Raw genomic sequence first — 137,436 nt, forward strand, 5'->3', positions numbered from 1 at the left:
CCCGATAATGCACCAGTACTAGCATTGGCTATTATAATTAATAGCCTACAAAAGCTACCATATAGGCTACACTAGCACTATGAGCCCAGTCATCAAGATCGGGCACAATAATAACTACGGGCCCATCCGTGTATTACCTCTACAATATGCCCATGGGCCCACATGGGATGGCCCGTATAGTATGGGTCATTGTCACACTGGGCTGTCCGTATAGTATGGGTATGATTCACTGCAGTATGTGCTCCTTTTGAATAAAGTCATGACATACGACGCCATAACAGTTCTGCTGGCAGTACTAGGCAGGAGTCACTGACTCAGCTTCTCACGGGGTGACCGGAAGGGATAGGTTCTGCCTAAACCACTGGCATGCCAATTGGAATTGTGTCTAAAATGCCAAGCATTATTGTTCACGAGTATAAGGGCAAGTTATCTTCCTACCGTCAACTTCACTCCAAAGAGATTTTCGAGCACCTCAGCAGCTCATACGACCTTGCAAAAACAATGTGTTTCCCCTTCTCCACTGTTATTATTGCGCTGACAGCATCTATAATATCTGTCAGTGCGTGTCAGGCAGAGGGAGATAGTTGCGTTCAGAGCGCTGACTGTTGCTTGACAGCCAGTGGCATTGCGATGACCTGCATTCATACTGTAAGTAGGAGTAGTTTGATTTGCATTGATTTCACTTGATGACTCACACTTTGTGCTTCGTTATATCAGTGGGGTGGTGGCAACGTCGGTACATGCCATCAGTGAACACCTGAGTCCTTGAAATTGTAGCTGTGGCAACTACAAGAGGACGTAATTTTGCTCCTGTCAAATATAAGTGTCTATGGTACAAGTTGTTGTTCAATACAGCAGTCTGGCAATATCTAGTTCGACAAGGGGTCTAGACCGGCAGCCCAGGCTTACAAATATTCATTAAAACCTTTGACTATGAAGATAGGACGTCAGAAACAAGAACCTCCAGTGTCGTAAGTTGAGTCCACTCTTCCAATCAGCACCAGTAGAGCATGGTTGACAAAATACCTTAACGATGGATGTGATGTGAAGTGGCCACAGGACTCTGTCCGAAGCTTATGACACACAGGTTAGTCAGTATAGGTAAATCTGTGCCACATAGGCGTCTTGTGCCCTGAGTTGCACTGAACGAGCAGGTTGTCAAATGTGAACTTCACATTTTTCATTATGCAAGCAAATATTGACAGCAGCAATTCACAACTAGTCTGAGGAGCTGCAGCTCTCGCACCGGACCTATTAAATTACAGATTGCCACATGATGAAAGGACTTTGCATCAGTACCAGTTGGCGAATTTTTACACTTACCCTCACAATTATGAACTAGCATTTTGCTTTGTTCGCTTGGGTTTCACGATCTGTTAGCAGGATAATCCAAGCAGAAGATGGTATGCCGAAGATAGGACAGTTTTGTAGCATACTTGGAAAATTCATCGTTCCCACATAAGGTCATGTAACCCCCCCGCCACATTTTCGAAGATTCTTGTGATTGCTATCAATATATAGTCAACTATGACATTTTAATATGTTCACAGGTTCACTGATGGTATCATCACATGTTTTTCAAAACTGTATGTTCAACTTCGCACGGCTGTAACATGGTCAGACCGCCGCCACGCATAACCGTTACACCAAAAGGTGAAATACTGAAAGCTTAGCTTTCAGTATCAGCGACGGTATATGTACTGATTATGAGAACTCAGGTAAGCCAGCGTGCTTACAACGGCATCCAAAAACCACTTGTCTCAACTTGGTCTCAACCCTTTGAATTGTCCTTGTACGTTCCAGCCCATCACGAACTTGAAGCTCGGTTGAATAAGCCTTTTGGTCCTTCAGAATCTGTTACGCCGTAGGAAATATCGACTTCAGTCTTCGGTTCTCCAGCAATCCCCACTGGCACATTTGGACTCTGTTAACGTGCTCTTCACGCATTCCCGCCACAAGAATATAGTTCTACCATCGAAAAGCAAGTGCAGGCAGCGCACAATGACCAGTGGGAAATACAGGTGAGTAGCCAGCCTCCAAGTGACGATGACTAGTAGGAAGAATTATGTGCACAAGTATCGGGCTTTGCCAGCAGCTGGCCCTAGCGACCTTGTATTTTTCTACATAGTATGAATATGAATATCTTATTTGGCCGTTCACCGAACGATGCGCACTTTCAACAGTCTAAAGACACCTGGTCAACGGCTAGTACATGAAGCTTTAGGTTGCATAATGCTAAGTGTAGCTTATATTAATATCGATGTCCTGGTCACACAAAGCAAGCAAGTAGTCAATATCGGCTATCGATCACCACTTCGTTCGAATCCCCATCGATCTCAATATATATCCCCTTCACATATTTTTCGACGTTCTAAAGCATCATCTTGTAATATTAAACGGAATCCCACAATCCAATGTGGAGCATACCGTACTTAAGTAGTAGTAGTACTAGTACTATGAACGCCTACCGCACTACCGTACCACCGTCCCTATAGACAACAAAATCAATTATGAAAAAAAAACCCACAGGGTTATTATCACTCCACCGTGCCCTCATGCGTCGCCGCCAAGGCAACCCCAATAGCCTTGACCAAATCATCCGCCGACAACGAACTAGACGCACTCCGTTCTTGTGCACGCGTCGACCCCCACGTCACAGTCACGGACTCCCCCACCTCAGGCTGGGGCCACCCCATCCCCTCCTCCAGATCCTCCAACGGCGTCAACGTCCCATCCGAGTACAGCTCCAAATCAGAGTCCGGCGACGACGCCCGCGAAGAGCACGATGACACAGGCATACGCGAAAATGGCACGTACAACCACTTCGCGTCGCCGATATAAACACGTGGTCGTTCAATAGCTTTACCCTTGCCTTTCCCTATGGAGCGTTCCTCTGAGACGAGAGGCGGAATTACAGCGCTGGGCTCGAGGTCCTTGACCGTGCGGATCTTCCACTCGCGTAACGGCGTTCCGATGAATACCCTCGGTTTCTTCTTCACTTTCACCTTTACTTTCTGTTTCGATTGCACGGTTTGGGCGCGTTGTTTGGCAGGTTGTGTGGGTCGGACAGGGGCAGAGGCAGAGGCGCTAGTATCGTCGATAAACGCACGTCCGACGCGCTCGCCTTCAATACCATAGACATGAGCCCAGAACATTGTCTGTGGCGCACTTTTGGAAGGTTCAGGTGTCATTTCAAGATCCGGGACACGGGAATCATCAGGCACAAGCAAAATGCCCGACTTGGTGCGAGATCCCGCAAATCCCCCTCCACGCATGGAAATATACTCCTCCCCGCGTCTCCGCGAGCATACGGAGCAGTTGCAGATATCAAGGCAGGCCGGACAGATAAACTTCTTGTTATTGGCGGAAAACATCATCTCGGGGTACCTGAGGAATCATACGGGGAGACATTGCAATCAATGAGGAAAGGAGATGAAGTAAAGGAGAGGGAGACGACAGACCGGTTCAGGATGCATTTATTGCAAAACCGTTTCCCGCAGATTGACCGGTCTGGACGGCGTTTGGAACAATGCATCTTGGGTCGGGTATTCGTATTTCTGCATTGGTGACAGGAAGTCTTGACAACTTCAGGCTCGCCATCGTCCTGTAGCATGGTTTGAGCTGGAGGAAGAGGTGCATGAACCTTGGACAGTTTCGTTTCTGGAAGTGGAGTTGCAGATACAGCAGGAGAACTCGAACTCGAAGTTTTCGACGGCGCAAACGACCCATCAGAACCCGCACGGGTGCCCGATCGGCGAATCCGCAACTTGAGACTTGGCTGAGTCCCAGGTCGTGCAGGTGGAGCAGAAACAGCTTCAGCAGTCCACCCCCCGTCATCCTTAACCTCCTCGTCGTCCAGCTTTCTCGTTAACCTGGCCATGTCGCCTTCATCAGTAACAGAGGCCGATTCACTGGTGCGATATTTGATCTGAACGTTTCCTCGTAACTTGCCAGACATTTTGTCCGAGAGCGCTGGGGCTTCCTGCGAAGCAGACACCCCTGGAGGTCTGCGCACGTATATGATGGGGCCTGCTGGTAGTTTTTTCGACTTTTGAGTGCTTCTTGATGGAGGCAAGGGAGGTTTAGGAGGGGGTTCACTACCACCAAGCAGCGAGGGATCAATCGTACCCGCCCTGCCTGAAGGAGAAAGACTCTCGGGGGATATGCTCTTTTTCTCAATGGTAGGCGATAGGGACCACTGACCATCTTCAGGGAGAGCAAGATCGAAGCTAGCATCCAGGCTATGTGATGAATTGGTGGCGTACGCATCCGTGAGCTGTAGTGAAGAAGGGTCGGATACCAGCTTCGGGCTAGGAGGTACTCCGAAGAAACTATCCTCTGCATCTTCTCGCGTGACTGAGGCTGCGTCAGGGGGCAGCCGTGTTGTATTGTTCAGGAAACCAATGAAGGAACTTGGTGCGGACCGAGTGTACTTAGCGCCTGAAGAATATGTCTTTGGAGGGGAATCGCCGAGGTCGTTCAAATACTGATCCATCTCCGTGCTGAAGTCCAGGATTTGATCCCCTTCCAGTGCGGTATAGTGCGAAATGTCGTCGAAGACGTTAGAGGATGAAGGGTCCTGTGTTTGAAGGACAGTACCAGCGGATCCCAATTCAGACTTGGACGAAGTCGGAACATTTTGTGGCTCTAAATTGTTCTTAATTTTACCTTTGCGGGAGGAACCTTTAAGAGGCCCGCGTGCCAAGTATGGTGTCAGGGCCGCTTCGATATCCGGCCTCTCCTGGAACAGCGGTGCGAGAACACGAGGCAAGACAGGTTCATATTCTTTTTCATCTTTCTCATCGTCCGGGACCGCAGGACCTTTCATCACTGCAATCATCTCCGGTAAACCTTCGTGCAGTTGTGCGTAAAGGCGCTGAATGCGTTTGACGTAGATGTAATAGGTACTCGATTGCAGGATATTGTCATGATGTGGTAGAAAATCTGGCAGGTCATGGATGTCAAGTTCGAGGGCAGGATATTGGGCGTCCAGAATCTGGGTTGGTATCGTAGAAACGTCTTCTCCGAACTTTCGAAGACGAGGCTTGAACTTCCTTTTCCGACGTGCAGGAGCTGGAGGTGGGCGTTCATGCTCACGCTCCTTTCCCTTGCGACTGAGAGAGGGTGATGGCGGCCGGTCATTTTGAGCGAATGCAGCGGGCAGGGCGTGGCTAACTGGTGGGTGCTGTACATCCTGCTGAGGCTTGCTAATTGTCGCGTTCGTTTTGCAACTGGCCCTGGTCGTGTCTTTTCGAAAGGGTGGCACAGATACACAGTCGAGGACAACGCGTCTGCGAGGTTTACGGGAAGGCGGGGGTGTGAATAGAGAGTCGCCCATTTCGGGTGAGGGCGATCTTGGAGAACGGGCACCACGATCTGAAGACGAATCAGGCACGGAAAAAGGTTCAGTCTGGAAATTAATAGTCAGAAAGTGGGTTTTGAGGGACGGGAATGGCATTGTGTTGTACGCAATTACTCACAAGCATGTCGTCTACGACCATCTCCTCATCTTCATTGTCAGGGTCACTGGCAATCTTGATACCATCATCTTCATCATCAGTCAACTCAATCACATCGTTATGAGCTAAGAGAGGGGGTATAGACATGTCGAATAAGTTGAACTCCGCGGCTTGGGATGAAGTTAGCACGCTCCGGGTGCTGTGCTGTGAGGAAAGAAGATATGATTCTGGTGTCAAAACTTCATCCTGTAGAGAAGAATACGTAAGTATGATGGATCTATCAAGGGAAGAAGACGCGCTCACGGCAGCCGAGGCGTCGTGAGTACTAGTATGCTGGATTAATGGAAACAGCGTATCGAGATTAGACAGCTGAAAGAGATGAGGCATATGTGCGGGTGAAAGCTTTCCAATAGATGACGCGCGCTGAGTGGAGTTTAGTAAACTACAATGATTCAGGAGAAACGCGAGCACACCTTTATCGAAGCACGCGTAGAACCACGGTTTTTGTCAGGTAAACCGTCTATTGAAGATGAAACATCAATAATATAGCAATCCGAATCTTCTCCAGAATCATTAGCGTCTTGTGATGATATACTAGAAGGATATGCCGATGGAAGGGTAGGATTGGTGTTACTCGTCGACTTGAAGGGCGATGTCGAAGGTACGTCTTTGTGTGACTGAGGATGATAGGAACTGGATGATAGAGGGCCGTCCCAGTGAATGAGCTCTGGGTGCTCAAAGCCTTTCATTGTCGTTGACCATAGCGAGCAGCCCGGCAAAGTCACTCTTCCAAAAAAGGGCCGCCATCGGCAATTCCCGTGCTTACGGGGTTTAAGTTTTTAAAGTTAAACGTCAAACATTAATCATTGACAGTGGCATGACTTTCCGTAGGACTTCGAGTTGTACTACATAGTAGTCCAAGGAAGTTACTGCGTGTCCAGCTGTGAACTTTGACTACTATTTCAGTGCTATATTTCTCATTTTTATTATTATGACTGTGATGGGGAACAAGCGCTTCAAAACCAGCGATGGGCTAATCAGACTAGTGTGTATTCCGAACGACCATCAGGCCTATGGTGGGATTGACTTTGCAGACTGATATTCCATCAAAGACAAGACGCGCTATATTTGCAACTGACATGTGATTGGCACCAAATGATCCCGTTTCTCCCAGCTTGGCGCTTATCATTGAAACACACCAACGATCATGACGAACACCGAACATCTCGACCTCCGCGAAATAGACGCCTGTTTATTCGACGTATTCGGTACCGTCCTCAACTGGCACAGCACAGTCCCTCGCCAAGTCGCCCGTCTTAGTAAAGGACGGCTTCTTGAAGGTAAGTAGCTGATCCCATATTCCCGTCAGATGATCTCACACTGATCACATCTATCAGGTTCACAGGACGCAGTAGATTTTGCAGAAGAATGGAGAGCAGGATATTATGCTTATGTGTAAGTTCGTCGCTTTTCGATCTTGCCCTCAGATCATAACGTGCACGTTCATGCAGCAAAAGAGTATCACAGGGCGGGGAGGGTACTTCCAACGCAGACATCATGCACCGAGAAGTAATTTCTCTCAAGCGTGCATGCACACGATTTGTACTTGACCATATTACAGATACTGTACAATATGCTCACCACCCCGCGCTGGTCTCATATTGCAGAAGTGTGGGGGGATTCTGATCGCGAAGATCTCACCTTGATCTGGCACAACTTGGATGGTACGAATATTCAGGAAAGTGCAGAGACAAACATGACCAATACTTCAATTTCAACAGCGTATCAGGACACCATCCCGGGCCTGACAGAACTCAAACGCCACGTCAACATCCTCGCTTTGTCTAACGGGAACTTCAGATTACTTCTCGATCTGGTAATTGGGTCGCCACGTTACCCATCGGACATTTCTCCTAATCAGCGTTACAGGCAAAGAACCAAGGTGTTCCCTGGGATGGTATCTTTTCGTCCGAGCTGTTCGGATCTTACAAACCGTAGGTCTCGCTTTTATATCTGTACGTTATCCCCTCGTCTGACGTTTGTGCAGGAACAAAAAGGTCTACCAATCCGCGGCATATCACCTTTCTTTACCTCCTCACAAGATAGCAATGGTCGCTGCACACAGGCACGACCTCCTCGCTGCTGCCAGCGTAGGCTTCAAGACGATATATGTACTACGCCCTGCTGAAGATTCGCCCGAGGTAAGGGAGAGCATGCGTAGCAAGAAGGACGGCGGTGAGGTGGATCTTATCGTTAAAGATTTTGAGGAGCTGGCGAGGTTAATACGTGAAGCTCGACAAAGCTGAAGCGCGCAGTTGGTGCATACTTTGTAGGTCCTTGACATATCGCAGAATCATCACCTGCCAATTGATATATCACAGTATTACAGTGCGAGCGAAGTGAGGTAACCGAATCAACGATCAGATCGATCATGTTCGGGGTAATGATGCGAACTAACAAATCATTATATTTCGTAAATGCAATTCGTAGTCGTCAGGAGGAGCTCTACGCGTAAGCTCTCTTAATGACTACAACATTTTGACATGTGCTAGCATGTGAGGCGTGCGATATCCTGACATTTAAAGGCGTTCTTCCGAAGTGACCCACTTTTACAGAATTATCGCTGAATCTTGAATTCGAATACAAAGGAGCGATCATCCTTCTTTCTTCTATTGACCTAGTCAGGGAAAATCGGAGGACTTGTATGCAGACGCGACCTAGACGACTTCTAACCACCAGCTTGCTTCAATGCGTTTCTGAATAATCATGACTCGTTCAGCGATGTATCGATTGCGTTCCATGGCTAGTGTGCTTCATTTTATGCAAGGCGCTGCCATTTGGTCTTGAGGGACCCGGGCGCTGATAAACTTTGCAAAATATACATAAGCTCACATCTTCTCCTCCATTGCATGCACTACAGTTTGTCTAGACAGCATTGTGGTTGCGTTCAAATATTGGAACAATGTTCGTTATTCTTTCACAATCATGCAGTACGGCCAGCCGTGCTCACATCTCTGATAAGCAAAAGGCAGTAAGTCCATGATCGTGGCTGTGATTGTGATATACATAAGTAAAAGAAAACTACAAATGTGGAACAAACTTTGTCCAAGCTACTGTGTCGTATACGCCATGAGGTAATGATCGAAAGCCCATCAATGTAAGTACAATGAGTGTAACGCATGCAATAATATATACACAAAAGCTGGCCTGTACAGTAAACTCTGCGATAGCCTGATGAAGATCTTTCGGATAGCCCAGCCCAATGATATAGCCATACGACAGAAGAATAAATAGTACTGGTGCTGCTACCATCGCAAGGGAAGCTGCACGCCATAGTATCTGCTCTGCGTGCCCCTGAAACAAAACATTCCAGCCCAGACAGTGCAGACCTCCAAACACCGCCCCACTGAAACATCCAATGAGAAGTATGATTCGATGATGATGATCACCCCCCTGATAGCCACCCAGAGACGGAACCCGACGTGAATGGACAGCACGAGGGGAAACAGATATTTCAATGCCCATAAGACTCAACCAGGGATAAACGCAAGTAAACCAAAGATCACTCCAGTTTTCGGAGAATTTTCCACCTATCTTGCTAGGATGCAGGCGAATTAGAACGACTCCAAGCAAAAATATTGACGACATACTCGTAGGTTAATATGCTTGGCGGAGAGGCAGTTGCTTTCCAATAAACAACATGAGGGCGTCCTACATCCTTAGGCTTCTTCCACCAAAAGCCGTAGGCAATGCCGCTCAGGGCAGCTATAGCAAGTGTGTCGAGTTCAAGCAGTGTCATCGGAAGGTTCTGAACGTAACGGGCGACAAGCTGGAGGACAAACCATGCCAGCTGAAGAATAGCGATGCCTTTGGACAATGCATCACCCTTGCTTCGATCTTCTATGTCTGCTTCCACGATGATGGGCATTTCCACGAAGCCTTCATCAACAAAGCGCTTAAGCTCATTGGGTGTGAGAGTGGCTCGCGGCTTGTCATTGAAGTAGAGCATGAATCCACCCATCCACACAAAAAAACCATGGGTCACTGTCCACTCTGTGAGACATCCGTTGAATGAAGTTAGTTACCACACCAAAGGGCCAACTTGAAGCAGGTAACTGACCTCTAAATAATGATGCTGGAATTTTACTAAGCGACGTAGCTGTACCAATCTCTCTCATATCTGCACAGCAGCTGCGGGTCTGGTGAAGTTGTGCACCAAAGACATCATTGAAGGCCTTTGCAGTGTCACGAGCACTTAGAAACTGCACAGTGGCCCAGGTAATCACGAGTTCTGGGGCGATCAGCCCCATCATCATGATGCCTAGGCGACGAGAGTAAACAGCGAATTTTCCCTCGTCCATACCTGGGATGTTTGGATGAATTGCAGTCCACGTGCATGCGAATAGAGTGGCAGCGCAACTCCAGATGATGTCCCACAAGGATCTGGTGTTGTTACAGGACGAAGGGTTACTGACGTCGAGTGTAGGGACACTGGTGCTATTGAGGTTCGGCAGTGAAGCGGAAACAAACGGGATGTGTAACAGTAATAAGATGGCCAAGGGTGAGAGGGTCATGATGAAGTTGAGGGCGTACGTCTGCTTAATCTGCTCCTTCTTTAAAGTTGCGGTTGCACGCAAAAGAAGCCGGGATCAAGGCCTCACGCCTCGAGGCTACCATAGCCACCGCTGGTACAGGGAATCCATGATGGTACACGTTTATTCCACGCGAAAAGGCTGGGCATGTTCAATGAATGCTAGCTCAGGGTCCTCCATGGACTGTGGTCTACGAAGGGGTATTCGTCTCAGGAAGCTGAACAAATACAAGATACATGCGCTTCTTGAACATTGAGACAAACAAACATCCAAAGTCAGGCCACCGGCAACTCCCGACAGTCTTTCCTCAGTACACAGTCACTCGCCGAAAAGCTATCCCACACATCCAAAAGTAGTAACGTGTGACAAACCTGTTCGAAATGTCGTTAACATGGTTTTCTCGCCATATATTGTTGACCAATCTAATATTTAACTATTCGATCTATCACACGAGGTGTGTGACATGCCTGTATTTAAAAGCTTCAGGGTATTATAAAGATAGTGTAGGTACATTGGAAACCGGAGCTATTACGAGTATCACATTGATTTATCTTGAATATATTGCATGCCACACCTCACACGGATATGTTGTCCCATCTTGTATAGATATCGAGTTCAGTAAGTTGTATCTACCTCTGGCCAGGACCAGTCAGACATAGACTCATATATTCAGGGTAGCTAGTTGCCAGCTTACCAGCACCATACCAGTCACATCAAATACACATTTTGCAAGGCGGTAAATGTATGTCAAGCAGTCAAAACAATTATATTATCGGCGTGCTAGTTACAATAACGATTCAGAACGAGTGATACGTGTGTCGAGCGGGAGTGAGGAGCTGGCATATTCACTACCAAAGTAGATCGGTCTGAATTTTCATCTGCCACTGGGGATTGGTGCTGGAAAGCAGCTTCGGAACGGTCCTCTTCCCCGGGAATTCAGTGAGGTCCTGCTGGAAATATTCGACCAAGATGCTTCCCAACAATGAGTAACCACGTGCAGAGTGAAGTATTAGCAATGAACTTACTTTCTGATGATATTCTCAACCGGTGTTCCGTCATTGAGTTCCTCTGCCTCTGCCTTTCCCATTTTGCGAACGCCCTCGAGCAAGGCATCCACAAACCTCCACAATTTGGTTGATGTGAAGATAGTGCACTTTCCATGGCCGCCAAATCCCGAATCATTGGGGTCGAGTTCATACGTTTCCGCCGTGCCAGACACGTTTCCTTCCAGGCCGTCCTCCTCCTCGTCTCCATCATGGTTAACATCGACATCGGGTCCATCATCTCCAGCCTCTGCTCTATTTATGCTGCCTTCAATGCTTCCGATACTGTCTGCACCGTTCTCCTGGACTTGATTAGCATCACCTTCAGCTATGGGGTCTTGGTCAAAGTCGTCCAATCCAACATCAATGCCAAGTGTATCACCAACCTTGACACGAAGGTCTCGGTGGAGGGACGGAAGGAGCGATGGGGAATAGATATCCTTTAGAGGTATGGTCTTGTAGTTACCGGTGCCAATAAGAAAGATATGCAAGCAACGGCGCTGCCAGTGGAATCTCATCGTCAGAATGAGCAGTCAGGAGAGTAAGACCATACCAAAAATGCATATCTATTCCAATGTGACACATCAACTTCTAGGCAACCATGGGCGAGTGATCTTGCAGTGTCTATGATACTCGAGCATTTTAGGATCGACGACATCAGCTGAATTAGTCTAAGCTTGGCTTTTTCTGTGAGGTATTTTGACACTTACCTTAGTCTTTATATTGCTGCGGATGCAAGAAAGTGCTTCGCTGACAAGTTTTGATAATTGTGTGGTGAGCTCGATGTCTTCAAACAGGAACTTTGGGACCTTGAATATCTCGCTATTTTTCTTGATAAATTCCTGTCATCCTGTTCAGCTGCTACATTCCTACATAAGGATATTGAAGGTACCATGACGTGTTCAAGCGTGTCATTGATGTATGCGGTGAGATTAGGCGATAATACACATGCTGTGAGGCAGTTGTGAAGACCCGACTGTGTCATGCTTGATCAGTATGAAGTTGACGACAGAATAGTACAGTTAGACGCAAGTACCTTGAAATCTTTCGATTCTATTAGTTCTTTGATTTCCGCGAGGAGAGATTTTCTGTTCGCTGCGCTCAACATCATCAAGGTGGCCTTAATATCAATGAGCATATAGGCAATTCCTCCAGTCTAATGATTCATAATAGCATTGAGAGAAAACTTGCATCAATGAATTCAACGAGGTGCTCCTCATCGACACCTTTCTCTTCAGCAACTTTCCTTGCGTACAACTTGAGTCGCTTTGTGAGTCCAGGCGTAAATATTGATGGGTCGTTACAGTTGGTGCTAGAAGATCTCCGGCGACGCAAGCTAGCACTAATAGGCTCATCCAGGGATTCATCTGGTGAAGCAAACCGAGAGGCAACAACAGTTTGACCTTGAGAAGCTTGATTAATAGTGACGGTCTGGGAAAGCGGTGAACAAGCACAACCGATGTCTCCTACGGATCCAGACACTGAAGGAGGTCGAGAGGCGTTCTGGATAGAAGTCGAATGACTCCTGCCTTGAGGCACAGCGGTGGGTGGTGCTAACAGACCATTTATTGAGCGTGGGGTTCCTGTGCTTCTCGAACCTGAACTGGTCCGCACAGGATAGTGCTGGAGCATCATGATGTTGCGTGGACGTGGATGCACTGCACAGGAGCAACTCACTGTTCTGCTCAAGGCTGACCAATGGAGGTTTGGGCTCGGTGGCTGATCAAATAAAGCCTTGCTTCTTCGCTTGCGTCTGAGTTGGCAATTGTGTCATACCCAAATATTCTTCACAAGATCTTTGGTGCGCTCAGGCCTATGAAAGCAGCAGAAAAGAGTATCAAACAATAAAGAGGATATATTCTTGGAATAAGGGCTGGGTGGAAAAAGGGGCTTGGAGAGGGATGAAGAGATAATCACTAAGTATATTATCTGAGTGGTACTTCTTGGTGCAGCAAAAGTGAGAATATTTGCGGCAGGCCTTCATCTAATCACATAAAATTGAGTGCAGCCAGACACCAAATCTGAAATGGGGAACCGCCAGATACCCAACTTGAATGGCTTGAAGGTCTTTGTGCGACTGTAAGTAGAAGTTGCGCACTGCAGGATTGTAAGTAGAAGTCGTGCACTGTGGGATTGTAAGTAGAAGTCGCACACTGCAGGATTGTAAGTAGAAGTCGCGCACTGCAGGATTGTAAGTAGAAGTCGCGCACTGTGGGATTAGCGACTCACTGATTGGCAACAAATTCTGTGGGATACCTTTGGAGTTCATATCCCACCGGGATACATCATACCAAACTGAGGGTGGTGATGCTGACTCTGCAGATATCGAACCTGAGATTCTTGGGGAGGATAATGAGGCGATGGGAAGCGGCCTGCAACATTATGTGGTGAATAGTGTGTGGGAGACATCAGAGGTTGAAACTGGTGCGATGGTGGGGCACAAGAAGAGCTGGGGAGTCCAGAGATAGAGCTGGTATCATGAGATTGCCAGAGCTGTGGATGTGCAGGAGGGAAGTGAGGCGTCAATGTCATGTAGTGATTTGGGGCCTGCACTGCAGGCAGTGGATCCATTGGGGCCTCTTGCACGTTTTGTGTTTGCTGATGAGTTGGGTGAACATATTGGGCAGGTAGAGGCACAGGGGCATATGATTGAGACGGAAGATATGACTGTGGGGGAGGGCGATACAACTGAGATGGTGATTGGTGAAATGGAGGTGAGGAGCATAAGGGGGGAAGAGCATGAATTGGCAGGGGCGGAGGGAAAGACTGATGTGGAGGATGGTGTGGTTGGGGTGCAGGTGAGTAAAAATGTTGCGAAGGACCTCCCATTGATGGCGCAGAGACAGCTTGATGTTGCTGCGATGCTCCTGAATCTTGCTGAGTGGGTTCCGTCCCCTTCTTTCCTTGCATACTCGGACCACGTGCGCTCGCTTTTGCTGTTTTTGCCTTGGCTTTGCATGCAGGCTTCCGCGGTTTGGTTGGAGCATGATCAAAGGCAGAAGGTGGCACTAAAGATGGTTGAGCAGCCACACCCTCACCACTATCTGCTAGTTGGGACATATCTCCACCTTTCTTCGCTGTTCTCTTGTCTCGTAGTTGGTGTATGGCCATGGCACGAACTTCAGCTACATTGGTAACCCGAAGCGGTGTCTCACGAAGTGTATCTGGAACAACACGTTGGATGTGATCGTAGTTATGAATGGAATAGACATTGAGAAAAAAGTTCGGCATTGACTCATGCTTGACTGTGGCCTTTGTTTGAGAGGTGTCTATCCGTTCTTGACGTACAGACTGTCGACGGATGTCCGTGCACTGCGAATCGAGGCAATTATGTTGAATATTGACAGAGCAAATAATGTCCTGTGAGGTGATCCAAGTCTTGAACAATTAGCTTGTATATAAAACACATGACGTACTATACTGGTTGAAACCATCTCATTATCAGTAAGATCAATGCATGGGAGGTGGAGAGATGGGTGGAGAGCAGCTCTGAATGTGAAGAGCTGGAGTGCGACATGATCTGTGATTTGACTGTCCTGTGATGATACAAGAATCTCGCGAATACGTCCAATATACAACTGGAAGCAGCATCACAGCCGTGTCCATGAGTAGCCGTCACGACAAAAGGAAAAGAAGATACTAGCTCACCTGCCTGTCCACTGGTTGTCGGAAAATAACATGACTATTCAAGTGTGCACATTCTCCTTCACTCATCACAACTGATTTACCCTGATAATACATGATTCCAGGTTGAATGGTCCCAAGAATCTTCGCGCAGCGAGTGGTTTTCCATGGGACTGTGTTTTTTCGCACTGACTTTGCTATTGCAGTGGGAGAAGTGGTTTCAATTTTGCCTGAACCTGTACATCATTAGTGGCGATATAGCGATAGCACATACCATGGGACTTACTGGGTATCGGAGGACTATGACTCGAGTTTGGTATGCCTAGAAGCCTCGCTTGTTCAGGATGTTCATCAAGATAGCATAGGACCTTTTCCCCCGCACAAACCTATTTCTTGACTCTGGAATCATACCAGTATCCACTGGTAGCGATATGTTTGACCGTGTCCTGATGAGAAAAAATCTTGCAAGTATCCCTACTTGGCGCCTGTCGGTTGCTGTAGATGCACGATAACTGGAAGACATGATTGAATGATTCGTATCGCTCAGTTGAAAAAACAATCGCAGGGCCGAAACGACGAATGTACGCTGGAAGATGGACGAGAAAATGGAACTTTGGCTTGCTAATCAAAATACTCGGTGCGCATTGTGTCGTAACATTCAAAAAATCTTCAATGGTTCGAGATAGCGTTGCCTTTGTCACAAAGGTATCAGACACGCCTTTTGGATAGAACATGAATTGAACTCACGAGATATGTTTCTGTGTCCGTGAATCTTGTGTGCCAGACCAGTACAATGAGTTCGCCGATCACTGTCCATGCATTAAGGACCATCGGAGGAATGAGGTCATGGATAATGAATGGCATAACTTGCACCAAACTTTTAAAATGCTTGCTGATTAAACTGCCTTTATAGTGGCAAATATAGTCTGCATTTAGACAGGGTGCATTCAGGCCGTCCTTGTCAATGGATTCGAGCCGGTACTGAAAAATGTGGAGGAACTTTGCTTTTTCAAGGAGAAACACTGTCTGCCCCCAGAAGTACTTGACGACGCCCAGGAGTATTGTATGAAGGATTTCTGTTGGGGTATCCATATGAATATCTAACCCTATATGAAGCTAAGAGCGAGATATCTACAGCAACCAAAAAAAACTCACCATCCATTCCCAGTAGGGGATTGGTAGTATCATTGAGGTGTCCACCTTTCAAGAGTTCCTTGAATTCTTTCCGAAGCACAGCTTCAACTTCACTTTCAGGCAGAGCTGGAGATCCTGGTATGCGTTTTCGAAGCTTCTTGCCAAGTTCGACCAACGCACTGAGAATCGAACCCGAAGCTGAATCTCGCACACCAGTCGACGAAACAGAATTCTGGATTTTTGTCGTGGCACCTGATCTGAAGGCAGTTTCAAACTGTTGTTGAATCTCTTGACTCGTCTTCTCGGGGGTCCGTATATTACCTGACTGCAAGCACTATAAGTCATATGGAAGATACAGAAAGAACTTTCATACCATAAAAATGCTGTTGTAGCCAGCCTTGGATTCCTTGTACTCTTTCGTTCCGCCAACATCGCACATCCTGCAGAAATAGTTGCAGTTGAGCCCCGCATGGCTACACTCTTCAGCTTGCATGGGATTGTCTCCAGCGAGAAATAATGCATACGGAATGAGCATAACTTCCTCGTCGAACTTGCAATCCCACGCCATGACACCAGATCGTGCTGCGTCACTACATGCATTCAACGATACTAGCATACAAATGACAAGTAGAATAACATATGATATGAATTCCTTCATTGCTTGCATCAATTCCATGGGTGGTGCGTGAGGGGAGGACGAAACAAATCGCACGAAGAATTTTTTTTCGAGCATCTCTCGAGGCAAATTTGTGTTAGACATGTATATAGCGTGGTGTTTGTTCCACTGCTTCGATATGTTGCCTGAAACGTTGTCCATGAAGATGATTAAGGGAACATTATACACCATTCGACCTTTCGACTTTTCTCGCAGCGGATTGGGTGAAAGTGATGCATATTTAACGGAAGATGCTATGTCATGCTTTAGTCTCATAGTTACTAATGAAAGTAGAACCGAACATACGTGTGAGCCCACAATCAAGCTCTCCGCAGGTTGCGGCAATATCTCCAAATGATCGTACAAACATAGACATTGGGATAATCTCCTCATTGTCACTTACAATGAACCCGGCCTGATACACATTTGAGCACTAGTACACATTACATAGGTGACCCTGTACCTCTGTCCGTTCAGCAGCTCGACCCAATGCATATAGCACTTTATCTGATTGCTTGCAGGATTCGGTAGTGTTGGTGGGGATGTCGGCAGCAGCCAGAAAGAATCGTTTTGGGATGAAATAGCCTCCTGAAGACTCCTGCAACAGTTTGTCCATAAAATACACGGTCCTGTCCACCTGGACTGCTGGCGGCAACGGGAGATCGAACAACATTTTACTCCTGTTGAATACTTGTGACATCCCCTTTCCGCCATCCTCTGGATAGTCTTGCATCGCAAGACGAGTGAGGGGATTAGCGTAGTCCTATGAATTATGTTAACATCACATCGGTGCAGAGATCTATCCCACGAACTTTTGCAATTGCTCTTGCAACACTGTTGATGTAGAATGTGTTTCTGGAGTGAGATGTGACCTTCTCGGTTGGATCTCCTATGAGATCCTGCAGATGACTCTGACACTTCTTCATCGCGCCGAGTGAGGGAAGGCTTCACACACCAAGTTCTTTGGCCCAATTCAAGACCGCCTTCTTTTGGACTTCAGAGAACGGAAGCCGTGGGGAGCTAAACAAGAGGGATGTGATGAAATGCTTGATATTGTTAGATATATCATATATATGTGTGCAGCATAAGACCTACTGCTTTCGATGGCCAGGGATACAAGGGATGATCCGGAGAGACATTGTAGTTAGTGTTCGGAGGTTCAAGAAGCGGATCATCTGCAAATACCGCTAAGTATTGAATTTCAGAGCGCAGGAAAGACATTTCACTTACCAGGAATTTCAATACCGAAGTCAGGCGCGCTGTCGTCAATAAGCTCACACTCCTTGTTGGTGGGAACAATGGGTGTTGAGATGGCAATTTGTCCCGAGGCAACAGATGCCTGCAGTTCAGCAAACAGGTCCGGAAATTCATTATCGAGCTGGAGTGTTCGACTGCTGATGATCTTGTTCCAGAGATTGGCTAATGGATATTCAGAATCCATATCATCTGGCATTGTTTCTGGCACCATGGGCAGTCCATCAGCTTGTATGTCGATAGGTGTGTCATCCACGTAATCGAAATCGATGCTGAAGTCGTCTTGACCGGTGGGGGGAAGTGAAGGATCAGGATGGCCAGCAGGCATTGCAGCAGAAACACTTGGCTTCCTGGTTTCAGAAAGCTTTTTCTTAAGATTTTCGGCACCACGAATGTGAATATCTTGCTTCGCGTGCTTTACAGCATTGCAGCGTGCCATCACACGATAGACACCACATTTTTTAGGGCATGCAGTGCAAAAGACATGATCTGAAGTGTCATCGCAGAATCGAAAGACTGTAGATACCATAGCATAAATAAATAAGCAATGAATTAATGGGAAAAAAATACACGTACTATGGCCATCGATGATGTCACCCTTCATGCTGGTCAATTCGTCGAGAACAGTGGGCACCGCGCAGGCACTGGATGTGCCAATCACGTGACTGAACACATTCACAATGTTGACAAGTCCAATCTCTCACGTCTCGCTGTTCAAGGTGATTGTCACTTTGTTAACTTCGAAATGAATTCGACGCTATCACTCACCAAAGTTTCAACGGACCATAGGATAATTCCCTGTGGCATGGTGTGCCCCCCCTCTCCTGATGGTTTACCCCCTGTGAATTTTTTTCCTGTAGGACCGGACCTTAATTGAGGTGAGGGGACCATTTCTATGTATATTTGGAATAGATCTATCATATAGCTGGCCCAGGACACACATAGGATCCTGCTACAAGAACAAAAACATAGAAAATCCCACTTTTGACATTTGTCATGTTTTTTTGGTATCTTACTCTTGCATAGATATTCCAGTCTGTTCATATATCATTAGTATAGCATATCCACTTGCTTTTTATGACAAGGATCAGCTCAAAATAGGCCGGAGTTTTGAGCTAGTGAAGATACTTGCTATTTCTACTGATAAGGAGCCTATACTTTCAAAACATCGAAATTTGATAATCAGACACCTGGAGTATCTCTCCTATATACCCCTAATGATGAATCTGAAGTTTTAGAAAGATCAATGAAGGACTGACTGAATGATAAGTGAAATAACATATGTGTGAAAAGTGACAATTAACATTTTTTGACACAAAGTCACATTTATATATGGTACAGGGCAAATATTTCATTAAAAATATGTAGGATATATGATAGACTACTAAAATAACCTATACTACATACTGCCCTGAGGTTAGAGGGTTGTGGAAGGAATGTGGTGTATATTTGAGGTGACCCAGCATTAAAGTCCTACTGCTGCCCAACTGACCATTTTCGATGTTTTGGGTCTTTGAACTTTCCCACACTCAATTTCTTATCTATTTTACTTCCTCAGCACTCAATTTTTGTTGGATTGTTTTGTAAATTTAGGTGTATAATAGTGAATGTACTTTAAATCTACTCCAGGTGTCTGATTATCAAATTTCGATGTTTTGAAAGTATAGGCTCCTTATCAGTAGAAATAGCAAGTATCTTCACTAGCTCAAAACTCCGGCCTATTTTGAGCTGATCCTTGTCATAAAAAGCAAGTGGATATGCTATACTAATGATATATGAACAGACTGGAATATCTATGCAAGAGTAAGATACCAAAAAAACATGACAAATGTCAAAAGTGGGATTTTCTATGTTTTTGTTCTTGTAGCAGGATCCTATGTGTGTCCTGGGCCAGCTATATGATAGATCTATTCCAAATATACATAGAAATGGTCCCCTCACCTCAATTAAGGTCCGGTCCTACAGGAAAAAAATTCACAGGGGGTAAACCATCAGGAGAGGGGGGGCACACCATGCCACAGGGAATTATCCTATGGTCCTGGGCTCCTGATACATTGTTCATATTGTTGAATAGATGCTAGGAATAATTTTTCCAAGTCTGTCCATTTAGAAATAATTAAATGGGAACATATTCTGTGTTTTCTTGCATATGTGCTATATCTATTGATGTAGGACGCTTCAGGGGGTCAAATAAAGATGGGAATCTACTCATATATACTCATAAACATGTTCTGAATATCATAGAACACTTCCCCACCAAAGGGGCAAAAGTGCGAAAGTGTTCTTTACCCTGACATATGTTAAATGGCACCTAAAGGAGGAGCAGGGACACAAATAAGCAAAAAAAAGCGGTCTATTACATTATATTGTATTGGAGTTGGGGTTTCGGTTTTGGGACTGATTAACATTACTTTAGGGTATCGTTCAACCTCGCCACTTCGTACCACATGCGTCGCGCTTGGCGCCGCATGGTCATTGACTTCTCTGGCTCTTCGAGCCCCGTATCTTGTAACATTCAAATACCTTGTCATCTTGCTCTTTGCGTACCTCAGTCGTTGTTCACCAACACTGAGGTACGTGTCTCATTTGTCTTGCTGTTTGTTTCACACTTACTTAGAGTTGTCTTAGTGTCGTGCTTTCCAACAGGTACTTAGATTGTGAATGCAGTCGTTGTTCACCAACACTGAGTGCCATGCTTTCCAACAGGTTATGAGCCCTGTGTCCTAAACAGCACAGAAACTGGAAGTACTACAAAATCCCTCTCATTGGAGCGACTCAAATCTTTAGTTCAACTCCTTCTCTGACGCGTCGCCCTAATAATGGGGAAATACGACCACATCCCAGAGTTGACCGGAGCGGATAACTATATTCCCTGGGAGACGCAGGCGCAGCTCGTCTTAATGAACGATGACCTCTGGTGTCACGTAACTGAAAATGCAAATCCAGGCGACATTCTTGGAATGGCTTTGTTCTTGCCTGTCGCAGCTACTCCAGGTACTCCCACTGATGCCGAAAAGGCAGCTATGCGAACCTGGCTTATCAACGACTCTAAGGCAAAGACAATCATCCTTTGTAAACTCGCACCTAGCATTCATCTCCTCATTCCTCGGAACACTTCCGTTACAGCGCGTGAAGCTTGGAAAATCCTCAAAGACCACTTCCATCGTAACGACGTCAGTTCTCAATTTGTCATTCGAAGACGCATCCAGGCACTTCATATGAAAGACGCACATGATGCAAACAACTATGTCGGTCAACACATCAGTTGCCGTGATCGCCTTATAGGCATGGGTTCTTCCTATTCTGATGAGGAAGCAGTGTTCAACATCCTAACTGGGCTGCCTTCGTCTTCTGTGTGGCAATTATTCTGCACACAGCTTGAGCAGCGCATGCATGACAGTTTCTCTGCCACAGTCGTCAGTTCTGCGCTCACTGGCAGCGGGAATCCCATTACTGCTTCGTTCCAAACGAACGCACTCACGTTCGAAAGCTGCACGGCGCGCATCACCGCAGAAGCTTCACGCATGGTCAACATCCATCCTGCAAGCGTGTCTGGTCCAGGATCTGAATATGCCAACTCCGCATCCACCACGTCCGCCTCCAACGTCAACTCTATCACCGGGCTTAGGAAGCACAAGAACAACCCTCAAGGCGTCTTTTGCTTGACGACCGGATGTGGGCGCAGAGATCATGACAAGGAACATTGCTATCGTGAGGGTGGAGGCATGGCAGGACAGGCACCCTGGCAGCAGAAGAAGAAAAAGGAGACCGCAGCAGTTGCATCCAGCACACCTCCCATTCCCTCAACATCAACGCCTGCTCCAGCACCCACTATCGCTGCACTAGCCACCCACACATGCGATCTATCATGTGCAAGCATCGAAGAGCTGCCTGAAGAGGCCTCCGATAACGATGTCTCGGTGATTGCCCACACATTGTCCACCATTCTCGACTCTGGCACCACCAGCACTCTCATCAGTGATCATGCCATGTTCTGGACCTACTCTACCCAGGATCCCGTCGTCGTGAAGATGGCAAATCATGGCTCGCTTCACATGTCAGGATGAGGCGATTGTGTCGCTTGGCTTAAGATTGGAGGTACTCGCCATCGAGTGAGGTTCTCAAACTGTCTTCATGCGCCTGGCGCCATGTTGAACCTTCTCTCAGTCGGATGGATGTTGTCAAAAGGGTGGGAATGCAATTTTCGAGGTGACCCTGCGCGTTGTGAGCTTGTGTACAAGGGAAAGTCTCTCGGCTCAGTCGCCATGTCCGGACGTCTTTTCTACGTTGATCTCGAGTTCATTCCTCCTCCTGAGTCAACACCTCTACCATTGGAGCCGACCGAAGTATCTGCATTTGCACGCGTTCCACTGACTTATGATATCTGGCATGCTCGCATGGGTCACACAGGCGGAGAGTCTGTCCGTCGTCTTCCTCACATTGCTCATGGTGTTGCCATAGACTCGAACGTCGCCATGTCACGCTGTGAATCATGCATCATTGGCAAGCACCCATGGCAGCCTCATCCCACATCACAGTCTCCTCCTGCCTCCCGTTTTTTGGAACTCATTCACTCTGATCTCTGCGGTCCCATTCCGGTCATAACTCCTCACCACAAGTGCTACTTCATCATATTTCTGGATGATCACACCGGAATTCTTGCACTGGAACTCCTGGCAACCAAAGACCAAGCTTTAGAGGCTTGGAAGAATGTTCGTGCGAGGTGGGAGACTCATTCAGGTCTGCGCGTTGTTGCCTTTCGCTCAGATAATGGTGGAGAGTTCCTGAACGATGCATTTACTGCTGAACTCAAGGCAGCTGGTATCGAACGTCAGCTTTCCGCGCCATATGCACACCAGCAGAACGGGAGGGCAGAGCGAGTCCTTTGCACAATTGAAGGACGGATGTACGCGATGTTAAACTATGCACGGTGTAGAAACAACAATACAGAGAGGAACAAATAATGCTCCTAGCTGTATCTATAATAGTTGAAGGTCGTGCGTTGCCTAGCCTGCGTTACTTGAGGAGACAAGTGCGTTCGACCCTAAAGGGGAAGCGAGTGCAGCCAAGATCTAGAGGTACACACTTCAGCAAAGCGCGAGAAAGTGCAGGTGCGCGCAAGGCGCGGGAACACGCGCGCGTATTAGCGCGAAGCGCGGGAAAGTGCGCGCGCGTATGCGGAAAATGATAAAGACTAGACTCAAGTGATAATATAATGCAAGAAAAGAGAAGGGAGATGTGAAGTATAGACAAATAGACTTCTACTATGTTCTGCTAAGTAAATAGTGGGTGGTAACTAGTAATTGGGAGGTAAAAGTTAGGTAAAGTGTAGTATGTACTGCTGGCGCTTATATAGCGCGCCTAAGCACGGTCATGCGGAGCCGAAGCGCTACCGAGTAGGTATGTAAAAATATATATGAGTGAGAAACTATGACAAAAATAAAGGTGGAACTATGCTAATAAAGGAAATGGAAATATACATACTAGGGAGCTTGGTGGACAGTGGATGGATGCATCTGAATGGCTGGCGCTATAGGGCACGCAAGCGTGGGAACGCGCGCGCGCATACATCGTGAAGCGCGGGAATGGTGCGCGCATGGCGCGCATTGCGTGGGAAAGCTGCGCCTCATATAGAGATAGCTGCGGGTAGCGCACAGAGTGACACTACAAGTTCATGCTATGTACTTCCTAGTGTAAAGCTGTCATATCAGACCATGAGACACACGAGTCTCTACAACGGCTCCCACATAATCTATGGGGAGAAGCAGCCCTCACAGCAGCATATTTGTTCAACCGCACTGAATCTCGCGCGCTCCCTGCAGGGAAAACACCCTATGAGATGCTCCACAAAGTTAAGCCTGATCTCTCACACATTCGTGTCTTTGGCACGCGCTGCTTTGCACGTATACCCTCTGAACTCCAGGAGAAGTTAGGCCCCAGATCTCGCGAAGCTATATTCATGGGTTATGCCCCAGACGGCCAAGCATGGCGTTGTCGTGACACGGCAACCGGTAGTTTCTTTAACTCCAGGGACGTCATATTTGACGAGACTTTTTCTGGTCGTCCATTCCCAACAAACAGTGATGATTCGGACGAGGAAGATGAAGCACTGGCTCCTGCACAGTCCTCGGCACCTGTTCATCCTTCAACTCCCTCTATTCCCTCGTCATCCTCCGCACCTGCACCTTTACCAGAAGCATGTCATTCAGAACGGGCACGCATTCCCACAGCACATGGACAGGTCTTCCAGGAGCAGCTGGCATCGGATCGCGAATGCTTGGCACGTCAGTGTGAGTTGCGTCAAGCACGCATTCAGGGGGTGCCTCTTGAGGGGGTGAATACTTTGCCTGACGCTCCACCAGAAGAAGGTACCACTGATGATCCAGATGCCATTGTCCCAGATGAGGACGAAGTTGGCTATCCCCGTGTTCTCACCAATCTCATCGCCACCAAATTTGCCTGTGTCACCATCCATAGCGATGCTCGTCGGAATCCTCTCACCTCGGACTACAACATGAAGATTCCACCTTCCACTTTCGACGAGGCAATGCAACATTCGGACGCCAACGAATGGCTCAATGCCATGCGCAAGGAGATCAACTTGATGTCGGAGATGAACGTGTATGAGTTGGTGAAGCTTCCAGAGGGGCGCAGGGCGATAGGATGTAGATAGGTTCTCGAGTTCAAGGAGGATGCGAAAGGTGGGCCAGTGCACAAAGCTCGTCTTGTCGCGCAGGGATTCTCGCAGGTACCAGGCATCGACTTTGGAAAAATGTTTGCACCTGTCGCATGCCCATCATCCATTCGACTCCTTTCCGCACATGCAGCAGCTCACGATTGGGAGATTGACAGCTTCGACACAAAGCGCGCCTTCTTGTGGGGCAAGCTGCGTGAAGATGTGTACATGCGCCAGCCGCCAGGCTTCGAGAATGGGGCAAACTTGGTATGCCATCTTCTGTCTTCACTCTACGGACTGAAACAGGCTGCATACGACTGGTATGAGCTGCTGCATGCGGTGCTTATTCACCTGGGTTTCTTCCGTTGCGAGGCTGACTATGCTGTCTTCGTGTATGACCACATCAACAGTGAGGGGGTGCACGTCATCTGCATCATCATGTGGCACGTCGATGACGGCCTTGTGGGCTGCAACAATTGCAAGTTCCTTGACTGGATCAAGGGTCGCATCGCAGATCGCTTCGGCATCGCAGACTTAGGGCCAGTTGTCAAGCATTTGGGCGTCCAATATGTCCGTTCTCGCGCTACTCGAGAGTTGTGGATGCACCAGCAGGAGTACATAGTCTACCTACTCGAAGAGCATGGGCTTCGCCAATGCAATCCTGTCTCACTCCCCATGGACCCTGCCTTTCCTTTTGGATGAGACACAGACACCCACCCTCACATCGACAATCTCCCAACTGAATATCGCAAGCTAGTCGGGGAATTGCTCTACCTCGCAATGTACACTCGCCCTGACATTGCCCTCGCCGTCATGAAGCTGTCACAGCACAATTCCTCACCCGAACTCCATCACTACGCTGCTGCAAAACGTGTCCTTCGTTATCTCTCTGGTACCCTGTCCTACCGCATACATTACGGAGGAAAGAACACAGACACCACCATCCATGGCTTCAGCGATGCCGATTGGGCCACATGCCCAGAGGACCGCATCTCCATCACCGGGTACGTCTGGTACTACCATGGGGGTCCTATCTCGCACGTGGCGAAGAAGCAGAGCACTCAAGCATTGTCGTCAGTGGAGTCAGAGTACATGGCATTGACAGGAGCAATCCAGGACGGCCTATGGATCAAATCATTCTGCGAATGCTTGAATATCGCGTTCACCCTGCCTCTCAAGCTCTATGCTGACAACACAGGTGCCATCGCATTGTCGACAGAGGCCGCCAACCACATTCGCACGAAACACATAGACTTACACTACCATTTTATCCGCAAACATATCGAAGCCAGCACCTTCTTACCCATCTGGGTTTCCACACATTGCAACAGTGCCAACATCTTCACCAAGGTTCTTCCGCGTCCTACATTCATTGCGCATTGTGCAGGTCTCTCACTTGTGGTGGGTTGAGGGGGTGTATTGGAGTTGGGGTTTCGGTTTTGGGACTGATTAACATTACTTTAGGGTATCGTTCAACCTCGCCACTTCGTACCACATGCGTTGCGCTTGGCGCCGCATGGTCATTGACTTCTCCGGCTCTTCGAGCCCCGTATCTTGTAACATTCAAATACCTTGTCATCTTGCTCTTTGCGTACCTCAGTCGTTGTTCACCAACACTGAGGTACGCATCTCGTTTGTCTTGCTGTTTGTTTCACACTTACTTAGAGTTGTCTTAGTGTCGTGCTTTCCAACAGGTACTTAGATTGTGAATGCAGTCGTTGTTCACCAACACTGAGCATCGTGCTTTCCAACATATTGTACATATATATTCCAAACTACTACTTAGATACAAGAGGGGACCTATTGTGGTGTGGTGGTGAAGCTGCAGTGAGGTGGGGAGGGTGTGGGAATAATTGATATTGTGGAGATTCCCAAATGGGTGATGTTTTAGGTGTAGTGGGGTGGCTAAAAATGCGAAAATGTGGAGAAGCAATCTATTTTTAAGTGTTGTGGGGACATTCCCACAGTAGGTGGCCAAAAATGCGAAAATTAGGAGTGTGAGATTATTATGGGAGTGTCCTGAAAGGATCCTCCATTGATATATCAGCCCTACAATCATAGGTATCTATGGACTTGAGTAATTATTGTATCTGGCTTGCCCTGTAATTGTAAGAAGTGATACATCAGACCTACAGGTACAGGTGGTTCAGCAACGGGAGGGCCACATCCGAGCACAAGATATTGTGGACTATGTTGCCACACCAAAAGTGCAGGAGAGACTTGGTGCCAAGGCCAAGGTAATATCAAAGCGGACAGCGCAGCGGTGGCTGCGCAAACTCGATTGGCATTACGGACGAAAGCGGAATGGCATGTACATTGATGGGCATGAACATCCTGATGTTGTTGAGTATCGCAATCAGTTCATTCAATGATGGCAGGAGTACGAGAAGAGAATGTTTATCTATGATAATGATGGCAAGATTCAGTACACACCAAAGGGCTTCCCTGTCGCTCAAGCTGGCCGATTTCGTCTCATTCTCGTAACACATGACGAATCAATGTTTTATGCCAACAACTGTCGCAAAACAGGGTGGTCTCACTCAAGTGAGAAGGCCACTCCTCAACCCAAGGGCGAGGGACCATCATTAATGATTTCACATATGTTAACATCTGAATGGGGCCGTTTGCGGCATGGTGATGAGTGAGTATTGCAATTCACAGCATTGCATGAATTAATGCTGACTGCGTACAAATTAGTGAGGCGCGGGTTATTTTCAAGGCGGGAAAAAATCGTGATGGGTACTTTTCCGCAGTAGATCTGCTCGAGCAAGTGGAGCACTCCATTGATATCTTTGACACCAAAACCAATGGGTTTGCGACAGGCTTGTTCATGTTCGACAATGCACCAAGTCACCAAAAACGAGCACCAGATGCCTTGTCAGCTCGGAAAATGCCAAAAAGACCTCACCAGAACTGGACGCACCACAAAGATGGGCCACGCATGCGGAACGGCACATTCAACAATCAATCACAGGATTTTTATTATAGCGACAATCACCCAACTATGCCTGGCTGGTTCAAAGGCATGGAAACAATCATTCGAGAGTGGAATCTCTGGCCCACAGCTGGACTCAATGCACAGTGTGAGGGATTCAAGTGCGAGCTTAACCGCACAGACTGTTGTTGCCGGCGACTATTGTTTTCCCAACCAGATTTCACTTCACAAAAATCTCACCTCGAAGAATACATCACTTCCTGCGGCCATATTTGCGATTTCTATCTAAAATTTCATTGCGAACTAAATTTTATTGAACAATACTGGGGCGCGGCAAAATTTCAATACCGAACGAGTCAGCGCACATGCGATATGGATGCAATGGAGAAAAATGTCATTGACTGCCTTGATGATGTACCATTACTTCAAATTCAAAGGTATTTATTTTCATTGGCCATTGTATTATGTGCACTATTGATGATGTACACAACACAGATATGCGAATCGATCCGCACACTTCATTTCCGCGTATGCGCAAGGTCTTACTGGTGGCGAGGCAGCTTGGGCTAACCATCAGTACCATGGACATCGCACTCTACCTCCCTCCATGATTCTCGAGGTTAAGGAGACACTTAGAAAGGCTTAATGCACTAGAATATAGTGTTACTGCATGTAGCATGTACTAATCACTCGTCACTCGTCACTAATCCTTCTTGCGGCAGTCTCAACTTTTGAAAATTTTCAAGTCGAAGGTTTGGCCGCGTTTAGGGTTAGGGTTATGATTATGTAAGACGTGTTGGAAAAGAGTGACGCCTATCTTAAGTCTATTGATAGTTCTGCGCTTCCGAATTGCGTGCTTACTTTTTCCCAGGCTGTCACTTCCTTCGGCCTGGCTGCCGTCTCCGCTTGGTTCGCCTCAGAACGCTGGATATTCGTTCAGCATCGCGGTCATGTATGGCTGGAGGATGTGATACATGAAACAACCCACCGCATGCTCCTCCTTTCTGCTGTTGTGGAAGTGCGAAAGATCATCCATTACTGCAATCAACGCATCTTGGCGATCCGCGGCTTGATAAGACGAGTGTCTTTGAAGAAGGTAACCAATGCGATTACGCGGTTCAGACATAAGCACCATACTCTTCCAACCACACAGGAGGGCCCGCAGATGCTTGAAATTTCTCACCACCACGAACCAGCTTTATCTATGTGCTCGGAATATACCGAGCGTCCCAATTCTTTGGATGCACCTGCGAGTGAGGAGAGCGAGTCTTCCCGTCGATCCATTGCCCGTCAGCGCTTTAAGGGAGCTGTTCGTTCTGTCATCATGATGCAGCAACAGCAAGCGGGGCAGGTCCCGCTGTATCTACGGCCCTTCATGCCGCCACGGACACCTTCCTTTGACCGGAACTCCACTGCGGGAATGTCTCCCACCCGATTCTCGTCCATCGGTTTGAACACCATTCGAGGACAGAGAGTTTCCACGTTGATTCCAAAGCTGAGAACTTTAGAACCCATACAGGACCTTTCCATACATACAGCCCTTGTTCGGCATCTACAGTTCTCCCCAAACGGAAAATATCTCGCTACGTCAAGGTGCGTTATGATTTCTTTGTGGCTTCTCCGGCTGATATGCTGCGTCAAGTTGGGATCGGTCTTCTATCATTTTTCGTGTCGGGTCAAGCATATGAGGTGTTGCGCTTTACAAACATTGTTTACATTAATTTTTCCCAGGAATCTTTTTCAACTCAGGCTGTTCTGGTACATGTGCGAGGTTTTATCGGCCAAGTTGCATGGTATGCAGCGAGTGTTTCACTATCTTTAAATGCAAATGTTCAAATGTGATCGGACAGGTCTGCGACCGGTACCATTCTCTTGACAAGATTAACTCGCGGAATCAAGGTCTGGACGGAGGATGGACTCAGTAAGAGAACAATCGACCGGCCGCACTCTGTATCATCTATTGCATGGCTGCCTAACAGCGACAGTAATTCGTTTTATGGTCCTGTCTGGTTGTACGTTACTGATGCTTTACGACAGCACATTTCTTCTCCGTCGAAGGTAGTGATGTTTTTAGACTGGTTAGCAAAACTGTCATTATTTGTGTATGCACTGATAAATCGTGAACTCTTTCTTCAGGACATCCAAGGAAAGGTGTGATTAAATTACTCGGTGTCAGCCGAATCCCGACTGAATATATTTCAAGGTTCTTGATTCGTATCACTTTGGTCGCATCCAGTTGCACAATGTAGCTGTGACTCCAGATGGTCAACGGCTACTGGGTGTGGGTCCACTCCTTGCCGCACCTAATGGATTGCATCCAAGCCGCACCACTAGGGTTGAAAAACACATAATAGGTGAGCATTGTGCATGTCCACAGGCCATCTGGTTGACTTCGTATCACCTAGTTTTCAATATTGAGACCAAACAATTCGAAAGGTGAGCTACCTTCATCTTTTCGAGTATCTTTACTGATGGAGTTCAAAAGTCAGACACCCGTCGTGAACGACGTGCGTGATATCACGATATCCAAAAGGGGTGGAAACGTGCTGATTTCTTTTGAGCGCAAGGTACCCAGAGTCATGATATCTTTACATCTTCTGATCACTTATATCGTATTCGTAGACACCTCCACAGTTGTGGAAGATGGGGCTGGTACGGGATGCCAAAGGTCGTGAACAACATTCGTTTGCACAAGTCGCTAGGCTGCTTCTCCGTCATACGTATCTGCCCAAAGCCCAGGTGGACATCGCGGGCTCTAGCTACTTTGGCGGCAAAGAGGACCACTCATGAATACTCGGACACAGCGGGCGATATCCACATTTGGGATCGCGATAGTGCGGCTTTACTTCATTACATTAGACCCCAAACATTCGGCGGGGACTTGACATGTGTTGCGTGGAATCATTCCACCGACGAACCCTTTATGTTCGCCATAGGCAGCCACGACGGTACGGTACGCGTATGGACAACACCAGCGGGGGACCGCTCTTCTAATGATGCTTCCTATCTCGAGCGGCGCACTGATGCCGGTGCGACAAATTCGGATCAGTACGGGTCTTCCCCCATCCTGAGCCCGCCACCTGCGCCTGGATCCAGTCGTCGAGAAAGAGCGCCGACCATACGGACCACATTCTCGATTGGGCCCCCTGGGTAGAACATCGCTGAGATTCCGCATGAGCGCCTAATAGATGTGTGCGGGTCTGCATGTTCGCGTGTTCACCCAGATTTTATATATATTGTCCCTGTTAGTAACTTATTTAGGACAGTATAGTTTTAATACAACACTGTAATCACGCAATCATTCATCCTTAGACCCTCTTGGTCAAGACTACAGCTTGAAAATACAAACCAAGTATTGACAACATTACACAGAATTTCAGTCGCTTAATTCCGACTGTAATTTGCGATAGCGTATATTTCCAACCTGAGTGGATTTTCCAATCATACCGCGAAGAAATGAAAGAAGAGTATTACGTGTCGAACGAAAGGATTACCATATGGCATAAATGCAATTCATAGTATGTGGTAGGAGGGAAGGACTAGGGGCGTGTGAGTGTTGTACATAGAACATTACATTTGGTCTGATTTCATAATTGTAATGTCGAGTAACCGTACGAGATATCTTTGCATTTCAAAACGCAAGAGTGACTGCTCGCGGAGAGGGCTGTATCTCCACGGGCAAGACGTAGCATACTCCAGTCTCTCTAGAAAGCTGGAAAAAAAAGTAGTTAAGGATCGCAGCATGTAACATCACCGACGACTTACCGGCGAACCACGCACGTAAGCTGGATCTTGTAGCTTCATCACATGCCTCCATCGTGGATTGGAACGTTGTGAATGCCTCTCCAATTTTACCCGCTCGCATGAGAGCGCGGCATAGTTGCTTGTGGGCGGTGAGCCACAATGACTCAAGATCCCACCCGAAGAGCTGCCAAAAAAAACACGCAATTGAACATGAAGAAACATCGTTGACTGTGTAACACCAACGTACCACAGTAAAATCCCCATACATACGATGAATTGGCGATTTGGAAAAGAAAACGCTAGCCTTGACAGCGGAAGTGAAATGGTTGACAGCTTCAAGCTTACGAGACCAGCTGCTCAAGGCAATGGTGCCTAATTGGACGTGTAGATACGTCTGATGCGAAAATCGGTATCATCAAAGTCAGCACACAAAACTGTGCTTAATACTCACTTCAACGACACGGCAAGCAAGAAGATCGGTATCGGGAAAATCAGTGACTAGTTCTTGGACGCGCAGCATTGCCTCATCATGTTTATTTGCATTAAACAGTGCGATAGCCTGTGACTCATAATGAAGCGCGGAGTGTGCAATAAAAGAGAAACATGCCTTGATCAAGAAAAGTAAATGTGTTGTCCTTGCAACACCATCAGCCGATCTGAACGCAAGGTCAAAAACTTTCGTGGCGTCCTGGAACTGCCTTTTCCCATAGAGGGCAATGCCCTTCGCAATATAGCCTGTTAACGATGGATTAATGCGTATTGACTATGCCAGGATCAATGTTAGCCTATGTGAAGTGCATGCCGGATGACTTCATTTGCATCTCGAAGTGCATGATCCCAGTTGCGTTTGCGTGCCATAACAAATGAGCGAGTGGCATAGGAAGTGTAGTTGTTGGCGTGGGCCGTGATCCCTTGCGTGACTATCTTTTCAGCCGTAGACAATTCCCCAAAAAGAAGGGCGTTGCGGGCACTCGTGGTGATGGTGAGAATCTAAGGTATGCTCGAATTTAGTTATTAGTCAACGGTGGAAATATGCCTTTGAATCGGAGCTTTCGGCCTTGAAAATAGAAAAAGAGACGAGACGAGACGAACAATCAGAACGGACAGGATGATAATGGGAAAATACCTTTAACCTAGCATCCTTGGGCAAAGCATTCTTGGGTACTGCCCACTCTGATATCTTCTCATCGTCACCTCCGCTGAGTATATGCTTGCCATCCATGGAGAACGTGACACAGCACACCCGATCAGAGTGCTGGAAGATGGAGATAGTTCGTTGATCTGAAAGGCGCCAGAGACGGACTTGCTTATCATCAGATGCAGAAGCGACCAGCGTTCCAGCAGGACTCGGATGAATCGCAATGACATTAACATCCTTGGTGTGTCCCACCCAGGCATCACCGACCTGCTCCCAGGTGGATCCATCCCACTCTCGTATGATAGGATCCTCATAATTGCCTGATGAAAGGAGGCCTGTGCCATCGGGTGTCCAGGTGAGCGAACAATTATATGAGCTGTGACCATTAAACTTTGCGATACGGTGCCTCGTGCCCGGATTATATATTTCGATGTTGCTGGCTGTTGCAATAGCAAGATGTTCGCCAGAAGGCGAGTAGCGAACGCAGAAGACACGATCATCACACGTGATCGGTCTTCCTTGTAACTGCCAGGTTTTCGTATCCCACAACTTCGCCTTTTGGTCCATTGAAGCGGTGGCTAGCACTGCACCACTGGGAGAAAAGTCCAGGGATATCATCCCGAACTGGCTTTTGATAGCTTTGATGAGAAATTCTCCAGTTGCTCCGTGCCAGGCGATGACTTCTCCCTTCTCATCACCACTTGCTATCAATTGCCCGTCTCGCGATACCGCTAATGCCCACACCTCACTCTTAGTATGCCCCGCCATCATCTTCAACAATGTACCTGCCCTCAAGTCCCACATACGAAGCCAGGAGTCCGACGAGGCAGTGACCATACGCTGTCTATCAGGGAGCACTGCGACTGCGAGCACCGCTTGATAGTGATCTTCAAACACTCGAATGGGTGTAGTGCTAGGGCTGAGCCGATTCATTTTGCTGGAGGCTGATGGTATTGGGTACGGTCCTTGGAGATTGACTTGCTAGAGAGATAGTATCGGTCTCGTTTTAAGTCCTGAAGGTGCGTCCACCGAGCGTCTTTATACTGCCTCACAGCATCAGCCCCATCAGAACTCTCAATACATATAAAGCTGTGATGATAAGCGCCTTCGTGTTGCCGCTCTGATGAATTGACGAACTCTCCTGAATACCATGCATCAACAACAAAGCTATCGAACAAACTCAGTCCTTAGCTTCAATCGTCGAGACACCAAATTAATACGAACGTTCAAGCCCTTGCCAGCTCAAATGCACAATAGCAGTCTTTCAATCTCCACTAGTGGCACGTCCCGAGGCAGGACGCTTCCTTCCCAAATGTTATAGTCATATTTATAATTCTTGAACAACAAGTACGCCAATTGAAGTTATTTTGTCCTATGCTAAAGTGACTCGACTGAACATCTCCATCTAAGGTCCTTCACTCTTACGACTTCTATCGCATTCAGACGTGACTGTCACTATATATGGCTAGCGGTTGCGTCCACCACAAGCCACTTTAATAAGCATCTGATAGGTGAGTCAGGTGAGTGTGGGGCCACGGGCACTACCACAGACACGAGTCACCACCTCGTTTGTCTTCGAATTATCTACTGATGTAGCTCAAAAATACAATTCCTCGCTGTCGACGATGGGCATGGCATCATGAGTTTGGTCGAGTACGCCGTAGCGAGGGTCATTAAGTACGTCTATTCATGCAGTTTGTATTTGCGGAAACGTCCGCGGTAGGCTCACACGTGATCCTAAGGATCGTGAAAACTCCTCGCAATTTGCGTGACTAATTATGCGTTTCACGTATCTGCAATAGCTCACGGGATACTGCGGTTCGGGTCACGTACTTATGCAGGAAGGAAGCTACCACCACGTGTGCGTATATATACATTTTATGTGTGCTTGGAACGACGGGCGATGTTCATATCTAACGCGGTACTGCAACTTCGTTCCGCTACGTTGGACTTGTGCATTTTCATGAAGGAACTTCCTCAGATACTTTGGCTCAATTTCTACTTGACAACCAAGGCCGGCGATGCGTAGTTGTTCTAGACGTATGTTCTCAGCCTTTTCCCACGACACTGGCTCACTTTCAATCCAAAGGCATTTGCTCTTCTCTCATGCCTTGAGCAAGTCCATATACCGTTGTGAATACGACCGACAGTTGTTCACCCTTTGTTGGCACATTCATGTTCACCTTCTCTTCCGACCGCAATCCACATGTTTATGTTGGCACCGTCGCATTCGGTACAATGGCATGTGCATATACTTGCTCTTTTCCCGTTCAAACGAGTGAACTCCCAAGATGCACTTCTTTGCAACTTCACCATCACACTTTGTGCGATTCTGATGGACGCATGGTACTGAGCCTTACTAACCAGACGTGGGTCTTTTGTTCTGTGCATCTAAGAGCATCCACTTTCAGAAACTTCTCAAGTGGTCTGTTCTTGCTGCGCACGCCACCTTCATACTGAAGACAGACCCAGGTCAGGACCCAGATGAACGATTCAGCATCATACGCATACACATGGTCGACCTTGCCTGCCATGGCTTTTGGCGAGGGAACGTTTACCGCCGGCGCTCGAGGCCGCTAGGACTGTCTCGTTAAAATGACGATAAGTCGTAGTCGTTGAGAACGCCTATGAATTGACCATGTAAGCGGCACCCCATGATATTGCTGAGACTGACGTTGCAGTGATATATACCCCTTTTCCAGAGGGCGCGATGGCCTGTCAGAATATGGAATGCATGTACGAAGAGCACGAGAAGGAAAAAAACACTTACACTTTACCATTTGCCACCACGCGGCGAGGAACTCCCTCTGGGTGAGCAAAGTGATGGGGAGAAGCTTTTTGAACACCACGATGCACAGGGCACAGCTGCTCCGTTCAGCGTCCTTGAGTCCTAGTGTGCGCCTGATTTTTGCGGTGGATGTTCGCTTGTCGAACTAGATCATCTCCGGATCAGCAATGATGCCAGTGGCCCAGCACCTCTGATTGATCTTTTTTTGTAATCTTGTAGACATCATCGAGGATCTGAGGCTTTCTCTGGTGCCTCCTCTGGCCAATAGAGACTTTTATGTATATTTCCGTGCTGAGCGACAGCCGACAGTGTGCGTATTCGCAGGACGGGCCCGGGAGGGAGGCTTTGGGAGGTTTGTGCTTTGATCGGAGAACTGCAAGGAAAATGAACTGCATAAGGAGATGGTGTTGCGGATGCCCACAGGGATCAGTCAGAAGATGGAGTTGTGTGGTTGGTTGGGTTGCGCTTAGATGACATTGATTTGTATAAGCCGGGACCATTCTCAGGAATCGCACTCCCCTATATCTCACTATCATGATGTATGAAACCGAAAAAAATGCGATGCCCAGTGTTCGGTGCGAAGCTGAAGCAGCGTACGTTGTAGATATATTCAGATACCTACTGAAAGTTGTGCGATGGGCAGAGCGAGAGGGGTTAAAGAAGAAACTTGATCATAATGCGAAGAATGATTCAACGACGGGGGACGAAGCACACCAAACAATTTTCAACCGACACGTTGTACCATGTCGGAAGCGAGATATGCAGCGAACATGTATGAATAAGGAGCACAACGGTGGCGAACAGCAAAATGATGGGGTAATCATGAAGGATAATGAAGGCACCCGCAGACACGTAGAGTACATCACCAACTTATAAAGATATTAATATGGGTAGAGATCCGCCTAACAGTTCAGGAGACGCAAGATTTGACCGTTCTCCCGAGCTCTCCTTGGTCGAGGAGACAATGACTCGGATCCTATGGATGGACAAGCAACGACATCTGCCGAGTGGGTGGACCTTGCCTGCAGAAGATGGATCAGGGCCTCTTGTGTGGTGATCGACAAGTCGCGAGTCTCAGCGCACTACCGTTTGACGTGACATTCATCCCCTGAGCTCCGATGTGTAACCTTGAGGACTACAGGAAAGTGATTCTAAGGCTCGCTGATGGCAGCTGGGTCCTCTTCTCCCACTTTTACTCCATACAAGAAAGATCGCACAGCCCGGCTGCGGAATGCGGACAGTGACTTCTGATAAGACGTCCTGAATCAGATCCCTCGGTTATTCGTGTGTTCAAGCTTAAGAATGAACAGAAGTGTTCGGCGAAATGGAAGTTTGAAATCTGTAAATCAGAAACGGAGGCAAAGGCAAAGGCTGCCGATCAGTAAAATTCTTCTGCAAAATTTTCTTGTGCGACGCGCGGGACGCTTGAACGTCAAGATGGACCAATAAAATGTTTCATTTACATCGCACCCAATAGATGCTAAGGGCAACAACCACAGCATAATTCGAGGATGAGTGATTTCGATGCTCCCTGGGTCCTCGTCTCACACTTCTGTTGTAGAAAAGCTCGCGCAGTCTATTAGTTATTCGGATGCAGAGAGAGATGGCTGAAAAGAACATCGAGAAAGACCATCAGATTCCTTGATTATTACTCAGGTGTTCAGGGGGACTACTGAAAGTGACTTGTCGTCCGAAGATTTGAAATTTGTAAATCAAAACGGAGGTAAAGGGCCGCCGTGAAGGTGACAGCTGTACAGCCTATGGTTCTTCAACGCGCCCACAAGCCCTGATGGCGTGCCAGCCCAGTGAGAATGATCGCATGCGCCTCTGTACGCGGTAAAACTTTATACCATAACAAACCTTCTTTATTTGGATTGCAACCGGCACGTGTTGGATACATGCCAAAGAAAACAAGAGAGATCAAGGTAGGAATCTAGGGATACATGATGATCTGACTCATGGTCGAAGGTGATTACATAATTGTCGTTGTCACGAACTCGGTCAATTTATCGTTTACTAAACCGTGAGTCTGGCTCAGACTGCCATCAACTTCGTTCAACTAGTACTTATCGATTATCAATTGTGGACCTTGACTTGAAATATCTAACAATGGTGTTTTGCTAGTTTAAAAGCTAGCTCAGGTTTGCGTATCCAGATTTTCAACCCACTTTCTTTTCTATCTGAGCCTCCTTAAGCCTCATCATCATGGCCGACAATGCTGACGCCACCGTACGTGACAAGACACCTCCCCGTAACTCTGCCTTGTCTGCCGATTCGGAGACTGGGCTCAAGTCCACCCCACTCGCAGTCGGTTCTGCTATTGTCAGCGAACACATCAGTACTGTTGGCCTTAAGTGCGTCAGCTCTCCTTTTGTTCTCGCCACCATCACTCATCAGTGAACTTCGCAGAGTCAAAAATGTCAGCCCATGGATCGCGAGGGACGTCCAAAACTTTGAGAAGTGTAAGGCAGATACGATGCTGCAAGAACTCCTTGCAAGATGCACAGGTCGCTCTCAAAACCTTTCTGTCAACGAGAAATCGAAGCTACTCGAAACTGCCCTCAATGCTGTTCTGCCTATCTGCAATGCGGGGGCTGTAGCGCAGGAGATAAAGGGACACCTGACTAATTTGTAAGTCAGTATCTCGAGCAGTGCGAAAGAAAACTGACGCCATTGTCAAGTTGTGATACCAACCTCGAACCATTGACATATGCTCCTTTCGTCAAAGCCGCCAACTGTGCGCTCCGTGAACTAAGCAAGGTGAATGTAGATGGGATACCTGCGTTCAAGATCGACAACAAGACCAACATTCTACTTCATGTCAATGATCCAATGCCCATATACCAGGACCACCAGGACAAACAGTCCGAACGCAAGCCTGACGTTGTCGTGGTCTCTCATCAAACTGCCCTGGGTACGAAAGCACACGAAACGCAAGAATCCCAGGTTCTTACCGAGACGGCGTGCAAATCGCCCACAGACAACTTTCAATGGACCGATGTTCGATCGACATTGGAGTTCAAACGCACCCGGAAGTCTCTGACCCATCCGCCGTCCGTTTATAAGACAGATTATGTCGTTCCTTCTCCTTCTGCGCAGTACATGGAATATAGGAAGGACACGAACGGCCCTGCTAAGCCAACAGGTTCAACGCCTGCTACTGGGTCTGCTCAGACCCCCCACGAAGCATCGAATGAGTGTAAGCTGTAGTTTGTCCGTTTTGTGCTTTCTGACTGACATGTGCGAGATAGTAAGACCCTCGTCGCAATCGAGCAGAGGAGTCAAGCGCAAGCGAGGCGGCAACAATGAAGATCGGACTGAAGAGGACGACCCGACAAAACCCCCTCCTATCGTCCAGAACGGCCTCTACGTTGCAGAGATGTTCGCGGCTCACATCGCGCGGCAACACGTCATCTCCTTCATAGTGAACAGTAAGTTGATGGGATGCTGTTAACCTGGCGCCAAACTGACAACTCCTTCCAGACGATTATATTTACATCTGGTTTTGTGATCGCGAAACTACGATTCAAGGCGCTGCCATCAACTTCGTTCAGGACCTTCCACGCTGGTTGGTCTTGCTTCTCATCATGCAGCGGATGGGATACGAACAATGGGGCCTCAACCGCGTGTTTGAGCCTGAGCCCGGATTTTCGGGCAAGGTGATGGTTGAGGATACCCAGATCGACCTTGAGTTGGATGTGAAGTCTAAGGAGCGCGTGACTCATTTCGGTATACGCGGACGTGCAACTATTGTGTTTCCGGTAAAGAGCGAGGCACTATCAGATCGGCAGCGGGACGCCTGTTTTCTGAACGAATCCCCTGAACTGGTGGCCAAGCTCTATTGGCCAGAAGAGACGCGTCAGAGCGAGCCGGACATCCTCAAGGAGGTTTACAAGATTGCACAGACAGATCCGGATGTGCGAGGCCACGTCCCAGAGCTGGTCTGGTTCCACAAGTTTGAAGAAACATCCACGTCCAAAATCCGAGTCGCACTAGGACTGAAGGACGCTGAACGGGCCGAACAGGGCAGCCGCGTCCTGTACATCATCGTATTCAGAAAGCTTATCCCAATTACGACGCTTTCTGGCGAGGAGTTCATTGTCGCATGGTGGCAAGTTGTGAAGTGTAAGTTTTTTTCCCGTTCTCCTGCTCTTCATCATTTATCCACTACTCGATAGGCCATCGCGCCCTCTGGAAGCGAGGCGTTCTTCATCGGGACGTCAGCCCTAGCAATCTCATGGTGTACCGCTTATGCGGTCAATACATAGGCGTTCTCAACGACTACGACTTATCGTCGTTTAAACGTGATGGTCCCAGGGGCCTCGAGCGCACCGGAACGGTACCATTCATGGCGGTAGAGCTTCTCTCGCCAGACGCCATGGCAGGCAAGGTCGAGCATCTGTATGCGCATGATGCTGAATCGTTGATCTGGGTCCTCACCTGGGTCTGTCTTCGGTATGAAGGTGGAAACCTCCTCAGCAAGAACAGACCATTGGAAGAATGGCTGAAAGTGGATGCTCGTACATGCGCAAAGGAAAAGGGCAACTTTGGCTTTACGGGGATCAGAAGCGTGCGTCCATCCACATCACACGCAGAGTCCTGGGACCTTGTAAGGAGGTGCTTTTCGGCGGTCCAGTCACTTTATACTGCATACGAGTACCGCAAACTGACCGATGAATTGGCTTTTCAGTTGTTGCTTGAGAGGCCTAAGCTAGAGCATGACAATCGTAGACGTACTTGTAGTTGAGGTAGCGTGCCTCCCTTATAAGTCGCTTTGTAGAATGAACGGTCACAGGCAAGAAGCGACGGTCTTGGGTACCACTATGACTTTGTAATGAATAGAATACAACAATCATGGAGGCTAAGCGTGCACATTCGAGAACACGTAGTTCCGCTTTCCAGCATCTTTTGTCCAACCAATTAAGTGTTTACAGTATCAAGTCAGTATTGACAACATGACACACGGTTTCAGTTGCCTAATTCCGACTGTAATTTTGCAATGGCGTGTATCTCCATTTTGAGTGGATTGCCCAATCATACCGCGAAGAAATGGAAGAAGAGTACTACATGTCGAACGAAATGATTACAATATGGCATAAATGCAATTCATAGGAGGTGGTATGTAGGAGGAAGGTAAGATGACGATAAGTCGTAGTCGTTGAGCACGCCTACAAATTGACCATGTAAGTGGTATCCCATGATATTGCTGAGACTGACGTTGCAGTGATGTACACCCCTTTCCCAGAGGGCGCGATGGCCTGTCAGAATATTGGATGCATGTACAAAGAGCACGAGGATGAAAGAATACTTACCTACACTTTACCATTTGCCACCACGCGGCGAGGAACTCCCTCTCGGTGAGCATCGTCACAGGGAGAAGCTTTTGAACATGGTGATGCACAGGGCGCGGCTGCTCCATTCAGCGTCCTTGAGTCCTAGTGTGCGCCTGATTTTTGCCGGTCGAACCAGATCGTCTCCGGATCAGCATGCCAGTGGCCTAGCACCTCTAATTGATCTTTTTTTTTTTTGCAATCTTGTAGACTTCATCGAGGATCTGAGGCTCTCTCTAGTGTCTCTTCTGGCCAATAGAGACTTTTATGTATATTTCCGTGCTGAGCGACCGCCGACAGTGTGCATATTCGCATGACGGGAGGGAGGTTTTGGGAGGTTTGCGGTTCGATTGGAGAACTGCAAGGAAAATGAACTGCATAAGGAGATGGTGTCGTGGATGCCTACGGAGATCAATCAGAAGATGGAGTTGTGTTAGATTAGATTGATTTGTATAAGGCCGGGACCATTCTCAGGAATCGCACTCCCCTATATCTCACTATCATGATGTATGAAACCGAAAAAAATGCGATACCGCGAAGCTGAAGCAGCGTACATTGTAGATGTGTTCAGATATTTGCGAGCTACTGAAAGTCGTGCGATGGGCAGAGCGAGAGGGGTTAAAGAAGAAACTTGATCATAATGCGAAGAATGATCCAACGACGGGGGACGAAGCACACCAAACAATTTTCAACCGACACGTTATGCAATGTCGGGAGCGAGATATGCGAACATGTATGAATATGGAGCATGATGGTGGCGAATAGCAAAATGGTGGGGCAATTATGAAGGATGTTGAAGGCACCCGCAAACACGGAGAGTACATCACCAACTTAGGGCGTAGCTATTTTGACGCGGTCCTGCCGCGCCTGCCGCGGTCGTGACGCGGTCGTGACGCGGCCGTGACGCGGCGTGACGCGGCACTGACGCGGCACTGACGAACCTTGACGCGGCACTAACGATCCTTGACGCGACCACTGACGCGCCATTCCTATATTCTATATTCAACTTCCAGATCAAGTTGGATGAGTTCACGACCACTCTTTTGTTATTTTATTTGCCTCAGAGCCATGTACAACTAGGTATACATAAGCCAATGACTATTTTCTTTTCCTCCCTCTCTGGACCCTTCGAGCCTGTGGAGCACATCGACGTTTAACGGGCGGACATTCTTCGGCCGACAGACAAGGAACTACAGCTTCGGATAGCTCGTCTGCAGACTCCAAAGATGTAGCATCAGAGTTATCACTGAATAAGGGGCCGCGCTGTCAATCACATAAGTTAGATATCTATCGAACGGAGCAGGTAATGTCTTCCTCACTTCAAGTTCACTCTCGCTATAATCTCTTGCAGAAACCCATTCATCAGGAATTCCGAGATACAATTTCCATCGCCTGTGATGTTGGCCAGCATCCAAACCCCACTGCTGGTTGCCTGCAGGTCCTGCTTCTTCGGAATCCTCGAACATCCTTCCTTCTAGTGCGGTCAGACACTCGAGGTCGACATCAGCCACGAAGCTATTGGTAGGATAGCTTATCATGAGATCAGCCCAAGCCATCTTCAACAGCATGCTATCGTTCCATTCTTCGTTTCGAGCTTCGATGCGTTTTTCAAAATCACTGGCCTTTCGGTGAGCAACCACGAGAGTGAAAGCATGCACCAAAGGCAGTTCTATTTGTCAAATCTGAGTTCACAAGGAGAATATGTTGGATGACGCACCTGAACGGTCATAGCAGGGTATGAGGTCCCCAAAACTCAGCAGCGGACCCGGCCGATCTGGATAATTTTGATTCTCTGTCTCGTTGGGATAGAAAAAGTTGAATATATGTTTGATTAATTGCTAAAAGATGGTTATAACAAGTTTACTCCGTATTTTAAAGAACTCACAAAGGCCATGATACGATTTACAAAAGCGCGATAATAACGGTTGTTTCTCGAGCCCAGAGGAGACAACGAAAGAATGCTTAGTAAAATAAATTTATTACTGCCTATGGACAATTACAGTGTACGACGTCTAATTCTGTCAGGATGAAAAGGAACACTGTTAGAATATCAATTATTATGACAGATGTAAAGTAAAATGTACCTAAGTTATACGGACAGTGTACCGTTGCCCAGACGTATCAGGTTGTTTTTGGAATTTTCAATTTTAGTGTGAGATACTTTTACGCCGTTTTACCGTCACGTGACGTCCGGGTTCGGCCGGATTTCTGGAACCCTTCTGCTTTTGGGGGCAGGCAAGTCTTTGCGTGCCGCTTTGCATTCTTTCTCATCGCCGGCCAATGCAATCTATGTTTCGAGTTCCTTTCGACGAACGATTTGCCAAACAAATCAAATTATTTTGTTGAGTCCTGCCAGCTGTGTGTGAATCCACGACAAAAAAACAAATCTATGAGGAGGACAGTGCTAGTACTAAGAGACAGAACTTCGAAGCTAGTTTGTGTGCATGCGTGTGTGGGGGTGGTGAAATGTCCATGAGTCTTGAATGGTTGTGCTATGGATCAGTGTATGCGTGCATGGATGGACGAGGCTTCCTCTATCAACTCCGAGTCAGGAAGACTGAATGCAGGTTGTGATTGTCAGCGTGAGGCGGATGCTCGGACCTCTGGCCAGCTGTTCTTGCTCGCTCATCTGGCAGTGATTTCTCTGTGTGCCTTGTGCCGGCACTGGATTGCATCGAAGAGTGGCTTGGCCCCACAGTTTGCTTCAGGGTACTCCTCCAGAAACATGTTGAACTCCGAGCGATCCGAAGAGACTTTGGCCAATGGATCCGAGATAGGAACGATGAGGGAGTAGACTGGTACGAGCGCATCCCGAAAGAGCAATGAACGAGCGACATTTGATGTCGGATCATGCTCAGCAATATTTACTTACAATTTTCTTTCCTACTCTACCCGCACTTAAAACACTCAATGTTTTTGTAGCAACATCTCAGTCCATTTCAACAGACTGAGATGTGAGTATCATATTTCTACCTACCATTGACAAAACAGAACTAACACGTTGTAGTATACTTGTTAGGTACTTTCCTCAATGTAAAGAGTCCGTTTCAACAGACTGAGATTATACTTGTTAGCTCTCCATCGTCCGCTCGCTTTGAACTTCTAGAAAACACTCTGTCATCTCTGTGCAGCCTGTCAGAAGAGGAGCAACGTGAATCTGAGTCACAGCCAAGGTCAAGCACCACCTCTTGAACTTGAAGTCAGTGTGACGCACCAGTAGAACTCTATGGCGATGACCTTGCAGATGTTCTGCTTCACACTGGTGATTGTGTGCATGGCACCAGTATACCACTCCTCCAGCCAGTCCGCAATTGTTGTATCTTTACAGCGGTATGTGCTATGGTTGACCTGGCACTGATAGCAGGCCTTGGTGCGGCATAGAGTGTGGATGTTGATACTCGTACAGAGACTGTGGGTGTTTGGGACTTGGGAGAAGTTGTTGTTGTTGTTGTTGTTGTTGTTGTTGTTGTTGTTGTTGTTGTCCAAATCGTCCAAGTCAAAGAAGACCGAGGGACCTGAAGCTGAGGTACACGATGACAAGTAGGGTGCGAGCAAAGACAATGGGCAGGAACAAGAGAGAGCTGATGTTGGCCCCAAACCGGCAGGGTAACAATGTTTCATTCTAATATATTCAATAAGAAAATACTACTTACAGTATAAAGTCTAGTGCCCATGCAGACGAGTGTCTCAGTTTCTGTTTCCAGAGACTGAGACTAATCTTACCTATTAGATTCTATCTGCGCATCAACTCTGATCTCCAGACTTGTCATGGTGTGAGTGGTGCTTGACCCAGCCTAAATGAGGCTTCTGACATGCCATGGTTGGGGCTTGACGTGGTGGTGCAGAGTATAGAGAATGGATCGAACTTGACAGGGAGGTCGAGGCTTGATGAGGTGGGACAACACTTGACACTCCATCTGAAAACCAACATAGATGAACGGATTAGAGGTGATACAACAATACAGGAAAGATGCATACTAGTAGTGTGGACAGAGGACAAGCACCACAAATTTGGTGAGAAGTGAATACAGCACTATAGAGCCTGTACACACGTAGGCAGACACTCATACTAGTATGTTGATCATTAACTAAAATTCAAAGTTGTTTAGAATTTATTACAGTGTCACAGGCCTGTCATGACCATACATGCATCAATTTCACCTGGCCCAAGAGCTGACACACTTAAATGCCTATCTCTACTCTCACGCTGTCTGTCTCACTTTATGATCATCCTTGGGAGCTGAAAAACATGCTGTAGAAGGCCTGTTTGCAGTACACTACAGCAGGAAAGACTTATGACAGTCTTTATCTTGGTTTCACCCGCTAGGATTTGTTGAATGGCGTGTATAATATCTATCCTCAAAGTTCTTGTCTTCACTATTATTGACCTGCATCCTTGGAACGACAGATGACTTAATAGTAGATCTAGAATAACAAACTAATATTTGGTTAGAAAGAATGCAAAGCGACACACAAAGACTTGCCTCCCCCCAAAAGCAGAAGGGTTCCAGAAATCCGGCCGAACCCGGACGTCACGTGACGGTAAAACGGCGTAAAAGTATCTCACACTAAAATTAAAAATTCCAAAAACAACCTGATACATCTGGGCAACAGTACAGTGTGACAGTTGAGGTTTGACGTGGCACTGACACGGTATGTGCTATGGTTGACGCGGCACTGTAGTAGGTCTCGACGCGGCATAGAGTGTGGATGTTGATATTAGTACAGAGACTGCGAAGATATTTGGGAGAACTTGTCGTGGTGTGAGTAGTGCTTGACGCAGCCTAAACGAGGCTTCTGACATGCCATGGTTGGGGCTCGACGTGTTGGTGTAGGGTATAGAGAGTGGATCAAACTTGGCAGGGTGAGGTCGAAGCTTGACACAGTGAGACAACATTTGACACTGCATCTGAAAACCAACATAGATGAACGAATTAGAGGTAATGCAACAATATAGGACTGACGGCAAGATGCATACTAGTAGTATGAATGCAGAGGACAAGCACTGTAAATTTGGTGAGAGGTGAATACAGCACTATAGAGCCTGTACGCAGGCAGACACTCATATGTTGATCATTAACGATGATTCAAAGTGTTTGGAATGCGATATGAAGTTGTGTAAACATGATTTGTACATAGGAATTTGTTACAGTGCCGCATCAATTTCACCTGGCCCACCAACTTATAAAGAGATAAGTATGGGTAGAGATCCGCCTAACAGTTCAGGAGACGTAAGATTTGACCGTTCTCCCGAGCTCTCCTTGGTCAAGGAGACGATGACACAAGCAAGAACATCTTTCAAGTGGGCCTCGCCTGCAGAAGTGGATCAGCGCCTCCGAGTCTTGTGTGGTGATTGACAAGTCGCAAGTCTCAGCGTGCTACCGTTTGACACGACATTCATCCCCCGAGCTCCGATGTGTAACCTTGAGGACTACAGGGAAGTGATTCTAAGGCTCATTGAAGGAGCAGCCGGGTCCTCTTCTCCCACTTTTACTCCATACAAGAAAGATCGCACAGCCCGGCTGTGGAATGCAGACAGTGACTTCTGATAAGACATCATGAGTCAGGTTCCTTGGTTATTCGTGTGTTCAAGGAATGGTAATTTATGTTGCCAATGCACGATTTTTGGATCGCAAAACATGAAAGGGACATACAATGTTGACTTATCGAAAGACGTAATGATGCCAATTTGCGGACCACTGTTAACTGTCCTGGTCCCACAATCTAAAGATTTTTGAGGGCAAACAAAGGGTTGCAAGAAATGATAGGGAAGCGACGGGACTTGGAGCATAATTTGTACCCAAACTGCTACCTAAGGGCGAAAACCACATTTAACATGCATGCGTTGATACATATGCTGTATGTCGAAAGTACAGATGCGAAACGGTCAGAGGTCCATAAACTTTGAAACAAAAACATACGACTACAATATCTCTATGGTCCTGATGTCCATCGACAACGAATCTTTGCGCTCGCAGTTGAAATGAGGATCAAATATTTAGCTATTAGTGGATTGGGGAGGCCAGCTCTGACAGGGTCATCCTCGATTTCGATGCATAAGACCTGGCATTTTGTGAAAGGGGTTAATGCCTTACGGATGAGAGCAGCACGCATGAATGAAGATGTCTCGTCATTGAAGGGAGTTACCTGCAGCTGGAGGCGACCTCCTTGGGTGTAAGGCTCTTCTAACATCGAGCTCCTAAACGTTTACAAAAGCTTGAACCTTTTGGCGGAGTTTGAACGGTTTGACCATCTACGCTCTGTGACATAAGCTCAGGTCCTACTAAACAACAAAAGACAAACTGGAAGCGCTAGCCTTGAAGCTTCAAGCTTCAAGCTGGCAAATTATCAGGAAAGGTCAATTGGCAATGCTGTCACGTTCATTTCCACCATCTCAAAATCTTAAGTGAGTCCATCTCTACTTTGTGCGAGCAGCCGTTAGCGTTTCTTTTTGAACCACAGCTGCTCAAGACGAATATATCGTCAAGCCTTTCTTTTCTCGCACCATCACAGTTATTCTTGGATCACGGTGCACCTCGCATTGTAGCCTACTTACGCTCTTGCAGACCCGACCTGCGTATCTCTCAAACTAATCGATAATATGCGAAGCTGGCCGCCCACTCTCGCACCTCACATATCTCTCTCCAGCCAGATCCGTGATCAGGCCGGCATGCGCTTTCATCCACATATTTATCATCTTGAATTTGCGAATCTGTTTGTTCCAAATATTTCTCTTATTCACGAGCGTCTGAGCGACGCCCAAAGATAAGCTGAAGCGGACATATTGAGTAGAGTCCGGGATCTGATTTGTTGCGAATGCTGTGAAAGTACACAGCATGACGGGATTAACTGTCCGCCCATGGGAGCTGAGCGTATCAGTTTCTGTTCAACCCTTGTTTTGCAATCCACTATCGCAAGTAAATCGGGTGGTGGTAAGTTATGAATTTGCTGCCGTTCTCGGAAACTTGACTACATAGGCTAAACACCTTTGGCTCACTTCTGAAATTCTCCAGTGTTCTCCTGCTTCTCACCCAATGCAGCACGTACATAAAATATCGTGACGAACCGCGACACAGTGGCTGACCCAGTCTCATAGCCCGGAGGAACTGGAGTGTCGTTTTATTGCGGGAAACGACATAATGTACATTACTAGTTTTCTAAGAACTCGATCAGACATGACTCAGAGGACCTGGACTCACGGTCATGGTGTTCAAAATATCATGATGGGATCTTCTTGTCGGTTCAGATCACATGATGATAGAGTTACAGTGTGCAAATATATATCCAATGGCATTAAGGGAGTCCTCCCTTCGCGAATTTTTCCTATGCAAGAATTTGACAATCGAAGTAGGGTCCATTCCTCGAGAACAGAGCAAGACGAGAGCCTGTCCTGTGTGTGATATGGCATGTAACACCTCCTTACCGCCTCATCAGAGAACCTGTGAGAAGAAGATATCGTCATATATTGTTATATATCGTAATATATAGGAAAGGTTTTCATCACATTGGAATATAAAGTGATATAAAGCAATATATGACTATGTAAAAGCACCATAATCAGCATAATCCCCAGCAAGAACTCACCGGTTTACTGATGCTTGAGCTACTTTCTACATATTGTAAGGACGGAGCGATTTCCAATATCCTGTGATTCCCATGTAAGCTATATTGCAGGGTTTGGCTTTCCAGGCGTCTTTTCGTTCTCCCACTACTCCGCTCCGAGTCGTTATCTTTGCAATGTCAATTGCTCTGGACCATGGAGCATTGCTCATCGGTGATATGCTGGGCTTCGGGCGCGTGATCCATGATGCAAAAATATGATAACTATCTGATGTAACTCCTCACAGCTTGTCGGGTTGCATTAACATGCAATTCATCGTGTACTGTCGGGTGTATTTTCACGAGAGTTGGCGTACTAAGTCATTGGTACAGAACTTTGTCTTTCAAGTTTGCATGTTTTGATCATCTTACGCAGGTCATTGTAATATGGTACGTTCGAGTGTGCTGTTGTATGTGAGACGAATGCCAGCGGAAGTCAGGCTGTTTGATTTATGCCATTCCGCACTTGTGGCAAGCGCCGTCTGGGATTCCATCATTGCGAGTGATAGTGGCTTGGATACCCTTGACACAATCCCATCAGTGAATCGGTGAACAAATTACAATTTCATATGTAAGTATATATTACTAGTAATCACAACAATCGCCGTAAATCTGGTGGGGGGGTTTACTTGGAAATGTCTGGCATTATGAAGGAAAGACGAATTTTAAAATAAATAAACCAAGTTGCCCTAGCCTCTATGTACGATTTAAGACGTGAACTAGTCTATGGATGAAAAATGTGATGCCAATTCATGAAGTGGATTTTGGAACCATTATTGCCAAGACGAGCACAAAGGTCGCTACTTACATGAATACCGCACCCTTTTGCAATCTTCAAACCAATAGAACCATGCCTTGCATGAAAAAATTCGGTTAAAATATGACAGTTGAAAGTCTTGATCATCTGGTTTGTGTTGTCTAGTTCTCGCATTCACGGCGCAGGTGGAGCTCTGTGAGTTGATATTGGAAATTGTTGTATTAAATGAGATTTTGCCATGCCGCTCGAGCAGCAGCTACAAAGTGCTAGCGTCCAAAATCCTTCATTCAAAAAGCGGTTGGCAAACCAAATCACAAGAGCTGCACTTGGCGGATGAAGCAACTGCGACAGGCATTAGCATATCAAAATACTTCTCAGCCAATGGGAGACATACTGAAGAAGAGATAGATTTTCAGGCATTTGCAACTTTTTGAAAATGTCACTTTGTGTGAACGAACACGAAGTATACTACCTAAATGAAATGCAAGATATATCACACATAATTTGTTACCTTGTTACGCAGTCAGACACAACGTGACACAGTGCCGCAAATACTTGATTTATATAGCAACAAAAAGACTGCCCTATTCTCAATACAAGGTAGATGTTAGCATATACGTTATAGTTCACAAATTGGTGAGAGGCTCCAAACACTGAGGGAGAGTTCTTCTACCAGCAAAGCCTCCAGCGACTCACATCAAGGCACTTGGTTCTCGAAATACCTTGAATGAGCGAGTCGGTACGTTCTGATCAGCTTTTCCAAAGACAAATAACATCAGATCATCACCTTGTGTAAAATCAAACCTCTAGAATGTCGAGCAAGTTCAAAGATTTAGCAATAGCGACGACGTCTCAAAATGTTTAGAATTTTGGCGCAGCACTGCCACCACACACGGGCAGTGCTACATTGTAATATCATGTCATCTTTGGCATCTTTACAACTCCGCCCCTTTTGACGTCGAGTTTCTAAGTTCGCCGATGCTCGCGCGTTATCACATATGCAGAGTTTTTTCTCTTACAACAACAGAAGCAACTTGCTTATAAGTCACATCGTTCAATTCCTTATTTCAGAAAAATAGTATATTTTTCTCGTTGTATGCAGGAGTACCAACTACATCTGTCCATGAAAAAATCGGTAATTTTATCTGGGTGCATACAGGAGTATAACAACACCCGTCCATCAGATATCACCCCTTCTGACCTCGAGTTTCTAAGTTTGCCAATCTCGCACATTCTTGTGTGTTATCATAGACAAAGAGTATTTTCTTATACAACAACAGATGCAACTCGTTGACAAGTCACACCGTCCAATTTTATATTTCAGAAAATGAGCATATTTTTCTTGCCGTACGCGGGAGTATAACTACATTAGTCCATCAGAATATCGGCAATTTCATCTTGGTGGATACACGAGTGTAACAACGCCTGTCTATCGGAAAATCAGCATATTTTTCTCGTTGTAAGCAGGAGTATCACCACATCTGTTCATCACAAAATCGGCATATTCTTCTTATTGTCTACAGGAGTATAATTACTCAGATTATCGATATATATATATATTTGTTGTATACGCGGTACGTCGATTGATAGATGTATCTGACAGAAAGATTAAGGGTTGTCACACAATGATTCATTCACGGGGTGTCACTGGCAGATATGGGAGACCGCAATCACATTAGTTTCAGAGAGTATATTACTGAGTAACAATAGGCACTAAGATACGGCGATGAACGTCAAGAGTCAGAATCCAATGCAGCATCTTCCATCGCTAGTCTCTGAGCAGCAAGTGTACGGACGGACATCCGGGAAATTACGTCCGACGTCAAGTCTTGTCTGTGATTTCTTCCAAAAACTTTTCTGTACAGGAATTAGCGATCAATGCTACTCATTGACAGTCCATGCTTACCTGGTCCACCACTCAAGAAGTTCATTGACCCTGGCTCGCACAGCTGGACCCGGAGCATCCTCGAAGAAATCTACGATATTGGTCCAGAATATCTCGTAATCGAAATCTCCGTCTACGTTGCGCCATGAAGTGATACTAGAGAGAGCGAATCGGATCTGCAAAACTCGTCATCTACATCACGGTTATAGGGCGATGCTTACTTGACAAGCTGTATATGCAATCGCCCGAGGAGTAACCTTCCTCATACCGATAATAGACGCAACACATGTCTTTACCTTGGCTTGATCTTGTCTCCGTGCACGTCGATTGTTCTCGATTATATCGGTGCCTTGACCTTCACCATCCATCTCGCTGGCAGATGAGGGAGAGGTAAAGAGGGCCTTCAACCCCTGCGATGTGATTATGAGACACGAACCAATGAGAAAAATCAGCTCACCATCACTAATAGCTTAGATTTCATGAGACCGTGCTCTAGATTGCCGGCGTCAGCTGCACAGTTTTGATACATAAATAGGGGCCATGAATTTTCGGAGACGATGAAAGCGGTTGTACGGTCTCGAATGCCGGCCTTGACATTGGACCGCATAGTATCAGCGACATATAAATGAAGACAGTAAAGAATACGGAATATCACTTACGCAGGATCATCCCAGCACCATTCCACTGGACAGAGCAGCTTACCACATGTGTCGTTTACAAACCCTCGATGATGCTTGTCGTTGGTCGAGATGAGAGGAGTTGGACGAAACTCGATGTTTACCCATGATGCTACGAGCTCTTTAAGGGTACCCGTGTCATCGCCGCGAGCTGAGTCCGCACCTCGCTTGAGCTACATTTGAATCGTACTAATGAGGAAAAAGTGACATAAGAAGTTCATGAACAGACCTTTTTAAGCATGTCTTCAGACTCCTCGTCGTCAAGACTTGCTATCTTGTCGTGAATCCACGGCAACGCCTTGACAAGTTTGACATAACTACGTTGTAGGCGGTCTTGCCTGTCACGCCGGTGCATGTCAGGATATGGTCATGATAAAGCAAGATGAATACTAGTACTTACTCTACAGTGGAAACGCCGGAAGTATCTTCATATTCACACCGTCGGTCGTTTTCAGCAATTAAATCCTCTATAGGAGTGTACAAGGCGACCAAACGACGGATTTCTCGACCCTGTGAAACATAATACGTTGTTTTCCTTGATAAGAAATTAAGTTAAGACTGCGTCTTTAAAAGTCTGAGCAAGTCTGACGCACCTCTGCTTGGTTGCTTTGTCCTGCTTCAAGAGTTCGACCTCTTCCATCAAGGTGGCTATTCTTCTCTTCGCCCGAGCCTGAGGAGAGGTTGGGACATGCAGGGATATCATCCCCGAAGGAGGGCTTCCTGAGTCATGCCCTGATGCAGACATGCCGCGAAATCCGAGTCAGATAACAGGAGAGACAAAAGGGTGTAGAACAAATGAGCCGTAGGACGGTTAGCTATCTTATATATCGTTCCTGTATAGTTAGTCATGGTGATAAGCATTCTCATAATATACTAGCCCGGTGGAACTTCACTGACTCACCTTGAAGAAAATCTTGAGCATTCGTAAGTTTCTCCGTCGTTTCTCTCGCCTGTTTTGGCAGGGTGACGTGACTCGGGATGCAGTAATCGTTTACCGCAACTTTCTGTCAGTGTCTACATTGTTTTTCGAGCTATATTGGGTGGGGAAGTTTAAGCTGTGCCGTCGGCGTCATGGAAATAATAGTAAATTCAAGTGTTTTCGTACTAACTCATGCACTTTGGCCGAAGTCTGAAGTTATTGCAACTCGTTTCTCTGAGCTGAGAGCATGATAAAAGGCACATGTGCAAAGTGGGTGATGAGCTTGTATTTTCTCCGAATCGTCATGTCACAGCCTCGCTCAGATGCGCGACGGGAGACTCGTAGACCTCGCAGTAGTGTTACGATTAATTCAGTCTCTTCTGTTCATCAGTGCACTCGTGCACAAACCGCTGCGTATCTGCTTGGTATTCGTCCAGAATTACCCGATATCACTGATACCGCAGAACAGTACCAGGCCCCCGAGCTTGATAAAAGTAAGTTGTGCAAGCAACGACCCCGAGTCAGGTGGAGATGCTCACGGTTATGCTAGTCGAATTTCGAGTGCCATTACACACTATGGATAGGAGCCAATCGACCACGTATGTGGGCAAGCTGCACTCCAAATCAGATGGTCGGCGAGACATATTTGACTCCATCAGAGCTATCATGGATGTTCCAGAACTGTACGAACACTTAGGCTGGCGATTGTCTACCGCCCGCCGCACGAATCCCCCCCACCGGCTTTTAACTGTGCACAACATCGACAGTGCTTTCAAAGCTGCAAGGGCGGATAGCTCTGGGAGGCGACATAAGAAAGTTGCCATCGAAATCCTCAATACGGTATGTGACTTGGTATGTGAGTGATTTGCACGATCTGACCTACCTTCACAGGAGCCCACACCCAAAGACAAACCAGCAAAACAAAGGACAGACATACCTGCTATAACCAAGCAGAGCCTCCTACCATCCAACATATTCGTGATCTCCAAGGGGGCCCTTGGCAGACAACAAGAAGGCCAGGCGGTGCCTCAGCCGCTGAAGAGAACGTATGCACTTTATTTGGATAATGACGATGAATCAAGTGACGATGAACCGCTGCAAGAAATCGAGGACGTTGTGACGAGTGTCCACTCTCGCTATCCTGCCATGAATTTCCGTCAATATATCGGTACAATGAAAGATCGGGGCATTTTGTACCTGTCGACCGCAGCTCATTTCAATTCTGGATTCTACAAAGAAAAAATAGGCATGTCAGAAGGCGCTGCATATACTTTTCATAGTTATGTTGAAAACACTTACATCAAGGCAGAACGTAGGAAACAGGGAAGGAATGGTAAAGGGAAGAAGGCGCAAGCTTCAAGTTGACATAACGATGAGGATATAGTACTGCACGAGGCACATTGACTTAGAATGATGAAAATGGGTCTGTGCTACTTTGGTAACAGGCAATCAGCGTCTATATAACGATAGTCACAAAATATACACATACCCTGCCGCATCACTAGGTCTATGTAGTACCATAGCCTCGAAACGGACGACGCCCTCGCTCTTATCAGGCCAAGTTCATCTGGTATTGGGAAAGGTTTTGCCGGAATAGGACTTGGCAAGAGAGTACTGGGCCCGAGCGTACGAACGACACAGACTCTGCAGATTGTTGTATTGTCGGCAATGTCGTGCGTCCAACACAAAGGAAAGGTGGTGTCTGAAGCTTGGTTGAATGCTGCCAGGGTGCAATGGGTGCAATGGGTGCTGTGCTGCCTCGTGATACCAACAAAGACAAATGTAGTGTTCGTGCCCTCACTGAGCAATGTTCTACTGTAAAAGCGCATGCAACAAATATCAATATCAGGTAGAATTGACCTCACCAGCTGCATTATTTGATGCCACAGGAAGTTGAACAACACATGGTAATATGTATGGTGACGTTCACGTGCAGGCAGTCGATAGCTCAATACCCTTAAGGTTCATATGAATATGAATATGAATTTTATATTTGGCCATCTAAATATAAAATGCCCTTAGCCCAGCGTCACATGTTGATACCCGCTGACTTGAAAAAAAAAACGCACCAGCTTGGGTAAGCGTAAATATACATCTGTTGCTTCATAAAGTCAACACGAGGCCCGAATGTGATGGGCAAAGCTTACTCACCCCAGCCCATTCAGGGAAACCAGCTCCAGGACTCCCGAAATACCTGTAAAGGTAGCTCAGTTAACCGTTATGAAGGCACTAGCCAAGAACCACGCACGGTGTAAACATGTTACTACTCATAGTAGGTAGGCCAAGCCCTATTCTGGGATCAATGCCAGCCTCGCTGCGTTCAGAATCTTTATTGTTTGAATTCACATTCGACTGTTCAGTCCGCCATGGGCGTATTTTCAGTAGCTTTAACACCTCTCGAACTGGCTGAGCGTAGCGCGCCCAGCCATGCGTCATCCATGCGTGTTGCATTGCGAATGTGAGAAAAAGAGAAGAGGTCGGAAGGTGACTTGATCCGAGCAGATGAGAGTCCACCACCTATAGATATTGCCTTAACATTCATCTGTAGGCGAGAAAAGGGGTGCCAACCTTGATCAGATATTCTCACCCGAACGTCGTTCTCGCCAAGAACGATGGTAGCTCGTATAGGAGGAAGGTTAGGTGAACTCCTGTGATCCAGTCCAGTACCGGTTATTGCCTAGAACGCCATCAGTCAACCGCTCTTTTAGATGTGATCCGAGAACCTGCACGTTTTTGAGAAGTTCAAATATGATGTACCTAGAAAATGAGGCGTGGGTGAGATTGAATGTGATGCAAGTGAAAAGATTTACTCGAGGTGTTCACGTATGTAGGAAAACTTAGTGTCAACGTGACCATTGACGATCACTTCCGGCCATCCGCGATTCGGCACGCTTTCCCCAATCTCATCGACTATATCGTGTGGCCTGCCATGCAAGAGCGCGACACGCTTGTCAATGGAATCCCTGAGGTTGAGCGCAGTGTAAATGATGCCAACGTGTGGGTCCTCGGGGTGATTGAGGCTGTTGGTTCCAAGGGACTTCGAGAGCGCAAGGTGATGTTCGGCAAGAACATGTCTTGAGATTCGGGATACGAGCATGCACCTCATGAATGCATCTAGTGAACCTGGTGGAAGGTGCGGAGATGAAAGGGAGAGTCCCAGCGACAGACTTGGTACGACGGATGCACTGGCATATTAGTAGTTAGAACCAGGAGCGCGGTGGACCGAACTTAATGGTGTATTACAGTGACTGCTCTTCTAGGACACTCCAGGAATTTACAAAAGGCTCCTCCAGGGTATTGACTTGAGGGTCACCGTGCCTACTAGTAAATCTTATAAACAAGTCAGAAAAGGTGCGTTATACAGAATCAAGTCACTGACTTTTCAGACGCCGCAGACCAATACAACCGTTGTGTAAAGTTGCCCCCGAGGTCGACAACAAGCTATCGGAAGTAATGTTATTGGAGTAAACCTCGTAGACTTGAGCTACACCCTCCTGAGTTACTAGTACTAAGCACCAAGGCTAGTACGGTACATAGTAGTAGTCACGTACGGAAGGGCTGGCAAATCCATCAGTCCAAGTGTGTGCGATGCGGACAGGCCGCGGCAGCTCGGTGCAGAGACCAGTAAGAGTCTAAGAGTCTTGAAGTGCCTTAGTGACTTAGTGTTAGGCGTACTAAGCACGTGCATGCCAGCTATTTTGAAACCGCTATGACAAGGTCAAATGGAAGAAGGCGCCAGTGGTGGTCCAAATGTTCATGAGTAGTAGGCCGTTTAGTGGGTCAGTGAAAAAACCATTATATCATACTAGTGTAGTACTGCCGTGACTCGGACTACAATGACAGCGTGCAAAACAATGAAAACGATCATGATGCGGTAGTACTAGTACAATTTCAATCTGAGGAGGGAGGCACGTAGTAGTAATACAATTTGGGGGGTAAACATGTGAAGTGCGATTTGAAAGACATCGAGAATTTGCGCGAGACACAGAACGAGACGTGCCGCTATGTGACCCTGCCCCTCTTGCTCGGTCCAGGTCTAGATCCCGAGACCTCGGCCTCATCGGCTACACGCTTAAGGAAGCTGCGGTGCCATGCGCGGTACCGATTGAATCCGGTCTGCTTCATCGCTGACCGCAGGTCCTTGCTGCACTTGTTCCAATCGAGCAGCTCCCTTGGTGGAGACCAGTCCCTCATGGCTTGGAGTGAGTCGCTGGAAACAATCGAACTGATGAATTTACGATCATCAGTAAAATAGCAGTGCTTACAGGAGCGTATCGTCATCTGCGTGCTCAGCCTCTAGGTGGTCAACAACGGTATCGCGCACTTGCTCCAGCGTGCGTTGGAATATGTTTTGAACTTTGGCGAGGGCCTGCTCGTTCTGGTTGGGATAAAGTACCTGATAGTGCGAATGCTTAGCGTTAGTATTAGAAAAATCCAAGGGACACGTACGGCACTCGCACAGTAAGCACGATGTCGAGAGTTGAGGTTCAATCGCCTGTTAGGAGGACGGATCCAAGTGGTGATGGTGACTGTCGCAGGATGATACCATGTATGAGAGTGCGACGCTAATGCACCATCTTCCGACCACGTCAACTCCCCCATCTGAACTCCCCTCCGATTCAACTTCTTCGTGACACCCCACTCATACGTCGGTGAGGCATGCTTCCAGGATTCAGCGATGTTGATGTGAGTGGCGGCCAAAACGTGCTCGTTCCGATCGCCAAACTTCTGCAACTTCGTGACAGCGCCTTCAGCAGTTTGGGAGACGGAAACCTCGAATGGCCAGAAGGGACGGATGTCGTCATCACGGGTCTGGAACATTAGCACCAGGTCCGGTACTCCGAGGTGATAACCCTGAGTCTCATCCTGAGGAGAAGGAAGTTCTGCGGTAGTGGGGGCGTCTACCATACGCCCCATGTGGATGGGTAAGGAGACCTCGAAGTCGTCAGGGATGTCGAGAGACTCGACGATGATCCCCATCGCAGTGCGCAAAGGCACAAGGATCGACTCGTGAATTGGGGATGGCAGGGTGGCGACAATTTGGTGGAGGCTGGGGATGTATGACGGTCTGAAGCAAAACACAGAATCAGTTCAAATTTGGAAAAGGGAGAAAAAAACTCACTTGCGAATTAGTTTATCGTCACATCCGATAGCATCCAAAACATATACATAATCATCTTCTGTAACATTGGAAAATACCTACCACGGCAATCAGCCTGAGAAAGATAAGGAACACGCTGCTTCCCATACCTCAACTTCGGGCCCATCGCCACCGTTCCGAATTCTGCTGATAATCAGCTGGCGCAAACCTGCAAAACTTAAACATAAATTACATGGTCTTGAACTTGCAACAGACGTACCAGGATCTTGCATGACTGATTCTTCATTATTTTCTTGTTTCGTTTCTGGTGTTGCCTGGGGTTCCTTTGTTGCTGCCAGGCTTGTAGTTGACTCCACAATAACGGTGGTAGCTCGACTTTTTGCAACATTTATCGCAGGTGTTGAATGCCTCTTGACATTCACTGAAGATGGTTCTTTGAATGGTCCAGGAAGTATGGAGGGCTGGGACTGCCAGCCACTGTTGTCCTGTAACAAACCAACGGGAGGCATGATTTTGAAGGGGTGATTCCTTGTTAGATTTGGCACACCTTATAAGTGAAAACTGCGGTGTAAGCCGGTGTTTAGCCCCAGTGAAAATCGGTCCTAGCCATATCTACGGCAAACGACGATGATATAAAATATATACCAGGAATATTGTAATAACTACGCAAATCGATAAATGTAAACAATGTGTCAACAACGCTCGATCAATTATCAAATAGGTTTCAAATACGCATCAATGCGCTGAGTAAACATGTTCGATCTGCTCATTGTAACACTTACTGATCAAGATCACTGCACATTGCGCAACGTTCAGTTACAATCACACATCAAACATTTTTGGTTCAAACTTTTCATACATGCCGGAGCCCAAAGAACATTGGTGCATATGCCAGTACTACTGTCATGGGGTTCGGACGAAGCTTGGTTCTCGGGCTACGTGGTTCCGACATTTACAGCGTGCTCCCAACGACAATGAAAGGGCCGCAATCTGAGCAGCCAGTCTGTCAGATACCTTCAAGACGGCTAGTGTTACTACCCTTGCAGGTCCCTCGTCAAAGCGGTGTAGAGACTCGCGCGTCTCAATGACAAATATCCGGCCTTTAACCATACATTCCTATATGTTACAGCTCTACTCCTAAGGACCAGTCTCGCGCGAACTCGCACGCACTTAGGCGCGCCTTACCTACGCACGCGCTATGCGCACTTCGCGCGCCTCCTCATAGGTCTTCGCGCTATCGTCTGTCCATCTGTCCCATGTCCTTACTGATTCGCTGGTGCGTTATTTCTATCTTATCCATTGAACTAATAAAATCTTCGGTCCGACATCCGTGCTACTTATGGAAAGTTTATTTAAACTTAGTTATAATTAGAGTTGATATGGTTACTCGGTTCGGGAGCGCGCTCGGAAGCGCGCCTTCTCCATTCTTAAATACAGAAGGGTTTCCTTTGGTTCTGGTACTGACTTTTCCCTTATCTGTGTGTACTGGAAAGTGAATAGATCACCTCCCCACTTGTTATCTGATCATATCCTCCTGTCAATCCTCCACCTTTGCACTCACTCCTCAGTAAGATCTTGCCTCTAACGCTTTAGGCGCGCCTTCGCTTCGCGCGCGCGCATTCTCGGACCTCCCGCTCACGCGCGCATCTCGCGCGCCTTCGCGCCTATTAGCGCCCGCCTAGCTCACAGAGTTTCCCTCCACTTTATTTCGAGGAACTTCTCTCAGTGGTTGTCCTTTGGGTCGAGTCGTTGTCTCGTATCCCGGTCTTGCTGTTGAGCACCCCTTTTGTTTTAAGTGTTTTCACGTATAGTCAAGATTCCTCATCTACAGCGGGACAATGATTCTGATGAAGAACGGCCTCAGAAACGTGTTCGCGAAGCAGACGGCACTGAGCGCCATGGTAAGAATAGTGTTTATGCTCTTTGAATCATTGACTGACAATCGTTTTTTTAGAAGAACCATCGTTAGCTGACATTGAGGATGCTGATGACTATGCCATTGGTGCAATGCACGAACCTCTATACGACCTTCCATACAACCCTCCTGATATCCCCCCTGATGACCATCCTCAAAACGCACCCGATATTCTACTTGGGGAGCCTCCAGAAAACTTTCCGCAGCTCCCACCGCCGGCGCCTCCAGATATTCCCCATGACATGGAGGACATACCCTGATGCAATCCACTCAATGATGTCGATGTTGATGATCTCTTTCGATCTGCTCATATTCCTAACCTCCAATGTGACATGTCCTTCATATGCTCAGTACGGAGAGCAACACTCGATGATGGGGTTGGCTTGAAAGGAGAGGATCTTGTGCGCTTGCAGGACCCACCTAGGTTTCCATGTCGTATTGATAATCCATGCGAAGAACTTGCAATCTCACTCTTCTTAGCCCTCCAACACTCATCTGAAGCGGCGTATGACCATATTCGCAGTGCTGTTCAAAAGTGCTACCCTGACTCAGAGGTTCCAAGTCTATACCGAGTCAAAAAGCTTATTCATGAGCTTACGGGTATCTCCTCCATCGTCGACCACCGCTGTATCAACTCTTGTGTAGCGTTCGTCGGCCCTTATGCAGGTCTAGATGCATGTCCCATGTGTGACGAACTGCGTTATGACCAAAAAAAGCTGGCACGCAGTCATGGACGCAAGAAAGTCCCTCGTGCTGTTTTCCAAACAATCCCAATTGGTCCCCAGCTTCAGGCATTGTGGCGTGAATGAGGCAGTGCTCAACACATGAGCTATAGAAATGAGAGAACACAGCAAATATTTGAGGAGATCAGACGGAACGAGGGCTATGTTGATGCTTACGAGGACATTCTCACCGGGAGTGCGTACCTTGATGCAGTCAGGCAGGGTAGAATCAAACCAGAAGACATGGTACTTATGATCTCCATCGACGGCGCTCAACTCTTCGAAAGCAAAATGTCAGACTGTTGGGTCTACATATGGATTATCATTGATCACTCCCCCGACCGTCGCTACAAGAAACAACATGTTCTTCCAGGAGGTGTTATTCCCGGTCCAAATAAGCCCAAGTATATTCAGTCATTCTTATACCCAGGCTTTCACCATCTTGCCGCAATTCAGAGAGAGGGTCTGTCTATTTGGGATGCTCGGCGCGACATAGTGTTCATATCACATCCTTTCCTTTTTCTAGCCCTTGCAGATGGGCCCGGCCTGATCTGCATGAGTAGCCTTGTTGGCCACACAGGCAAGAACGGCTGCTGAATGTACTGTGGTCTCCAAGGACGCCAAAAGCCACACGCATCTCAATATTACCCTGTCCTATTGAAGCCAGACAATTATACTGTCGCTGGCTGCACACACGATGATATTGATGTTCGTGATCTTACTGGCGGTACCTCTGCAATTTACACTGAGAACCTGTGTGTAAGGATTCCATATCCTCTGCACCCCGACTAACGCTTCATAATACAATTCAGGACTTATGTCCGAAATCCGCGTGACTCATTGACGCGAACAAGCATCACGCTTCGCGTCCGAGTCACGCGGACACATTCTCTTTCCTTACCTTCACCCTCTCGTTATGCTCAACGACGAGCTCGGTCTTTCACCCTTATTCATAACTATACCCTGGACTTATCACCAAACCATCTCTCGTCATTTCAGCTTAGTTTCATTCCTTCGCCCCAAAAACAGTCAAACACCAAATGCTTCTCGTCATTCCTGTGCACGGCGAGCTGCCTATTACTATCTTTTATTCAAAACTAACATACATTCACTCATTTCCGTTACTTTTACCCTGTCAGGCTCAACGCCACCACTCTCCGTCTCCCTGAAAACTTCACTTTCGTAAACAAGGACCCTTACTCTCGTGTACTTAAAAAACGGCCTTGTACGCTTACTTTGAACATTGGTTGCTTTCCCCACCACGAGTCCGCGTCAGATCCTAAGACAGTCCTATCACAGCGAGCTTCGCAATTCCCTCTTCGGACTCAGCATCAGCCTTATATGCGCATCCTCATGGCATCCCAAAATCAAGCACAGTACGAACAGAACCGCTTAACAACTGGGATCGTGGGACCCAGCATTCTCCTTGGACTCAACGTTGACCATATTCTTGGTATCCCTGAGTGCTTTTCCTCCGAGATCATGCACTTTTCAGGTGCTAACATGGCATCACTTTTTACGGATCTTTGGTGTGGTGTTGTGGACTGCCATGCTGTTACAGATTCCATTGCAGACTGGGACTGGGCCGTTCTTGTTCGTGATACATGGGAAGCTCATGGAAAAGCTGTCGCGGCTACTCACACACATCTACCTGGTTCTTTTGATGTCCCCCCTCGAAATCCTGCCGAGAAAATGCATTCATTCTACAAAGCACGCGAGTTTATCACTTGGCTTTTCGGTATTGGCCCTGGGCTGCTCTACGGTATCCTTCCTCCCAGGTACTTCCAACACTACTGCAAGTTTGTACGAGGCCTTCGCATCATGAGTCAGTATCGTATTACGACTGCAGAGATGCTAGAAGCTTGTATTTGCTTTGCTGAGTGGGAGGAGGAATTCGAGAGAATCTACTATCAGCGCCGTGTCGATCGAATTCACTTTGTTCGTCCCTGTGTTCATCTTGCAAACCATCTAGCTGCAGAGGGGACTCGTGTTGGCGCTCCATGTTGTTCATCTCAATGGACTCTCGAGCGAACTATTGGTGACATTGAATTTGACTTGTGTCAACCCTCCAACGCTATGTCAAACTTCACGGAGATATGTGTAATGAGGTGTCGAGTTAATGCTCTGAAGGCGATGCTCCCACAATGTGACACTCGCAACACGCTGCATCCCCGGGGATCTTTTGATGTCGGCAATGGTTATGTACTTCTGCGAGCGCGCGACCGGAAACCTATACATATGCATGCTGCTGAAGCCGCCATCATCTCAAATTTCCTTGGGCGTCCTGCACCTCCGATCAGACGCTGGTCACGACTCCGCCTCCCACATGGTCAGATTGCTCGTTCGGCATGGAAAGAAAACAAGTCATCTGCTGAGTATATACGAATTTCACGCAATGTCAAGGTAAATCTATCATGAATTGATTCACAGTCACATGAACTTATTGCACTCATAGTTCCGTCGCAACAATGTTGATGAGTTTGCTGAAGTCTTGTACTTCACACAATTAGCTGTTCAAGCTGTTGCCAATGAGGACGAGGACGAGGACGAGGACAATGATGATGATGATGATGAAGAAGGATTCAACCACAATAACGAGATACCCAAACTCACATGGGCCAATGTTGCTATGGTATCTGTTTATTCTCGCCCTGACCAGCAGCTCCTTGACTTATCACATGGAACCGTGTGGTCATGTACACATGATGGTGACGAAAATCTCCAACTTATTGATGTCCAAACCATCACCGCTGTTGTTGCAATGATTCCCCATCGTCCCACTTTACCATCTGGCGTCACGGAAGATAGGTATTTCATGGTTGAGAAGACTGGGCTTGATGTCACACTAACAGGAGTCGAGGTCGAAGAGGATGATCAAGAGGAACAGGATGATTAACAATAAAAATGAAAACGGCATGTATTTTTTGAGTACTTTGCATGGCAATGTGTCACGATGATCTTCTACTACTTGTCCTCCTCAACTTGAAAATCACTGGCTTTTGCACGAATCCTACAGAAAAAAAGGTAAGACAAATAAATACTATGCAGTGCTCAGGGGATGCTGACGGTTTGCGACTAGTACTTGCCTGGATTTTGACAGTTTTGCGAACTCACCCATTGGCATTGTGGTCACTGTCAGATGTTCCACGAGGACGCTTGCCTAGTACTCCTTCGAACTTGGTCGTGTGGGACCTACTACCCTTTTCATTGTTGTCCATAGGGGTTTTGGCCTGTTCACCATCCATATCGAAGTCTGCCAGACCTGCGATGGCTTCGTCGAACAGATCTTCATCAGTGGGACTAGGAGAGCGAGAGTGCCGAGCAGCACCTGCAAGTAAAATTGGTTTATTAAACAGTGATAGAATATATAAATATAGGCACTCACCAAGAAAGTCGACTGGTGCTGCAGCCATGCCAGTAGATATATTAGTAGAAGACGCGTGAAAGATATGTCCCTGAAGTTATATGCAGTTTAGACGCGCTGCTGAAGATTTGAATTAGGCGCGTATGCTGAAGCGCTGAGTTTTAAAATCACATTCTGGTAACACTAAGTCAAGGCTATTGCATCATATATATCTCTTCCTCGAACAACCACCATGTCTACAGATTATTCCTTTTCAAGCCCTTTCCAGCATGATGATCCTTATTTCCAGCAGCATCAGACTCCTCGTTTTCAGAATTCCTCGATTCCTAGTGGATCCAGCAAAGCACCAAATTATTCAGATCATGATCACCACTCAACAGACCGTCACTCATGGAATGATCCCTCCGGCAGCTCGGTCAGTACTATTGTCTATGTCTACTGTTTGCTGAATTATTGTAATAGAGTGCATATATGCACTTGAATCATCGTATACAATCCTTAGAATGTGAGATACAGCGCTTGAAGGTCGAAAACAGCTCCCTCTCTGCTACACGTGACACATATGAGTATAGAAACATGATTTATGTGAGTATATGCTCGTTTTTACTGATTGATTCTGCAGAGCAGCCTTCAACACCCTTGCCGCATCGATTTCCTCGGAAGTTCCGGCCATTTCATCTTTTACAGGGCTAACTATCAACAGCGATGTCAAATCCAAACCTTCTTGCACCATTCCTGGTATGAAATCACGGCTCCAGCCACTCGACCGGAAAGACTACCCAAAGACTCGATTTTGGACTGAAGACATGTATACCAAATGGACGAAAACCCCTGCATCTCAATGGGTCCATGAGAATCGTGCTGCTTTCCCATTCCCATTCCTTGAAGACACGGATGGCAAACTCATTGTGAAAGCCGAAGTATCGAACATCCTCAAGACATTGCGAAACATCTGGCACACGCTGCTCAACAACAACTGTGCTCCTGACACATGGGGTCATGCAGGGACCGATGTATTGGACAATGTTACAGATGAGATGACGAGGCATCACCCAGTTCTGGCACTTTGCAGCAATGGATGGAAGGTCCAGGCTATCGCTACTGAACGTTATCCCTCATGGGCGTCAACACACATCAAGAAGAGGAAGAAATCTTCAGATGCCATTGCAGTGGTACTATTTCAGCCTTTTCATTGGTTTGCTCTACTAACTCGGTTGGGATCATACTATCATTGTAGTCCTCTGGTACCAAGCGAAAAATTACGAAACTCAGTAATACACCATCTGATTCGGAGCCACCTGCTGACCTGAGCTCCCCAACCCCCTCCAACGAGCCCGATCACCCAGCGAAACGGCCAAAGGTCGATGAAGCATCGATGACACCACTGGCAGCACCTGATCCAACTGTCAGCATGACCATGGCCACCACCCTACCAACAATTCCGATAGCTTCAGGCCATTCTCTATCCGAATCTGGGTCTGAACATGTGCCAGACTCGATGACACTGTTGGCAACACCTGATCTAACTGTCAGCATGACCATGGGCGCCACCCTACCGACAAGTCCGATAGCTTCAGGCCATCCTCTGTCCAAGCCCAGGTCCGAACGTGTCCCAGACTCAATGACACCGCTGGCAACACTTAATCCAATTGTCAGCACGACCATGGCCACCACCTTACCAACAAGTCTGACAGATTCAGGCCATCCTCTGTCCAAGCCCGGGTCTGAACGTGTCCCAGACTCGATAACACCACTGGCAACACCTGATCCGATTGTCAGCACAACCATGGCCACCACCCTACCGACAAGTCCGACAGATTCAAGCCATCCTCCGTCTGAGTCTGGGTCCGAACGTGTGCCAGACTCAATGACACCACTGGCAGCACCTGATCCGACTGTTAGCCGTCTTCCACAGATAAAGAATCCGCTGTGAGTCCTTGTAGATTTTTGTGCCTGGTATATTGTTGAATCTATTCTATATAGCGCAAAACTCGTGTTATCCAAGAAACCCAATCCCTCGGCGTCTCCAGTTCTTGCACCTTCCACGAATTCGGACCCTGGTCCAACCACGCCAACTGAGTTATCGATGGCTCCCATAGCCAAGGATGCCATCTTACCAACACCAGGGCCCGTCGCTGGTACAACGGACAACAGTTCTGACACGATGACAACTAAGAAATTTCGGCCAACTGCAACAAAAAACGGAAGGTACAGTGTCCAATTGTATCCTTGATATGCTCACTGATTGTTTCATGCCACCATCTAGAAACCTCTGCGCACATCGCTGGCTCAAGATCATTGCCCCGAATGGCACATCTGGCGACTTTAAACTGTACTGGAACGCACTGTCGAAAGACAGTCAACTGGTAAGTTTTGTTTCATATGTTCTATGGTACCTTACTGGCTGACACGACTGCCCCAGAACTACGAACGAGAGGCTGCGGCACTTGTAAGTACTGTACTTCCCATGGCAAGCATGCACTAATGATTTATTTAGGTCAAAGACGGGACGTGGACCGGGAATACCGCCAGTACAATTAACAAGTTCGTTGGAGGACCAATACACTAGAGCATTCAGTGTACGAGCAGGGCATGGGTTGGATGGGCGTGGGGGGTGCATCGTCGTTATTGCTTTTGTAACGTTTCGGCCTCAAGAATACAATTGATTTCGCTATATTTGTGTCGATGTGCATATCAATTGGGAACTACGGGAATATATTGGAATATACGCTACACAAACACACTCGATGACACGATATCTCGCTCGATGCGAGTCGCTAAACATCGACTATAAGTCTCATTTTTCTCCGGAAATCGACGTGAATATTGTCACAATATTTCCGTCGTTTTCCGGAGATATGGCTAGGACCGTTTCTCACTGGGGTTTAGCTCTTAGCCGGTGTTTTCCGCTGTCAAATAGGAGTCACACAGGAGCAGCCTGATAATCATGATAGGAATAACCATGACAAAAGTAACTTGCCCTGCTAATCCCATCCCTTCACATCTTAAATGGGACATAGAGGCTGGGTGCAGTGCAGGCCCAAGTGTATGAGTCCATGTGTTCAAACTTTACTCTATCAAGCATACCCTTCGCATCATTGTCATATTTGCACACTATCATGTATATAGTACATTTGCGATACTAGCACCATACTAATTGAACCGGCTCGTCCAAGCAATACCAGACTTCCCTATGAACGTCACTTGAGAGTGAGTAACTCCCCTAAGATGGTTGCCCCCTTTGGGTGTAAATGCCTGCAACTAGGACGCTACGTACATCGCCCCTCATTGACTTGTAGAGACCACTCAACTTTTCGTCGAAAGCCACCCGGGCGCGGGACAGGTCAAAGTCACTGGGGATGAAAACATCAGTAGACAATTCCCTCAACGCCCACTCAAATAATGTCCCGATGAAAGCAAATAATGCCCCAAGGTCTCGGCTGGGGTTGACATATTCCTGGAGGTCAAGTTGATGGAACAGTACGTGCTGCGCAAAATGCCGCACTACTCTGTTCGCAAAGGGCACGCCGACTATAGTCTCTCCTCCCACCTGACCGTAAAGCCATGAGCATATTGTAGCCTGAAGGAGAGAATAATGCCGGACTTACCTTGATATCTCCGTATAGGAACACGTCGCCTTGCAGAAGGTTGCTGACGGTAAGCTCTATCTCCTCTTGTGTTTGGGTTGCCAAGGCTTCATCCAAATTGTAGCCAAATAAGACTGCCGTCCGAACTATATCCTTGACCTTTTTCCTGAGGTGCTTGGCAGTCTTGCCAATTTTTTCTGCGTGCTTTTTGGCGTCACTCCCACGGGACCACAAGGTAAGTTCAGCTGTTCTCGATATCAGCTGTCAGGTTACGATGAATATTGTGAGACTTACGATCATTGAATGCCGTTACGACAGCAGTGAGACTGGCAATCGCCTTTTTTGATCTTTCCTTGGATGAAAGTAGAAACGAATCGTCGAGCATCGACTGTTTCATGCCCTTTTTGGCCTTCAATTTTACCTTGGGTAGGCTCTCAAGACCGAACAGCGCAGAAGTTGGGGGCAACAACTCGGATGTCATAGACAATGGTGCTGCAGGATGTGGTACACCTGGCATCAGGCTGTGATGTGATGGGCCAGCGTGATGTTCGGCATCGTCACTAAGACCATGCCTGCCACGATGAATGTCAGGCCTGTCAATAATTTTGTAGGGGGTGTATCGACTTCGGGATGGCGGCGGTGAGTCAACCTGACCCAATGATAGCGGCAGGTCGAAGCGAACATTCGACAGGCGGGCGTGAACATCACTGCCAGCGACTTCAAGGGTGTATGGATGCGGGACTGCCGTGACTCCAGCCTCTGGGGCACTGTCAGTTGCGTCCGAGTCACCGAAACTCATGACCAAGGCCAAAATTTCCTCGGAGGATAAGGCTAGTGGGGTCTCTGCGGGGGTGTGATGAACCTGACTTGGCGCAGGAGCTGAACTGTTGTGCGGGTTTGACTCGTTTTCATGGGACAGCGGTGCTATGATGTCCAGCGAGGCGGCAGGCCGCATATCTGAGTCAGGCCAGCCTGACCCGGAGTCTGCCACTGGCGGCAGGTTCATCATTTCATCCCACCATTGTGACCATTCATACTCGGACATCTTGACATTTGAGTCTGGAGGTGGCTGAAAGCTGCAGTGGCTAACATCATGATCATCACCAAGCTCCTGGCGACGTGCAGTTTGATCTGAGCCTGGAGGAATCATAATGATGTTTGCCAAGGGACAATGGCGGTGGTTCGGAGTCAGGCTGAAGTGCCGCGGTCGAATACTGAACTTTGATATTTAACTTTAGTACTTACTGATAAACTAGTGACTCCTTGGTTGAGCCCCTTACTGGTATAATGCCCAGCCAGCGTATCTTTCAGCTGCGGTCGCATATGAATCGCTAGCCGGACTCACTGCTGTCAGATGCTCGTAATGATGATAATGATAACAGCGAGGCATATTACATGTGTGACTTACTACTATGATATGCTATCGACAATCGATCATCAAACATTATAAATTTCGACCATTCAATAGCCACTGCTTCTTCAATAGAGAGCCGCTTAGTTCTAGCGGGAATGACAACTTTGAACACTGACTTGAAATTTACGAAATATGATGGTAAGGATTGTCACAGTGGTATAGTAGTCACCAGTAGAGACCTGAAATACCGCAAAGAGCCAGACACAATGGCGATTAAGCTACTAGCAGTACTCCTGGGCCAGTGACAAACTTGAAGTTAGAATTCGGAAATCAAGTGACTTGATGCGGCATCATGGTGGCCGTAGTAAGACTTACCCAAATCCAGAATGGTTTTGTTGAACAAACCAATCCGAGTCACTCTTGATTGAACCTTACTTTCACGCCGTCACATCATTCGGTTTTCACTCATGTAATAACTGAGCTGGTGGTCCCCGGTCTGGAATGTGACGGGGACCTTCGAGTGGTGCGCACACGAAGTTCTAAGTTCTATATTCTTAAACCCTTGGAACTATTAGTAGATGTCAAGCTCAATTTTCGAATTCATTAATGGGTTACGGGGCGTGCAACAGCAGGCCTGTAAGCCTTACCCAAATACGGCGAGGATAACAACCCATATCGGCATGTCACGTGTCTATCATTACGATGAGCCCCCCGACCTACCATTTTAGTCAAGGTTTCCTCAATGAAACAGTCGAGTAATTCTACAAGGAAACGTCTGGGTTCAAACTCCTTCCAGGGAAATTAATACATCATGGCAAGTGTAGGTAATACCAGTGTTTTCAGTCTCACAGTGAAATCTGTGTGCCTTTCGAACCTTCATTCAAAGTCTTCCAACACGCCGCACACCAACAACTAACTATGAGGCATTCTCAGGCTGGCGAATCAGAAATGCACGCCTGTCTTACTCCTCCTCCAAGCTCTATCGGACAACTCAGTCCTACTCGTCAGGATGAGGACTTCGAGTCGTCCCGTCATCTCTGGCGTGATTCTAGCATCCAGACATCTACCGTGGCCCGGGCCAGTGACCACGACTCTGCTTTTCATGGGAGGCGACATTATTGTCGTGATATTCCAATGAGACTCAGAATGTCATCCAAACGCTTCAGGAGTCGCCGACCATCATCACCATCGTCTGACTCAGATGTTACAAATGATTCGTCAGAAGATGAGCTTTTGACCTTGCCAGGCCTCCCTCCCTCAAAAAACCTGTCTTACTATGTGCAACATGCAAAAGGACGGTTCAAGCCTTATGACAGACAGGGCCATGGGCCTAATGCAATCGAGCTCCGTTTTTTTCATAAGTCCGTCGGAAAATACTCTAGCGAGACTGACATGACTCTGACTGATGTCCAGGCGGTAAGTTAGCCTTCAATGCTACAATTTCACAATGATTGACCATTTATCCTAGGGGAAAGAACTATTCAAACGTGGCTTGGAAGGCATGTCTAGCAAGGCTGTCGCTCAAGCTGTCGTTGCAATGCAAGCCACCCGCGAATCCAGGCGCTTGCGAGTTCTGACGACAGCTTGGGAGATCGAGTCATCAGTGCAGCGCACAAAGCTTCTTGAAAGAATGCTGGAGCAGGATGCTCTAGAATATGCTCGTAGTGATGCAGAAGCTTCCTCTTTCAAACAGCTTTTGGTCGGACGTACCTCACAAGAACTTGATATCGATATAGACTTCAATATCGGTGCATATAACTGCGATATCAGGTCGTTCGTTGTATCTGACGTACAGCTTGATCACATTGAGGATCTTGCACGCAACTTAGGTCTACCTGAGGAAGATATCAATGATGGCATGGACTCAGAGAGGGAGTCTCCCAACAGCAAGTTCATTTGTCAATAGTTGATGTGAGGCGATTATCACACTGATTGGCATGCGTGTAATACTAATCTCTATTACAGATCTCAGGAGTTGACAACGTTGAAGATTTATTCCTTGTTGTGTGGTGTATGTTTGTGATCGTTTTAAATTCGTCATTGATCCGATGGCAAAACAAGTGCAACAAATAGCTATCTGTTTGAAATATGTATATGTCACAATTTTATTTTCTTGAGTCCTCAGCCAAGAACAACAAAGGATTTGCAACATCAAGCTAGTGACTGACGACAAGCCGTCACTTTCCCACCGTGGTTGGTATACTAGAAGGGGAAACAAATCGACGTACTACTTACTTTGAGGTGACTTGGAGGGAATGGATTGTGGCGTATACTGTACTGTGCATGTACTGCTGATGAGAGCGGCTGTGCACAAGTATGAAACGGAGACGCCAGTCCATAATTGTCCTGTCGAGTGCTGGCTCTACTAGTACTAGTGGCACACTTGGGAGGAGAAGCATCAATAACAGCATCTGCCAGGTCCTCGCGCGTCTTACGTTTACTACTGCTAGTATTACTAATAGTACCTCATGGTGGTCACAAGTTTGTAACTTTCAAAATCATGCCGCTCAAGCAGCAGCTATAGCCATGCAAAGCATTTCAATTTCATAGACGAACTATTTAGTATATACAATGCGAGTGGGAATACTACATAGCCGCTGCACAACAAGCACTGATCCTATGATCCCGGGTACACCGGGACACTCCAATGCTTCCTCCTGCAACAAAGCACAGTATTGTTCACGGAAAGCGTCGTAAAACATCTCGAAAGTGACTGCATCATGGCCAGCAGTATGAACATGCGCGGCAGCTATAAGAAGATAGGTCGAAGGATACGGCAATGCGGCTGGTGGAGGGATCAGTCGAAACCTCTATACATAGATGGGCACTTCAAGAGCGGGAGGTTGGCTTGTACAATTGCAGACATAGATCTAAGGTAGCCTTAGCCCTGGATGATATGATGATGGGGCGCCCCCCATGCTTCACTGACTTGTGACAGTAGATCGGCTGAAAGCGCAGTTGCCGAGTTTCTAAATTGTGAAAAGAGATAATTTTGATGCGCTCTAACGATGATCTTCAGGGCGTGTAAGACGTCGTTTCGATCATACAGCTAGGTGATCACGCACCTTATCGTCTATGTCGGTAATATTCATAACAAAGTGCACGTCATAGCCAAAGCAGCCTGACATTATTCTTCGCAAGATGTCTTGCATGACATAATTTCTGAAACCATGTCAAAATTCAACCAGAGAGTAAACCCTGACCTCGCATGACCCATGTGAGAGGCATCGTAGACTGTGGGACCGCAGTTATACCATTTGACGTGAGAACCATCGATGGGTACAAATTCCGTCTATCTATATCAGCAGTCAGCAGATCGATCTAACACCCAGTTCAGACACGCACTTTGGTCTTGGTTAACGAATTGAAGATCTTAAGAACAGGTTGGTCAATTTGACGAGGTGGGTGCCATGCCGGTTGCTGAAGAGCCATCACTGCGTCCTTTAATGTATTCACTGACCTCCTGTGGGGCGCAGGTGCTCGATAGCCAGAACGAACAATAATATTGACCGGAGTTCTGATCATGCCATGAAGCCAGAGCTAGCGGTGGTTAGCTGGAGTCACAGGTGTGCTTATGTAATAAGCGCTGGCCAGTCCAAAGTTGACGCGAGTACTACCAACTCGAACTGTCACTCTAACTACTAATTAACTCAGTAGGGTCCGACGAATGCGCAAGAAAGTTCTATGGCTTGTTCTTTTGCTCTTCATTGTCAATCTAATAGCCATCGCAATGGTATCTTGCAATGCTCCAGGCTGCTCCTGGGAGAAAGCAACAGACAGTGGTCGAGGGCTTACCAGGCATCGTACGTCATGCAAATTTTATCACCGGTCCAGAGTCCTAGCCAGCCAAAAATGACAAGAAAGGATGAAAGCAGCCGCCAGAGCTGCTTCTCTGGTACGGTCATCATCTGGAATGCTACGGCGAGGTGAATCAGGCAGTTCTTCAGTAAGTGATCGATTTTCTACGAATTCCATGAATCGGACAGTTCAATTGTTACACAATTCTAGACAACAATATTACCTGCTCCTCATGTGGGGCGTGATCATCGTCCCAAACCCATTTTTTCGTGCGAGCCAGCAAGCAGGCGGACGCAGGATGGCATTTCTACTGGTACCGCAGGGAGCCTTGAACACTCAGAGCAGCGGCAACCTCACTTTGATGCCGATGATAGTGTTGACAACGCAATGGATACCGACACTTTAGGTATGCCTCAGATTCATTATGGTTGAACAACATATTTGCTCAAACTACTTTTCACTCTCCAGAAGAAACTTCGCACCGTAGGCTGAGGCGAATACCTAGATTTTTCGATGATGCTCCTCTTCCTGACAAGGACAGTAATTACTCAGATAATATCGAAGTTTTACCTTCTCGAAGTCCAGTTCCGCCTCAATCTAGGATCCGGAGAGTTCTGTTGACTTTGCGAGATACGCTCCAGACCAGTTACAATTCTCTCGGACTCTACCGGCTATACCCTCGTCGCCCATCCTTTGAGCCCGACAAATTTGTCCCATCTATGTTACTTTCAACAACGTGTCCGAAAGCCGTACAAGAGAATGATACATGCATCCTCCCACCTCCGTACCCTTTTCCCAACATGACGGTCTATCGACTCATGTCTTGGATGAACTCCGGCAGCAATAAGAAATCGGAGGCTGAAGTTGCCCGTCTCGTGAAAGATGTAATGCTGGCAGACGACTTTGACTTGAAGCACCTGGAAGACTTTTCGGTGAAGAAGAGCTTACGAGAATTGGACAACGACGCCAACAAGAATAAGATCGAGTTTCCAGATGACTGGGCCCAGGCTGACGTCACCATTAGCATCCCCACCAAATCGAAGGATGATGCGAGACTTTTTACTGTTCCAGGATTCCACTTTCGTCCCCTCGTCGAAGTTATTCGTTCAGCTTTCGCAGATGTCCAAGCTAACGCATTTCACCTCTCACCTTTCAAGTACATGTGGAAAGATCCGTTGGATAGTCACCAAGAGCGAGTATTCAACGAGTTATATACCTCCGACTCTTGGTTAGATGCCCAGGACGAGCTGCAAAAGCTCCCAAGGGAGCCTGGTTGCACACTGGAGCGAGTAATTGCCGGTCTTATGTTTTTTTCAGATACCACGCATCTGGCGAACTTCGGAATGGCAAAGGCCTGGCCCCTCTATCTATACTTTGGAAATCTGACAAAGTATGCGCGCTCTGCACTGAAGTCCGGCGCATGCCACCTGGTGGGGTTTCTACCTTCGGTGCGTTCTCCTGCTGTATCCTCAAGGATTGCTACCGATATTGCCCATAAGCTGCCTGATAGGGTCAAGGACCTTCTGAGTAGCTTGCCTCGCATATCTAAAAGTGGCATTACTGCCCTTCACATGCACTGCCGACGCGAATTGTTCCATGCATGCTGGGATACCTTACTAGACGAAAAGTTCCTTCACGCATACAAACATGGTATGGTGTTGAAATGTGCAGACGGTGTGTTACGCAGGATATTTCTGCGTATATTCACATATTCGGCTGATTACCCTGAAAAGTGCGTTCTATCTTCGATGATGAGCAATCACTCAACAACTTTCAGGGTTTTAATTGCGACCATTAAGGATATGGGCTCATGCCCATGCCCTCGTTGTCTCACACCGAAGAATGTGTTTACTTCCCTAGGCCTTCGTAAGGATATGAAGAGCCGTCTACAAAATCTTCGAGTCTATATTACAACTAACGTTGTCAGAGCACGAGAATATATTTATCAGTGGGGAAACACTGTGGACGGTACTAAGGTTGAGGAGATGCTTGGAGAGGGTTCGTGGGTGCCTGTTGTGGTGAGTTCAGATTGTCCACCGCTCTTTCCTATTGACTCAGATGAGCGACTCAGAATAAATTCGTCGAGAAGTTGGGAGCAATAGGCCTTGACCCGTTTCGGATGCTCGTCGTGGATTTCATGCACGAATGCGAGCTGGGTACATGGAAGGCATTATTCACCCATCTCATCAGGATTCTTTCTGTGCTTCCGGGGGGAAATCAGTTAGTTGCGATCCTAGACTCAAGGTAAGTGAAGTTTTCATACAGCATTTATTGCGTAATAAGGACCAAACTCTATCCTCCTATAGGTTTCGTCAGGTTCCATCTTTCGGTAATGGGGTGATTCGAATATTCGCAAACAACACATCTGAAATGAAGAGACTTCGCGGCACGAGATTTTGAAGATATCCTGCAGGTTTGTTCCCCTTTTACTTGACCAATAACTATGCTGATTGCCTCTCTTCAGTGTGCGATACCTGTGTTTGAAGGCCTATTTCCTACTGATCACGACGCAATCGTGCAGTCTCTCTTATATAGATTCGCACAGTGGCATGCACTGGCGAAGCTCAGAATGCATTCTGAGTCGACCCTATGTTTCTTCGAGAACACATTCAAGGATCTATCTAAGCAGTTGCGGGAGTTTCGCGAATTTACCTGAGCCGCCTTTGTCACTGTGGAATTGCCGAAAGAGAAGGCGGCTCGCTATCGAAGGTTCGCGAAGCAAGTTGGATCTAATGATGTCCCCCCAGAATCTAGCGGACCAAGGGCGAAAAAGTTTAATTTGAATACCTACAAGTTTCATGCAATGGGAGATTACGTGCGGACTATCCGGCTCTTTGGTACGACGGATTCTTTTACCACTCAGATTGTGAGTGTCTTGCATAGCCCTCAAGGGCATTTTTGACATTATGTTATTGCTTAGGGAGAGCTGGCGCACAGAGCCTTAAAAGCATTTTATCCTCTAACTAGTAAGCTTGACCCTCCAAAACAGCTGGCGAAGCATGAACGCAGGCGTCGTGTACTACGACACGTTGCGGAAGCAGCGGGCATCTCCTCCTCCGACTACCAACCATTGCCAGCCGACTCTCCTGCTCCATCGTCATTCAAAGATCACCACTATATATCAACCAATCAAAATGATCCGGTCTCATTGTTTGCATTTCTCCAGGAGCACGACGGCGACCCAGCCACTAAGGTAAGGGACCATTGTGCTTTTGTTCCAGTTGGCTGTCAGTTTGCTTATGACCGTTTTAGTGCTTCATTCCAAAACTAAAGGATCATATTTTGTACAGGCTGAATAAGCTAGATGTCAGCCATTGCGACCACGTATTTACGGACAAGGAACGCAGTTCGGTCGTCATTCCTAACAGTACGGTCTACTCAGTTCACACAATGCAGGTCCACTATACGACTTACGACATGAAGCGAGAATACGATACCATCAATCCCAGAACACATGCGGATGTTATGGTTCTTTCGGGAGAAACCAACCCTAGACACCCATACTGGTACGCTCGTGTACTCGGTATCTATCACATGGATACGTGGCTCGAAGGCCAAACCAAGAAACAGCACCTAGAAGTCCTTTACGTTAGGTGGCTCGCACCACTAGTACCGTCGGATTATCAGTCTGGGATGCGACATGCCCGCCTTCCCAAGGTGGCATTCGTAGAAGAGTCTGATCATGATGCATTTGGATTTCTCAATCCAGGACAAGTGATTCGAGGTGCTCACCTAATTCCTGCATTCGCCTCAGGGCGGGGTGTAAGTTCACTGCGCCGCGGAACATCGTTCGGACGTCCCAGCAAGGAGGTGGATGATTGGGAAGAGCACTATGTCAGAATGTGAGTGTGTCGTGTCCCTCTCGTAATTTGTGTAAATACTGAATTATGTTTGAACTAGTTTTGCTGATCGCGATATGTTCTTGCGTTATACACACTTAGGCATAGGACACTCAGTGGCACTGCGGAAGATCGTAAGAGACTGCTTTAACAACTACGAGTCGACAGCACCAACAGACGCTATAGAAGACAGCACGAGAATCGATGAGGGCCATGCAGAAGATGCTGGTGAGCAATATATGGACGATGATCTTGACGAAGAGGAGTCAGAAGATGATCTTAGTGAAGAGGAGTCAGAAGACGAACATGATGGACTTGAAGGGGGGGAAGATAGAGAAGAGGCCGACGAAGAGTTCGATGACCTCCATTTCTGAAACAAATTGGTTGCCTAGTAGTAGCTGTTAATTGACATTCTTGACTGATTCATCAACCAACCTGTCTGGCACCCAGAGAACGAGGAAATTCAAAAGGTACGCCCTTCAAGTTGATTGACTCATGCTTTGAAATCGGTTTCGCTTGATCTCTTAGTTTGATGAAGACTCGCGTCTGGGTTCTTTAAAGCCTTAATGTTCAAATTAGCACATCGGATTGTTCGAAGACCATTTGCCCGAGGCTTTGAAGTCACGAATTTTGACTGTGCGAATTGATTCCAGAACACTGCGCTGTTTCTGGTCTTTAAAAATTAAAAAAACTTAACTTAGTAATTCGGGTATCTGCCGCATACAAGTATGACACTGCGCCTGGTACAATCTGATGGCATTCCGAAGAGAATGATTGACAACATCAATGTTAGTGAGCTTTGAGATTTCATCCCTTGGTGGCCGCAACAGCGGCATGTCACAACTCTGCCATGAACCGCCAGGCCAAACTATATCTGTTGGCCGGTGCTAAAGCTATTATCCTTCGGAAAGCCTCAGATAACATTAAAATTGAGGTGACATTTGATGGGAGCTGAGAACGTTCAATGACATCAACACTGGTAAGCTCCCGTCCATTACTGGCTGCGAAGGTAGCATGTCACAAATTTGCTGCCGATTGTCAGGCCGATCTCTATCTGCTGTAAAGGGTTAAAGCCGTTGTCCTGCCGAAAGCCTTATATACCATTAAAATCAAGTCAATATTTGATAGGAGCTGAGAATGTTCAACAATATCAACGCTAGTGAGCTTTCGTCTATTGCTGGCTGCAAAGGCAGCCTGTCATGACTTTGTTGCTAACCGTCGGACCAATCTCCGTCTCTTGTCAAAGATTAAAGTCATTGTCCTGCAGAAAGTCTTGAATAATCTCTCAATATGAAGCATACATGCTTGCAAGTGAGAACGCTCGATAATACGGACACCATTGCGCTTATGTCCGTTGCTGGCTGCGAAGGCAGCTTCTTATGACTTTGTCGCAGACTCCTCCAGCGAGCATGTATTGCTGACCATGCATGGCTAAGTACGATCAAGTCAAATTTCTCGTGGGATACATAGTCATATTTGGTAGGAGCAGAATTACACGATACTACAGCTGCAATGACTACAATTTCAAGGACTCGTGCGTTCACTGATGCCCTTGGTATGTGTGATACCATCATTCACAATCAGTCGGAAAATTAATGCACCATCAGGAGTATTGGTGTGAGGAATCACGTTTTGGATATGTTGGACTGTCGTTGATGCATCCTCGTACAGCCTGCGATCGAGCTTACTGTGCGTTTTCACTCGTATGGAACTGCACAATGCTTACTACTGGAATATCCATCAGGCTATGATCACCTTCATCATCCAAAGGTTGGCTATATCATACAAGGACAATATAATTTTGACTCACCCACTTCAGTTTGCGTACCGAATCTATAGACGTTCGTGCTTCTCTTCCTTTATTTTCACACACTGATGTCGGTGGGTAGTGCAAAATAAGAAGTTCACTGTAGTGATTCCAATTGTATGTTTTGCATTCAAAAGTCTGCTATGTACTCAATGTGATGTTCTTTCAGGTTGTGCTCTCTCTCGTTCGTTTAGGTAGGTACACTTTAGTAAGTGGTGCAATAATGTAAACTCATTTTGATGTTTTCACCTCAGTCATGACTAGCAGTGAGTTATCAAACATTCACACTTGTGGTTCTTGCGATAACGCACATTCTTTAAACTTTTTCAGTCACAATGAGTGAAATGTGAGCAATGTTTGAAACATAATTGATAGCCACTGAAACTCGTTTTCTGCAGGCTCAGATTGCAATCATACAGTGCATTCTTTCAACGTGATTTCTCATCTGTGGTGTGCAGCTTCGTAGTGTTAAAACAGATAGGATTTTCTTGGATATTCACGATGGGACTCTCACTTTCGACACTCGTGGATATCATGATCACAACTTTTATGTGCTACTTCTTTCGCAGAACTTTACAGAGTAGGTTATCATATGAGTTTTCCCACTGTACAGCTGACATTTATTCGTCTCATAGCACTATCCGTATCATCGACGCCCTGACGTTCTGGACAATTCAGAATGGCTCAATGACAAGGTATGACATATGAACGTAGGTCACGAGCTATCTTCTGAAGCCACCTTGTAGTACTGCGACCATCGCGACATTGATTTGCGTGAGCATCCGAGTCCGTGGTGTTCTTTTAAGTCTTGACCACTCAAATATCACAGTGGAAAGTTATGCCTCAGAACCTCATATTTCTAGGTATTCACTTCATTGTAGCAAAATGTAAGCTATTCATAATTCTCGTAATATCAAAATGTTCGACCAATAATCAGGCTGAGGAACTTGAACGATATTAATAAATAATCTGGTTTCCAAGCTCTATTGGTCAGACAACGCGGAAACAGTGAAGAAATGAGAGATCCAAAGTATGCTTCTAGCAAGAGAATAATCATGATCGTGATGTAAGTAAGAGGAAACTAAATATGTGGAACGAATGTGGTCCACGCCACTGTATCGTAAACGCCAGGGGGTAGCGATCGCAAGCTTGACACTAGAAGTACAATTAGTGTAACGCGTGCAGCGATATATATGAAAGCGGTGGTAACTACAGCAAATCTCACAGCCCAACTGTCATGGCGGGCATTGAACAATATGGCTCCGCCAAATGTCAGAAGAAGAGGTACCGATGCGGACGCCATCACAATGGAAGCCACACGCCATAGCACCTGATCTGTGTGCCACTGAAATAAATAATGCCAGCCCAGGCAATGCAGTCCTCCATATATAACGGCACAGAAGCATCCAAGGAAAAGTGTAATGACATGATTAAGATCATGACGATCATCATTATTATAGCCACCTAAAGACGGAATCCGACGTGCTCGGACAGCATAGGGAGAAATGGCCACAGCAGTGCCCATAAGACCCCTCAAGGGATAAATGAGAACGAGGAGATAATGATGCCAGCTATCCAAGGAGAATTCTGAATTTACTTTTCTAGAATGTGGGTGAATAAGAATGATCTCAGGGGAGAATATTGACCACGTACTCATAGGTGAATGACCGATCCTGAAGCGCCTCGGCTTTATTTTTGTTCCAATGGATAGGATAAGGGCGTCGTACATCCTTAGGCTTCTTCCACCACAGGCAACAGGCGATGCAGGACAGACAGACTACAGCCAGGGTGTCGATTTCGAGAAGGGTTACGGGAAGGTGCTGGATGTAACGGGCGACAAGCTGCAGGATGAACCACCCCAGCTGCAGAATGGCGACTCCCTTGGATAGTGCGTCGCCCTTACTTCGACCTTCTATGTCTGCCTCCACGATGTCAGGGATATCCACGTATTCCTCTTTAATGAGGTCTACGAGTTCCTTGGGAGTAAGAGCAACTCGTGGCTTGTTATCGCAGTAAAGCGTGAATCCACCCATCCATGCGAAAAACCCATGCACCGTTGTCCACTCTGAGACATCCATTGAACAAAGTTAGTTACCGCAGTCAAAGACTGAGCAAGCAACCGACCTCTGGGATTGCGACCTGCACCATGGGGAGCGCTTGAATGTGAACTGCTTTTTCCATCTGATTCTGTAAATTCGTCCAGTAATGTAGCTGTGCTCCTCCCTATATCTGGATCGTCGCCGCAGGCCGGGTAAAATTTCGCATTGAACTCCTTAAAAGTGTCAAGCGCACTTAGAAACTGTATTGTGGCCCAGGTGACCATGAGTTCTGGGGCAATGAGTGCCAGAACCATGATGAATAGGCGACGAAAGAAGATAGTCATTCTTCCCTCATCCATACCCGGGATGTTTGGATGAATTGCGGTCCATGTGCATGCGAATAGAGTTGCAACGCAGCTCCAAATGATGTCCCACAAGGTCCTAGTGTGGCTGCTAGATGGTGAGCCGGTGACATCGAGTGTAGAGGTACTAGTACAATTGAGAGGAGGTAATGCACAAACAAATGGAATGCATAACAGTAAGAGGATAGAAGCGGAGGTGAAGGGTAGGAGGGCCATGGTAACTTAAGTTGAGAGCATAATTCTATTCATTCCGCTCCCCTCTTTAAAGGTATAGAATGTATGGCAAGTTGGAATGTCGCAGGCTCGTGTGTGTGGACATGTAGAGAGATCAGGGGCCGTAGAAGTGGCGCAAAAATGTGAGACATTGTTACTATGCATCATAAATCTCATCAGTGAACCGGTGAACTTGAAATGAGAATGATATTGAAAGTAATATGATGTTGAGCATCACAACAATCAGCATAAATTTGTCGACCGCTTTCATTTGGCATTGTGGAGGAACGTCCGATTTGCAAGCGCGCAGGCTGTTTACCTCAAGGACTCCTTCACCTGGATGGTTCTAAGAAACAACGTGCAAGCACGGGTTCATGCATTTCAAGATGGAAATGAAAGACACTTGGGTGATGCTATGTCATCCTCTGAGTTAAACCGGTGTGTATATTGATAGTGCAGCACGAGTAGAGGTCCTGCGACGGACTGTTGTGTAATGAAAGCATTTCGCTGATTTGAATCGGCGGATGTACTTAGTGACCGTGAACAGGTTCAGGAACTGCTACAGTGGGCTTGTAGAATCAACTGGGATGCATTGATCTATGGCGCAGCACTGTTTGCACGCCAAGTTGCAGGCGGATAAGAAGCCACCTGGTCTTAAAACCGAGTCGTGTGAGATACTATCATGTAATGGAAGCTGCAGAAAACTCACGCTGTTCTTCCTCAAACAAGCGATCCCTGGCTAAATGAGTTGGCAGCCGCGTTTAACGTTCGAAGTTACTTCATATCATCCGAGTCGAGGCTCTGGATCGTAATTACAGACAGGACACAAGGAGAGCTTCACTGTTTGCTGGGTTCTGGAAGACTGGAGTATGGATCCGGCAATCGTCGGATTCCTCGCCCCTGCCTTGCCCCTTGCCTACTGACAAGAAGGCGATATTAATGTGAAGGGCCACACGGACTGACTAGCGCTGAGCACTAGGGTAGGTGCCGGCGCTGGTGCCAGCGGCGTAGTATTAGTACCGTAAGTAGTTGAAATTACATAATCTGAACCAAATTTGTTTTTCACTTACGGTCGGTGCCAGGTGGAGTATCACTGCAACTTGCAAAATGAACCTTCATGACTCAAAGGTGCACCGCTCGCCACGGACAGCTACAGACGCGCTAGATGAAGAACTATGAAGTGGCCGCGGTATATGTTGATGACCAGCGTTTCAATGCTTGAATGCCACAAGCAAAATGTCAGGTCGAATTCTGATCGTCCCGCTTCGGCACTGCTATGATCGATGTTTGCGTCACGAGAAGCTGGGTCACCGGTGGCGAAGTATAATGACAGTGATACATGTGGTTAAAGTTCAGGAAAGTAGGACTTTCATCTCGGTTGCTGAGCCACGAGGTCGACAAGGGTGAAGAATCTTTGTCATGATGTTCTGTCTGGACCACCACTAATTAGTTCTTCACCATAGCACGGCTACCCTCCACGCCATTTTCTATCTTTTAGGAGTTTGTTCTTCATACCTAGTCATCATCTGCACAGTCACAGCAGTTGTACCCTGATCCCTGCGTTAACTTGTCGCACTTCAGGAACGTCTAATTCGACGAAACATCTCATTGTTATCCACTCCTTCGAGCTTATTGAAATCAAAAAGTCCAGGATTGCAATAATATTGTGATCGTGAAACAGTGGTGCACGAGATGGTCCGGTGCGGCTCCTCATGAACATGGCGCTGGTGGTGTCACCGTAGTTCTCATACGGGTCGCGCGCCTGTGTGCCATGAAGATGATGGTGAGACTCAAAAGAAACGCATGTATGTGGATGACCGTCATTTGCTGACTATGCAACGCAAAACTGTCAAACCTCCGATGCCATTGATAGAACTAGCTTTCCTGACGTTTCAATCAGTCTTCGTAATTCGACCTAGAAGATCTTACCCTTCGCTAGTTCAGTTCGAAGTCCAACCCTATTCCACATTACCATAGCCACCCGGGCCCCATGGCTACTTTACGAAGCACGCACGCTGGTTAATTTTATATATCATTCCATACCTTGAAATGATATTACCTGCTCTCTGCCAACGTATCCTCATAATAGTTCAAGCGCGCATAAATCGAATATTTCAGTCCCTGATGGCGAGTGGTGGGTGATGTTGATATATTGTTGCGCCGTTCCACGATTATTGATGCCTCGTTTATGGCGTGGGTCGATCAGAAAGTCTGCGGTGGAAGTACAGTGCAGTGACGTCGGAGAAGAAGCTCTGTAGATGAAGGTTAGGGGCGTATTGGTGGCAATGTGGCATCATAGTATTGCAGGAAGTTCTTGAGGGGTATACAAGAGATCGATCTCAACGAAGACCTGCAGTCTGGTTGCAGCACAGCAGCTGATGAGCGCTCATGACCTCGATTGTAGATGGTGCTCACTCGTAGTCCCGACATTCAATATTCACAATCGAAGGTATCCATAGATACGCCGTGTTCCCTCATAGTATCGTGTCTGACACGAGCTAGTAAGCATTTATCGGTGCTGCAGCTGATTTTAATATCTCTACCACTGCTAAAAATTCCGTCGAAGACGATGAGGTTGTGATTCCAGATTTAATGAAAATGACCTATTCATGTTTATTGAACGCAGTTTTCGAAGGTGAGGAGCTGCCCACTGGTAATGACCATTGAGCCCTATGAGTACTAGTAGTATGTTCCATGAGTAGGAAATCGGCCGGTGATATGTGAGGAAAGCGAGATATGTCCTAGTATCTCTGCAAGTAAATAATGGACCCGATTGCAGCAGCGCTAGCTGCGCATTGTTGGATTGGTATAACAACGAACCGCATCACGCCTGTGATGTTTCTTGCGGTAAGCGAACAACTTAGATGGGAAAAAGAACACACCAAACTCATCCAGATCGCCTCCTTCCAATTTTTCGGCGAGGGTTCTTTAGATCTAAAAAAGATGAACGGTCAACCCCAGTCACAAAGAAAAATAATGGGGGATGTCACACACCTCTCGACATCTAAATTCTCTGTCCCGGACTTGAAATCCATCTCGCTCGGTTTCACCAGGGGCACCCGCATCACAAATTTCGCAGATGCATACAATACCGAAAACAATATGATAGGCAAATAGGTCGTCACGAACGTCGTATGAGACCAATTCGCTTTCAAAAAGACTTGCCATCCGCTGAACTAAGATCATAGTCAAGTACCTAATGTCAGTGTGATAATCTGCATACTTACCAGGAGAGTTACCAGCGACGAAGCAATCACCCACCACGACGCATATGGCTGGAGTCTCGAGGCATATGGTAAACGTTTCCTTTCATACCCTTGCGCCAATAATCCCCGGTGGAACCTGACGTAGGTCACCCCAACACAAAACCACGTTAAGAGTCCTGCGGTGGCAGTCATGTCCGAAAACCAGGTAAAAACGATGCCGGAGCTGGTGTTCACAACCATGTATGACAAAAGGGAAAACATTGAGCAAAAAATGACGGCCACATATGGATGGCCTGAACGTGACGTGCGCAAGAAAAACTTGGGAGCATTCCCAGTAGCGGCAAGGCCATCTGTGAATTAATAATGAGAATGCGAAATTTCATGCATTTGTGCACGTACATAATCCCCTCGATGATAAATATAAGTCGCTTGAAGAGGCGGACCAAGCAGAAGTTAGGATGACTGCGTTCAAAATCTGGATTGGGTCTTATAGAAGGGAGCCGCGACGAACATGGAAGGACATACTGAAGGCAGATATTTAATCCCAGCCTGATTGATAGCGATCACGAACGGGGATGACGAGGCGTTGGAAGAGTTAAGATTCAAAAGAGGGTCGTTGGAAGGGACAAGCAACCCGATGACGAAGATGCTCCCGACATAAAATAGGAAAATTCGGATGTATACTGTCCGTATCGCTCGCGGCATGGTGTATCGAGGGTTCTTCGCCTCTGCAGCTGCCATCTGAAAACGTAGTGATGATATATTTCGTATTAATCTCAAAGAGAGAACATACAGTGACAACCTCGGTTCCAATGAAAGAAAAGGCAGCCTGGATGAGTACACGAACAAATCCTAGAAACTGCCCCTTAGCTCCAGCTATCCCATCGAACTGTACAAACGGTCCGGGATTCTTCCAGTACCGGAACCCAATACGATCATGACTTGGGCCACCTCCGAGGTCAAGCACAATACCAAGGATGAGGAGCCCTGTTATCGTGACGACTTTAATTGACCTGATCGACGATAAGTCTACACAGCCATCAAGGCAAAAAAAACTGCTCACGCGAAAATAAATTCCATTTCTCCGTAGGTTCCTGAAGATTATATCAACGTGTACAATTGACATTCATTGGAGCAAGGGACAAACCAACGCTGAAAAGATTGATTCCAACAGCAAATACCAGACACACGGTGATCCACACCGCACTGTTAACTTCGATATTCCAATACTTAACGAGAGTAGCAGCGGCTGATAACTCAGCTTCACCAAGTGTAAAATGGGTTGAATCTGAGAGGACTTCATGGTCATACTCACCAGGCATCGTAAACTGATATAAAATTAAGCCATAAGGATCTTCGAACCGTTCACTACAATATGGCATCTTACCGTCCAACAGTACCAACAATTCCAACCCATCGCAAAAGAGAAGGCTGGATCGACAAATCTTTCCGCAAGTCTGACGTGACCGCCTGCAATGGGAAGGAGAGTAATCATTTCCCCGACGGTTATCTGTTATATAACCAGGAAAGTGAGAACACAGAAGTACACCAAAGACGAGCTCACCAAAACGCAGTAGCACACCGTCCCCATGAAAGTATACCCGAGTAGAAGTCCCACAGGACCACCCTCCATCAATGCCGTCGCAGTGCCTAGAAATAATCCCGTACCAACAACGCCTCCAATGCTGGAAACAAATTTTATGAGACACGTGTGTTTCTTGAAAAGACGACCACTCGCTTGATCATGGCAACATGACGCTCCTTCAGGCGTCGTTGAAGCGGCGTCCTCAGAAACAGGACAGCGGCGTCGGGCAGTTCACTATGTTCAGCGGCATAGGGGTTGGCAAGCACTGTTGGCGTCCTTTTTGTGAAACACAAAGGTACCATTCTTGCACGAAAACTTCTGTTCCCTGAGATTAGACAATAAATACGCCTCGGTGTCATATCAGCAATTAATGTTCAATCTCCACACGTGACAGTCTTCTGACGCATTGAACATTTCATATCGGAACAGATTGAAAGGTCACAGTTACGGCCTCATTGGTGCGACTCCGTTGGCGACTCCAGGTGTTCCGCAATGATATACATTGCATTATGAAAGCGGTTTGAAGGGTGTAATAGTGGATTGCGGAAGAAATCGTAGATCGGTGTATTGACCAATGTAAATAGTGCGAGGCTGCCGAGCTGTTTCGTGTTGAATATCTGATGCCTCAAAGCAACAGAATAAAACTTTGGATCATAAGCGCACGCTCAACAGAAACTTGGGACGGACAAAATATCGGATATGCACTCTACCAAAAACTCAAATCCGAGCAGCGTTAAGATATCAATACATTCCTGAACAGATCACCAGAAGCTAAAAAAACAAACTAGCGTAAATTATTTTCCGCATTAATAGGATGAAACACTGCATGAGGAAGATGCGAAGACCGCTGTTCAACATCTATCCTGTGAAGGTAACGATGTCATGTTAGTTACCACTGACGGAACGGTTGAAGCACGTAACCGACCTCTAAACACTGCAGATTACAGTATTCTTTCATCTAATTTCAGAGCTTTACTAAGTATGCAGTTGTGCTCTCTCATGTGGGATATGATCGTGCACCACATGCATCATTGTTCTTTGCAGCGCCACAAGCACTATCAAATTACCGCATATCGTAGTGATTGTGAATTCTGGGGTAATCAGTACCATAACGATGATGAGCTGGCAACGACAGAAAATACTCACTTTCTCTTTGTCTATAGCTGAAATTTTCGGGTGGAATGCGGTCCACACGCAAACACATGACATCGCAGCGCAGCTCCAGATGGTCCTACAATGTTCTAGTGTTACCGCTGGATGAGTAGCATTTTCAACCTATCAGTAAGGAGGCGATTTATGGCTGCCGGCTGCGCTGACAAGAGCTGAGAGAGCGATATACGCTGGGTCAGAGTGGAACGATCCACTGGCAATGGCCGAGTCATCGGTCAGGACTCAGCGCTCGCCAGCTTTTTGATCGCGAACGAAAATATTGTGGGGAGAGCCCGCAGGAGAACGTGCATCAGGTCGGTGAGGACATGTAGTGTCGAGAAGTGATACGAGCCAACACCGAATTCGTTAGGGTGCAGCACACTGAGCACGGTACCGAGTATGCTGGATGAGGGCGGGGTTTACTGCGGGGTTTCGGGGTGGGAAGCTGAAGGGAAGCTTTCCAACTCCATTACCCGGCAAGCGGCCGATACTGCACTGGAACTTCATATATTCGAGCCTACTCATCTTGGTGCAATGACTGGATATCCGCGAATCGCAGGACATCTATGACTCTAGTATCCATTCAAGTTTCTTGTTGTCTCATACACATCAACTCGCTGTCGACACATAATGCACAACTGCACAGTGAGTCCAGCTAGAATTCAGCCAAGCTACTGTCCATATTCTTAATAGCCACGTGTTCTGACCCTCCATCCCAGCGCCCACCATTTAACTAGTCTCCTGAGGCAGGCATCAGGCGAAGGGAGACAGCAGTTCCTTCCACACTACTGTTCGTCTTGTGCTCATATATTTATGCGTTAGTTAGGGTTTTACCGGCTGGACGCCATTGTCGACCTTGCGCACGTTGGCCCGTCACGAACGTGACCGAATGGCGCAGCACTTTTCACAAACAAGGTATCCGCCTCAAAGCCAGGAGCGAGTCACAGATGGGTGTCAGGATGGTTTCTGATGGTACAGATGCACTATTCACCGGGCCTAATATGGTATTGAGTGGTAGCCCGTGGCGAAGCACAGCAAATGTATGTTCCAGGTTTCGACCGGTTGTACTACCATGTTTCTTCAATTGTGCTAATCAGATGTTATCCGTAATATCCCTCCACTTCATTTTGTGTCTAAGAAGTTTCGCATCTTGCTATTATCTACGCAGCCACAACTTTTTTTTAGTCTGGTGCCCGAACACTACACCTACATTCAAGAATGACCCATCTGCCGACTTCTCGTCGACTTACCGCTCACTTCTTCGAGCGCGCCAAAACCGAGGTAATCGATGGACGCAAGAGCATTATGATGGCGCTCGTGCGTGGATCACAGGGCCTTCAAGAGCAACCGCACGTGTCTCCTGCTCTATATTTTCTATGTCGGACACTATCAAGCCATTTTTTGCGGCTTTCTCCACTGTGTTCTACCAAGTCCCGCATTCGCAAGCCTCTGGCACGCTAGAAACCCATGCACACGTTCTTGTCTTGAAGCAGGGTCTTGCCTTGAGGCAGACACATGATACGCACGCAACTCTACCTGGCCGCTTTACAGCATCATTACTTCCTTCAATTATAGTTCTTCGGTGGTTTTTCCATAGTGCCAAAATATGGCATTCGTAGGAGCCAAATTAGCTGAGTGTAGATTCGTATCGGCAAGCCGAAGGGATGATCCGAATAGCACTGCTGAGTCGTTATCAGTGCTGCCTTCCAAGACGATCGATCATCTAATATCGTTTGACAGGCGTTGCAACAGATAGAGCTGCTGGCCGTTTCGTCACTTGTGGTGGTTATTAAATGTTCATTTTGGGGTACACAGATGACTACTGGCGGTCGTTGTCTGCGGACATTGAGTGGCTAATGGCCACTTCATTTTGTATCATGTGGCATTATGGTTGCCCGGTCTAGCATACCAATAGAAGAGAAACCGTCCTTCCTTCCATGCCAAGTCTCTTTAAGGAGACTAGAGCCGCTGCGAATGTTCCATTGGAAGTGACAGATCTGAATTTTGTTCTCCACCACTTGGAGCTCAGTCTGGTGTGTTGCAAATACGCCCGCAGATCCAACACCCTCGTACTCGCGCACCATCGTACAAGAACGACCTTCATACTTTACCGTCGTCCACCAGAAGTGTTCGATAACTACGCGAGAGAATTGGTGAATGAGGAACGAGAACTTCATTCTAGTTGCTGGGTCTTCGATTGAAAGACCTTCTTCACCTCTGGCCGGCCTTGCCCCTTCAGTAGTGCAGGAAGAAAAGCCGAAACTCACCATTCTAAACGTCAGTGCTGCAATGTCTGCTTGGCTCCATTGATCATCTCTCTACAGTGCAGCAGCCCACATTGCCCCTCTTGAGCAGGCGGGTCACCGCCAGCATCAAAAAAGCCTTTTACAAGGCATTTCAATTTAAGGACAGACGGGTTATTTTGTATAAGATCTCTGAATGCCGTTCCTTCTGGTATGATAAGTCTTTGGACACTTATGCGTACCTAGCTATTACCGACATGTTTGCGAGCTTTGCTTTAACATTGGCAAGAAGTTTTGATTTCATCGGTAGTTGAGCCATCGCGGAACCTAGTTACCTGAGCTTATGTGAGCGTAGATGGCCAAATATAAAGATTCAATTCAATTCAATTCTGCTACTATCAAATAAGCACACAAGGTCATATGGGAGCGCACGTTATGATGAAAGTGAAAAAAGGGGGTAAAATAAAAGAGTATTTAATTGATATCACATCCTCCCCGGTACTTTCCATCAAATGGTAGTGCTGAGGAACTCGAGGGCGGCAGTGTCTCTCTTCATCGAGTGAGTGTCGGATGGAGTACAAGTGATGGTTGACAAGAAAGAGGAACTTGGAACAACATTGGTTGATGGTCACTAATTTCATCAATGCTGTTCCTTGTCTCCGAGAAAGTATAGGGTCATCGGGGTTTGCCATGGAATAACTTGATACCGTCAAGGATCTTCGACCAAACACATGCTGAGAATGAGAGTGAGTATCAATTTCCGAAAGATACCCCATTATCTCCGTGCAGCAGTTGCAGGTCACTGGCCTATGAATGGCCCAGGCGAATCCCAGGTGCTACATATAACGGAACAACCAGTAAGCGAAAAATGACGTGAGATATCCACCGAGTATATATCAGAGGCATCGGCGAGAATGATGCTAAATTCTTGACTTTGTCGCTGTATTGGCAGAGTCAGCGCAGGTTCAAATGACAAAGCGAAGGATGAGGTATTAAAACGAGAGACCGGCGAGTCGAGTAAGGGTTCTGTGGACACTCGATGCCTGCAGGGTCAGCGCAGGTTCAAATGATGAAGCGAAGGATGAGGTATTAGGACGAGAGACCAGCGAGTCGAGTAAGGGTTCTGTGGACACTCGATGCCTGCAGGCAGGCTATGAATTAATGGACACTGTTAATTGAATACACGCCCGTAGGTTCTGCCAAAATTTGTTCCGTGCGACAACAGTTCTGCCAAATCGATGAGAATGGTGCCCATGAGCATATGCAGGATATAAAAGCTGGTCGTCGTCCTACAGTGTTCCCTCATCCTCAAAGATATCATTCGAAATCCCCTTCAGAAGATTCTATATAACCTCACACAGAAAATGTGTTTCTCCCTCCTCGCAGTTGTTGTTGCTTTGACAGCATCTATGTCTGTCAGTGCCAAAAAGAGTCCACCATGTGCCTACAGGGGAGCATTTTGTGACGCAGGACTCGATTGCTGCAAAGGTTTATCTTGTAACTGGACTGCAGTAAGCCGGTCGCTGTGTAACAAGGATTCAACTGTATGACTCATGTGTGCCTCTTAGGGAGGAAATAAGGTCTGCCAATCATCACAGAATCGGGCAGGAGATGTTTTGGCTAGATATTTGCGGCAAAATCGTATCAAATATATGCAGATTACATCTAAAGATAGAGTCATATATAAGTGTCAGCTTAAGGCTATTGAGGGACAATGAATTGCAAGAAATCTCTAATGCTGATGAGGATATGTAAGTATCGCAACTACGATACTGGGTAGATAAACAATTGACAAAGGTTCCGCATCTCTCCGGCGTAGTGTTCACTCGTTGTCTGGACTTGACTTTGTGATCACTGCTTAGAATGCCAACCAGTCGGCAATCAAGAGTTACAATACCCTTGCAATATTTACACAGTAAGACCATTGCTCACAGTTGTGATCTGTCCAGGGAAATCCCTTGTCAAAATTTACAATATCCTTGTAATATTGATGTGTCATGGTCATTGCTTACAATTGCGATGTCTTCAGATCAATCCCTCATAATATCTATGTGATATAGTCGTTCTTTGCAGTCATGATGGGTCCAGGCCAATCCCTTGCCAAAAATTATCATATCCTTGTGATATTTACGTGGTACCGTTGTTCCTCGAATGTGGACATCCGCAGGATGGCGTGATGGCTGATCTTTCAAAGTAGATGTTGAAAAGGGAGGACATCGTACCTCCATGTGATTGAGATTGAACGGACGCACGGCACCAAAGCAAGAAGAGGAAACAGTTTGCCTTGAATTGAAGGATGTCAGAAAGAAAGTCGACACCTGCTAGTGCGTTTGACAACATATTGCCGGAAGAAACAGATATCACGGATTTAGGGTCGCAGCATATTTTTTGCAGAGAATTCATATTATCCAGCTAAGATACTAGACAGGCAATATCCAAATGATAGAAAAATTACTTATTGCCGAATCAGCCCAGGCCCAAGGCTGGCGATCATGAGTGGAATAACTAGGCCCGCCCCCACTACAAAGGTCAGCCCGCACCCGAGCCTTGCAGATAAGGGAAGTCCAAAGTCAGCCGTGAAGATACCTGCAAGAAACCCAAGCATAGAAAATGCCAAACTGCAATGTCTATAAGCACTGGTGGCGATAGTGATTGAGACAATGATTTGGTTACCTCATCAAATATAAAAAACTGGGTATACTTGTGAGGATCACAAGACTTGGCATCTTTCCTTGCAGGTAATATGCCTATCGAATGGATAATGTCAGGCTTGGGTAAAAGAAATAGAATACAATCGAACCGCAAAGTCGAGGGATCTCAATCTTTGGCCAAAGTGTTGTGCCATGGTACATCCGATGATGCAGTACACGCTCAGAAGAAAGGAGATTGAGCACAATGTCTTTGTTGTGAGTTGTGAGCCTAAGCCTGGGATAGCTAGGATACTGGCATTTACTGCCATGATAACACTTGCCTGTTAGAGAAGAGGTAAGCATTCACATTTGGGCCCATGACATAGGGCTTACCACAGTAGTTTGAGATTTAGCCTGCACAGCGAAATCATCCGTGAATCCCCTTATGTCTACCCCATTTACGAGTCCATCGACATAGATATTCCTCAAGCGTTTGAGCACCATTATCAGAATGCAAAGCATGGTGACCGCAAGGCCAATCATGAAGGGAGAATCCTCCAGATCCCTGTGTCTCTCGCCCACTGAATGGGTTCGAATCAAGCGGGCCTCATGTTGGCCGTAGTGGTTCAGGTATTCATGGTGACCTTTGTCACTCCTTAATTGATGATGTCTAGTACGAAAAAGTAGTAACACACAGATAATATGTAATAACTTGCCTGTAAGGGACGAGATAAGTTTTCGATCATCTATCTTTCGAAGGCCCACGCACCGCAGATTGCAACACCTGGCTCCTCCAATATCCCATTAGGTCCTGCAAGTGTTTCTGTCCTTTGGCCATCAATCTAAATGTGCAGGTCGAGATGAGAGTGCGTACCGGTAATGGCCAGCTCTGTGGCCATCTCTTTCATTTGGTCCAGAGTCCAAAATATGGTAGTGGCAGTAGATTGTTCCATAGCCAGCGCTTCTGTTAGTTACTTGGTTATTCTGCTCGGACATTGCAAAGCCAAAAACAAACTCGCCTACACGGTACCAATTCAACTTCACCCGCAAGTTTCTTACTTCTGAGACACGCATTTCCATCCCAAGTGGGAAATATTCAACGTGTTTCCTAGTCCGCAGTGAGAAACAATCAAGTGAATTCATTCCAATTACTTACCAGTATTGAGCTTCAAGCTCGAGTCCTGCGGAATTAAGTTCAAGAAAAAAGCAGAAAAAAAGCAATGTACTTTTGTGGTTCCAGTGCCAAGCTGCCGTGCATTCCTGGAATAGAATGTAACCGTCCATTGGTTCAACCCAAGTAATGATTTTGCTCTCCGGGACCACATAATAGTATGGGAAAATCTCCTCCCCTCTTGCTAACATCAGATCAATGACCAGTACCCATCATTTTCCAATTATCTTGGATCTTGATGCATTGATCCAAGACTCGAGCCTCCAGAGCTGTTCATCCGAACAGGTGCCTATGTTCATCTCGGTGTATGTGCTCTGCATCAAGTAAGTATATAACACATCAGAATTTTAGCCAATGCTCACCATTTTGGCATTGTAGTAATATGTTGCTCCCGATGGGTGAATATACTCTTTCCAGTCCCCTTTCTCTCCGCGCCTGTTGATACTATGGTTAGATCGATACTGTCAAGAACAACGCTAACACACCTGGCAGGATCGATTTGCATCGCCTGCAAGTTATAATTGTGACGTTGTTGCATCCTATGAGTCAGGTTAGTGGCACTCAATGTTCGCACTACTTCAATGATCACTCACGGCAGCAGCATTTCGGTGTACCGCCGAAGTTGTGTGGGCCAGATAGGGACACCCCGCTTGAGCAGCTCCATTCATTGGTCAATCCCCTGACTTGGCTCGGTCTGGCATGATAATCTGAGTACTCAGTTTCAAAAGAACAATTGAACGTACCGTCGTGGCCATGTTGAATTTGCCAGGTGTCATTCACACGATGCAGTATGTAACACGTCGGTATTTATATACATTGAGTACATTAAGAACACGATGCTGTGACCCTGAGGCCAGGTATATAATTAGCGAATGCTTCCCATCGACCGGGATGGCGAACAACTTGAAGCAGCAAGCATACAAGAAATACGACTCGGATTGTTGGTAATGCCTGCACGAGTTTTCATGCATGCTGGAAAGGCGGCTTCATGATTTGAGCCGGCATTTTTGGGGACTCATCAAGTAGCTTTTTCGCTTTGGGGCTGAGTGTATTCCGAGAAAAGGACCGAGAACGAGAACAGGTCTCTATACATGATAGAAGGAAAAATCCAAGCTTACTAGTTGCTTGGTGTCTGCTGAAGCTAACAAACAGATCGTCAGACAAAATAATGTGAAGAGGCGTGTAAGCATGCTGATAATTACTGCTGAACAGAAGAGAGGTATGCAGGAGTTTGTTTTGATGATCTGTTGGCTGATGAAATAAGGTATGTGAAGTTTCACTCGATGAAGTGATGCAAGGCTTGATGACTATTGCCAGTTTGGGGGGAGGGGCTTTGGTTGGGTCACTCGGTGATTGCCGGGTGGTTTGCGGGGGGGACAGGACCGCACTGCGGACTCGTTGCACACATAGGAGAGGGCTCAAGTATATCAAGTTCCATGGATATCCAAACTAAGACTATAAGAAAAAAAGGGGGGCAGTGAAGTATGATCAGGCAATGTAAACTAGGAATAATTGATTTAATCTGTAGACATGGGGGACCAGCAGGGGGCAAGCCATCATCACGACGGGATTAAGAGCCCAAGGAAGTGGGTGTGGTATCAGGCACGAGGCCCGGGTGGTCACAGAGAGGAATTTGCGCAGGAAAGAGGTCACGTTGCCACAGAATAGTGCATCCGCAACATTGTCGGCCGAACCTCCAGGGAAGCCTGGGGTGCATACACATGTTTCAGACCCGCTTGGTGGGGGCACTGCGTGAACGGCCCTTCCTTGTCACTGCGACCATGTCAGCATTGTCTGACCTGACGAGGAATACACGATTGGCAGGGCCATAGAGCAGGCCTAGGTGGGATACAAGACAAAAGGCCAAGCTTGACTGCCACAGCCTCTGCTCAACCAATGTCATAGCGAAGACCTGGCCCTACATGGAACCCAGGTGCCCACTTCCATACTGCCCAACAGTGCCCAATTACAAGCCTGATCCTGAATGAAGTGCTGGCATTGCCCCAGAAATTGAGGTTGATAGGAATGGGGTTGCAGAGAGGCGCAGAGCAAGGGAGGGAGTTCAGCAACTCGAAGATCCAAGGCAAGTGGCCTGGTGGGAATGGAGCGAAGGAACGGACAAATCAACTGAAAGATGCAGAACACGTAGATCAACTTGTCATGCAGGCTGCTGGCTTCTGCAAATTTTGTCCCGCTACTCATCCACAATTTGACAATGGAGACTAAATTGCCAAGTTTGTCGGTCAGCAAGGCCACTGCCCTTGCAGTAAGGTCCCAGTCGAATCCGATGTACCACTGGATGAGTGAGAATGGGCAGAGTTTCTGGACCGAGATATGCGGCACGGTACAGGGCAGCCAGCATATTTGCCACAGACCCGAACACCCCAGCGCTGGACGTCAGTTCGAACATCACTGCACGGTCAACATATACCAGACCACGCCAACAAATGCAGGGGTCATTCTGCTGGTCTGGATGGACTGGAGTGATGCGGTAGGCTGCAGAACGAACATCGCAGCAACACAGCCTGGGGGAATGACACAAGCCTGGCAAGGTCCGGTGACAAGAGATGATTACATAAGTTGTCCCCAAGCGAGCACATCAATATTTAGTAGTCAGCCAAGCCAAGATCGTTTATATCACATTATCAATTCAATTTAGAATTTGAAATTTTATCTTTGGCCGCATCTACGCTCACGTAAGAACTTGTCACAAGATCACGAGATTCATTAGACCCCTGATCATATCAATCATATCAGGTATGTACTATAGGGGGGGAGGTTGAGTATCGACTCAATTTAAATGCTAGTATGTAGTGAAACGCAGTATACAGCGAAGTTAGGAATCATGGGGGTGAAATGTAGTTCTAAGTACTGTGACCATGGTATCATTATAATGTACAATTGATGTTGACGCATGTCATATGTGGTATAGCTAGTTTACAATGATGGATGCAGAGCGTGATGATTCGTTTATCTCTAGAAGTATCTTTGTCAAAAGTAATGTTCGAATAAATATCATAGCACTCACACGAAGTGTTGCTTTCATCTTATTGACGGCGTGGAGAACTGTGTTCTTGATTGTCACGAGACGGCGGGTGGGTGGTGGACCAGGCACCGCTACCATGACGGTTTGCTTCAATTGCTTGGGTTGCTAGATATCAGCCAACCAGAGTAAGCCCTCGGCAGTGACGCGCCTAATTCGCTTACTGAATCTAACCACACCTCAATTTGGCTCTGCAATTAAATTGTAACTATGTACTTCAACGCAGATCACGAAAACTTACTGTAACCTTTCTCCCTTTCGTGGGAACTGGTCCAATTGTCGTTGATTGAATTACTTGGGTCATCTGACGAACTTTATTAGTTAGTGACAGTGACTGGCGCGCGGACAATCGAACTTGCCGTAATTTCGCCCAAAGTAGTAGTAATGTTGCGACTGTATCGGTAATTCATAATTAGAATTTTGGTATGTCACAACAAACAAGGATAAACAATTAGCGGACTTTAAAAACTATGACTTCGACTCGTTCGCAGGTTTAACAACTTGAAGGTCGTCTGGCCTAGCACTGGAGCTTCTGCTCCAAAAATTTGTGTTCGACCTTGTGCGGTGAAGGCTTTTTGGCCTCCGAGCTGAGGATATCCTCACTCCCACTCATATCAACTTGAGGCCATCTGGCCTCGCCGAAGATTCTGCTTCACAATCGCTCTCTTGGCCAATAGAATATCGTGGGTTAAAGCCATCTGGCCTCATAGGAGCTTCTGCCCTGACACCCATATCTGACTTGGCACAGTAGTCAGCATCCTCAATGCTCGGAAGTTAGCAGTGCAGCTGATCAAGGAGGAGCTAGAGACGAGAAGTGGAAGACCATGCACTATGGCGCTGGGAGATCGGTTTACCATTATATCCTAGAATGCCCTGCCTTCATCTGCCCTCATAACATTCTAAGAAAATCCCTGGGAACTCGGGACCTCACGCTGAAGAAACTGCTCATCTTCGCAGCTCAAACCAAGCACTTCCAGTCAATGTTTGGCGATGTCTCCCCCCCCCAAAGAACAAGAAGAAAGAGACCGCTCATAATACTGGCCGTACCCCCGGCAGTCATTCTTTATATGCCTCGGCCGGCATGTACAGTCCTCGCTTAAACGCCAGGACCACTATCAGAGTATCATAGATTGAAGTTTAGCCATGTACAAAAGTCAATACCTTGTCGTACATGATCACTGGTACCTATTCCTATTCGTTTATGAAGATATCCTACATCTCGCCACTCCTCAAGATAGCACATGAACTACATTCTTTATCAAAGTCCACCTCGGAAGCATGAACCATCGACTTCCCGCATGGCTCTTTGCGAGTGTAAGGAGGTGAATACCGAATTAGGAAGGCCGGGGTGAGTAGGGTCTCTTGCATACGTTACAATAGGTAAAACATCGTTCATGTTTCTTAACCGGTTGTCATTCACGGACATTTTGGGCTCCAATAATTTGACCTTGATGGGTAGGACATTTGCAACCCTAAACGTAGATGAGTAGGACATGTTTCGATCATAAACGATACACCGACGTGACGAAAGGCAACTTCCTCATCGCCTCATGGAATTGAGGGAACAGGTGTTCGTTGGCGTACATTTTTCCCAATGATGCCACGATGATCTGATGGATGACAGATAGTTTGTGCCCTGGAGTTCTCTCTGGGAGCCAAATATGAAGTGCACGGTATATCTGATAGGATGAAACTTTTGTTATTTATATCAGCAATGATGAAGACAACCTTACCACAGTCAGCAAAGTCACAACTAGCGCTGAGCCTAGTAGGCCATCTTGACCTTGGATTTCCTCGGGAAAGAGATCCGCAATTCTCCCTTGGCGGTTACCCTCAGCCAAGCTGCTGCTATACTGAAACACAGATACCCAGACCAATTCACTAAACATGTATAGCTGTACGATTTCTGAGATAGCTTGTTGCACCTGAATATTGAATATTGTAAATCATGAAGTCAACTTGGGGGATTTCCAGATTCGTACATGATTTCGGTCATCTGAGGACAGAAGTCGAAAGAAATAAATAACCTTGGCATCTTGGTCAGCTTTCTCGATGCCTGAAAATCCAGTGTTGGAGAGAATGCAGCCTCGGATGACCTTGTGCATTTCTACATTCCGGGACTCAACGTACTTGGAAAACTACTCCCAATACTTATGAGTGAAAGGGAGGCACAAGAAACACATACCGTCAAGCGAAGGACATCCCATCCAATGGATTGGTTACCAGTCTGAGTTTCTACCAGTACTGATCGTGCTGTTAGATAGTGATTGATGGCAGCTGAGGAAGGCGCTCACGTGGGGTCTCATGAAGTTCTTGCAATGTCGTATGATTCATTTCTACTGCCATCAAAAAACAATTAGAGAGTAGGTGTCTGTTGTTTTCCATGGCTTGTGGGAGTTTTTCAAGAAATTCGAATGGGTTTTGTAACCCAACCCAGTAGCTGCCGAGGTATATTCCCTTCGTCACGAATAAAGGTCATTTCCAGGGCATTCGGTTCAATGCACGGGTGATATCCTTGCAGTACGCGCTGCTGAGTGGAGTATCTTCACCTTGCCAGATAAGGTCCTGGTGAAACACAGTTGACGGATTGGCGACGGGGGGAAATGTAGCGATGGGGTCGAAGTCAATGGAATTTGTTTCAAACTGCATCAGCGAATCGTCAGTGTAGCAGGAGTAGTCGTATTCGATGTCGCCAACAAGACTTGGCGTAACGGATGGCATCAACGACGCCAGGTCTTCTTCTATCATAGCAGGGCCAAAGAGCTGTAACGTGTGCGAGATAGGTGCTACCTCCATGGCAGCAAGCGAAGCTGGAGGAGGAAAACTGTGCGGAAAATGAAGCCTGGTTGAATTGGATTGTGTGGCCCAACCCATCAAGCTGAGGATGAGATGAAATCAGCACATGATACACAGCACTGAAAACGACACTTACGAGCCACACCTTACTGGGGCATCCTGATGCATCCGGCCGACAGAAGTCGGTTAGGACCACTCGAAGAAAATCACCGTCATCGCGCTACGTCTATCCTTTCAGAGATGAAATTTCCGATATCATAGATTCCTCACCTGTCTTTCATACACGGTATGGAAATCTGTGCCCCCTGAACCCTGAGGGATAGCTAAGATTCCGACTATGGGTAGGTTTACATTGCTAAAGCCCGAGGAGATGGCCGGTACCATCTCACACTCCGGGCCCTACAAAACAACATGATGAGATGAAACAAGTGGGTATGATCACTCACATAAAGAGGTGAAACTTGGCAGTGGTTGTGAGCTAGATACCCAAGGAGTACGTAACGTCCATTAAGCCCCTCCAGGGGATGCTGAAACCACAAGTCAGTCTGACACAACGCTTCATGCAGACAATAACACACATTGTCAGTCTAGAGGAAAAACATTAGCGAGGATACATACAACACAGTCGTGACATACAGGGAGTTGGATGACTTGTAAAGCTTGATTATTCTGAGGAAAGTAGAGCCAAAGGGGAGCTGCTTGCTACCATTAAGTTATCTATGAGGTGAGATTAGCATTAAGTTACCTTGCATGGCCATCGAAGAAGACGGGAAAGAGCTGCAATCAATGGCAAACAATACTCTGGCCATAAATAAGGAGTTGATAGACTAGACATGCTAACCGATTAACTTGCATTGATCGCGAGTCAGCGGTAGCCAGACAGAAACACGCCGCATGATCTGCCGGCCTGAATGAATTGTCTGTCAGATTGCCCAACAGATTGCCCAACAGATCATCCACCAGATCGTCCGACAGAAAAGACTGAATTGTTGCCCCAGGAATGACTATATTGTGCACCAGGAATGGGTGCAGCACCAATGGTAATTAGTAAATTGAGGTAATATGCCTGCCACGAGCTAGCTGGAAATCGACCACAGTTGCCATAGATTGACTATGCATCATGTATCGTCAGATGGGGTATACGTGTATGTAACACTAATTTTCGTAATCGAGCGCGTGGTCAGTAGCAAACATCTCGTCTAGTGCCTCGATGAGTGATTCGGTACTTCCATTTCGTTCCTGATCAAAGGTATCCAGCTCCTCAATGCCAATGTAATCCTCTTCATCTTCATCCTCATCACAAGGAGTTTTCCAGTGGGTAGTGAGACTTTCTTCCCTGTCCGAACATTCTTGTTCTGCTTGTGTCGTCGTCTGAGAGATTAAGGGAGGCGCCCGTTGCGCCAAATTAGGGAGTTCAACGATCCGCGCCTCATGAGAGTACACGTGTCCCACTCCAAGCCCGTAATGAAACCGCACGAGAGTGTCTCTGTCAACAAAGCTAATCCAGTTGTATTTATATCATCACACTTAAACCAAAATAGGAGGGATGCTCACCTGTTGATGTAGTACTCGCACCAATCATGTCTATCACCCGTGAGAGCAGAGATTCCAGATTCGCTAGGATTGCGCTGGCCCAGAGAGAAAGCTGGTATCACGTGGCAGGCCCGGAGAACAACTCCTGGGTCAACAAAGCCGAATGCATTAGGATTCACAATAGGCATGAAGCGAACACGACTCAAAGTGCATGTTTCCCAGGCGTGACTTTGCACGGACTCATACCATCGAACAAATAGAAAATTTAACCGGTGAGATTGGTACACGTTCCCCGCTCGAACAACGTTGACATGATGTATGCCAAGGACCCTGGCATAACAGTAGTGGGCATCATGACCATCATCATTGGAATCATCATAATGCTTGAGCAGCATGATATTACAGTGAGGCGTCCTTGGATTAATAACATCTTGGGCCCTCCGAACATCATACGTTGTATGATTAAATCTTGCGATCATGTGATGATATATTCAGCTGCGCTTGAAGAGAATTGAGTTACATTCTTGGTCGAGTCGAGCTGATGTCTCCCCAGGCTCGAGGCGGTCCAGAATATGGGTTTTCAACTGAGGCAGAAAGTCCTAGTCAACATCTCAGAAGAATAGTAATAAGGTATAAGTTGATTACCTTCATTGCGGGATCTTTCGCATGGCTGCGAAGGTAGTGACCAAATTCGTCGTAAATCTTCTCGCTTTTGCCGATGTGATGGTGTAGTTGGGGATCGTTTGCTGTTTCATCCAGTTGTTCACGAGGAGTTTGCAGCAGCTTTTGTTGCCATTGCTTGATCCGGCGTAAACACGTTTGATGACGCTCAATCTGAGTCAACTGACGAACAAAGGCCTTTCGATCAGTACGATGGTATCGGCTTTTTGGTGTTCGGTGTTCTAATTTCTCCCTAGCAGAAATCAGGTTGGAGCAAGCACGAGCGATGAGCCATTGTCAACTTACTGGTTCAGTGCTATAAGAATCTGTCGTCCCAAATTGATGGATTGAGGCCACGTAATCCCCAAGCGCATGAAATTTATAAGTTTGAAAATTGAAGGACTTTTTCCTTCACGACTGCTTTGGTACAGGTGCATCCTGGGGCTGCTTTGAACTCGCGGTTTCTTGACCATTGGCGTGGGCACCTGCCTTAGGCTTTCAAGCTGCAGCCCCCCACGCAATAACATTTGATTTGCCTTTCTCTGCCTGTTTGGATGCTTCCTTTGCCTGCCGACGAGATCGTGCATCAACTTCACGGTCGAGTTCTTGGGTTTGGTATGCAGGGCAAACTTTTGCCTTGAACTCACGAAACCGATCACCGAGATCAGTTGTTAGTTTGTCGAGGATCTCTAGAGTTAGGTTGGAATGCATACGAAACTTTGCAAGTCCGTGCCAATGTGCCATGGTAAACAGGAGATCCATGATCATTTTGTTGTGATCGCCGGGGAAAAGGCCATCGAAGACAGGGATAGAACACTTGTGCGAAATGAGTTCCCGGCAACCAATGGAAATTGTCTGACACACCTGTAGAAGATCTTCGAAATTTCGTGCAGCCATGTTCGACAATTCGGAAGTGTTTGCAGAGAACCGCCTAATGGTTGCTTGTCCAAATGGGGGGACCTGTCTATACCTGTCGTAGTTCATTGATAATTAGCCCGCGCTGAGGAATCATGAAATATTTGACAGACCTCTTATCAAGCTCATGGATTAGGTCTTTATTCAGAGTACAAAGAATCCTCAGCAAATGGACCAAAAGCATATGCCATACCCCAAGTTCGAACTCATGTAGAAGATCGACAACAAGTGCAACAAACACATTGAACCCAAGTGGACCGAGGCAGTCTGAAAACGCGTTCTAATTGAGAGTTGGTCAAAGTGAGAAAAGAAGCTGATTATCATGCTCATGGAAGTTGGTACCCATGAATGAGGCTTCAGAAGTGACTCGACAGCTGTGCTGTCTACACCATGATTCATATCGTAGATGAAGTTGCGTGCCATAGTAACTAGCTCACTCCTTGAGGCATCAGAGCGCGCAAGAGTAGTATGCTGTTTCCTGTCGTGAGTCATGCCTAGATTCTGAAGTTCTCCCATCGGTACGAGACACCGCGGGCAGGGACAACCTCCCAGTTGCCGAATAGTTGCAACAAGAACCCTGGCTTTTGTAAATTGCAATATGTTAAAGACAATGATGACGACTTACTTCTCAGGATAGTCGGCAGAATAAGTGAATATTCGCGGGTAAAACCTGCGTTTGAGACCGTCACAGCACAAAATCACAATCCCGTGTTCGTATGCCTCTAAAAACTCAGGGTCGAGTAAAACCCCCCATTGAGCCTGAAACAATTCACGATGGCAGTGAGTTGTGCATTAGCGACCAACTCCCTTGCCTTGGGTATAAGCACCCGCAAAAACTTTGAAGGCGTCCTGGAGCTACAAGATATCAATGTTGATACAGAGGGAAATTGGTTCAGAATAGCCATCATACCTTTTGAAAATAGGCCACATGATTACCCAGGTGGCAGGATGGTTTACATCGGCAGTATTTTGATTCATTTCCGAAGTACATATATACTGGCCACAGTTTCGTGTTACCAAAAGTTGTTAAGTGTGTAGCGTCTGACCAAAACATAAGGGCAATGACCACACGGGGTAGATCACATCCTATCTCTCCAGGAGACTCCTGAAGTGTGCGGTGCGCATCTATGAAGGCTGGTGAGGTGTATAACTCGCCCTGAATGTTTACTTCGTGTTCAAGATGAGGGGCACACCATTGCAGTTGGTAAGGCTCGTAATGAAAAGATCATCATCCTGAGTGTTTGCGAGTTTCTCCTGAATCACAGAAACCAGAGATTGATGGTAAAGGTTTGCTGCAATATAGGGTCAAGCGCCCGGCTGAGGTGTGGTACAAGAAAATGGGACTTCGATTGTCACTTGTGTTTTACGCCAGCCAGCATCCTCATCCTCCCATTTGTCTCTGCCTTCGACATCAATACTTGCTCCTAATTGCGAGTTGATCTTGTCCCATGGAGTATTTCACACATCGTCAGGATCGTAATCTGGACATCCGATGATGTCAATCAATTCTTTGAAGCTCTGTTGAGACTTCTGCACACCCCCGTTCCAATACCAGTGACCCAGCTCAAAAGATGACCGGTTGGGGTATGGGTGAAATGACGTGTCAGGGAGCTCAGAAGGGATATCCGCTGGACTAACAACCAGGACAGAGCTAATATCTAGGAGTGTCACGACCTCTTCAGGGTCATGGGATGGGGGAGTCGATGTGAAGAACTGATGTACTAGCCCAAAGATATTCCTCGCTGTGCAAAAAGGAGGTGCCTGCAAGGATATTTGAGCTTGGGTAGATGTGTCAGTGGAATTTGCAGGTGTGCTGGACTCCAGTTGTTGAGGAGTCTGACTGGGAACACTCGGAGGAGGCTGCGGAAGCACATCATCATACTGTCTATAGCGGACCGGCATAAGAACGCCAACATGTCAGCTCCTCCGTTGGGCTAGTGATAACCCCTCTTCATCTATTTCCATAGACGCAGTGCCGAGAATATTGTCACATGCTGAGGCGAGCACATTGTGGGACGAATCTACAAGGGATAACTCCTGAGGGGGTTGCATTGTTGACGGAGGCCTGTCAACATTGAACTTTGAATGTAACGGTTCATTGTCCTCGTTGAAAGATGGCAGCAGGCAATTGGACTGTGTACTTGAATGTCTGCCACTGTTATTGTCCACTCGAGTCCGTTTTACGGAGCTGAGGAGATCTTTTGCTCTGGATAACGCGGAGAACACGCATTTCTTGCCTCTCATGCACGAGTGCTGATGCTTTGTGTATGCACTCTCCTGTGTAAACTCGCGTGTACAAGCGCATCTGAAAGGAGTTGGACCAGATAGTGCCATATCCATGTGAGGATATGATGGAGAGGGCCCAGAGGACAAGAGTATTATTATAGTTGGTTCTATCTTAAAAGATCCGACAAAGGAACTCACCACTCCTGCCCAGGAATGCAACAGGGCAGCATTGGCACTAGTGACAGCCAACGGCATTACCGCTTGGTTCCCACAGACTAAGAAACTATGGCGCCAGTCGATGACGGCACAAAAGGCTGGACAAGCCATCATAATCATCTAAAAGTCACCGTTCTATTAAAGTAGAGGGGCAAAAAAACTTAGGCACTCAATGGATCTGCCATCTTCACCTTCCTCCATCATCACCATCCCACCTAGTTATCATGAAACTGCTCAAAGGTTGGGGAAAATGATTGCGGAGGCTATGACTTGCCGCTTTGCCCTGCTGCACTACGACAGTTCGTCAAAATCGATGGTTGAATGGTGTTGGTAAGATATTACTTAAATTCCATACGGATATTGAGCAATGACTCTGTTGCAAACGTAGGCCTGCCGATAGCGAGGGACAGAAGATTCCACCATCTGACTTAGAGGATTATTGTGCCGAATACAACTTCAAATATCCGTGCTGCCTATGCGCTGACAGCGGTAGAAAAGGAGGGTACATAGAGACAGCAGTATATTCATGGTGGAATGAAACCACAAAGAAGACTTACTGGATTGCAAGATGTGCTTCTGATACATGCGGATACCAAGGTCAGCGTGCTTCATAGGCAAAAAAATTCCACACTTATCGCCACCTTAGTGAAGATAGATGGGTTCTTCCAACTAACTCCTTCAATCGCCTTCCAGTACCCACGAAGAGGTATGAATTTGATTCGTTGAAACACCAGTTTTATTGATGAATTGAGAAGAACAGAGAATCTCGCCTCTTAAACTCCAGTGGACCAACCAAGAACAAAAAGAGTTGCTGTGAAAGCTTGACTCATCTGATGGCGATGGGATTGCTGCAAGGGACTTTCAGATACTGCTCAAACACTGCAAAAGATGTATGCGAGTAGGAGCAAGGCCAGTAATGAAACACCACATCAGAGTCTGTTCAGGTTCTTCAGGAGGGGTGCAAAAGCGACGGGAAGACTTGTCATCGCTGGATCATGATAGTTCCCGACGACGTACCATATGATTTACTGCAGAAACGAGCTTTGGTTGCTACTAGTAGACCCTAATAGGCTAAGTATAGCTTTACTCAGGCTGAATCAGAATTGTGCTGTCATCTATCACACGTGCCAGTGGTGACGTGTATCATTATGATGTTATTTATTACCAGTACAAAGCCAAGGTAAAGTACACCAAAGATTGGAGTTAGAAAAACTGTGAGGCTACGATGAAAAGCAGGACGGACAAAAAAGGTCTACGGTTAACCACCAAAAACATTAAAGCATCCACTATGGTATGTTCATACAATACACCACCCCTAGTATACCGCACCCAAGTCACGGTCGTAGCAAATTCACCTGTTTGTAATTAGCCATCCCTACCTTGTTTCCAACCTTCCAGTATCATACACTGGGTTTGCATATTATTGACATCGTTCGTCACCGATTCCGTGAGTCGAAGGTACCAATAGATATGCCAGGTGAGAAAGAAGGGTATGGATGGAGTTGTGCTAAGTCGATGTGGCCGTCGGAATTTGGGTCGAAGTCGAGCGTGACAAATTCCAGGAGCTACGAACGTTCAAGTGGGATGAAGGAAATCATAAACACATGAAACACACTGGTCATCCAAGCAGAGTTCTTCGGGAGTGGTAGATCTGAGTTGACGGTGTAGAGGTATGCTGCAGGTTTCCACATAGTTCGAGAACTTCTTATTCGAGTCAGGGAAGAGCTATGTCGCTAAGCACTAATTACTTACTCGGCGTAGTTTCCCGATAGGTGGTAAACAATTGATATATTCATGAAGGAGCCGAAACGAAGGCGGTCCGCAGGTCAGAGAGCTTGATCCCAGTGACTAAGAATTCTCTTGCTTACATGGAATGGGTGGATACCAACAATGCAGCTTTATTCCATTCAACGCTCTCAATTGGTATCTTGAATGTCTCTGAGTTGCCTAGACTTTTCCAGTCACGGTATAAGTACTAGTTCTCGCCTTGAGTGGAAGTGATAAGAGATGGCGGCCTGATGGGTCAAGAAAGATCTTGTGTATGGTCAATTCGGTCGCTTTTTGGTAAATTTTAGGAAAGAACTAAGAAAAAACGTAAAGGTATGCGAAGCCAACAGTTGAAGAACTTGAAAGTCGGACAGCAGACTCAACTTTAGCTCGGTAACAGGCCTCTTTTCCCTCTTTCTGAGTCTTTCTACCAGTTAGAGCCACAACGCCACATATCTATGGATTATGGCAGACAGGATAAATATTGAAGGGATGGTGTTATAATGGTGCCGTGTCATGCAGCCTGCCAGAATGTCCTGGCACCACGAGTCCAGCTGAGCGTCTGCGCCGAACCATTCTCTTCTTCATTCGATTTTCAGTTATCCACACTGTCGAGTCGTCGTACTTCTCACCTCCTCACTCGCTCATTTAGATTTTCAAGTCCCGCCCACCACTCCCCTTATCGTAACATCTATCAGTTTATTACTTCACACACCGTAGTCCTCTCCTTTCTTTGACCGAAGTATCGTCATATTAGCAGATTCTCTCATTGCATATATCATCAAATAAATGCTTAACAAGTCCTTGACATGTTCGAATTTCATGAGCAGGTATCCCGCCCTCCCAGCGGCTCCACCTGCTCGCGTACTACCCCGAGCTAACACTCGGCCCAGCCCAACCTATTAGAACGTGTCAGCGACCTTAGAGCTAGATGAAGCTGGAGTGACGTACTTAGCTCAGTACTCATCACTCAAATCCGTGGCCTCAGGCCCTCAGCATTACTTTCACCTTTTTTTGGCCAAAAAATGTCATGTGACTGGCTCAAAGGCTAAATGTTAGGTCTGCTGACTTTTGAACTTCTTCATCATCGAGTTCTGTCCAGACTGTCCCCATATTCCTTCTCTTTCGTCAAATCAATTTCTTTCTTCTGCTCCAGACTCCTTATCGTATGTCTGTCACATTTCATATTCATTTTACCACTGGAACAGTTCTGACTCATGGGATAGCTCAAACAAACCAGCATAACTTTGACAACTTCAACGTGAGGTGGAAGGAGGAAGAGGCCAGGTAAATTGAAATGGTGCGCACTGCGCGGATTCCATGGCGATTGAATTTGATGCATCCAGATGTATATGTTGGACGCCCTCATGTCAGATGAGTTTATGCCTTCCACGGCACAGCTGTCAAAGGCCCTAATGACTGGTCCAATCCTGTCACCATGACACGGATCAAATCGCTCGACCTGGCTCAAACAGGCTCAAACCCCTTGATTCAAACACGCTTTGTGTTTAGTCATCTCCCGACTCTGAATATTTGTACGTTCAGGTAATACTGCCGTTCTTTGGGCTCTCCAAGTTGGTCATGTTAAATTTTGTGCAAATAGGACTGACACAACTTTATTGCCTCGAAGTTCTCTCTTTCTGTTGGATTTTTTGCTATTTGCATTTTTCTTTCGCCTGATTATGTACTTTTTTTCTTTGTCAATTGTCAGATCCTTCTTACCCCCAGGTCTTTTCGTGCATGGAAGGATGCTGTCGTGGGATACAATCGTATACATCCATTCCAGTCGGACAGGCGCAGATGCCGCTACAAGTTTGATCTTTGGGGCCAAAATTGTTCTCTGGTCCTAAATATGCCTAGTTACTTACAGTTGGCGGCAAGATGCGCTGGAACATGCTTCTCACCAGATCTAGATCTCTCACAGAATCAGTCGCCGCTACAAAATTTTAGTAAGTAACACCTTGTGGATATCATCTCCTTGAATCAAGCGTCAAGTAAATAGTCATCTGATCAGTGATGTCAACTTTATGTCGGAATTGTTCGATTGCTCCACTACTCGTATAAACTTCCTTCAAATCTCAAACTTGGTGGGCATTAGATTACTGGATGCCTACATAGGTCTCGTATCAAACGACAAGGCCAGTCTATAATATTGCGTCAGTTTGGACTTTCTGAAAAATTTCCATACAGCTCGAGATTGAATTAAGAATTTTGTCATTTTTGCTCAAAGATCAGGTCTATCCTAGTGATCTTTGGGAAATCGTTGTTGAGCGCACTATAGAAGCGAAGCAAGAGGCAATACTGCGACAACACCAGCGCATCCGGGTTGGTGGGTTTAATTGAAGAAGACATGTAGTATTGAAGCATCTGCTCATGGAGGAGAGGAAGAAACGAGGTCAGATGGAGGTGTCTTTGTATAGCCAGGCCATCGACCACTTGCAGCAGCATCAGATGTGTGAGCTTCTTTAATCCTGGCACATCAATCAATGGTCTGAGTCGATTATTATTGCTGCAAAGCAGTCGTTAAGCCTGACGTCAAGCCTCTCTCAGCAACTTCGAAATGTGCTATAGGATGTGCATCCTTAACCTGCCTGCAGGCTACACGAGAGAAATGTGAAGCTTGGTTAAATAGACAACATGCATACCCTCTTCCAAACGATGAAGCTTGGATGGAAAATTGCTCCGTTTTGCACAGCTCTCCTCTTTCACTACCTAGATTCCTTGATACACGCGACAACAACTGGACACCCAACATTTCAAACATAAGTACTGTAACTAATCTACTCATTTGTTCTCAGTCTCCCTGAAGTGCATCAGCCCTTCGTTACCCTTGTTGAACACATGGGTCACCACCGACGTCCAGGAAACTTTCCATCATGCGCTTTACGCAGAACAAGCCTGTCAAATAGGACTTATGGCACTGACCCTTACTATTAAGGACAACAAGGACAACCATCTATATGAGCGCAACATCGTGTCAGAGTTTCTTATCTTACACGCGAAGATGTGTCATGCCCAAGCTGAAACAGACCTTTATGCAATGGCCATTGAACATGCTCGTGAATTCAACTTTTCTGACAACACTAGTGAGTACGAACTGGAAATTTTACTTGGCATTACTGACTGGCTTCTGTAGGTGTGACGTCGTCTCCCAGTCAATTTATCCCACCACCTCTACCTGACGAGTTGCGTTACTATGATGGGGACCCTGGCGATGAGACAGACGACTCTGACGACTTTGACTCGGAATTTCCATAATGCCATGTGTTCACGATTACTGCAATTCTCGTATTTTCATATATTATTTAATTTAAGACTTGCTATAGGTCGACGGTTGTTAAGTTGATAAGTAGCAGTTGTATGTAGGAACTATGTAAAGCAGTGTAACACTTACCAATAGTCAACATTCTTGTTAACTGCCACTCAATATGATGACAACACCGTGACGGTAGTTTGGAAAGACCGTGACCATCATCTGCGAAAAAGCGAACGCAGAGGTACATCAAACATTTACAGTTCCCCACCATTGAAGGTGGGCAAGTCCAGCATGCAGAAACAAACATATATATTTGATGCACGCCTGTGAGCTCACACTTTTATTGCTGACAATCAGAACCTATCTATGTATGTCATTCACAGAGCTGGAAATTCGTGAAGGATGCCTACTATTACCCAACCCTTTGTTCCTTTCTGGACCATTTTATCGAGGTTCTCAGGACACAAGGCATGTCATCTTTGTTCCCGCATCTCAGAGTCATTCAAGAGCCTTCAACCAGATTTCATATCACCTCCTACGACTGATGTGTCTTCTTTTTTCACTATCTTGGCTGTTTTGACGGTATACTCTATCAGTGTCCCACCAGCTGTTTTCACTACGATATGTCGTGGCGCAAGCAAGACTTGGAAGGAAGGCTCTGAGTGCTGCTCTGACACACACACGTACAAATCTGTGAGTTTGCTTTGCATCCAAGTTTCAGCATCAGACTTATCCTTTGCGGTTGTAATAAGACTGCAGTAGGAAAATTTGTGTCGTGTTGACAATGACTGCCTAATGGATATCCAGGAACTGGCACATCATGACTTGTAAGAGTGAATCATGTTTTGGCGGACGAGTCGCTGGACAAGCTACACGTGCTTGTGATGGGATAGTCTCCTCTTCGCGTTGCTGCCAGGCAGTTGCAACTTGGCTGGGCGCCTGACGTCTGGCGTCTGGCACATGATATATCCCAGTTTCATACTTATGGACTCAGATCCTTCCAGAAATACATTCATCTCTACAGCAGTGCAGCCTGTCATTTCTTCGGGGCTGTATTACACTCCACTGCCAGTGTGCTCTACTGGGTCTGAACACTAGATCCAACTCAAATATACCAAGGAACGATACATAAATTCATATGTCTCCTGTTCATACCAAACTGTCTCTCCAGTGGATCACCCACAAGTCTGTACCTGTCTCAGCAACATACATCTTCGTCAATAACCCGGACCTCACTGTGGTCCAAAACGTGCCATCCATTTTCAAACGCGCATGTTGCGCAAAGCAATTTCTATGCACAGGACAATAACTGTCTTTTCGGGCTTCGGTCTCGCCAGTGCAGAACTTGACGTTAACTTTCGCAGGCAGTCTGCATATCTCCATCGCATGTGCATTTGTGAGCGCCGCGAGATCCAGATCACTGACTATAGTACCTCGTGGAGCAGCTTTGGGAAGCTGGATAATGACCACTTCATAAAATTTTCAATGATAAGAGAAGTTCAGAGAGGGATGCGTGGGTGAACATATCATGCAAAATAAACATAATCATGTGTGTGCACCTTTCGTTTCATGAACATGCCTCAAGCTGATGCTGGACTATCAAACGCTGCCTCACAACTATCATATTCCTCTCGCTGACATTGCTCACGGGTTAATTGATCTGTCCCTCTCTGCCTCGCTTACCCCACCAAGTCTCACATGCTAGATTGCCCAAAACATTTTGACGTCCTGCCAGTGTACGTATCCCATCTACCACCCATTTACACAACACTCAAGGCTGACCTATGCGCACAAAATTTGGAATTTCGTGGTCCCTGTCATGGTGTTCAATAAGTTACCACAACCATATATATATGGTCAAACTTGAAGTGTTGCTGCGCATCATGGTGAGAAGCGTTGGGCAATGTCACCCAGGCAGATGAATGAAGACCCCACGCTGTTGTATTACCCAACTCTGATTCCGCGGAATCAGATTACCTAATATAAGCTTGCAAACTCAGAAACACTAGTAGCTCGAACTTCAATCACGCTCATCTCTCTCCATTAGAAACACTCTTCATAATGGCTCATACCAAACAAACCTCGGGCAAGAGTACGGGAGGGCCTGCAAAGCGTGGCGAACTACCTCTGGGCTCCTTCAAGTGTGTCACTGGTCGTGGTCAAAAGATCATCAAAAGTGTAAACGCTAAGGCATTACCCACTGGGTTGGATACAATACAGAGCGCAATAGAAGGCACGCTAAAGCCCCAAATTTGGAACCTTGTAAGCGCTCCCAACTCTCTTTTGTGTACTTCACTGATTTTCAAAAGTGGTGTCTGCTGTGTCGTGATGGTGCTCCAATAATGTACGAGTGCTCGTATTGCCCACGCTCACTATGCGAGCGCTGTCTTGTCATCCCGGAAGAGTCGCAGAAGGACATTAAGAGTGACAACATTTTCTTCAGATGCCCAGGGTGTCACGAAGTTCGTGACAAACGTGCTGGGAAGGACATCAATACACTGTATTTTGTAAGTCATTCTCATCGGTTTCCAGTCTCACACCACCGATCTCATTTTTTCAACTAGGGTTTCGAGGATGTCAAAGGGAAGCCCGTGTTGGCGAGACCTGCCGTTATACATGGTCGCATTGAGCTCAGCAGTCGATCAGAGATATGCACTATTCCAGTCCTTATTCTCAACTTTGTTCTTGACAGCATTGATTGTCTGGGGTCCCCTGCGTGCATCATGCGAGATGCGTTGCATTCATACGTCCCCGCAGATTACCGTGAAATCATTTTCGATGTCGGAACAGCCCACAAAGCCAAGCAACATGCTATGTCGATGGCCAAGCTTGTGACTGAACTAGAACCGCACCAAGTTGGTCATATAGAAGTATTCATTCACTCTCACTTGGAAACCGTCCGCAGTGATATCTGGGGGGGCTTCAAGAGCACGAGGACTAAAGGCGAGGGAGGGGATCCTGTTGCCTACACAATTTCCGACGTAAGTTAGCCGTCGGTTTCAATTGTCGCCTACATTCACTCTTCGCAGTTTTTCATGCTAGTTCTCGCCGGCGGCATGGCAGACTATATCAAGGGAGCCACGCTCTGGATGTTGGTTTGCGGACATATGGTGCGTGAAACTGATGCATTCAATGATTTCAAAGATTGTATCAAACAGTACGTACTTCGCTCACTGCAACTTTTCTGGCGCTGATATAATTCAAGTTATCAAATTTAGCATGCATTTGTATTCAATGCGGAGTGATTTCATGCATCTCTTGTCGGATCATTCACCATGGCATATGTGGAACGTGTCCTCACTCAAGGCTTCGAGGTTCAGGACACCATGGAAGAGCTCCTCACAGTATCCCGTGCACTCGGAATGCACACCTCCATCATTCACGTACACCTCACAAACACTGTTCGTCGCCGTGTTCCTTACGTCGTCGAATTTAACAAGGGAGTGATGCACGTCGACGATAAGGCCTCCATGATCCTATCAACATACACGTTCTTTCATCAGAACCAGCGTCCTTGGGGAAACTTACTACCTTATCAATGTTCACGTTGCTACTGCGCTCGTCCTTGGAATTCTGTCACCCACTCTTTGACCGACGAAGCCCAGTTCGCTTGCAAGAACTGCGGTTGCAGCATCACCTACATGAGGCCCAAACTATCAAAAATTATCTTGTTCACCAATGGTTACCAGGGGACTAGCAGTGTGAGTGGTAAGCTGTCGAAGAAAGGCAGTGGGGCTGGCTCTGGGTGGTTGGTGCTTGTGGCAATCGAGCCTGCCCACCAACCATCGCTCGATCATGTTGCTGCAGACCATTGATCGACCTTTGGCTTACTGTTTGTCTGCTATTTGCATATCTCGCTATCAGTCTACTGTTCGAGCTCAAATTGCCTTTCCTGAGTAGTGCTCTGATAGCATAGATACGAGTATAACTGATAATTTCACACCCATTCGCACACAACGGTTATTTACCACAGCAGTGTCCTTGATTCACGACCTTCGCCCTAGCTCGACACCCTTTTCAAGGTGAGGTCGTAGATGTGACAATTATGTAAGCCTCACATCAACCTTTATCTAAACACTAGCATCCCCCACAATTCAAGATCTGCACAATTCACCTGCGAATCAATATCCTCACGTCAAAGTTCTTTGCGCCACAGTACACCTACTCAACTTCATCATCATCACCGTCATCACCTGAAGTAGGGCAGTCAGTTTGTTACAAGGAGTGCGCATCAGACATACCCTGAATCGGAGAAGGAGCATCCCATGTGATCTGGTGAGGAGAGCAAGTATCGATTTCATGAGGTGCATATTCTTCTAGCACCTTTGCCCGATAATATTCCTCTAATCAACGAAGTCTATACTTCTGATATAGCTCGGTCAGCCTTGAGCAGCCCAATTCCGCAAGTTGTAGTCACTCTTTGAGCTTAGCTACAGACTCTGCATCACCTGTTACATGTGCCACCTCGCCTCTTCTGTGGATTTTCACTGGGACAAGGCCAACCTTGTTGTTCTCCGCTGCTGAGAGGCGATTGTCATCATCCTCCACCTCCCTACCCTCACCCCTAGGATTAGTGTTTCCCACCAACTCAATCCTAATGAAAGGTATTCGAGTTAGCAAATCACATACGTGGTGAGTCGTCGGATAGTTACCGCAAGTTCAAGTTAACACTAGCTTGTCCTTGCAGTCTGAAGGTCGGACACAAGGATTGTGACATATCGGCTGTCAGTATTCTCTGATGGCGAGCTATGGCAAGGATATGAACGGTAAGTAAGTTTCATCTTTCATCTTTCATGATAATGTGATTTCTTCTAGCCTCCAGTTCGCAAGACTTTGCACGCGACTATGCCGGGCCGGATGTCCCGACCGCCACTAGCTGTTGGCACTCTGTGCCAGTCACTCGCCGGCACTATACGCCAATCACCATGCCGCTGACACTTTCATAAGGTTCGCCATTTACATCATGTATCGTAATACTATCGATAAAAGTTCTATTCCAGCATGCGCAAAGCCCAGGTTACTTCTTCCTCCTCTCTATTATACATGACCACCGAGGACACCACTTCAAACGTTCCGAGTAAACACAGATCATCAGCCCTCCAAATGGGGCCCCGAAAAAAAGCGCAAGTTGTCTCTGATGTTGCCCATAGGCTATATAGACTCATCCTATCGCTGACAGCTCAACATCCGACCCGCTTATCTCCCATGGACGACACTTTGGTCGAACAGTATTCGCACTATGCAATTACCCATCTCTGCTCACTAACGGTATCTTGAGACTGGAGCAGATGGAAGAGACTCCACTGGAGGACTTCTCCGCTGAGTAAATCAAATATAACTATCTGTTTTCTCACTGACTGGCATATTTGCAGCGAGCGGCAAGAACATCGTGTCTTTGAGCAGCTTTTAGACTCTTATCCCGGCCTCCTAGAGCGATTGAAAAATGGGTCCAAGGAAGAAATTCTTCATGTTGGAGAATTAGTACTTCGTTCTGTACATGGCCAGAATTTCTATACTTATGCTTATGGTTTACAGATTGGCAAGGGAGCTGCGGGCGCAAGAGGTGACGATACGAAGACACTGAAGTTGGCAGTACTTGATTGGATTTCCCCAAAAGGAGACACCATACAGCCTCATTTACACAGAAATTTAAAGATTGACCGTGGATTTAACCACGAGCTTACAGGATCCTTACTCTGTCCTGCTGGAATGGACTGGAACGACCCAGAGTATGTATTAGTTTGCTGGTATCTGCCATCCTGAGTAACTCATTTGCACTTATTTCTAACAGGACCAAGGAAAACCTCTGGAGCGGCGAGACATTGGTCTGTGGAGACCAATGGCCCATTTTCTTGTATGCCCAGTATACTTACGACTCGGATGATCCATGGTGTGGTCTCCTTAGGAGTCGATTGCTTGTATGCGTGAGTGACGTGCATCTTTTCACGAAATCCCTTCACTGTATTGTATTCTACCAGGCTTACAAGCACGTATTTACGTCTCCAAGTTCGGTTGAAAAGGAGCCTAAAGCTACACGATCCGGAAATGCTCGCCTGCATGGCATGAACTGTGTGACTATTGCTTCCATATCTTACATTGCAACCCAGGTGTGCGAAGCGCCATACTTTTGTGCGCAGATAATTTTGACGTTGACCAAAGGTCCGATTTGCTTTAAGTTCCTCCTCGGTCTTCTCAAGGACCGACACGACCACAGATTCAGAAATGTTTTACCATAGCCTCCTGGACCTCCTGGAGGACCCCAAAGAATGCAAGGAAGTTGATGAACTGCAGACCTGGTGGAATCAGTATTGTTATTTCTCTTTGCTATGTCCCTACGTCTCATACTGATTGAAATGTATACAGGCAAGTCTTTCCCACTTCGTCTGCTGCCAAGCGACCGGTCAGCACTAATAGCACCTTGTCGAAGATACAACAAAAACGCCTTGCAGCGAAACGAGCCTCAAATCTGGAAGCAGTCTCTTCGTAGTCTTTGTTCAAGCATGCCCCCATGTAGTATATTAATTACAACCTAATGACATACCATTTTTGTGCATTTCAAGCTACCTACTATCTGAGAGTCTCTAGACCCTGACTATGTTACTTTTGAAGGCAGCTCAAAACAACAGCGCAATAATTCCGCTGTGAAATTATAGCTAGTTACAATATTGTAGCAATTGGGGGTGCCCATCTAGCTATGGCATTTAGGGAGAGTTTTTCGAGAACAGATTGGCTTGTAAGCCTTGTTTATGATGGCAACCCTTCAGCGGCCAGATGATGAAGGGCACCACAATGTCATCATTCCGCACTTTTGTACTGAAGGCTGCACCAATCAAACCGGTCATAATTAGCAAGAACTGGCAAACACAGGCTCACATTACAACCACATACATAGTGTCTGCGCCAATGGAGTTTTTGTCAGAAGTACAAAGGCAAGCTGGGCTTGCACAACATGGCCACACTAACACGGATGGATATTGAGTTGTAGCGCCCTGACACCCTTGGGCCACAGGCAGTGTTCATCTGAAACAGTCCAGCCATATAAATACTTTTCTGGTGCTAGCATGTGTTTAGATGTTGCATATGACAGAAAGACGCACTAACCTTACACACAGTGGCCATAGATTATCGTAGTTCACAAATATGCCAACACATCACCGCTTGTCAGGCACCTTGTGCAGTTAGCTAGATCTGGCCAATGCAAGATCGCATTACAATGACATACCTGACATCCGCGCCAATGTGATTCTTGTAGGAAGTGCAAAGGGAAGCTGGACTTGCATGACATGAGCATGCTGATACAGATGGGTATTGGGTTGTGGTGCCCTGGCACCCTTGTGCTGTAGGCAGTTGTCGTCCCGAACAGTCCGGCCATATAAACCATTTTCTAGTGCTAGCACATGTTTAGATATTGTGTACAGCAGAATGACTCACTAAATTTACATACATTGGCCATAAGTTATCATAGTTCGGAAAAATGCCAATGCACTGCCACTTGTCGGGCACCTTGTGTAGTTAGCTAGATCTGGCCAATGAAAGCTTACATTACAATCACATACCTAATGTCTGCATCAATGTAATTTTTGTCAGAAGTGCAAGGGGAAGCTAGGCTTGCATAACATGGGCGCACCGACACAAATAGGTATTGAATTATGATGCCCCGGCACCCTTGGGCCATAGGCAGTTTTCGTCCAAAACAGTCCGGCCATATAAACATTTATCTAATACTAGTGTTTGATTAGATATGGTGGAAGAAATAAAATTAGTCGAAGGTTACATGCTAAGACCAGAATTACTGTGCATTGTCACTAGTACTCAACAAGGTGACAGTGGACATTTTGGGCAACATAACCTTCCTGGTTGGTGTTACAATATCTGGCATTTTGGCAATGAGACTGCAACTTAACTATCATACTTGTACACATGGCGATGTCCATCCATCTTAGTCCGGGTATTTAAAGCTTTCTCATGCAGAGTACAATTATGATAAACTTTATACAAATTTTATATCAGATAGAGCTTTCCAATACTTTGTCATTTTCAGGTCATTTGCCTGATGATAACCTACTTGAAATTAATCGGGCAACCCGAGCGGCACATCGCGACAGTGAGTCATGTTTCTGCTTTCGCTTTGTATCATGGTTGATGGTGTAATACCTAGTTCAGAGCCAATCAGTACTGAGCACAGTATAGTATGGTTGTTTTGGAAAAATTTCGCACTGCTCGAGCAATATTATGTAACGTTTGTGAATGCTATGATCTGAATGGTCGACCGCGTGCCCAGTCTTGTATCCCACATCAGATGAAGGATTGAGTTCGGTGACCTATGCATCGTCGAAGTCAACATGGGCTATGAAAACATAGATACTATTGCACCTTTTGCGCATCGAGAAGCGCATCCTCCCAAAGCTTTTTACCTAATTTGGCCATACTACTACGATTTGCAAAGACTCAGCATCGATTGGAGAAGTGAGGTCGATCGCAGTCGAGTATAAGTCAATAGCACTGTCAAAATCGTTTACAGCGAGAGCAGTATCTCCGCTGGTAAGAAAGATGGCGCTGCATTCTTGCTTGAAAGCTGAGTGATTATCTCTCACACACTTAAATTTGGCTAACACTCATCAGATCTTAATGAATTCATTATATGCCGGAGATTTAAAACGTCTACATTACATCACGTACTTCAAGGTTTCAGCACGTCAGAATGCGACTGGTTGATGCCTCCCAGTGAGGGTGCCCGGAAGCAGCATAGAGCATCCGTGACGTTTTCTCTCAAACGTCGTGAACTTCTTGAAGAATTTCTCTTCTGGTACTTCGACTCCTTCCTGCTTCCGCTTCTTAGAGTTCGTATTTTCTTCGACTTAGATGGAGACATCTTATTGACACAAACATTTCCAGACGACGTTCTACGTCACGGAGTCATCCGCTTTGCGAAAGCATGTTCTTTACTTTCGGCAAGATGACTGGGAAATCCTCTGTGCACCTTTGATAGACCGACTAAGTGAAAAGACGTTCCAAGAGGTCGAGACTGATGCATCGATGACCCAGTCGATCCGTGATATGCGTGACAACGCTTATCTGCGCACATAACACTCGGCAACTCCTATCGAACAAGCTTGCCAGATTTCGCAGTCCAACGTTTATCGTTTTGGTACACGGCGCCGGTCTTCTGTGATGTTGAATGGACTATCAATGAAGATGAAAAAAGCTGGACTGTAATAAGGACAGGCTTGAAGCAAAAGACAGCCCTTTTGCAGGTCCGTCATGCTAATATTCCGAAGCGTTTGCATTGACAAATTCACACTGCGCTGTAGATGCTACTAGGTCACCTACATATAACTCCTCCTTACCCGGTGGACTGTTTCCTTTCCTCTCAGACTCTCCTTGCGACCCACACCTTGTGGCTCTTGTATCGTTCGCGCATCGGCCCTCGAACTCAATCCTTCATCTGATGTGGGATACAAGACTGGGCACGCGGTCGACCAATCAGATCATAGCATTCACAAATGTTACATAATATTGCTCGAGCAGTGCGAAATTTTTCCAAAAACAACCATACTATACTGTGCTTAGTACTGATCGGCTCTGAACTAGGTATTACACCATCGACCACGATAACAAAGCGAAAGCAGAAACATGACTCACTGTCGCGATGTGCCGCTCGGGTTGCCTGATTAATTTCAAGCAGGCTATGAGCAGACCTGATTTCCTCCCTAAGAGGCACACGTGAGTCATACAGTTGAATCCTTGTTACACAGCGACCGGCTTACTCTAGTCCAGTTACAAGATAAACCACTGCAGCAATCGAGTACTTCGCAAAATTGTCCCCTGTAGGCACATGGTTTATTTTTGGCACTGACAGACATAGATGCTGTCAAAGCAACAACAACCGCGAGGAGGGAGAAACGCATTTTCTGTGCGAGGTTATATGGAATCTTCTGAAGGGGATCTCGAATGATATCTTGGAGGATGAGGGAACACTGTAGGACGACGACCAGCTTTTATATCCTGCATATGCTCATGGGCACCATTCTCATCGATTTGGCAGAACTGTTGTCGCACGGAACAAATTTTGGCAGAACCTACGGGCGCGTATTCAATTAACAGCGTCCATTAATTCATAGCCTGCCTGCAGGCATCGAGTGTCCACAGAACCCTTATTCGACTCGCCGGTCTAGGCTCGTCCTAATACCTCGTCCTTCGCTTCATCATTTGAACCTGCGCTGGCCATCAGGAAAACCCTCCCATATAGACTTAGATAGATTAGACGTTCTTAGACAAATTTTCACAAGCTGTGAAATTTTATAGTAGCTAGCTCTAAGACCAATAGTATAGTGCAAGCTAATGATAATCATTGGCAACTAGCACAATGTTGCAAAACTGTATTGATCTAAGTATGTATTTACATAAAATGATGAACACTCGTCAAGAACATTAGCAAGCACAATGCCGGAAATATTGATGCTGAATAACTGTGTCAGCATTGTTGGCAGCGTAATGTGGGATGAGAAAGCGGACTTTGGCGGAGGACAGCGGTAGCCATATGAAGGCAGAACATTTAATAATTTGAAGTTGTTTGTGTAATGAAAATCGAACGATCAATATGACTAATATTTTATAAAGCTCCCACGGTTGATTTCAACAGAAAACCAACAAAGTGCAAACAAAGTGTGCTCTTACTACAACTACTCACACCATCCATCCCGAACTTCAACCTTTGATGGTGCCAATTGGTGAGTAGTATTATTTCATCTATATACGTCATATGGACTTTGCTGAGCGGATGTATTGTTTCTCTTCTCTTTGGTAGCATAAATGTCTGCGTCCAAAGTCCATGCATGCTAGTCATGGAGAAGGACGACGCGGGTGGTGCATCCACTTTGGCTTCTGTATTGTCCACGCTGTCCTCGGCTGCAGCGCCACCACATTCTTCTTCTTCTGTGACACCGGTCCGAGTCGTGGAGGTGGTGAGTCCTGGTGGCAACTCCTTTGTGGAGGAAGGGCGATGAAGGCAAGACTGTTTGCAATGCGTAAGTTCTCATTTGTTGTTCCTTCTATATTCATATGAATCTCTTATATACATACAGATGCAGCCTCTACTATAAGCTTCACGGCTCTGCTCGTCCCATTAGTATGAAATCTGATATTATTCGGAAGCGCTCTCGACACGACGCTCGTGCGCAGCGCTCCTCCCTCACCGAGCCCCCAAAGTGCATCTAACACACCTGGCACTCCTTCTGTTATGGAGAAGACAGTTTCAGAATGGGTTCTGGTGTGACAAGCGCAGGCACTTCTTCGTCTTCACGGCGCAGCAGCATGGACTCATCTGTCCACACAGTAGACGCGGGCACTGTTTGCACAGGTATGCACTGATTTTTTTAAAATTTTAATTACATTCTTTATATTCAAATGGTCCTGACTGTCAATCTTATTTCATGACAGACACTCTTGTTTGGATCTGTCTTAATCTCCCCTTCCACGTGCGGATACCATGTGACAATTCCTAAACTCGCTGTGCTGAGTCACTGACAAATATCAAGGCGACCAAAACCATTGAGTTCTGACGTGTTAGTTGTGGCGGCTTTCTGTGCAGAGTCGAAGGGCCAGTTTGGATAGTCATTGATTCCCCGATATCTCTCACTCGCTCCTTATATCTGACCGCTTGCTATGTTTTTCTTGTGGTTTTTTTTGCTCGTATGAGTCGTACATTACCACATTAGCCTGATACACGATTTTAATGATATCATCAATTTCTTCCGTGTACTTCAAGTGTGAAAATCTTCCTATTTGTGTTTCCTAAGGTGTGCAAAGGCCTTCCTAGTTGTCTACTAGGACATCTAATTGTTCTAAATAGCAGCAAGGTATAGCTAATTAAAAATCAGCAATATAGTCTGGCCATTTTGTCTAGCCCATCTAATATGTCTAATTTGTGTTAGCTGCACGAAAAAAGATCTAATCCGAACAGCCTTACCTAAGTTTACATGGGAGGGTTTTCCTGATGGCCTGACCCTGCAGGCATCAAGTGTCCACAGAACCCTTACTCGACTCGCTGGTCTCTCATTTTAATACCTCATCCTTCACTTCGTCATTTGAACCTGCACTGACTCTGCCAATACAACGACAAAGTCAAGAATTTAGCATTATTCTCGCCGATACCTCTGATATATACTCGGTGGATATCTCACATCATTTTTCGCTTACTGATTTTTTGTTTTTAAATCCAATTTTTGTCCTTTGGGGTCGTAGACCCTATGTCGGACATAGCCCTATACACGTAGACTGGTGACCAGCCCGTCTATGAGGCAAGCCGTCGATAGATGGACTAGTAAATCTGGGTTTGAATTTGGATGTTGAGCGGATTCTCACAGTAACGTGACGTATAAGCCTTTTTGGGCATAACAAAACCACGTGAGCTTTTTGCTAAGCCCTTGCAAAGAGTCGTTAAGTCCTTGTCTGTGGTCGACTTCAACAACAGAACATTAGCTGCTGGGCGGCATCATTCGACGAACGTTTCATCGCCCATGTAACTCAGCTTCGAGCTGGAATTGACATGGTACTATGTCCATTGACGTCAGAATGTAGACAATGAGGCATGCTCATAGTGCATCCGTTTTGTCGTTATTATTGAGGGTCTGAATATAATCGATGGGGAGTCATTCTTTGATTAAATCACGCGCAAAATGATCCAGCACATCAAGAGAAGCATTGTGAATGGCTTGGATGATGGAAGATTGGTCCATTGAATTTGCAGGTACTATAGTTCGCGTCGTGTTAATAACAAGATAATTATATCATTTGGTTTACATTCATCGAAAAGCACTCGTTTTCTCATTGGCCAGACATCATGTTACTGTGAGAATCCGCTCGACATCCAAATTCAAACCCAGATTTACCAGTCCATCTATCGATGGCTTGCCTCATAGATGGACTGGTCACGAGTCTACTATACACGGGGGGCTTACTCCCGTTTTAACTATTGTACTACGCTTACTGGTTGTTCCGTTATATGTAGCACCTGGAATTCGCCTGGGCCATTCATAGGCCAGACCTGCAACTGCTGCGCGGAGATAATGAGGTATCTTTCGGAAATTGATACTCACTCTCATTCTCAGGTCGAAGATCCTTGACGGTATCAAGTTATTCCATGGCAAACCCCGATGACCCTATACTTCCTCGGAGACAAGGAACAGCATTGATGAAATTAGTGACCATCAACCAATGTTGTTCCAAGTTCCTCTTTCTTGTCAACCATCACTTGTACTCCATCCGACACTCACTCGATGAAGAGAGACACTGCCGCCCTCGAGTTCCTCAGCACTACCATTTGATGGAAAGTACCGGGGAGGATGTGATATCAATTAAATACTCTTTTATTTTACCCCCTTTTTTCACTTTCATCATAACGTGCGCTCCCATATGACCTTGTGTGCTTATTTGATAGTAGCAGAATTGAATTGAATTGAATCTTTATATTTGGCCATCTACGCTCACATAAGCTCAGGTAACTAGGTTCCGCGATGGCTCAACTACCGATGAAATCAAAACTTCTTGCCAATGTTAAAGCAAAGCTCGCAAACATGTCGGTAATAGCTAGGTACGCATAAGTGTCCAAAGACTTATCATACCAGAAGGAACGGCATTCAGAGATCTTATACAAAATAACCCGTCTGTCCTTAAATTGAAATGCCTTGTAAAAGGCTTTTTTGATGCTGGCGGTGACCCGCCTGCTCAAGAGGGGCAATGTGGGCTGCTGCACTGTAGAGAGATGATCAATGGAGCCAAGCAGACATTGCAGCACTGACGTTTAGAATGGTGAGTTTCGGCTTTTCTTCCTGCACTACTGAAGGGGCAAGGCCGGCCAGAGGTGAAGAAGGTCTTTCAATCGAAGACCCAGCAACTAGAATGAAGTTCTCGTTCCTCATTCACCAATTCTCTCGTCACAGTCCACGTTTTATCATGGATCTCATAGTAACAGACTCCAGGAACAACTACATTGACCAAGTCAGCAACGAACTACCTATTTTGCCATCAGCCACAGCACCGATGCAAAAGCAGAAACACGACTCACTGTCCAGATGTGCTCATGGACGGCCTGCCAGCCCATCGGTAAGCAGTCTTACTGGCAGACTTTCTGACCGCTGCGCTATTGACATTGCAAGGTGCAAGGGGTGAGCAACAGGGTCGAATACCGGATGCAAAGCAAGCTACTCATACTCACGTAAACTAGAGCACAGTTGTGACTGCAGCAATCATCTTTCGTACCGCAGATCTCAAAGTAAGACTTGCACTGTGCGGCCGTGACAGACATGCATGCTGCCAAAGTAGTAACGACGACGAGGAACTTGAAAGAGAGATGCATGATATATACGAAGTGATAAAAGCTTCGCAAAGGGGACTCTGAACGTTTGAACTACTGAGGTAGACAGAGCTTGCTTTTATGTCCTGAAAACATTATTGTGAGCAAATGCTTGAAGTTCTATTGATTTGGCAGATTGGTTGCGCCTGGATGGAAGAACTTCACAATGGATGGTTTAGGATGAATCTATTGGAGCCCCAGAATCAGAACCTGCGTGGACGATATATATATCTGGACCGTTGCTCACAATGAGCATGAACATTTCGGCAACGTGCGGTGTCGCCTGATGTGACACACAAGTGACATGATTTGCATAATAAATACGGCGGACTATGAAAAATGTATGCGGCGTGGCAAATCGAACCGTCACCAAAGATCCACCATAGGAGTGTGCTTTGAAGTTGAAACTTGAAGCTTGAAGTGCCTGCAGAGCCCTGGCACATGCATAAGTACAGGTACTGCGAGTGTGCGAATCAGATTGACTCGCGAAGATGTGAAGTAGATTGTCGGCTGGAGCCGCTGGACGTTGTTCATTCATAATTCGCTGAGCGACCGGCAACGCCCGAAGGACAAATTGCTTACACAGCATATGGGCGGCTCAGTTCCGGTCGGGATGATTACTTTTAACTTGCATTCTCCACACATGTTCTAGGTTGAATTCAGTCAAGCTGGATTTAATAATATCCCTCTCTCTCAATATATATGCATTCCGACTCACCAGGAAGGCTGACTCAACGTTTACTGGGACAGTTTTTAGACGTGCACTGCTATATCGGACATCACCGAGCCAACTTGCCTCCGCGGCGGCATTCTCCATGCTGCGACGTCTTCCCTGTCTCCGGCGTTTTGCTCAATCACACTGTGGTTCCTGTCATGTCTTGCCTTGAGGCTCGTCGTTGATTTACAACGTTTTGCATCATTCCTTAGTTCGAATTCAATCGATCTCAGTCCCAAACAAAAACTTTGAATGAAGCATTGGGACAAATATAACTAGTAAGTAGCTGTGATCCGGCCACCATATGTAGTTCATTTTGTGTCATGTGACATCATGGTTATTGACACTTCATCGCCACAAGCATGCATTAGAAGGAACGGCTTGTCAAGATTCTAGACTTTAAGATAACGGATCCTCATCAGATCACACAATCTCGCCCGCCGCCAAGCTCAACCTGAATATAATCGTATCCCACTACCACCCCACAGTACGTCACTCATTCAACATGCCATCCCATCTTTCACCCGCCCTATTCGATTCATCAGCTGCTCGTATTAGCATCTTTCGAATCTCAAACTCACTAGGCACTGAACTGTTGGACGACTACATCGGGCTCATAGCAAATCAGAAGGTCAGTCCATACCCCGCGCTTTTCAACCTCTATATCCTGATCTGTATCTCACAGCTTCGGACTGAATTATTTGTCTTGTCGTTTCTACTCAAAGATCGGGTCTATCCTGCTGATCTTTGGGAGCTAGTTGGGGAGCGCAGTATAGAAACGAAGCAAGAGGAAACGTTGCGATTACACCAGAGTACTTGTACTGGAGGAGATGACGGAAGTCATGCAATTGTGGAACGAATTCTCATAGAAGAGAGGAGGAAGCGGTGTCAGATAGAGGTGTCTCTGTACAGCCAGGCTATTGAACGCCTCGAGCAATACCGGACACGTGAGTTTCTTTGACTTTGGGATGTCGATTTTTAGTCTAAACAAACCTTCTTGCTCTGTAGCATTACCACGTATCGGCGATTCAGCCACGCATAACATCAGGATGCCCTCAGCAATGTCGAAGAAAGAGGTTGCACCTTTGACATGTCCGATAGCTACGCAAGAGATGTGTGAAGCTTGGATAACTAGGAGCGAAGCCTATCTCATCCCAGCTGCAGAACCCTTCATCGAACCTTTCTCACCTTCGGACGGCTCTGCTACATCAGGACAGGATCTATTAACCACTGCGCAGGAAGAAACACCAAAATCCGCGATTTTGAAAGTGAGTACTGTAACAATCTGCTTGGCCGCGCTCACCATCTCTCTAGCACATCACCCCTTCATTACCCCTGTTAAGCACGTGGGTCACCACTCGAGCTAAAGAAGCCTTTTACGAGGCATTCAAAATAGAACAAGCCAGTCAAGCGGAACTAATGGCAAAGTCTCTTGCGAACATGCGTGACAACGGTTATATGCGCACTCGCGAGCGGGATTCGTTCACCTTGCAAGCAAAAATGCGTCGAGCCAAAGCCGAGATAGATCTATATACCCTCGCCATTGACAATACCCATGAATTCAATTTCTCTGACAACAGTGCGTACAGATTGATCACGTGTTTTCTGTCACTACTGATGCCATCCAGGTTCATCAACGTCCTCTTCTGATCAAAGTGTCCCGCAGCCTCTGTTTGAGAAAGTGCACCGCTATGAGGAGGACGTCGACGATGATACGGACGATGACTACAAATATTGGTAATGTAGGTTTTCATGTAATGGTCCCATCCTGTCAAGGCAGACATTAATACTAGTTACTACTGATTGAAGGATTCGGGCGTGAGACCTACTTTTGAACTTACCTGCGAGTTGGTGAAAGCTTAGACTTGAACTGTTCCTCTGATCGCGATCACTGTGACCCTGGGAATCCATGCACCGAAATCCAATTGAGACCGGCCTCATAACCAGGAGAGGCACGAACGTCCAGCTGGCATACGCGATCATTTTGATGAGATGGAACCAGGGTAAGTAGAAACACGCTGACTTGCCGTTGAGATGGTCTGGATCCGACAGTGCTGATGAAGACACGCTACTCGGTGAGAGTTCCGCCATATATGACATACAAGATTGGTATGCACTCTGATTCGAAAGACGTTCTTTCCGGACCTGATTTTATTTTTTCCTAGTTTTCGTCTTCATCTCTCTGCTCCAGATCTCACCGATGAAGATCGACTTGTGGTTTCAATAAAGAGCTTCTCGCTCGTTTCCTTGTGCTTATGGTGCTAGGTGCAATATGGTTAGTCCCGGTTATTGAAACGAGTTTGATGTTTGAATCCCATCCGACTTCAGTACTACATCCGATGGCGCATTAATGTGAGCCGGAGCATACCCGGAGCAACACGCCTTGATTCAGGGACTTGTCAAGAGGCCCACCGGCCCCCTGTCCAGCATGATGCATGAGGCTCTACATGGCTCTTTATTCGCATCGCTTGTCGTGAGCCCTTATACAGGATCGTAACATCAGACGGGTCGTGATCGCACCATTATGATATCACTATGGGCGAGCAGTGTTATATTAGGTCCTCAAGAGCTCAAGGATCTCATCAGACACAACTTAAAGCTACCGAGTCAAAGTTGCGATAGAGATATCGACTTGGATAAGGATGGTGAGTCTGACTCGCCGTCATAAACCCTAAACCTCTCACTCGAACCTTATATCTAGGTCATTTGAAAGTTTGGCTATATGGAAAAACTTCCTTCTTCCAATTTGCGCTCGATTAACGCCCGCGAACTAAATTCATGCTGAAATTTGAATACACGTGAGGGACGCGCTGCGCGTTCTCCTATATATAGCATACTGGCGAGCACTTCCGAGTCTTATCAACCGTGATGCCTCTCGTCAAGCTTTTTACGGCTGCAGTTGATTTTTACGTCTCCCCAGAGCCTGCAAAAGGTGAGTCCGAATTCGACCGAGATGCTTGTTGCATCTGTGTAGTGGTTCCTGCAGGTAAAATTAGTGCCCACTCGATGGACGCGGATTTGACTACTAACTAGGGAAAAGTCTGGCGGGTGTGGACAGAGAAATCAAGGTACGGGAAATGTTGCAGCTGGAAGACACTTGAAGTATAAGTACAGGTGCTGGCAGCGAGGGTACGGATTAGATCGTTTCATGTCCAGGTGAAACGGAATTGGAGCTTCAAACTTCAAGCGTTAGACAGTGTATAATTTCAAACTACATAGGCTAATCAAGATACTGATATCATACAAAGATAACAATTTACGCGAATATTGCCTTTATGACAGATTTGATAAATGTTGGAATATACAAATTGAGCAGAACGCGCTCCACTTTCCTCTCTATAGCAAGAATCGAGAACGCAGTGGAGCGATCTCCGCCTTCCGTCCGCTTCTCGCTCATTTCTTTGCCTTCATGCCTTAAGCGTCAGTGAAGTACGTTTAGTAAACTGAATAACATACCGTGCCTTTGGTGTTGTCCGCATCTTTCTGCTGTTGCTTATCATTCTGGGTAGACTATCTGTCGATCAGCCCCACGACATACGGTCTCGAGCAAAAGATTTTCACTTACAGAACCTGATCCAGACGGCTTATGGCCATTGGCAGCTCCATTCCCGTTCCCATTCAGATTCGGCTTCGAATTTGGGTCTGACTTTGTCTGCGACTGCGCGCCCTGTTGATTAGTAGCGTGACTGTTGAGTTCGAACACTTCAATCAAAATCCTCTCCCACTTCTTGTCTGCATCAGCGGAGGACAGGTTCCTGCCCTCCGCTGCGCTCCTCGCACGGTCACGGGCCTCGAATATCCTGAGGAGGGTGGGTACCTTGAGTTGCTCACCCTCCTCATCGGTTATTCGGGTCGTCCGCTTGCATAGGAGTTTGTATGCAGGCAAAAGGAGCAATTTATCGATCTTGTGTTTGTCGTACGTGGTGATTTTCTCAATGGGTTCTATATCGAGCTTCTCGAGCTCATCGATGGCAAGCTTCTGCATATTTAGGAATTGCCACTTTGTCGAGAGCTCTAGTATGGTGAGCCAATGCTCTTTTGGTTCACTCAGGTTTCCGCGTCTGTACAAGCTGTGACAGTGATCAATGACGATGCCTGTGAGATATGATAATGTAAATCGATGCTTACGGACTATACCAGACCCATAAGAATTTCGTAAAGTTAGCGGCGGTTACTTCATCAAGTCGAAACGCGCTGGTATCGGAAGTTCCCCCCTGGGGAGCTTTTGCAAATTCCTGAATGAAAAATTGCGATTCGCGCTCAAAGAAGTGTCGGTGGACACGAAATAGAGTGCCTTCAACCTGCTCGCATATGGCGATCAGCGCGAGTGAGACACACAAAAGTTGTGGCGTACGTGGAAGGTGATATTACCATCTTGGAGATAGTATTGAGGATGACAGTTCATTCGGGACACGCCATTCTGAGAGCCGTTTGCCATGGTTGATATGAGTGCAGATGATGGTTGTGTGCTAGGATGTTATCGAAGTTCGCGGGAATGATATGACCGTTTTATGTGTGTGACTCGAGCGCTTGAAGGGTCAAAACAACACTGTGATTCGCTTGAAGATGTACCGGGACGATCCGCTGGAACTGCCGTATTCCTAGGATTTAGAAGCCTCGTGTTCGTTGTTTCGGGCAAGTGACTTGAGAAGCAAAGGCGAATTGTGACCCGTTCCGTGGCCAGGACTATCGATGGGCCCAATGAAGCCTGATACTACGATAGCACAGCATTTCAAGTGGATCCAGTGCATATGACACCCACAAATCGAAGTCTGATAAATCAAAGATAAGACAAATTGAACACGAGGCGTTCATGTGAGTCCTCATCCGATTCAATTGCTGCGGAGAGCTAAAACTATTGCCTTGAAGGAACATGCTGATCGTTTTTCCAATATGAATATCGTAAGAGACGAGTCAGCGAGTCCGTATGTGTCCTGTTCAATCTTCTGGAACAGTACTCACTGCCGCCCGTAGGCAGTACAGGCATAACATATGGAGAGACAGACCAGTAAAGAGAATCTGCATCCCTGACACTCTAAAGCTGAGACCATCAAGGACGTTACCGCATGAGAGGTTTAACTTCTTATTCCTGAAGCTGTAGTTAGCGCTTATCATTCAAAAGAAGAGCTCCTTGTATCTACCAAATCGCCAGTAGCTTCTACACCGGATTGTGGTAAACTCAAGGAGCTCTGAGCAGGCGTGAAAATATGATTGAAGTCAGCGACGAGAGAAATTTGATATTGACAACGGTACAGTACCACCGGCAACGCCCGAAAGACTTGCTTACACATGCTTGTTTGGCATCAGTAGGTACTCATTTGTCCCTGCTCAGCCGCCACTGATCCGTACAGGACCTACGGTACTCATTTGCACCTGCTTGTTGTTTCGTTCATACTTGCCCCTACTTGTTGCAGATTGTCTGTACTAGAAGCTATCGATGACAATAAACCAATGGACTTTACTAGCGTTCTGTCGATGAAACAAAGCCAGCAAACTCTCGAAGCTTCCGCACAATTCGATCGTATTTGCAGGGAACACAACATTCTAAATTATTTCGGCCTAAATGCATGATCGTTTAGTGTTTTTTTAACAATGACAATTCTGGTATCGTCCACCTCGTCGTCCAAACCTTCAATGCTGACTTTATCATGTGTTTCGCTTCGCTGGATTTTTTTTGGCGTTCGGTTCAAGTTTGAACCCCTCAAAAAACGAACCTGACCGTTCTGAGCCGTTCGCGAGGATCTGGTTTTGGGTTCAGCTATTTTTTTGAACCGGGCCATGGTTCGGTTCTCAGCTTTCGTGCAGCACCCTAAGAATCGACTGAACCCGACCACGCCAGCACCACATGCTAAAGCGCGCAGGTGAGTCATTTAATTGAATACTGATTGCACAACGACCTGCTCATACTTACGTCATTATTGACACAAAGCAATTCATCGCAGCAATCATCATCTCCTGGACTTGCCGTTGACATGATCTGGATCCGACAGTGCTAATGCATCCCACTCGGATAGAGTCCCGCCATATATGTCACATATGATACAATATTGGTATGCACTGAGACGTTCTTTCCGGACCTCATTTTATTTCTTCCTGGTTTTCGTCTTCATCTCTCTCTGTGCTCCCCAGATCTCACCGATGAAGCTTAAGATCGAATTGTAGTTTCGATAAAGAGGCTTCTCGCTCGTTTCCATGTGCTCATGGTGCGAGGTGTGAGGTGCGATATGGCTGGTTTCTGTTATTGAGACAAGTTTAATGTTTGAATCCCATCCGACCTCAGGCCTCTGTACTACATCCGATGACGCATTGATATGAGCCGGCACATACCCGGATCAACATGCTTTGATTTAGGGCCTGGCCAAGAGGTTCACCGGCCCCTGTCGAACATGAGGCGTAACATGGCTCTTTATTCGCATCGCTTGTCGTCAACCCTTATACTATTTTTACAGGATCGTAACATCAGACGGGTCGTGATCGCACCATTATGATATCTCTACGACTGAGCAGGGCCTCGATAGCAAGGATCTCATCACAGACAAGCGAGTCAGCCGAGACGATATCGACTCAATTGGATATAGATCATGAATTTGACTCGCCTTGTACGCTACGCGTTCTCTTATATATGACACACTGGCGAGCACTTCTTATCATGATATCCCTCGCAGAACCTTCAGTTATTTTTACATCTGCAGCTATTTTTCATCTCTGTTGTCGCCCCAGAGCCTGCAGAAGGAGATGCGGTGGTGAGTCCGAATTTACCGGAGATGCTTGTCGGCATCCGTAAATAAATATGCTCGTACAGTGGTTCCTTGAGGTAAAATTAGTGCCCATTCGATTGAACGCGGGTTTGACTACTAGCCAGGAAACGGTGTGGCGGGTGCAGAGAAATCAAGGTACGGGAAATGTTGCAGCTGGAAGACGCTTGGAGTAAATACAGGTGCTGGTAGCGAGGGTACGGTTTAGATCGACTCACGTCCAGGTGAAACGGTGCTCGACTGGACTTTAAATTCTCACTGGCTGTTGGAGCTTCGAGCGTGAAAGTTTATTGACAGCGTATCATTGCAAACTACATAGGCTGTGCAAAATCAAGACACCTGATATGATACAGAGATAACAATATATACGAATACTGCTGTCATGACAGATTGGATGAACATTGGAAGGTACAAATTGAGCAGAACGCGCTCCACTTTCCTCTACAACAGAAACCGAGAGCCCAGTGGAGGAATCTTCACCTCTCGTCGGCTCCTCACTCATGGTTGCCTTGCCTATATGCTTTGAGCGTCAGTGAAATACATTTAGTAAGTCGCATAACATACTTCACTTTTGTCCGCATCTTTCTGCTACTTATTACCATTCTGGGTCAGTGGGTAGACTATTTGTCAATCAGCCCTATGACATACGGTCTCGAGGTTTTTTTTTCACTTACAGAACCTGATCCAAACGCCGGCCTATGGCCATTGGCGGCTCCATTCACATTCGGCGTCGAAGTTGCGTCTGATCTTGCCTGCGATTGCGCACCCTGTTGATTAGTGGCACGACTGTTGAGTTCGAACACATCAATCAAAATATTTTCCAACTCCTCGTCGTCTGCATCAGCGGAGGTCGGGCCTGCGCGCCTGCCCTCCATCAGGCCTGCGCGCCTGCCCCCCGCTGCGCTCCTCGCACGCTCACGAGCCTCGAATATCCTGAGGAGGGTGGGTAGCTTGAGTTGCTCACCCTCCTCATCGGTTATTCGGGTCGTCCGCCTGCACAGGAGCTTGTATGCAGGCAAGAGGAGTAATTTATTGATCTTGTATTTGTCGTACGTAGTGATTTTCTCAATGGGCTCTATATCGAGCTTCTCGAGCTCATCGATGGCAAGCTTCTGCATATCTAGAAATTGCCACTTTGTCGAGAGCTCTAGTATGGTGAGCCAATGCTCTTTTGGTTCACTCAGGCTTCCGCGTCTGTACGAGCTGTGACAGGGATCAATGACGATGCCTGCGAGATATAAGGATTTAAATCGATGCTTACGGACTATACCAGACCCATAAAATTTTCGTAAAATCGGCAGCGGTGACTTCATCGAGTCGAAACGCGCTGGTATCAGTGGTTCCCCCCTGAGGAACCCTTGCAAATGCCTGCAAGAAGAATAGCGACTCGCGCTCGAAGAAGTGTCGGTGGACACGAAACAGAGTCCTTTCAACCTGTTCGCACATGGCGATCAGCGCGAGTAACACACACAAAAGTTGTGGCGTACGTGGAAGGTGATATTACCATCTCTAAGATAGTATTGAGGATGACAGTTCATTCGGGACATGCCGTTCTGAGAACTGTGCGCCATGGTTGGTATGAGGGAGATGATAGATGTGTGCAAGGATGGTTTCAAAACTGATCGAAATTCCCGGGAATGATATGACCGTTTTATGTGCGACTTGAGCGCTTGAAGAGTCAAAAACAACACTGTGACTCGCTTGAAGATGTACCGGGACGATCTGCTGGCACTGCCGTATTCCTAGGATTTAGAAGCCTCGTGTTCGTTGTTTCGGGCAAGTGACTTGGGAAGGAAAGGCGAATTATGACCCGTTCAGTGGCCAGGACCATCGATGGGCCCAATAAAGCTTGATACTACGATATCACAGCATTTCAAGTGAATCCAGTGCATATGACACCCACAAATCGAAGTCTGATAAATCAAAGATAAGACAGATTGAACACGAGGCGTTCATGTGAGTCCTCATCTGATTCAATTGCTGCGGAGGGCTAGAACTATTGCCTTGAAGGAACATGCTGATCGTTTTTCCAATATGAATATCGTAAGAGGCGAGTCAGCGAGTCCGTATGTGTCCTGTTCAATCTTCTGGAACATACTCATTGCCGCCCGTAGGCAGTACATGCATAACATATGGAGAGACAAACCAGTAAAGAGAATCTGCATCCCTGACGTTCTAAAGCTGAGACCATCAAGGGCATTGCATGAGAGGTTGAACTTCTGAAGCCGTAGTCAGTGCTTATCATCCAAATAAAGAGTTCCTTGTGGCTACCGCATCGCCAGTAACTTTTACATGGGACTCAAGGAGCTCTGAGCAGGCGTGAAGATATGACTGGAGTCGCTGAGCGACGGAACGCGAGATGTTGAAAACAGTACAGTGCCACCGGCAACGCCCGAAAGACTTGCTTACACAGCACCACAATTGTCACTTGTTTGTTTGCATCAGTCGGTACTCATTTGCACCTGCTCGTCTTCCGTTCATACTTGTTGCGGATCGTCTCAGCCTCTCAGGTACTAGAAGCTATCGACAATATACCAATGGACTTTACTAGCGTTCTTTCGATGAAACAAAGCCAGCAAACTCTCATCCTGATTGCACAGCGACCTGCTCATACTCACGTTATGATCGGCACAAACCAAGTTTGATCCTCAGTCTCACATGCACTAACAAACATGGTTGCCATCAAAGCAAAACGGCGAGGAAGGATAGACGCATTTTCTGTGCGAGGTGATATGTAATCTTTTTTTATTCCAATTTTGTCCATTGAGCACGATACCCTATGTAGGACATTGCTATTGGACCCCCTGTTTCCTTTGTCTGATATCTCTGAAGATGGGAGAACACTGTAGAACGACGACCAGCTTTTACAACCTGCATATGCTTATGAGCACGATTCTGATTGATTTGGCAGAATTGTTCTTGCTGCCACATGGCAGCAATTTCGGCAGAAACTGCAAAAACATATTCAATTGATTACGACCATTGAATCTTAAGCTGTCTGTAAGCATCGACAATTCTCTTCTTTTCCGCGAATCGCAACTGCAGAATGCTCGCTCGAATTACCAGTCTTCTCATCCCAATCTCTCGCTCATTGCTTCATTATTTGATCCCGCAGTGAGCCTGCAAGCACAGTGACAAAGTCGAGAAGTTGATGTCCATTCTCTTCGATACTCCCGGTTTGTACTCGGCCAATATCCCATGTCATTTTTCCCTCACTCACTCATTGCTCCCCTGTATACAGTACTTGCAATTTGCCTGTGCTATTAGTAGGCCAGCGACCCTGCAACTGCTGCGCAGAGATGATCAGGTGTCTTTCGGAAATTGATACTTCTTCTCATTCTTGGCATGTACTTGGTCGAAGATCCCTGATACAGTAGTCATGGTCACAGTCATCACCGCTCCCCTTAAGTTTGAAACAATCACGACGATATCAAATCATTCCATGTCATACTCCGATGACCCTATACTTCCTTAAAGACAAGGAACTCTGTTGACTGAATCAGTGACTATCGACCGACGCTCTTCCAAGCTCCTCTTCCTCGTCAACCGTCCTTTGTATCCCATCCAACACTTGCGCGATGAAGAGAACCACTCTCGAGCTCCCATGCTTACCCTTTGGGGGCAATTACCGCGCAGGCAGTAACTTTAACTTTGTCGCCACCTTTTTCCCTCGTCATAACGCTAACAACAATGGTCATTTCTTCTCAGACTTGAGCTTAGTGGACCACGAGCAAAAATAGGCACGGTCGATCATTCCCAGATAAATTCAATATCTACATTTCTCAAGCGGTACGAAAATTTGTCCAAAGCAACTGGCTGCAAACCAGGTATTGCACCATCAACCACGATAGCAAGGTGAAAGCAGAAACATGACTCACTGTTGCGACGTGCCACTCGGGCTGCCGGCTGAATTTTCAACTGGCCTCTATATGCAGAGGAAACCTTTATCCTAAGGCGCGCAGGTGAGTCATGTCGTTGAATCCTGGTCGCACAGCAACCTGCTCATACTCACAAGAACATAGGCGCACATCAAGCCACCGCAGCAATCCGTGGATGATCCGCAAGATTTAAAGCTGCATGCACTGACGAACATAGGTGCTGTCAAAGCAACAACAATGAGAGAGAGATGCATTTTCTGTGCGACGTTATACGGTTCTTGCAGGTTATCTCTGAGGATGAGTGAATATTATAGGACAAAGGCCAGCTTTTATACCATCCATATACTAATGTGCGCCATTCTGATTGCTTTGGTAGAATTATTATTGCTGTCAGATTGCAGAAATTTCGGCAGAACCTGTAGCAGCGGCCTCTATGGATTACGACCATGCCACATTGTGTCATAACCCGATGGCATATCTCATTCACTCATCGCTTCATCATTTGAACCTGCAGTGAACCTGCACAGCGGTGAAATTGAGAAGTTGACACTCATTTTCGTGAATTTCGTCAATACGAAGTTCCAATATGTACTCGTTACTTTTCTCTCACTTGCTCCCTGATATATAGTACTTGCAATTTGTCTGTGCTAATTGTAGGTTAGCTAGTGACCCTGCAACCGCTGTGCAGAGATAACGAACATCAGCAAACTACAGTGCTTTGTATAGGGCTGTATAGCGCATAAGCTGGTCCCTACTAGTAGTACTACTAGCTAGTTCACCCCAGCAGCTCCCTGTATAGATGCCGCTCACAGAACACCCAGTAAATACCCAATATCTGTTGAATTGCAATTTTTTTTCACTGTTTATGTATGTACAGACACTCAGAGCACTCAGAAAGCAAGAATTGTGCACACACACTCCGAACTGGACCGAACCGAACCACAGCAGCAAGTTGGATGCGAAGGTCCGGAAACAGTCGGACCGTCCTTTTCATCACATGACCCTATACTCCTTGAACTTCGTGACGTTGACGAAATTACTAGTGACCAACCAACGCTCTTCCAAGCATATCCGAGTCTTCCTCATGAACCGTCCCTTGTACCCAATCCAACACTTACTCGATGAAGAGAACCACTCTCGAGTTCCCACGCTTACCCTTTGATATCCATTACTGCGCAGGCAGTGATATTATCCCCTTCAATCTTGTCGCCACCTTTTTCACATTCATCGTAACGCCAACAGCAATGGTCACTTCTTCCGACAGCTTCTGAGACTCGAGCTTAGTGGACCACGAGCTTAACTAGACACGGTCGATCATTTTCAAATAAATTTCAAACATTCACATCGCTCGAGCAGTACGAAAATTTGTCTATTGAAGCAGCTGTATTGCTTGGCTCCGAACTAGGTATTGGATCATCGAAAATGATAACAAGGTGAAAGCAGGAACATGACTCACTGTCGTGACGTGCCACTCGTGCTGCCGGCTGAATTTTCAACCGACTACTAAAGGCAGATGAATCCCAAATCCTGGCGCGCAGGTGAGTCATGTCGTTGAATCCTGGTCGCACATCGACCTGCTCATACTCACGGGCCCATCATAGACACACTTCCAGTTACTGCAGCAATCACTTTGTGATCCGCAAGATTCTACAGGGCCTTTACATGCACTGACAAACATAGGTGCTGTCAAAGCGACGACGACGGCGACGAGCGAGAAACGCATTTTCTGTGCGAGGAGGCTGATATGGAATCTTCTGAGGGGGCTATTTCTGTGGATGGGGGAATGTTATAGGACAAAGGCCAGCTTTTATCTCATTCATATGCTGATGGGTATGATTCTAATCGTTTTGGTAGAATTTCTATTGCTGTCAGATTGCAGAAATTTCGGGCATGAACGGGCTCCCATGTCACATTTTATCGTATCCCAATATCTCACTCGCTCATCGCTTCCTCATTTGAACCTGCAGTGACCATGCACAGCGACGAAATGGAGAAATTGACGTTCATTTCCGTAAATCTCGTCGATACTCCCGATATGTACTCGTTTTCTCTCTCACTCGCTCGTCAATATAATACCTGCAATCACCTATACCAATCGTCCAGTAATCCTGCAACTGGTATGCAGATATAATAAGGTGTTTTTTAGAAATTGGTACTCAATTCTCATTATTGGCATTTGATTGGTCAAAGATACCAGTGGGTACCGTGGTCCAACATTCACAGCTCCCTCTGAAGTTTTGGACGATAACGACGATATCAAGTCATTCCATGGCATACCCTGATGACCACGCACTTCCTCGGAGACAAGGACCAGTGTTGATGACACGAGTGACTATTACTAATGAAAATAGATAGACGCACTTCAATCTTTGATTGCTTTTTAACCTGCTTTCGCCCTTATTGAATGTTCGTGCTGGATCGACGCGTCTCTGAATATCTCCACAATCTGCACTTGCGATTCTATTTGACCGCCTTGTTAACCTTTTCACGTCCTATGCAGCTCTACATCAGAGAGTTATTCAACTCATCCCGACAGCAACACTTCTCTTCAGTCTGGCGCTTCGATAGCGTATTGCAGAGTATATAAACGAACAAGGATCCGGAAACTAAGGTATCATACAAAGTACATGAATGCTGCTGCGGTAACTGACTCAACGAATGTTGGAATGGTCAAATAGACATTTAACCTTAAGCTTCGTCATCCGCCGAATTTTTTCGCCTGCATTTCTCCAGCATCCGTGGATTATGTTTAGCGAGTCGGTATTACATACCGATCCTGTAGTTTTGTTGTCTTTCAGTTTATTGTCATTCTAAGATTATCTTCAATCAGCCACACAGCACACTCGACCGAGCCGAAGAATTTTACTTACTGAAGCGGATGTAGACGGCTTTGCAACCTGCAATTCGCCTATGCCAATCGTCCAGTAACCCTGCTACTGCTGCGCAGAGATAATAAGGTATCTTTTGGAAATTGATACTCAATTTTCATTTTTGGCATTCGATTCGTTAAAGATACCAGTGGTGCCTGG

General features: G+C 46.6%; 19 protein-coding genes across 19 annotated transcripts; 11 read left to right on the forward strand and 8 right to left on the reverse strand.

Annotated features, from left to right (window-relative positions):
* Positions 1-41,280: 41,280 nt before the first annotated feature.
* F5891DRAFT_1116738 (uncharacterized protein) lies at positions 41,281-41,990 on the reverse strand. Its single transcript, XM_041363804.1, has 2 exons — positions 41,692-41,990; positions 41,281-41,635 (listed from the first exon to the last, which is right to left on the reverse strand). The coding sequence occupies exons 1-2, from the start codon at positions 41,938-41,940 to the stop codon at positions 41,471-41,473; spliced, it is 414 nt and encodes a 137-aa protein (XP_041219111.1). The 5' UTR covers positions 41,941-41,990; the 3' UTR covers positions 41,281-41,470.
* A 2,158-nt stretch (positions 41,991-44,148) lies between these two features.
* On the reverse strand, positions 44,149-45,475 carry F5891DRAFT_1065967 (uncharacterized protein). The gene is made up of 3 exons (XM_041363098.1): positions 45,409-45,475; positions 45,257-45,377; positions 44,149-44,237 (listed from the first exon to the last, which is right to left on the reverse strand). The coding sequence occupies exons 1-3, from the start codon at positions 45,436-45,438 to the stop codon at positions 44,167-44,169; spliced, it is 222 nt and encodes a 73-aa protein (XP_041219112.1). The 5' UTR covers positions 45,439-45,475; the 3' UTR covers positions 44,149-44,166.
* A 4,986-nt stretch (positions 45,476-50,461) lies between these two features.
* F5891DRAFT_1196249 (uncharacterized protein) lies at positions 50,462-52,035 on the reverse strand (the record flags this gene model as incomplete). Its single annotated transcript, XM_041368268.1, has 8 exons — positions 50,462-50,585; positions 50,635-50,789; positions 50,835-51,023; positions 51,071-51,267; positions 51,316-51,463; positions 51,520-51,628; positions 51,691-51,825; positions 51,884-52,035. 8 exons carry the CDS (start codon positions 52,033-52,035, stop codon positions 50,462-50,464), a joined length of 1,209 nt encoding a protein of 402 aa, XP_041219113.1.
* A 478-nt stretch (positions 52,036-52,513) lies between these two features.
* On the forward strand, positions 52,514-53,574 carry F5891DRAFT_985764 (uncharacterized protein; the record flags this gene model as incomplete). Its single annotated transcript, XM_041377645.1, has 3 exons — positions 52,514-52,703; positions 52,760-53,049; positions 53,101-53,574. The coding sequence occupies 3 exons, from the start codon at positions 52,514-52,516 to the stop codon at positions 53,572-53,574; spliced, it is 954 nt and encodes a 317-aa protein (XP_041219114.1).
* Positions 53,575-54,565: 991 nt separating this feature from the next.
* On the reverse strand, positions 54,566-55,393 carry F5891DRAFT_962762 (uncharacterized protein; the record flags this gene model as incomplete). The annotated part of the gene is made up of 4 exons (XM_041375942.1): positions 54,566-54,726; positions 54,778-54,886; positions 54,939-54,966; positions 55,020-55,393. Coding segments are annotated over 4 exons (672 nt in total), but the record flags the coding sequence as incomplete, so codon positions are not given.
* Positions 55,394-59,557: 4,164 nt separating this feature from the next.
* F5891DRAFT_962782 (uncharacterized protein) lies at positions 59,558-60,034 on the forward strand (the record flags this gene model as incomplete). The annotated part of the gene is made up of 1 exon (XM_041375944.1): positions 59,558-60,034. The coding sequence occupies one exon, from the start codon at positions 59,558-59,560 to the stop codon at positions 60,032-60,034; it is 477 nt and encodes a 158-aa protein (XP_041219116.1).
* A 2,151-nt stretch (positions 60,035-62,185) lies between these two features.
* Positions 62,186-62,843, forward strand: F5891DRAFT_962770 (uncharacterized protein; the record flags this gene model as incomplete). The annotated part of the gene is made up of 3 exons (XM_041375943.1): positions 62,186-62,350; positions 62,403-62,468; positions 62,547-62,843. 3 exons carry the CDS (start codon positions 62,186-62,188, stop codon positions 62,841-62,843), a joined length of 528 nt encoding a protein of 175 aa, XP_041219117.1.
* A 214-nt stretch (positions 62,844-63,057) lies between these two features.
* On the reverse strand, positions 63,058-63,360 carry F5891DRAFT_1196254 (uncharacterized protein; the record flags this gene model as incomplete). Its single annotated transcript, XM_041368269.1, has 2 exons — positions 63,058-63,275; positions 63,333-63,360. The coding sequence occupies 2 exons, from the start codon at positions 63,358-63,360 to the stop codon at positions 63,058-63,060; spliced, it is 246 nt and encodes an 81-aa protein (XP_041219118.1).
* A 183-nt stretch (positions 63,361-63,543) lies between these two features.
* Positions 63,544-65,880, forward strand: F5891DRAFT_1196255 (uncharacterized protein; the record flags this gene model as incomplete). Its single annotated transcript, XM_041368270.1, has 8 exons — positions 63,544-63,726; positions 63,774-63,877; positions 63,934-64,483; positions 64,549-65,240; positions 65,295-65,519; positions 65,578-65,677; positions 65,734-65,760; positions 65,809-65,880. The coding sequence occupies 8 exons, from the start codon at positions 63,544-63,546 to the stop codon at positions 65,878-65,880; spliced, it is 1,953 nt and encodes a 650-aa protein (XP_041219119.1).
* Positions 65,881-66,534: 654 nt separating this feature from the next.
* F5891DRAFT_985768 (uncharacterized protein) lies at positions 66,535-68,606 on the reverse strand (the record flags this gene model as incomplete). The annotated part of the gene is made up of 7 exons (XM_041377646.1): positions 66,535-66,861; positions 66,920-67,143; positions 67,193-68,117; positions 68,144-68,209; positions 68,307-68,318; positions 68,429-68,491; positions 68,592-68,606. 7 exons carry the CDS (start codon positions 68,604-68,606, stop codon positions 66,535-66,537), a joined length of 1,632 nt encoding a protein of 543 aa, XP_041219120.1.
* An 18,274-nt stretch (positions 68,607-86,880) lies between these two features.
* F5891DRAFT_985772 (uncharacterized protein) lies at positions 86,881-87,869 on the forward strand (the record flags this gene model as incomplete). Its single annotated transcript, XM_041377647.1, has 4 exons — positions 86,881-86,895; positions 86,988-87,040; positions 87,077-87,290; positions 87,468-87,869. 4 exons carry the CDS (start codon positions 86,881-86,883, stop codon positions 87,867-87,869), a joined length of 684 nt encoding a protein of 227 aa, XP_041219121.1.
* A 3,079-nt stretch (positions 87,870-90,948) lies between these two features.
* Positions 90,949-93,049, reverse strand: F5891DRAFT_985774 (uncharacterized protein; the record flags this gene model as incomplete). The annotated part of the gene is given in 11 exon segments (XM_041377648.1): positions 90,949-91,079; positions 91,195-91,240; positions 91,517-91,793; positions 91,998-92,231; positions 92,280-92,304; positions 92,350-92,478; positions 92,498-92,555; positions 92,657-92,738; positions 92,780-92,833; positions 92,888-92,943; positions 93,038-93,049. 11 exon segments carry the CDS (start codon positions 93,047-93,049, stop codon positions 90,949-90,951), a joined length of 1,104 nt encoding a protein of 367 aa, XP_041219122.1.
* A 433-nt stretch (positions 93,050-93,482) lies between these two features.
* On the forward strand, positions 93,483-94,520 carry F5891DRAFT_985775 (uncharacterized protein; the record flags this gene model as incomplete). The annotated part of the gene is made up of 4 exons (XM_041377649.1): positions 93,483-93,513; positions 93,569-93,657; positions 93,823-94,005; positions 94,200-94,520. The coding sequence occupies 4 exons, from the start codon at positions 93,483-93,485 to the stop codon at positions 94,518-94,520; spliced, it is 624 nt and encodes a 207-aa protein (XP_041219123.1).
* Positions 94,521-96,595: 2,075 nt separating this feature from the next.
* Positions 96,596-98,891, reverse strand: F5891DRAFT_985777 (uncharacterized protein; the record flags this gene model as incomplete). The annotated part of the gene is made up of 13 exons (XM_041377650.1): positions 96,596-96,809; positions 96,922-97,016; positions 97,071-97,262; positions 97,365-97,475; positions 97,523-97,581; positions 97,632-97,673; positions 97,887-98,161; positions 98,270-98,292; positions 98,404-98,532; positions 98,580-98,660; positions 98,712-98,720; positions 98,770-98,828; positions 98,879-98,891. The coding sequence occupies 13 exons, from the start codon at positions 98,889-98,891 to the stop codon at positions 96,596-96,598; spliced, it is 1,302 nt and encodes a 433-aa protein (XP_041219124.1).
* A 4,964-nt stretch (positions 98,892-103,855) lies between these two features.
* On the forward strand, positions 103,856-104,682 carry F5891DRAFT_985778 (uncharacterized protein; the record flags this gene model as incomplete). The annotated part of the gene is made up of 4 exons (XM_041377651.1): positions 103,856-104,013; positions 104,072-104,280; positions 104,330-104,389; positions 104,549-104,682. The coding sequence occupies 4 exons, from the start codon at positions 103,856-103,858 to the stop codon at positions 104,680-104,682; spliced, it is 561 nt and encodes a 186-aa protein (XP_041219125.1).
* A 2,206-nt stretch (positions 104,683-106,888) lies between these two features.
* F5891DRAFT_985779 (uncharacterized protein) lies at positions 106,889-108,708 on the forward strand (the record flags this gene model as incomplete). Its single annotated transcript, XM_041377652.1, has 7 exons — positions 106,889-106,985; positions 107,321-107,399; positions 107,453-107,537; positions 107,641-107,779; positions 107,807-107,905; positions 108,249-108,536; positions 108,587-108,708. The coding sequence occupies 7 exons, from the start codon at positions 106,889-106,891 to the stop codon at positions 108,706-108,708; spliced, it is 909 nt and encodes a 302-aa protein (XP_041219126.1).
* A 2,059-nt stretch (positions 108,709-110,767) lies between these two features.
* On the forward strand, positions 110,768-111,924 carry F5891DRAFT_1196269 (uncharacterized protein; the record flags this gene model as incomplete). The annotated part of the gene is made up of 5 exons (XM_041368271.1): positions 110,768-110,968; positions 111,016-111,213; positions 111,271-111,687; positions 111,736-111,863; positions 111,912-111,924. 5 exons carry the CDS (start codon positions 110,768-110,770, stop codon positions 111,922-111,924), a joined length of 957 nt encoding a protein of 318 aa, XP_041219127.1.
* A 57-nt stretch (positions 111,925-111,981) lies between these two features.
* Positions 111,982-115,193, forward strand: F5891DRAFT_1196270 (uncharacterized protein; the record flags this gene model as incomplete). The annotated part of the gene is made up of 8 exons (XM_041368272.1): positions 111,982-112,107; positions 113,866-114,029; positions 114,079-114,187; positions 114,242-114,435; positions 114,498-114,630; positions 114,685-114,813; positions 114,866-115,011; positions 115,070-115,193. The coding sequence occupies 8 exons, from the start codon at positions 111,982-111,984 to the stop codon at positions 115,191-115,193; spliced, it is 1,125 nt and encodes a 374-aa protein (XP_041219128.1).
* Positions 115,194-119,686: 4,493 nt separating this feature from the next.
* F5891DRAFT_962795 (uncharacterized protein) lies at positions 119,687-119,923 on the forward strand (the record flags this gene model as incomplete). Its single annotated transcript, XM_041375945.1, has 2 exons — positions 119,687-119,733; positions 119,791-119,923. Coding segments are annotated over 2 exons (180 nt in total), but the record flags the coding sequence as incomplete, so codon positions are not given.
* Between the last annotated feature and the right edge of the window lie 17,513 nt (positions 119,924-137,436).

Source organism: Suillus fuscotomentosus (assembly GCF_016647785.1).
Source record: "Suillus fuscotomentosus strain FC203 chromosome Unknown F5891scaffold_96, whole genome shotgun sequence".
NCBI lineage: Eukaryota > Fungi > Basidiomycota > Agaricomycetes > Boletales > Suillaceae > Suillus > Suillus fuscotomentosus.

Coding starts and splice junctions, on each gene's coding strand:
- F5891DRAFT_1116738 (XM_041363804.1), bottom strand. CDS start 41,940: ATGCTGTTGAAGATGGCTTGGGCTGATCTCATGATAAGCTATCCTACC. Junction 41,636..41,691: donor ATAGCGAGAGTGAACTTGAA/GTGAGGAAGACA, acceptor TGTGATTGACAG/CGCGGCCCCTTATTCAGTGA.
- F5891DRAFT_1065967 (XM_041363098.1), bottom strand. CDS start 45,438: ATGAGTGTCTGCCTGCGTACAGGCTCTATA. Junction 45,378..45,408: donor GCCTGCGTACAGGCTCTATA/GTGCTGTATTCA, acceptor CCAAATTTACAG/TGCTTGTCCTCTGCATTCAT. Junction 44,238..45,256: donor GTGTCAAATGTTGTCTCACT/GTGTCAAGCTTC, acceptor CTCCCTGTCAAG/TTCGATCCATTCTCTATACT.